This window comes from Carassius auratus, unplaced genomic scaffold (assembly GCF_003368295.1).
Source record: "Carassius auratus strain Wakin unplaced genomic scaffold, ASM336829v1 scaf_tig00214575, whole genome shotgun sequence".
In the NCBI taxonomy this organism is placed as follows: domain Eukaryota; kingdom Metazoa; phylum Chordata; class Actinopteri; order Cypriniformes; family Cyprinidae; genus Carassius; species Carassius auratus.
Genome location: NW_020527719.1, coordinates 770,913 through 889,233, shown reverse-complemented (window position 1 = coordinate 889,233; position 118,321 = coordinate 770,913). Strand labels below are relative to the sequence as shown.

The window sequence follows — 118,321 nt, the reverse complement described above, 5'->3', positions numbered from 1 at the left end:
CTTGTTCCACAGTGAAGTGGTGATATTATGTGATAATCACGAATGTACTTTGTCCCTCTTAGTGCCAAACAAATAATACATGAGCATAAAATATTGATTTGTGTTGAAACTATTCCACTAGTTTTCTTATACAGACTATGGAGAGGACTACTATATAGGAAACACTTGATTCCTACAGTGCTGCCCTAGACAACTGTAAAAAAAAAAATCAGAAATATCTGACCACTAAATACAGCGATTTACCAATTACAATCAAGTATTCCTCTGTAAAAAAGTAAAATAAAATAAAAAAATATTAAACCTCAACACCAGAAGCACCAGCAAAAAGTAAACAATGTAAAATGTATCAAATCTTAAGCTGTTCCAGGATGTGCACACGCTGCTCTGAATATCCTTCTGATAGATCCCAATGTTAGGAAAAAGAGGTTAAAGTTTGTTTTCAACAAGACACACAGTTATTTCACTCTTCACTTAACAGTTTGTGTGGCACATTTCACAATAACAGGCACATGTCATTAGCATTCTAGACAAATGCATCTGTTCTTACTAACACAACTGGTAAAAAATGCAAGAAAGGAAAACATTTTCATGTAACAGATTTTTAGATTAAAAAACAAACAATAAATCAATCAAACACATACCTGGCTTAAGCTACACATGAGCTCCACTCACTAAAAAAGTCTAAAGTAATAGAAGTGACTTACACAACATTAAATACTAATAAGTCTTGCCCTTTTTATTCTAGTTTTAAAAACACCTAAAATGAATTAACTTTTAAATTAACTTAACTTTACACTTTCAGTCAGTACCAACAACATTTCTGTAATCTCAACACAAATAATTTTTGGAATTTTCCCCTTTTTTAGTTAAAAAAATTATTAGATCCAAGAACAATTGCTTATTTTTTCTGAAAAGGATAAAGTAGTCTTAATACTAAGTGTCAGAGAGAGAACATGGCTGTGAAAAATTTAGACTTTAAAATGACATTTTAACATTATATGTGTATGATATTTTATTTATCCGTATGAAAACAGCATATGAAAAGCACAGAAAGGAATATATTCTCAGGTTTAGTATCTTTTTCTCTGACAAAGCAAGACTTTTCAAATCATTAAACTTCAATTAATGCTCCATATGTCCTGTTTTCCTTTGCATTTCATTTTTCATTTGTTGCACTTCAGCATATACATTTTGACCAGTGCAGCATCATTTGACACTACAGGCACTGCATACATGTGGAGACCTATTCTATCTCCAAGAAGAACTTCTAAACCCCCACAAGAAATGATCCACAATGGCTCAGCCATCCTTGAACGAAGCCAATTACTTTTCTGAAGACACCTGATGTGATCCCATCACCAATGAAATTCAAAGTTAGTATGCCATCACCACTGCCTCACGTGCACCATTTGACCTTGCTTTTGTGAAGCAAGCAGGGTTACTATGTAGTGTCCTTTACTACTATTCTAATTTCCATTGCTGGGTTTCTGCTCCATTATGATTTGCTTTCTGTAGATTTCCATAAATTTGGGATTTGAGAAGAGAAAAGCACCTGCTTGGATCTAGAATTTGGATTAGCCTTTAGCAAATCCATGCATCACCTTCCTCTGACAGCACAATACAATGTCCTTGGCAGAATCTCATGGGCTTGCACCAAACAGCTGATGGATGCCATCATGTGTCTCCTGCTCTCCCCAAACGCACCATCATCATTGGCTCGCACAACGCATGACATTACAGGCCTAATCTATAGAGATCCTATTAAGAATCACTGGCAAAATGAGTCCCGCTGGGCAGAAACCAGGAAATGTGACAAAGCACTTTGAGTTAATTAGTACACTGTAAGCTGCAACTAAACTATCTGCAAAAAGCAAATAATGTCTTTGTTTTGTTTGGATGAGATGCTGCTGATTTTCATAAGGTGATTTTAGTGATTTATGTATATTGTCTCATATAAGCTGATCAATCAATATATGTGAAGGATATGTAAACAAAAAGTATATAAAAAAGGTATATTGTAAACTGTGAAACTCAATAAAAAATATATTTTTGAAATTGAAAACCTTTTTTTTTTTTTTTTGCCATATGAACTCACAGGCTTTCTACATAAACTTGAAATGTAGCACAAGTCATATGAAAACTTTTATGATATTTTTATGGTGATTTTTGCCAGTAAAGGGTGGCCAGGATAGTATTTAAAGAATTATCTTACACAATGTTACAAGGAAGACAGAAAGTCATATGGGTTTGCAGTGGCATAAGGATGTGTAAATTATGACAGGATTTTCATTTTATGGTGAACTATCCCTTTAAGTATTTGGCTCACCTTGCTTGACTTTTAGTCTACTAAATATAAATGCACTGATTAGATTCTTATTTTATAGGATTTCAGCAAGTAAAGCACTCTAAACTGGACCTTCCTTTTATATGAAAAATGCCCTTTAATAGCCAAATGGGGGAAAAAAACTCAAAAAATGGAATAAGACCTGTTTTTAATACTCATTCCTGTCTGTTGCATTAATATTTAATCTGCTTGTATGCCCATTTTTTCACTCTCTCTGTCTAAACACCATCATTCACTGTTTTAATTTAAAGTATGAATATGTGATTTATTTTCCAATGGCATGGAGCATAAATCTACTTTGCTGTGTGATAACAGAGGTGATGTCCCCTATATTGATCGGGAGCTTAATAGTGTTTGTTCTTTATAGCTGATCTCAGGAAATAAGGGGAATATACAGTTTTGAATGAGCTCTCTCATGGTATCCAGCAGAGGGATGGAGCTACATCGAAACAACACACTCCCCCTGTGCATTATTTTAATATATGACAGTGCTGCAAAAGAATATTCTCAGATAAGTGAACCTTTGATTCACAGTAGCAAATGCTGAAGAGTATTTTTCATAAATAAAAGACAAATAAAGAGACTCAAATCAGTAAATTTCAGAATATCAATAATGTCTCAGCTGTGCTTAGATTTGCCAAAATATTAAAGTCTTCAATCAAAAGTCATTAAAATTTCTCAACAAAATCTTACAAAACCAAATTGCATGTTTTTATTTTTGTTTTTTGTTTTTTTGCTATTCTCTGTACTCTTAAAGTATCAACATATTAAATGCAGACAATTTTTATTTTAATACATAAGAAATCAAGTATGTTTTCTGCAGAAGTGTCCATTGAAATTGACAAGGGGGATGTGCCATTGGATTTTTAATACAACTGTCAAAAATAAATAAATAAATAACTAAAATAAAATAAAAACCTTGAAAATTAAGTTATATGGATAAAGGTAACTGGTCTCTTTCTTGTTTTTATACATTACACTAAAATTGCATTGTGATCTCTCAGTGTCAAGTTCAGTTGCAAAGGTTTTTTTTTTTTTTTTTTTTTTTTTAAGGATTTGAACCAGTGTTGTTTTATATTAATGTTTTTGTTAATAATTTGAATTCGATTTTTATTTTAGTCAAAATATTAGTAATTTTGTTTTGTTTGTGCATTTTCACCATAAAGGTACAATTTGTAAGATATTTGCAGTAAAATATCCAAAAACCGGCTAGTGTTATATATTTTGTCCAGCTGATTACTAACATTATCTCTAATGTTTTCAATTACTTGTAAATCATGAGAAAATTCCCATTCTAAACAGTGACATGGGACAGTGCAGTCGCCTGTCAATGATGTTAGTTCCCCTTTGTTACCGCCTTTACTGACGTAGAAACCACATGACAACAGTGTCGTGGACAAATGCGGATGTAGTGTCTAGTGTCCAGCAAACCACTAGCTTGCTTCAAGCAGTTCCTTATTTACTTCTTCTGGCACGTTTTATGGTGGATTGTGTTACTTATTTATGGAATATAAGTACTGTTTACCGTCTGCCACTGGTTCTGTCGACAAGGACAGCTCCTGTAAACTTAAGCGTACGGGCCAACCAAATGACCCTAGAAGAGTTTGGGACAAGAGGAGAGAAAAAGCGAGGATCAATGGTCAATATCGGTGTTGTATTCTCTAGATGGAGAGAGCTTCGCGACAAACTTTAACTAGAAGGAGATGCCGATCTCACTCATGTTTTACTCAACAGGTTAGTTGTTTTGATTTGTATCTTTACAGAAAATGTATGCTATAACGATCAACAAGATTAGTATTATGGGGCATACACGCCAAACTCAGGGCATCACGTATCTAGACCCGAGCGAGGACCCGTCTGATCAAAAGTCTGATCGCTTCTTTCCATTGACTTTCTATGTAATCTACTCGCGCAAATCGCTGAACTCGCGTTTGCTATGTATGCCCAGTTATTGTGTTTGAATGTACACTAGTGTATATATTTGTTGAACAAGGGTTCATCATTTTCATATCATCTGACTAAACAGTAATGAATTAATTTGATAATTTAATGTCAAACTATATTTGCTGTATTGTTGGGTAGAAGACAACAAATCCCATCATTCCACGCTCCTTCTTTTGGTAGTGCGCCCTCTAGTGGCAGGTCTTACAACATGTACCTTTAAAGGTCCCTAAAAACAAGAACAGGTGCATGTTGGTCCTGCTCTCCTGGAGCTTTAACATATCAGCCTCTTCTGTGTGTTCCGTTAGTTATGTCTAAATCTGACAAATACTTTATTTCAGGGGGGATATCTGCTCCATTGAACACTGAATCTATCATGGTAGTGCTATACCATCATGCGCTTGATAAATGGATGGAGAAAGTTTTCTGCCATTGGCCTACAAGCTACCAAACTTTCCTAATTATTTTTTCTGTGTTTGTTGCATTCACTATATTGCCTGAAATCCTGCTTGTTGAGCAAAAAAAAAAAAAAAAAAAACACACAAGTCCATCATTTTGCCTCTGCTCACCATGCCAGAGCTTCATGGCCTGAGGATCTGTCAAATCAATAAGAGAAATCAAAGAGTGATCCCCACAGTCATGGCACAGACAAGCTGGTGACGAATAGAAATGTTCCAGATGTCTCAGCACATCAGAATCACAGATAAACCCTGTGTCAAATGCCTTGAAGCTGATGTGTCATTTCTCCTATTAATACTCCAGCCTAATGCATACTATAAAAAAACCATCTGTAGAGTAATTATCCCAAAAAGTTCAACTCTGTGGTCTGACCATCCTAATACAGCAATATTTTTATATATAATAATACAAAAAAAATAAAAATAATAATATATAGTAATGACAATAATAATAATTTGGAGTGGGGATTTCTGTTTGCTGTCCAACAAAAGGTTTGTTATTTTTGTACTTTGGTGGGGCACAAATTAAATATGAATGTTGGCTTTAACACAAACTTACACACTATGAAGATCCGGGAGTGACAACTGCATTTAAATATAAATTAAACTATACCACTGCTGGCAGGTCCATTGTGTTTTGTTTATATTTGGAAGGCTACTTCACAGAGCATGCTTTTGTGTTGCTATGTTCACTTATTATGTCTTTGGACTTGGCTCATAAAGCAATCCAGTTTATGGAGTTAAGGCAGGTGCACATTTCTTGGTTTGTGGCTTATTTCCAAAATTAGGTGTTTAGATTTAATTTAATTATTGGCTTGTTCTTATTTACTTCACTACTTTTTGTTGCATGATCTGGCAACACAAATAAGTCAAAAGCCTACTTCTTGTACTGCACATACAAATGAAAGACAGCTGTGATACACATTTAAATATCCAACTAACTATTTCCATATGCACTGTGTAGAACTTTTGTACCTGAAGGCTATACACACTGAAAAGTTCCAAGAGTAAAAAAACACATATAAATACGGAAGAGAATCCACTAAATTATCATTTTGTGTTTGTACGGAGCAGAACCAAAGACTTTAGATGTACCAAGATGCCCTGCACTCCTATTACTTACAAATGGAAGAAAGCGTAATGCGCAAAAATTAGCTTTTTTAATGCTATTTGAGCATAACAAACCTTCATGTTTTGCTAATGTTTCTTAGGTTGCTTCACAGAATGTGCTCTTGAAGTGTTGCCATGCTCACTTATGTGTCCACTCAATTCCACCTTTTAAACATCTTTGGGCTTGTTGTTTGGGCTCAGCTCATAAAGCGATCCATTGTATTGATTTAATAAAGCACACAAGTGCATGCCGCAAAATTTTGGTAAGTGGCTTGTTCTGATTTGCTGGGTTTTGTATAGCAAGATCTGGACAGTCTAATGAGTCAAAAATTGACCTTGAATTTACCTTGTTCTCATGGATTGCAATTTTGATAGGTATTTAGGTACATCATTAACAACTAATTGTTCAGGGCTGTGTTTCCCAAAAGCATCATTAAGTAACTATGGTAGTTAGTTTTAATTTCATGAACTTTATTGGTAATGATGGAACTTGCTAGCATAGTTGTTTTTAGGAAACGCACCCCAGCTTGGTTCCATGGACTGAGTAGAATTTTTATAACGAGTGGATATTTCAGGAGTTATTTCAATTGTAGAATGCGGTTGTCAATCCTGTAAATTACTGAACTGTGTGTGTACAGAACAGATAAAGGTGACTAAAAGATGTACTGACAACCAAATTTAGCTGTGTAAGTGGCCTATGTAATGCATTAGAAGAGTGAAAAATTTGTCATAACATGTTTTTCTTTTCATATAGTGCACATTGGAAAACTCGATCACGTGCAGGAGTAGAGCAAGTGGGTGGGTCAGAACAGATAAATCAGTGCAATTACTGACAGCCACTCGTACTGATAGACCCGCCTTCAGCTAGTCCAAACATAACTTGTTGTGTTTAGACAAAGCGGGCTGTCAGCGTGAGGTAAAGAACTTTCTAGCGTGTCATCTCTCTACTGATGCCTGTAAATTAATTTTCCATCGATTTGTAGAGGTCTCAGAGAGGAACCGGGGATGATGACCATCTCCGGGGAAAGGGGAGTGTGATGCAGTAGCAGGCTAGATAACTGTACGGATACCACGGGATGTGATGTCTGGAGGAGGGAATCCATGACATTGATGAATCATTACAATCTCTGTCTTTCACAGAAGATGAGTAGGAAAGCAAGAATGTCTACAAAGACCTTTGCTGACCTTTTTAGAGCAGTAAACGTTTGCAATGCAGACTATACTCTAGTGCAAGGACATACAATTAACATGTTACATGTTAAATGTTGTCTCTAGTATACATATTATTCCAACTAACAAGAAATCTATGGAGCCAAAAGAGTCTCAATAAAGATAAATGCACACACTACATTCACATATGCACACACAGGATTCATACATGCACACACATGATTCATAAATACACACACAGGATACACAAATGCGCACAAAATTTACAAATTCACACACAAAATTTAAAAAGCACAGAAGATTCACAAATGCATACAAAATTCTGAAATGCACAAAAAATTCAGAAAAACACACACAATTCAGAAATGCAAACAACATTTACAAATGCACTCAGGATTCACAAATGCACAGGACAAGATTCAGAAATGTATTTCTGTTGAACACACACATATATCTTGATTTACAAACTGCTTGCGGTCTGTGAACTTCACTGCATTTGTGTGTGAATTTTGAGACTCCTCTGACTTGGCTAGACACACAAATGCTTTTTTTTTTAAACAGGGAATTATCAGCAACCAATCAGACATCTCCCTTCTTTTAGCCAATCACAAGAACGCACTCCACATGGGGGATTGTTTACTTATAAGCCAATCACATGAACTCATTTACACAGCGCGATATGCCCGTGTTGCAGCATATTATAGCCTACTTATTTATGCAATTGTATGAAAATACAGATGTTTAGATTACAATTCAGGTTTTTTTTTTTTTTTTTTTTTTTTTTTTTACAAAATATAAATTTAAAAATGTCTCAATACATATAGCCCAGTGACTGCAGAAAAAAAGTTAATCATGGATTCATAAATTTGCAATAGGCAATTATTTCATTTTATTGAAATATTTTAATGAAAGTAAAAAAAAAATTTTACACCTTTTTGAATATTTAAATATATCTAAATATTCTTTTGGATGCAATATAGAAGTCACATTAATTACAATATTCGGTCCCTACATGAAGAGAGAGTCAGTGGTCCGCTGTGAGAGGAATGTGACTCTCCGGCTGCGCAAAGTGGGTCTCCAGCTGCGTGAGGAATGTGAGTCGTTCGCTTAGGAAAGAGAGTTGATTGCTTTGTGAGGAAAGTGAATCGTTCGCTCAACTTCGCTGCGTGAGGAAAGTGAATCGTTCGCTGAGGAAAGTGAGTCGTTCGCTGCGTGACTCGTGAGGAAAGTGAATCGTTCGATGAGGAAAGTGAGTCGTTCGCTGAGGAAAGTGAGTCGTTCGCTGCGTGAGGAAAGTGAATCGTTCGCTCAACTTCACTGCGTGAGGAAAGTGAATCGTTCGCTGAGGAAAGTGAATCGTTCGCTGCGTGACTCGTGAGGAAAGTGAATCGTTCGCTGAGGAAAGTGAGTCGTTCGCTGCGTGACTCGTGAGGAAAGTGAATCGTTCGATGAGGAAAGTGAGTCATTCGCTGCGAGAGGAAAGTGACTCTCCGGCTGCGGAAAGTGACTCTCCTGCTGCGCAAAGTGCAAAATGAGTCGCCAGCTGCTTGAGGTAAGTGAGTCGTTTGCTGAGGAAAGTGAGTCGTTCGCTGCTTGAGGAAAGTGAGTCGTTCGCTGATTGGCTTATAAGTAAACAATCCCCCACGTGGGGTGCATTCTTGTGATTGGCTAAAACAAGGGAGATATCTGATTGGTTGCAGATCATTCCCTGTTTAAAAAAAATGCATTTGTGTGTCGAGCCAAGTCAGGGGAGTCTCAAAATTCACACACAAATGCAGTGAAGTTCACAGACCGCAAGCAGTTTTGTAAATCAAGATATATGTGTTTGTGCATCAGAAATACATTTCTGAATCTTGTCCTGTGCATTTGTGAATCTTGAGCACATTTGTAAATGTTGTTTGCATTTCTGAATTGTGTGTGTATTTCTGAATTTTGTATGCATTTCTGAATTTTGTATGCATTTGTGAATCTTCTGTGCTTTTTAAATTTTGTGTGTGCATTTGTGAATTTTGTGCGCATTTGTGTATCCTGTGTGTGTATTTATGAATCATGTGTGTGCATGTATGAATCCTATGTGTGCATATGTGAATGTAGTGTGTGCATTTATCATTATTGTCACTCTTTTGGCTCCATAGAAATCAACTAATTTTACTTTCAGAAATCTGATTTGCATGTAGAAAATGCTCTGTTGTTTCCCAGGATTAAAGTGAAAGTGATTATAGATTAGAGGACCTTTTTGCATCCACAAGAACTATTAAAAACTTAAACATTTGCAAATTTAAACTTACATTTCAGTATATGTACAATCAAAAAATAAAGTCAAAAAATAAATAAAAAATAAGCAGAACTATTGCTTTAATACTCTTACACAAAAATTTAAATTAGCTGAAAATGTAGGACATCCAAGATGTAGATGAGTTTGTTTCTTAATCTTTAGAAAATTGTAGAAATTTAGCATTACATCTAAAGAAATGGATCCACTTCATTGAATAGGTGCCACTGGAATGAGAGTCCAAACAGCTGATGAAAACATCACAATAATCCACAAGTAATCTACACGACTCCAGTCCATCTTGTGAAGTGAAAAACTACATCTTTGTAATAAACACATCCATTGTTATTGTTTTAACTTCAAACTTTTGCTTCCTCGTAAAATATGTCCTCTGTCCGTAACAATGCATTCTACAGTGTAAAATGTGTAAAAGTAGAGAAATATGCACAGATCAAGCACAGTTTACAAATATGTTGGTGGATTTTGATGTGAAGAAAACAGGGGATTGAAGCATTATCATGAGTTATAAACTGGCAATTTGTCCAGAAGCAGTAAAGTTAAACTGATTATTAAATAAATAAAAATGTCTCCCTGACGAAACAGGATTTGAAATAAGGCCATAAACAGCCAGCTGTTCCTGATTATTTATTCTTTGCATTTTTTGCTCTATATTCTGGAGCCACATCAAGCAATACTTTGTAATTAATAAAATGATCAATTAACTGCATTAAAAAAAAAAAATGTAATAATGTAGTAAAAACTTTGCTCTGTAAATAGCAGTGTACTAAACAAAATTGTCGAAATGATTAATGCTTACTATTGATTCCATAAAGAGGCATAAACAGCCCACATTATTTTTTCATCATTACATTAATTAGTTACATTAAAATCTTTTTGCTTAAATGACAGCTGCATGATTTGAAGATGCTTCAGAGTTTATATGCACCACTTCAAGCAAGAACATCTGAACTAGTGGTAGAAAGGAGTGGTCAGCATAACAGTTTTCAAATTCACATGTGGATTCCATTGAATAGAATAGAATAGAATAGAAAATGGTGGTTAGTATGTCGGCATACAGCGCAACTGTATTCATGGTGACCCAAGTTCGATTCCCATCTCGAGGTCCTTTGCTGATCCCATTTCCTCTCTCCTCCCAGTGCTTTCCTGTCTCTCTCTCAACTGTCCTATCTATAAAAAAAATGCATAAAAGCCCATAAAGAAATCCATATGCAAAAAACCAAAATCATCACCGTTACATATGAGCAGTGCCAGACAGAACATTGTTATGGCTCTGATAATTACGTTCCAATTCAATGTTTACAAGTATGCCTGCTTTGATTGAGGATGCCTCTGGGTTCCACCTGCCTGCAGGGAATTATCAGCTTTAGATGTGGATTTTGCTTCGCTTTGCTCTACGTGAATATTCATGCACCGTAACAGCAGCAGTGTGGCCTGCTGGGGAAATTCACTTTCGTTTTTAATTTCAGGATTATTGATCTTGACTCCCTTTATTGCTGTATGACATCCATAATCAGAACAACAGAGCGACAGAGGAGATTAATAAGACAGCAGGAGGAAGCAAGGGGAGCGAGGGAGGGGAACTCGAGTCCATCTCTCATAACCTCACTTTAATTACACATTTCCCTGATCTTGATGGATTCCACTCCATCAGCCATAAATTTGCCTTTTTGCTGCATGATATCTGTTTGTTTAAGAACACATTAGAGTGTTGGATTTGCAGCGGTTATAATTAATCAGATGGCTGCTTGTTAATTATGGTTGATATCATTAATATAATTATTCTTGAAGTCACGGTTAAAATGGACGAATCAGTGCAAGTCATTGTGCCATAGGCACAGCATCTACAATCTGCAAAATTACAAAAATAAATTGATATATTAGTCTTTACATGTGATTTTTTTTTTAATTATAAAATAATTATAATTTATTTTCTTTCTCTAGTTTATATAGAAATATAAAACTTCTGAACAAAAGGTATTTGGCTGACCTTTTCCTTCAGCATTTCTAGTAGAAAAGTGTCAGAGATCTAGCTGCTAGATTTAGATCTAGATTTAGCTGCTAAACTGAAGGGCAGTCTTCTGGAGAGTAACTTGTTCAATCTGTTTTCCACTCTCCGCTCACAGAGGGTTTCTTTCTGCAGAGGGTTTCTGCTCACTGTTTAGTTAGTATGCAGTAAATACAGGCTGTAGGAAGCCATGTGTCACTTTACTCAGTGTTTGCATACAGTTAAGCTTATCAGTGCCTAAGATGAATTGAGACACAGGGCTATAGTGCTTTATCTTGGTCAGGAGGGCACGCATATCCTTGGAAGACATAGCATCATCCCCATCTTAAACATTTAGGTTTCAAGAGCAGGTCCTAGTGTCTTTAAAGCAATGATGATGAATGCCTGAGCAATGGCTATTTTTAGTCATTTTAGGAAAATGCATAATAAATGTTAACATTTGTGGATCTATTTCAAAAAAATTAACACTGTACTGAATGGAATCTGTATAACTGTTTAATTGATTATATTATATTATATTATATTATATTATATTATATTATATTATATTATATTATATTATATTATATTATATTATATTATATTGTTAACAACATAGGTAGCCATTGGGTTCCTAGTGTCCTTAAAGCAAAGATAACGACTGCCTGAGCAATGTATTTTTTTTTAGTCTAGTAAAGTAATTTTATTTAAAATGCATTATTTGTGATACCCTTTACATATTTGCAAATGTTTTTTTTTTAAAATGCTATTTAAAAATAATAATAATACTGTATTGCACAGAATCTGTATCAATAATGCATATATTATATTATATTATATTATATTATATTATATTATATTATATTATATTATATTATATTATATTATATTATATTATATTATTCTTGGGTAATTGTTCAGACACAAAATATTTTTTAAAGATTTAATGCCATTCGAATGGTAAATCCAGTGATTTGTGTGCATTATGCATCAGATGGTCAGTGAACAGATTTTGGATAGTCTGTGGACAAGCCATCTGAGGCTGAGACTATAACAATTATGGCCCAAATTTTTTTCAGGCCTGAATAACCTTTGGTATTGTGAGTTACAATAATGTTTTTACTCAGTGTAGTTATTGTAATATGTTTGGGCAGGTGGGCACATTGCACGTTAACTGAAGGGAAGAGGAAACAGCAGGAGTGAACTGAGGCAGGTGGGGGAAGTGACAGGATCCCACCAATAAAATATTGATATAAGCCATTTGGTAAGGATGGAGGGTTTTAAAGCTGTACGGTATGGAGTTTTATTTTTGAGTGGGAGAGGTCAGTACAGCAGCAGGCCAGAACACAACTGGATCAAACAAACCCCTTCAAAGAGCAGGGGAGGGGCTCAGAAAACCCCACCCTCTCATGGTTTAAGTGATAGTGCCATCACTCTGAATCATAAAATCACCGCTGGAAATTATGAGGCAATAACAATCAATCATATGTCTGGCGACTGTGTAAACTGTAGTTAGGAAACTTCCTGGATTAATTTCCTGGCTTCAGCTGGCATCCTTGTTTGTTGTTTCCTTATAAATTATTACTTTTGATTAACATTTAGAACGAATTTAGAACATTTTAAGCCCTTGGCAAGCAACATTTAAAAGTGTGTTTTGCCTCATCACCAAATAGAATTCCAAAAAGTACATTTTTCTAAAAACCCTTTCTTCATACCAGTTTATTTCCACCAATCCTTATTAAAAAGGTAATTGGTACTTTTTTAACTATTTTTTTTCTATTTTCCTAATTCTTTTTTTTTCTTGCAATTTTCAGTTTATATCTCACAATTGAGACATTTTATTTCTCACACTTATAAGAAAATTCTGAACTGTGAGATATAAATGCAGAATTGTGAGACAGAACTCACAACTGTATTTTTTCTTATAAATAAAAAAATAAAGATACAATTATGCATTTATTTAATTATTTTTACATTCATGGCATAAACACAAAACAGAATTATGACATTTATTTCTCAATGTTGGAAGACAAAAAAAGTCTGAATTAGAGATTCTAAGAACTGAGATATAAACTTGCATTGGTGAGAAATATTACTTTTTTTATTTATGGTGTGGTATAAAAAACAATTCCACCCTTTTTTTAACAGAGAGAAAAAAGTCTGAAAGAAGAAAACCGAATTGTGACGTAAAAATATAGAAAATATAGTTTTTTCTTTTATTATTTTCTATTCTGACTGTACAGTACATATCTTGTAATTCAGACTTTTTTTCTCAAAATGTCAAAAAAAAAAAAAAAAAAAATATATATATATATATATATATATATATATATATATATACACACACACACACACACACACACACACAGTACATACCAAAAGTTTGGAAACATTACTATTTTTAATGTTTTTGAAAGAAGTTTCTTCTGCTCATCAAGCCTGCATTTATTTGATCAAAAATACAGAAAAAAATGTAATTGTGATATATTACAATTTAAAATAATTGTTTTTAAGTTTACTATACTTTAAATTATCATTTATTTCTGTGATGCAAAGCTGAATTTTTAGGATCTGATATATATATATATATATAATATCATGGTGGAAGTAAGCTTCCTTATCTGCCATTGGTGGACAGACTGGTTCAAACTCATGAAGATTACATTGTTGGGCTGGTCAGAATCTTTATAACTAGCTTCTTTAAAGTTTTCTCTTACATTAGATAGGAAGAAGCATTTTAATCAGAAATCAGAAAATGCACACTTCACCTTTAACATCATGTGTTAAATGTGAAAAGCCCTTTTCTAAGAAATTTGCCCTTGATGTAATTTGCCATTGATATGCCATCTTGGCTACATCTTCATGCATAGGCACTTTCAATTATGCAGGCCAGTGGAGGGAGACAGAGTGTGACGTTTCCAAAGTTTAAGCCCAGCCTATACAAAACGTGTTCCTACAGGACCCTAGAGGGAACAGTTTCACACTTGAGAGATGGTTAAAGGGGAAATCTCTCCACTGCTGCCGTTTCCATTAACTTTCACTGAGTGAGGTTCAGAGATGAAGCAGGGTTGTGAGATAGGACTTTTGGAGGCCTGCAGGAGAGAATATGTCACTTCTTATTGTTGCAGTGACACATTTAAGGTGACAGAGCATGACTAAAGGAAAAACCACCTATTGATCTTTTTACACTTGTGTATTTGTGTATTTCTGGAGGAGAGTTTTTTTTTTTTTTTGTATTTTCCTATAATTTCTCAAAATGTGTGGTAAATCTGTACATTCTTTGGAATCCCAGAAGCAACCAAGCAAAGCATGCTTTTAAATGCACAGAAATGCATTGGCAAATACCATGGTATCGTGGCGGCACAATGTTTTTTTAGAATCACTCCCTGATTATGTTCACATCTCTGCTTGACCTCAGGTGCTGTCAAAAAGCTTGAATTTTAAAACAATGACCACTAGGTGGAGACACACATTTATAATATTCTTAAATTGAGTGTATCCCTCACTGTCAGTCAGATTACCAACAGTCACATATGGAGAGCAGAAACTGTCTAATGGCATTGCTTTATGAAATTCCATCTAGAGCGTATTCAGTATTCAGTTTTAGTGCATCTTGAGAGTATTCAGTCCTTGTACTATCCCATAATCCCTCTGTGCGTGTCGGTTTGTGGAGCTCTCAGAAGAAGCCTCCTGGCTCTCTCTGTGGCATGGGCAGAAAAATGTCTCGGTCCCGATTCCACCCTATAATCAGCACTTTTAACAGCTCTCATTTTCTGCTGTATATATAACTGTAATTGTCAGGCAATACTCCCATGGCAATGCATATGTTCAGCCGTTCGCAGTAAATGTCAGAGCAGAACCGTGAGGAACCAAAGAAATTTACTCAAACGCCTATAACACAAACCCTGCACACAGTATGACAATATGTCATCTGAATATGATTCCTATAAAAAATATCAAAAGCCAATATTTTATATTTATGAAATAGGAATAAGTAAATAGAATTCAAAAAGACATTTATGCAATTTATGCATAAGAATGTAAAATTACCTTAAAACGCTTTCACATATATTTATTGATAGTGCATTGATACCACCTACTTAAAAAAAAAAAAAAAAAAAAACTAGCATCACTGTAGCCATTTTCACACAAAAAAACGCCATTTCTCAAAAGTCAGCGATCATTATTTGTTTTCCCTCTTTCATAAAGATTGTGATGCACAAAAGTGTATTTAGGAGTGTATTTAAATGTGTAGAGCCATAATTGTAATTGTACAATATATAAGGCCTGCTTCTTACACAAAGTGTTTTCCTGACACACTTTCATAATGATTGAGTTAAGATTTAACAAAATAACTTGGGCTTCATAAACAAGTCTGAAAGTGAATATATACTGTAACAGCTCGTAATGTATTCCTGACCTAAGCTTTACTTGTTTTATTGCTTTGCTCTGCAATACAACGGTTCCTTCCCAGTGAACATAACAAAGCCATACAAAAATGACTGTAGAACTGCTATATACTCTCATAAACATGTCACACTGCTGTGGATCAAATATAATGTGTCACCTTATGTCATGCATGTGCAGGTGATATGAGGTGTCCAATGCTTCCAGTTATACAGACATGCTGAAATGTGCACAATGTCCTCAGGCTTTCTCCAAAGCTCTTATACAGTAGGAACTAGATGACCATTAAGGGAAAATTTTAAATGAAACCATATGAACTATTTCTTATATATGTAATGATTTTTACTGTGCCTTTTTTTAGCTTCAGTCAGTTTGTTTCTAATCTTAAGCAGCCATTTAAATCAGTTTGGTACAAATTTGGTACAAATAAATAAATAAATAAATAAAAAAAAACAGAGAAAAGTCTTTCACAAACACACATTTATTGTTAATGGAGTCCCTGTGCTATGGATCATGGTACAAAATGAGCATAAAAACAGAGTACAGGCAGCTAAATAAGACATGATGAGCGATATTTATTCACATTTGAGATCAGTTGTTTGCATAGATTTACTACTGTAACACCCATCACAAAACAGGAACAAGAGTTTACATCACGTTGCAGTTTCTAGAATAATTTGGGTATTACTTTGCCCATTTAAATTTGTCCTGGCTGATCTTAAAAATTATTTTGAACAAACTGGAAAAGACACACATTTCATCCCTGAAAGTACTGCAAATTAAATTAAGAGCTTAAACTCTCCATGTAAAATTCCCAGAAAAGTTCACAATTGGCACCCAAAGATTATAAAAAAAAGATTTGCAGATTTAAAAAAAAGATTTGAGGATTATAATGGACTGAAATCAATTTATGCACCACTAGTACTAAGAGCATACAGTAACATGTGAATTATAAATAAAAGCATAGGTGAAATAATTCAAGATTAACATGGTGAAAGTAAAGTATACAATACAGGGAGAGAATAAGTCATATTTATGATTTTACAAAGGTTTAAAAAAGCACTATATTGTGAAAATGGAAAGTACATGTGTTGATGTACTTGATAAATAACACAAGGATTTAAGATATACAGTAGGAATAAATTCAGTTCATCACATGCACAATAACTGTTGTTAAACAATGTCTCGTACTGTGCGAAAATTACAAAAGTAAAAACTGATACAGTACAGCTAAAAAAAAAATGTTTTTTTTTTTCTTTTCACTATTTATACACAAAAGGTTCTCTATTTTAATAATATACTTAAAGCTCCGGGCCACAAATGTTCATTGCATCACTGCTTTACATTATGAATGCTTTTCAAGACTGTTTGCAACATTGTAACAATGTACTTCTTTATACTCCTGAATGTTAAAAGAGCATCAAGTACATACAGTACTAAACAAATTCCAAACCTTGAACATGTTAAACATATTCAAGCAGTCAACCGTTTAGCAATGCAATGAATTATTAAACTAATAAAGCTTTCAACCGGAACATTTAACAATGTATTAAATAAATTAATCTTCAGCATATACAACAGCCATTGTTACCCTGTAGGAATCAGGAAAGTCACTGAAAATTTATTAAAAAGGTCTATTGGAAAAAATGCATAAATATTTGAACAATTAATTTAATAAACAAACCAACAGAAGTGTGTTGAATGATGGTAGTGAATGACCAATTACTTCCAGAATACTGACACCCATCAATAAAGTGCATAACTCAAACAGAAGAATTGAAATTAGATATAAAACTCATAAATGAACAGAAAAAGTGAACAAACTGCATTTTGATGTCAGGTAAAGTAGATCAGAAAAGGACTTACTAAGATTTATTTCTTTTCTTTTGGTAAAATGTAGTTCAAATTAGTTAAGAAATGCAAAAAATTCAATATTGTACAAATATATTTATTCTATAATGACACATTTGTTCTATAATTAATCTATAACGTCAAGAAATAAATATATGGGTACATGAAAACAAAAAAACAAAAATTCTAATGCTAGTCTCATGGTCCCAAGAACTACAGATTTTACATGATGTTTTATTTTTAACCAGGTGATCAACAACAACTGCTTCCAACTTTCTGAAAACAATGTCCTAGTTACTCAACGGATAATAATTAAAGGAACAGTTCACCCAAAAATACAGATTCTGGCTTTATTTACTGGCTCTGTAGAAGTGACATACTGGTCGGCTGTCAGAGCTGGTTTGTGTCTGATGGTGTAGTGTGAACTGGCCTTTAGTGGTCACTGTTTTCGTAGTAGGCTCTCTTTTCGGATTAATGCCCAGAGCTTTGGAATGAGTGGTGTGATTAGAAATCCTTTTAATTTCTTTTCAAACTTTTACTGGCACGGTTAGTTTGACATCCAGTAAAACCCCGTGCAGTAGAGGCCCTTGTTCAGAGCTCTGGGCATTAATCCGATAAGAGAGCCTACTACGAAAACAGTGGCCACTAAAGGCCAGTTGAAATGAGAATGAGAATTTTTGAGGAATATAATATCCACTCTTTTCAATAAAATGAAAGTAAAAAGGACTGGAACTATCAAACTTCAACATTACAAACAATTCACTATAGATAAATAATAAAAGTAAATACCAAATCTTCTCATACAAAACCACCTCATACAGATATCCATTGTCTTAAAGGTCCCGTTCTTCGTGTTCGTTTTAAACTTTAATTAGTGTGTAATGTTGTTGTTAAAGTATAAATAATACCTGTAAAATTCTGAAGCTCAAAGTTCAATGCCAAGCGAGATATTTTATTTAACAGAATTCGCCTACATCGAACAACCCGTTTGGACTACATCCCTCTACTTCCTGCCAGTAATGACGTCACTAGAACAGTTTTTTGACTAACCTCCGCCCACAGGAATACACAAAAAGGGGGCGTGGTCTTGTTGCGCTCGCACGGAGGAGGAGGAGGAAGAGTTGCGTTTGAAGAGTGCTTTTGTCGCCATGTCGTCGAAACGCTGTTATTTTCATCTCTGAGTCCAATCACCTTTGTTTGGCCTTTCCAGGGACGCTGTACTTAGAGATCAATGGTTACAATTTATGTTTAACTTGGTTCCCGAAAATTATAATCCACATGTAAAACTATGTTCAGCACATTTTGCTGAGGACAACTTTCTCAATCTCAATCAGTTTAATGCCGGATTCGCACAAAGATTATTCTTGAAAGATGGAGTAGTTCCCTCTTTGTCTGGAGAAGGCATTGTTTATGGACCACAACCGATAAGTGTATTTTATTGTTGAAGTTGGTGCGTTAACAGTTTCTGTAACTTATTACACAAAGGGCAACGCTGTTTTAGCTTTGTTAACTAGATGTTAGGGCTGTGCAAAAAAATTGAATGCGATTTTCAAGCGCATCTTGTCAGTAAAAGCATTCTGTGATTAGAAGTACATCTCCAGCACGTGCGTTCAGATCAGGATTGCCAGGTTTTCAAAACAAATCCTGCCCACTTGCTTCTCAAAACTACTCCAAAACTAGCCCAATCGCATTTCCAGGAGGACAACGTGCTCTAAACTGCTGTCGAATCACAACACAGGAATGGCTGGCACAATCAGAACTCATTATGTATTTCTGAAGGAGGTACTTTATAGAACAAGGAAGACATCAGCCCGTTTTTGTGACAGTGAAAACAGCGGTATACAGATAGGTGAATTGTGTGAAAAATACTGTGTTTTTTTACACGTGAAACATGAACACGTTATATTCCACACTGTAAACACAATCAAAGCTTCAAAAAGAGCACGAAAAACGGGACCTTTAAATAAGCTCCAGTATATATTCATTGCAAATGGTTGGAAAAAAAGCAACCAGTAGGTTACTGTACTTAAAAATAGAATTCAAATACAAAATACTAAGAAAAATTGTGACAGAATCTAATTTTAGGTGAACTAAGCCTTTCGTTTGATTTCCAAACATCAGGAAGAGTTAATTCATTTCCATAGAGAAAATAGTTTAGCGGTGTACTGTAGTGTCCACTCATTAGGGCTACTGGTAGACTGTTCTGAGATCAGCTGAGATCTCCTCATCTTTCACCCAGTTTATTGTCCAATTAGCTGCATTTCTGGGAGCCATTAACAAACACCCTCTCCTCTCACCTCTCTTTACCAGGCTCAAATGAAGTTATTGGTGATCTGACGCTGATGTTCGAATAAATCCTCAGTTTCAGCACTGTATGCATCGCCTGTGAAACACCAGTGTATCAGAATTTAGATACATGCTTGAGTATACATGCATATATGTCATGGTTCATTCATTGTTAGGGGGATCATACCTGCATGACAGCCATACATAAACACTCTGTGTCCATCATATTTACATCGACAACGCATGACGTTGTTCATAAAGTCTGATTCAGCCATGTCCAGCGATGGATTTACCTCAACCTGACAACACACACACACACACACACACACACAGAGAGAGAGAGAGAGAGAGAGAGAGAGAGAGAGAGAACAGAGTTGTTTAGTAATGAGGTCAGTTTGAATGGCAACCCAGAAGGATAAGTTGCCCTGGGATCCCTCAGGAATTACTATACCAAAAATTGAACTAAATTATACCTCAAATGTGAATTTTGCATCTGCTTCTTTTTTTAAATACATTTTTTTTTTTTTTTACATAGGTTTGCAAACAATTTGCTACATAAGGACCATCTAAGTAAAATAAAATAAATATAAAAAATTATAATAATTATTATTATTATAGCATTAATAATAATAAAATAAAATAGCATATATATATATATATATATATATATATATATATATATATATATATATATATATATATATATATATATATATATACATACATATATATATATATATATATATATATATATATATATATATATATATATACATACATACATACATGCATACAATCACACACACACACACACACACACACACACACACACAGTATTACATTATTAAATACAAAAAGTTTTATTATGTCTGCCTGCAATAATATTGAGTTATTTGGAATCATATAATCGTAGCACTGTAAAAGTTTCACAGTTGCAGACAAGCAGAACCAAGAAGGATGGAGAGCTTGTAAGAAAATAATATGCAATCAGATTGCTCATCAGACTACTTTACAAATTGGTTCCACCAAATCAGGCTCCCAAAATAGTTATATAGTCACAATATAATCATTTATTAGTATGAAAACATGCTGTTTAAGCAGGGTATGGGGACAAACTAGTATCTCTGTGCTACATTATTCTAAGGAAATTTAATGTGATAATGCCTACTAGGCATAATAACTTTTTAAATGCTGAAACAACAGTTCTTTTATTTTAATCTGGAAATATTTTTCTTGCCGAAGGTAATTATTTTCTGAGCACATTCAAATGTGAGTCTCGCTTATCTTTTTTTTTTTTTTTTTTGTGCTTTTAATGACAGTGTGCAACTTTTACTCTGGAGTGTTGAGCTCTGGGTCTGTCTGACCATATGTTTGAGCGAGAAAGTGCCTGTAAAACAGGCGGGCGTAAATTCCTCTGAATCTAATTGACCATGTCTAATAGAAGGGAATACAGTACGCCTTGCTCCTCCAGCAGGGAATGCTTAGCATTGAGTTATTTTGGGTGTAGATTTAAAGACAAGCAACTCAAAGAAAAAGCAACAGGTTTGCTTGAATCATCAAGAACAGAAGTTTCATTTATGAAGCATTTTTGCTCAGACAGGCTAGCATGGGACAGTTGCTATTGCTCTACATGGAGATGGGAGCTTTGACCTTTGAGTATCACCACGGCTCGCTGCTGTGCCATACATAGCAGCAGACTGATGCCGGTTTGTAATTAGCATCTGCCAAACGTCCTTAAAATAAATGCAAATCTATCATGGCGACATTTCGAGCAAATAAATCTTCAAAATGGTCAAGGCACAAAGGTACACTATAATTAAAACAAAGCTTCACATCAACCTATATTTTATGACTGGGATACATAAAATTCCTCTTGATTGGCCCCTTAAAGCAGCTCTTTGATTGGCTGGTCCTGCATGTGAAGCTCAGCTGAGGAAGTGCTCACAGTGCCCACAGTGATTTAGATGATTAACATGTTCCTAAGTTAATGAAAGAGAAAAAGTGGCTAAACTGCATCCTGAAAAGAGAAAATACTGTGTAAAACAGTTTTGTGCTGTGACTGCCATCTTCCACAGTTCAGATGTTCTGAATCATGTCACCTGCATGATGTAGTCTCCAGGTCTGACATCAGTGATGTCTATCCACTGGCAGTCGATATCGTGGCGGTAAGTGTCCCAGCAACCCACTGAAATACCTTGATCTCCATAATTGTAACATGAAAAGCGCTTTTGAAGTCCTGAAAAAAAAAAACATAGTTATGTGTAGTTGCACTTGTAAACCAATGGAAGCTTGTTTTACCATTGAATAAATTTTCTAAAAAGATGACTGCAACTTTTGAACTCACAATTCTGACTTTTTTTTCCTTTGCAATTGTGATTCACACTTTGCAATTCTGAATAGTTTTCTTAGAATTGCATGACAAAATCGCAATTCTGACTTTTGTCTCCTAAATTGCGAGTTTATACCTGGCAATTTAGATTTTATTTTTATTTTTCACAATTGCAATTGAATATCTCAAAATTCTGACTTCTTTTCTCAGAACTGTGAGATATAAACTCAATTGCAAGTTACCAAGTCAGAGAATAGTGAGAAATAAAGTCAGAATTGCAAGATATAAACTCACAATTATTGCTTTTTTTCTCACAATTCTGACACAAACAAGAAAAAAGTCAGAATTGTGAGGAAAAAAAGCCAGAATTTCCTTTCCTTTTTCAAGCTCTTGGTGCATAAAGAAGATATGTAAAGTTGTGAAGACTAAAGTCTCAAACCAGTCAACCACCCTGCCCTAAAATGGCTCGTTCTAATATGCCCCCACATGTCTATGTCATGATGTGGGAAGATTTATATAACGCCGCCCAAATGTTCAGGCAAAGAAAGAAAGCGTAACTTTGATTCTCGCTGTTGCTGCCGGTGCCATGTCGAGTCGACGCTGCTTTATTGTGATAGTGAAAATACTTTGTTTAGTCTTCCAAAAGAGGACATAACTAGAAATCTGTGGATAAGTTGTATTAACAACACTGATCCAGAACAGTTCAACCCAAATATTCAGATGTGTGCAGCGCATTTTATGAAGGACTGTTTCCTGATCCTGGGAGAGAAGACTACAATGCCGGCTGTTCTGACTCACAGTCTGTAAATATGATTACATATGTAAAGGATTTGCGACTGATGATTCAAATGCGAGTTTTGAACAGTGTAGAGTGCTGGTTCTCAATTCTAGTAATCGCGCCCCCCTGCTCTGAACATTTTGTATGTTTCTCTTATCGCTTCAGACGTTTGTTCTATTCGAACGTAAGTGCCCTGCAAAGTGGACATCAGAGAATATTCTGCCATGATTCCGGTTTGAAGCGAATGTATATGTTCCATTCAAAGAGCATTGAAGTGTGCAAGACTTTTTACAGAGGTATATGATGTCACATTTGTCCGTGTGTGAAGACGTTGCGCAGCGCAGTTTTCCCCTGATCAGGGAGAAGGGAGCAATGAACACTGTGTAGGGATCATGTCAAAGGGAACACAGTTCATTCACGGAGTGGACTTCTAACGAGCTGATTATCTGTATCAGGTGTGTTAACAGAAAGACATGCAAAATATGCAGAGCTGGGGGCGCGAGGACTGGAATTAAGAACCGCTAATGTAGATTAGCGCTTATGGTTTATCGTTTCTCCGATCACAAATGCAGGCATGGTTTGGTTTACACAGCGCGATGCAACACAACGCGTAAAAACACTGTAACACTGTCATTATAACCCATAATAATGTCCCAACTGGATGCAACAAATGGCTCATTTGTAATGTGTTTTTATTGTTTTTGTCTTGATGCTCTGGTGTTCTAACAGGGACACACATCACAGTATAGTAAAGGGGCATAACATTTCCGTCACACGCTTGAGGTATTCGGCAAATCACAAAGCACTTGCTAGCTGGCCAATCAGAGCACACCTCGCTTTTCAGACCGATGAGCTTTGTAAAAAACGATGCGTTTCAGAAAGGCGGGGCATAGAGGAGAAAGAATAATGTATGGTATGTAGAAAATAATTTGTTTTTAACCTTAAACTGCATAAACACATTTCATTACACTAACCACACAACATGATGTTCTTTTTAGCAACATCATATGCACCTTTAAGTGATAGAAACAATTTTCAACATAAACCAAATGACATTCATGTAAGATTTAACACAAATAGTATTTTACCATCAGGGCAGTAGGTGTCTTCCAGACAGAAACTGGCTTTGTGTCCTTCGGCCACTCGGCTTCCGTTGAGTGTGAGGAGGTCATAATGTGTGAACACTTCAATGCTGTGATAATGCCTGTATCAAACATATTCATATCATTGAATGTCAGCAGAATCTGAATAATTCAGTATTACTCATAGTATTTTTTAAAACAATAATCTCATTTAAATCTATAAACAAGTTAAGTCAAAAGTAAGTATAATAGGCACAATATTAGATTTTCCCCGATGTCCAATATTTTTCAAATATTTTTGGCCATTATATATTTCTGTTTGTTTTGAAACAACACCAATTCTCTCTTGTGCAGAAATTGTAAACATTTTTTTTTAATTATGGTTATTTTATTTTATTTTTACAAAAACGTATTTGTTAGAACTAATAAACATTATAAAAGTTATTTTTTAATGAGAGTACATTGCATATACATTTTCATAATCAATGGAAAAAATATATATTTTACATATTAATGAATAAATGTATAATGTGTTATTTAAAAAAAGTGTTTGTGATTTCTGTTCATGTAAACTATACGTTCTGGCCTCACATTGGAGGCATCGTCCTGTACGTGCATTATCAAATCAAATGGCGGTCCAAAACAGTGAATCATTCAGGCATAAATTCCTTCAACAATGACCACACTGCTGATCTGATCTTAGCACTATCACACCCTGAGCATAAGTGAGCTATTCGTCTTATCAGCAAGGCACATCGGCATCATTTTGAATAATGCCGATGTTTAAATTGTAAGCCATTATCTGCAGATTCCGATAATATCGTGCATCCCTACAAGTAAACTAAAAGTAATCCAAAAGCAGTCAGAATACCTAAACAGAGTCATCTAGATTATGTTACAGACTACACTTCTCATCATTTATTTTTAACCAGTTACCCAATGATTAATCAACCCAGCACTGTTGGGAACCACCCACAACACCCTAGAGTCATGGCAGCAGGTTTGCTGATTTATTTCGTAATGTGTAAAAATCATACATTTCGTGCTGGCTAGTGAACATGGGAAGAACAAAGGTTCACTATGGACCGCGCTTAATGACCTCACTGCTCCTACATGAAGGTGTTGGCCGCTACAGCAACACCCTTTACAGGAAGTTGTTGTTATGCTGACGGGGCTGTTTATTCAGCTTGTCTGAATAGATGGCTTTCAAATGCCAACTTCACTTGTGTTGTTTTAAAAGATTAATAAAACAGGTTTGGCCTGCAAACACGCAAAGCCCACAACTCTTCCACAACAGGGCATCTTGTTCCCATAGAATGAGTTTGCAATTATTTTCAGAACACATATAAAGAGAGTGGAGGTGCTCGACGCAGCTAATTAATCTGAAAGATGACGCAAGCTTGCTGACCACCCATGACCCGTTTTAGAAAGAAGTGTATGTTCTTTTCATTACAAGCTGAAATGAATGACTAAACTTAAAGGAAATGTAACCACAAAAACTCTTCTAGAAAATAGAGTGTCATACATCAGGGCTATTCCTGAATTATTTTAATCCATGTGCTGTCTCCATTATTTAAGTATCCTGTTTATTAACAGAGTGTTACAGTTATGGAGGATGCAGCAGACTACTATGATCTGGTGTACTGAATGTTATTTATTAAATAAATAAATAAACTATATTTTTTCACTTAAATAAATAATTATGATTTAATTATCTAATTTTATAAAATATTAAAAACAATGCAAGATAATAATAATAATAATAATAATAATAATAATAATAATAATAATAATAACTTGGATTGCCTCGCTTAATGAATATGCACTTTTCTACAACATATGTCTGGATATATATGATACCTCACCTGTGGCACTGGTGCCAGGTCCACGACTCTCTTGAGGAACGTGGACGAAAGTCGGCTCTGCCCAAGTTCATGATACGGGAGGAGAAACGCAGAAGGCGGCGGTGACCATACGGCCACTGCATACGCTTGGCAGAGGAAGAAAGACAGTTCTCCTCATGTGCACAGGTGAGCAGGTGCAGAGGCCTGTCTTCTAGGTAAGCGCTCTCCTGCACGAGCTGTGCATCCAAAACCAGGTCAGGTGCCGCTAAAACAGGATGATTTATTCATTTGGATCATTCAGTGAAAGATATGCATCAGATTACACACTATGCAATTATTCTAAGCACTATGTACTCACTACTGTATAAGTTCTATAAGGCTATTTTTGTCATCCATCACTGGAGTCTATTAACCCCTCCACCTCCGTTACATCATTAAAGCTGTGGCAGCTGAGTGCATAAAGTGTTGAACATTCCACACTTTTTTTTTTTTTTTTTTGTTAATTAAGTGCATCATCGAGGCATATGTCATTCTTTTTGTAATTTTCAGTGTGAACACACCGAATGGCATAGTGCATAAGTATATGATTTAGAGCGCACCTTCTTTCACTCCATCACTTACTTTCAGAACAGGTGACGCCTGCTGCTTTAGCTCCGCCTCCTCGAGGGCAGTGCACGTGACTGTTACGACGGCACTGCTGGATGGACATTTCGGTTCCCACACAGTGAGATCCACTCAACAGCACTTCTTCAGCTGCAGGGTCTCCGTGCCAATAATATGTTTCCTAAATGCCAAGAGGTTATTTGTCTTTTATTTGTCCGTATATGAAATGTTATACATGAGTCATACAGATTTTAAGAATAAGGCATTTGACATAAAATACTTTTGAAAAGTTCACTGGCCCTCTAGTTTCTAGTGGTACTTCAATATTTAAATTAAACTGAATTTTGAATTCACAGATTTAAACAGACTTTGTACTAAATATATATTTAAAAAATATAACGTTTTTTTTTCACACAAAGTTATAAAAGTTAAGTTAAAAGTTACAAAAGTATATTTATTTATTTATTTATTTATTTATTGTATTTTAATGCATATGAAATGCTATGCATGAGATTAGTATAGCTTTCATGAATAAGGTAGTTACAGGACATTAAATCTTTTTGGAAAGTTGACTCACCCTCTATTTTCAAATGTTATAATGTGAATAATCTAATATATGGGTCCAGAGCTTAAATAAATATATATATATATATATATATATATATATATATATACATATATATATACATATATATATATAATATTTTTTTAAAAAATGGTGTGGGGTAGGGGGATGGATGGCATTGTAACATTATTTTTATGACAATAAAGTACATTAATTGTCCTCATCACATATTGGGGGGTGGGGTTTAATTTTTGTAATCACGATGTAAAAAAAAAAAAAAAAAAATTAAGGCAAATTAAGGCAGAATTTTAAAAGGGCAGCGAGAGAGACAGCTTGGATTGATTTCCATTTCATTCAAGTTTAACAAAAATTGGGATAAAATTTTATGCTGAAAATAGGTTTCCTTTTCTTTATGAAAAGTATGATTTATTATTTCTTTATGAGATTTACTCTCATAAGCAGTACAGTACTGGACATGTGGTAGAAAGACAGTATTAAGGTAAGCAATGTGCCCTGAAAGTATAACTGTCTTGATTCATGTTCTCAACTATTGCTCAAAACAGATGAAGTACAAATATGTGCAAGATGCATAACAAGTGTACCTGACATTCTGTCTGAAAATACAGTTTACTGTTAACCTGTCCCGCCTCTTCACCTCCACAAAACAACTACTGTATAACACTAATGTTGCCCAGAAATATCCTGCCCTGTGCCCCTAAACATGCACAGGAAGCTCTCAAATGCACACAAACTAAGGCAACCAAAGCAAACAAGACAAGAGACATATTTAGAGCGATATTACTGGAAAACCCAACATTCTCTAGCAGTCTCACCTGATGGGCACGTGCGGCGAAACCATAGCCCAGCTGCCTGCATACCACCATAGCCTCATTTATTCCCCAGTTCTCACTGCAAATTGTCCCCCAGCGCTTTCTGCCCCCCACCTCCATAAGCACCTCCACACGACCCTCAGCCGGGTCCCTGCCGCCCGCCAACCGCACCTGAAACACAAACACGCTCACAGACATCAAAACTACAGATTACAGTGCCCTCAAGGAGTATCTGAACACTTTTGATTATTTAACTCACATTTAAAAATGTAAAAATGTCATGGCATAGGCTAGAGAATTTCTCAGAACTAACTTCAAATTTTTTAGCCATTTTTTTGTCATTACATTTAACAAACTAGATGAGGTTTAATGGATTTAAAGATAAGGTTTAATGGATTTAGTGTGTATATTTGAAATGTTATACAATTTAGAAGTTGCATTTAAAGCTACATATTTAAATGCAAACATTTATGCAACAAATGTATGCATTTTGAAGACAAACAACTTTTTCAAAACGTCCTGCATTGCATTCAAGGTATATATTTTTTCAGTCCATGCATTCCTTGGGAACTGAACCCATGACCTTGGCATTGCTAGTGCCATGAATGCCAGGAATTAATTATGCATTATAGATTGCACTTTTTTTTTTTAAAAATGTCTTAACACAGTACACTGCCTCTGCAGACTTAAATGCCTTTGCATTGTCTAATGATTATAGAATGCAAATGCATTTTAAGTCAGTACATTTATTTTAAATAAATGTCATATCATGCATTATATTATGCAAAGACATTAATCATGAATATTTAAAATAAAATGTGTTTGGGTTATATAATGCCTTATGACATTTAATATGAATAATTAAATTAAATTAAATATAATAATGGCCACAATGCATTATATAATGCATATATATTTAGGTCTGTACATTTGTTTTAATGAACGTCATTTAATGCAAAAAAAATTTTATTTGTATATATATATATATATATATATATATATATATATATATATATATATATATATATATATATATATATATATATATATATATACACACACACACACAATAACTACTAAACAATGGATTGCATAAATGCAAAGACATTTAAGATTGTATATATATTTAAAATAATTGTCATAATGCTAAGATATTTTAAGTGTGCATATTTACAATAAATGTCAAAAAAGACATAATATAATCAAAAAACATTTTAAATCTGTACATGTATATAAAATAAATGGCATTTATTGTTGTTATTAAAGTAATTACCATATAATGCATAAAGACATTTTAGTCGCCATATTTATTAAAAACATATGCTATACAATACAAAGATATTTTAATTGTGCATATTTATACTTAATAAACCCAATATAATTTATTATATAATGTAAAAGTCTTAAATATCCAAGTATCTTTGAAAGCTGTGCACATAGCATGAATGACAGGAGTTGGCATATTTTTCACAGCATGTAGAATCATATCAGAGTAACCTGTGATCATTTTGCTTACCGTGCTCTCAAAGCCTGTCTTAGGAACATAACATTTGACAGAAGCATCCTGGCTGTGTTTGAATGTCCAGGGAGGGACTTCCTGGAAGTAACAATCCAAAATGGAGCGCTCTGTGCCAGTGCACTGCACTGTGTTCATGTGGATCGGCCCCGTCCCTGTAAAACAAACAAACAATAAATGTCACTGGCGCTTCACAAGTTAAAAAGTCTCAAATATAAAACAAAATAACAAACGCTTGGCCTGTTTGGGTACTTTCTAACTGACCCTTTCCTAAACATTGGCTTAAAAGAATGCTGTCTGCTATTTTCACAGACTTTACTTTACTGTTCTTTACTTCTATAGAGGTTCACTTATAGGGAAGTCATGGCCTAATGGTTAGAGAGTCGGACTCGCAATCGAAGGGTTGTGGGTTGATGAAATATTGGAAGACAAATGTATAAAATAAATTAACTGTATGAGTACGATCATTTTAAAATGTAATACAAACTAATTACAAGTACATCATTTTTGTAATCTGATTACATGTAATGAATTACTAGCAATGCTTATATGCCCTTTTAAAGTACTTCTATTTAGGGTTAAATATAATACAAAGATGTATCTTTTAGCTTTTGTATCCTGCCCTGGTGACTGTTTTGTACCTTTTTGTCTGAGAGTGTATCATACACCACAAGGCCACACACGAATCTGATCAGATGTGTTTATTTTGTAAAATCATTATCATCACATTCTTGAAGTTTTATGGATATAAAAGAGCTTGACTGCATATCAGATCATATCACAGTTCATTTCCCTCTTGTTTACTGTGACATAAAAACATTGGTCGTTTCAGCATGAAGTGGCCGCTAAATCAGAGCCTAAAGTGAGCATTGTGTTAAACTTCAGATATAAATCGCACAAGGATGTGAAATCAACTACACAGCATAAATATACCACAGCAACATTAGCGTAAGAGTAATTATATAGTTTCTCCCGATCTCAGAAATACATGCTGGGGAAAATAAGGGTAAATGAAGTAGAAAGCTAGATGAACTGCTATGGAAAAACAGTGGTTACGTGCTACTGCCCTGTGCTCGGCTAAGTTCAAAAAGTCCTATTTCTACCAGAGCAAAGAAATCATGACCAGCTGTTTAGTTTTGAAACAAAAATGATAGAGCCCAAAAGCAAACACAGCACGCTATTCAGCCTCGCTTCTGGGAAGCAGATTGCTAGAGATTGGCTAAAACCCTGAGGGTTAATATGGAAATGTTCCCTCGCAGAGAATATTACATATATTCAAGGATGTAATCAAAGATTAGGGAATGAACAAGAAAGTTAAGAGTCACTGAAAACCCCATTGACAGACATAAAAAAAAAACAGACATTTCAATTTTGTTCACTTTTTCTTGTTAACAGCATGATGACATCATGATTCGAACTTAAATTGCTCAATCAAAAACTTTTCCTCATTGTGTCATGTGCTACTTCACTTAAAATATAAACATCAGTATATACTGACATTCACCAAGGCTACATTTATTTGATTAAAATATGATCAAATTAAATATATGGTGATATTTCAAATAACTGTTTTCTATTTTATTTGCTCAAATATGGATTTTTGAAAATGACCTTTCATGCAGTGTGTAACAGCTCTAAGTGAATGAAAACATCCCGGAAAGTTTTAAATCTGAAAGTGCACTGTGTATAAAGAGTCGACTCTGAATCACTGAAAAGAGTCGTTTTTATCCCAAGCCATTTTATGTTGGTCTTTTCACATTGGTCTAAATGCAAATTAATTCTTTGCCACTAGGTGCTGCTTTAGATGGTTAAAAATATTGGTTTCCCCGGTAATGTTGTTCACAAAGGCCCTATCCCAAATGGCACCCTAAACACTCACAGTCTTCCTCTGAGTCCGCAATTTCGTGACGTAGTGCCGCTTTGACTGTCGGGTAGAAGTCTGCAGCGGAGCTCGCCCCAGTGTGGGCTCGGCTGAAAGTGCGGATCGAGGGCGCATAACGGCCTCAAAGGGGGCCCTCGCGAGCACCCTTACGAATGGGACACCCTACGGTCTCGTAGACTTAAGGGACAGTCCGCAAGACTGAAAATGCACATGAAGTGTTCCATTTGGGACAGGGCCAAAGCAGCACTGCGCTCACAAACACCACTTTATCAGGCATTACAGGCCAGATGAAATGAAAATGTGACCAATCAGACCAATCACCGCAGATTAGTATCATGCTAAGGAGGGGTTTGGAAAAATGAATCGTTAAAGAATTGTTTGGGAGTCGTTGAGCAAATAAGGTAAAAATAAATGCATATTATGAGACAATGAAAGTGTTTTTTGACCTTGCATGCATGTCAACCTGTTTTTGGGGACTCCCAAAACCAAAATATGAACCTTTCATAACCCATAATATGGGCATTTTAAAATAGAAATATTTTAAACTTTAGAAATGTTAGTGTTTACTGTCACTTTTGATGTTTATGCATTTAGTACTTAAAATGCTTTTATGCATTTAAAAAATATATATTTAAAGAAAAAATGTAAAACTCAGTATAAATACAAAAACAGTGTATGCACAAAATGGCAAGTAAATAACAGCAAAATAGAAGCAAATACTAAGTATTCCAGAAGCGGCTGATGGAAAGGGAGTGGTTCTGTGTGTGTGTTTCACTAGAGTGTGGTTTACGGAAAATTGACATTTTCTTCTCCCTAAAATAAAACAACATATATATTCCGCATTAATGGTGTTTTTCTTTCATGGGATGACTATAATGCCTATTTTAGGAGCAGATTAAATTGCTATATAAGAAATATTTCTCACAGCCAAGTGCAATGTCAGAATGAGTTTCAAAGCCAGAGGATAAACTCAGTGACTGCTGCAGACAAAAAAAAAAAAAAAAAGTCTATATGCTTATACGTTTTGCCTGTAAAGTGTGAGCTTGACTAGAAATTCCTCATCTTTAGTGTCTAACTGAAGTAAAACCGGCAGATACAGCATTCAAACAAATCTCAAAACATGAAGTCATCTAGGAACTTTAGGACAGATAGGTTTACTTTCATCTTACTGGGAGGTCAGGCTTAGGGAATGTCTCAGCAGAATGAGTTGCTTCACGCTGCATTGACCTTAACAAAATCTACATTGTTATACAGAGTTCATGCCAACTCCATGACCAAAGTCAAAAAATCCACAATAGAGCCAAAATGACAACAAAAAGCCATAGTTCACCCAAAAACAAGAGTAAATAATGACTTTTCTCTTTATGTCTGGAAAATCAGGCAGTGCAATGAACACTGTACCAACACCATTATTCCGGATCATTTCTAAAAGTGGCAACCACAGTCTGGTACGTGTAGCCCATCTCAACAGATTTCCTATTTTTACCGCCTGTCCCAAACAGTCCAGCTCTGTTCTGTCATTGAAAAGCTAATTTGTGTCTCTCTTCACTCACTATATGTTTTTGTGGCCTCGGCTGCACTAGGAAAATTATACACGACAATAAATATACCTAAAGACCTCAACGATACGGGCGTGCAGGAATCATAAGCTTTGATCTCTATTCCTGTCACTTCATCCAAATGGCTTTCTTCAAAAATCAGCAAGTGGAGTCACTTTCTAAAACATATTTTCATCATACCTTGGTTGAATTGATTATTTTTTCCAACCAAAACTATCTTAAATCACCAATAAGTTGTACTTTGCATTATTTGTTTTATTTAAAATGTATATAATTTTATTTCAATGAGAGTTATTACGCTGTTATAGCACTCACATGATCTACGTGATATAAAAAATAATCCAGTCACAAAAACATAAAGACCCTTTGTTATTTGATTCTATATTTTTTTGTCTTACATATTCCAAAATTTGTGGTCAGTAATATATATTTATGTTTTTTTAAGTAGTCTGTTATGTTAACCTAGGCTACATTTAATTGACCAAAAACTTGAAATATTTTGTAATATTACATACTGTATGTTCACCTTTGAACATTTTAATGCATCCCAGCTGAATAAAACATTCCCTTAATAAAAAAATAATAAAAACTTTTGACCACCAACTTTTGAATAGTAGTGTAGCTTGCTTACTACAAGAAATAAACCTTTAAGTTGTTCAAGCTAACAGGCACTATGGTTGCTTTAAACTGAAATTTAAAAGTAGCCCTTCTAATAAAATTTTCAGCCAAAAGGCAAGTAACACATCAAAGACTGGTTGTACTTACAGTATTTGGCACTTGGCAATTTAAACTGAGACCTTGTCTATAACACGACAATATCAACATTACGCAGGTTCATTTCAAGTGTCTGGACTCTCATATGGGCCACTACTGGTGCAGTACAGCTTATATTTCAAAATAACATGCCCATAAAATCATCATGATCCATAAATCAACATTTCATTATTTCACTTCTTCTGAATGGTGGCACCTGATAAAACATAATTTATGAGTCAAAACCCTTTTCACTTCCTTTCTTTAAATAAAAACTGTGAAACATTGCAGCTGTGTTTTTCATCAGGGCGATATTGGGAAGTCTTCAATAAATAGCTACTGTCATCACTTCTCCTTGGCAGAGCAATTATCCCATCTTGTCAGATTGCACCGATTCCCCTTGGAATACAGATCAGCGGTGAACTCGGTCTCATTCAGCCCAAGTAAACTCACATGCAGTGTGGATCTGAGCCACAGAAAGTTCAGGGAATGTTCCTTGCTTTAAAGCATCATTTCTGATGTGGAATCCATGTTTTGCACATGGAGATTGTGATTTTGCATTATGTAAAACATAATCTCTGACCGCTTTCATATTCAGCTGCAGACAGGCGTATCCTATAGATAAGCAGTGCTTACAACTTAAGTTCAGACTCAGACTACTGTGGAATCATGTGGCAAACTCAGTATGATCATAATCACGTTCGTTGTTATGAATCCCCTTCTTCCTATAAACACCATATTGACTCAAACATGTCATCAGAAAATGGAAATTCTATCTTTTACTTGTCCTCAAGTTGATCCAACTGGGATCATTCAAGCTTAAATTAATTCTCACCTTGACCCATGTATGCTCCGGTAAGAGCCTCTTTGGCTGTGCCGAAGCCCAGCTCTCTGCACACCACGCTGGCTGAGATCCGGTCCCACCGGTGGTCAACCACGGTTCCCCACTTTCCCTCGCGGAGAACCTCGACTCTTCCTTCCCCCAGACGTGGTCCGGCCTTCAGACGCACCGACAGCTATCGGAAGAGAGAAAAAGATTGACATGGTTACATTTTAAGTATTAGGGTTTTGACCACAACAGACATTTGGGGAGCCTCAGTGGTGTACATGCCTTCCCCAGTCTTCAGATTAGCGTCGACAAATATAGACTGATTCTAACATCATATTAGCCCCAACCCTAAATATGTGGTTATAGCTTTGCAAACTTCTAAGCCTATTTCTAAAGCACTACATTATTTAAACGCCCTAACAGCAAGGTTCCTATATGTGTAAAATGAAATACTTTCTGGTAGCATCATTCAGTTTCAGTGTCTCTAAAAAGCTAACTAAACTTAAAATCACTAAATGTAACTGAAAAGAAATGTAACTCAAGGGATTTGCAGTAAAAATGCAGCAATAGCTTTAAGTATTGGGAAATATTACATGAAACGGAAATAATTATAATATGCCGGTTTAGTGCTAATTAAACATTTCTAATTATTATCAATGCAGGTGAATAGAAAGTTAAATAGCACAAAATTAATTTGAAATGGAAATCTTTTGTAACAATTCAACTTTTTTATTAAAAAATATAAATGTTTAATTTTTGCCAGTCATAGAAGCCAATCATTAACTGAATAACCAAAATGTTTTTAGGAATACCTGTGCAGGGTGAGGTGCCTGGGGTCTGCCAGAGGACATACGAGCAAACTGTGGTCCCGGGACACACCGGGCCACTGCGTGGCGACCGTTCTTACAGGGGCCAGGGCTTCGAGGGATTGACAGCTGGGCATGACACTCTGCCAGACTGGGCTCTGTGCCCAGGCAATGTACTTTCTCAACCCAGTTACCCTTCTTCTTGGTCGTCTGACTCAATCTAGGAGACATTATACTTTATATCACAAGAGCAGTAGTACATTAAGAGTTCAATTAAAAGTACAAGAAGATGCTCTGAAGTGTGGTAAAGAAATAGGTTTTAGAAGAAGTGCCAAAGAAGAGTCAACTGAATTCACCTGGTTGTTGAATCCTTGACCTTCTTGTCCCATATTTTTCTGTAAAAGAAAAAAAAAAAGTTTAAAAGAGTTGGGGAAATATTTGCAATTTATGGTGCTGTTCCTCTAGACTGACCAGCAAAAATAGCAATATTACACTGGCAATAAAACAATATAAATGTACAGAAAGCCATAGGCCACATGAGGTTTTATCATTAGCAGGCAGTTAAAACTCACTGTTCCAAATCTTCATTACCATTTGTGTCTTTATTCAAGATAAAGCTGTCAGCACTCCAAACTAAAGTTTCATCCATTTACATTGCTTTTTTTATAATAATAAAAATGTATGGCCCACAGACTTGAGACATCAAAGAACATACACATATGTTTTAACTTAATCTACCACTAAACTGGCTTTCAAATATGTACATTCTATAAACAGATATTTCCACTGGCATGCTGGTATCCCAGAATGGACACAGCAAGACTTCCCATAAAACAAACTGAGACAAACTTATACTCAGAATGACAGAGAGAAAGAGAGACTGAGAGAGAGATCCACCCAAGAACGCCTGCCCTCTGTAACACACCTGTGACACACGAAATCATCACTGTCATCATCACCGTCTGTCCAGCTAAATGTGATAGTTACAGAGGATTTGGCCTGGTTACCCATGGGATATATGTTTAGCACACTACTTTTATTTTGCTGAATCTGTTTTTCTGACCTCTTCACTAAAATTGTTTATCAAATGGACTTTGAAAATAGGAAAATTAATTAAAAATGAAATACAATCATTCTCCTGATGGAGCTGTCTAAACAAATGAATTATAAATGAGAACATAAGTCAACAGAAAAGAAACCAACACTGTGTGGAACCTCCAGTTTAATGACCTCATAAAATATTATGAATGTTTCTACGACACTTTGTAGCACAGTAACATTATAGTAAATACAGTAAATCTAAAGCTGCAGTAGTGCAGCCTCAAAATTATCATTTACAGCTGTCATGCCAATAAATAAATACATGTATTTAATAGTTTTTTTCATTCTTATTTTATATACCAAGTTGCTCTTTTATATATATCAAATGTGCTTTGAATGTGAAGAGATACTTCAGACAATATCAGTCTGTTTTTTCATTTGTTCTTACAGTTGCTGGCACTGAAATACCCACCTGCTCGTGTAATTAGTCCAAGAGTTCCACCCTTGGTTTACTGCTGAACCAAGAAAAAACTTAATGATAGAGAGGGCTGGTCTGTTTGCAGACAACAATCATGCCACTGTTTTAAGCATTAGTCTATACACGCATAAATCTTTCGCTCTCACTACGTCTTACAAAACATGCTGTTTAAGCATTTATTAAGCAACAGGGCACTCTAACCTGTGATACAGTGTGAATATATATTAAAAAGATATCTCTGACCAATCTCTGTAGTCATTACACAAATATAGCTATTAAGGATGCAAGTTTTCATTTCAGGCACTTTTATGGGGGGGGGGGGGGGTCTGTGGTCTTGGGTGACGGGATGGGGGGCTTATGATATTAGACTTCGTAGCCTATAATAAAAGATAATGAATTTCAAACCTTAACTAAACATATTTTTATTCAAAGATCAACCGTCTGTCATTACTCTTCAGTCAATAAATACTCAAGATTTTGCTTTAGTATAATTTTCGGGACAATTAGGGCCAGATTCGGGAGTCGGGACAACAGTTTAGATTTCAGGACTGTCCCGAATTTTTCGGGACGTCTGGTCACCCTTCCTGAAAGAGCTGCATTACTTCATTAGCTTGAGTCTGACCTGCAGTGATAGGATTCAAATTTGATGAGGTGTTAGTCAGCGAATCATCTGATTCTGGTCTTGTTCTTGCAGTATTCAGAGTCTGAAGCCAAGAGAACATATTAGGTGTTGTTGTTAACTGTATATGATTTTTAACCGAACCGAGTGTGGTGTACACTCATAACGAGTTTCACACACCTTCTCCGGCCACGTTGAGTTGTCGACACTTAACAGTGGGAAAAGCGACACATGCGCTATTCACTTGTATAACTTAAGGGTGAATGGGTAATGTAGTTTCTGCTCTCGGTGGGATGAATTAGGAAGCTTGCATTGTGAAGGGCGCTCTGAAAATAGACAGTGCAGGTAAAAGATTAAAACCTCTATTAAAACAGATGTCCAAATGAGCGTACCGGCCCACTTAAAGCACTGCTCCAGGGTTGTTTTAATAACAAATAAATCATGATAAAAGTTATATATATATTAAACATGCACCTATTATCAAAGGTTTTTGTACTTGAGATGACAGTGTCTACATGGAAGGCCTTTTTGCGAAATTATGTTCCAAAAAAAAAAAGAAAAAAATTCATGAAATTAATGTAAAATCTCACATACCACACCACTGAATCCCAACACCCTGAACTTGATCACATTTAGCTGATTATAGTGTTTGACACCCAAAAGGTGATAATCAATGGAATGAAAACATAAAGCTTAAAGCCTGCCATTAATTGGCACTGAGCCAACTATCACAATATGAACTCCATACACACAGAAGGTGATTTTTCTCTTTGTACAGTCTGACTGAAGCACTGCTTTCGACTTTGTCAGACTTGTTAAAATATTGTATTTCATTTCTTTAGATGTTCATCTTAGGATATCCGAGCCTAAATTGTGGCTTAAGTCTTTCAATTTCCTCGGTGACACAGACAGAGTGTGTCCTGCTGACACAGCAGCCAAAGGGCGAAACTATAATTGTAATCAGCCTTTCCCTTACTCGCCAGAAACGTGGAAATCTTCCGAGTGGCTCAACAGTTAATTACTGCATCTTCTGCAGAGGATCCAGAAGAGGCAGTGTCAGGGCGGGACGGCTCGCAATCCCTGAGACACGTGAGGGATCGCTACTGCCAAGTCTGCTGCTCTGTGGAGACTTGCACATACGACATGGTGAGGTCAGGTGCTGGGCACGCTCACAGACGAGAAGGAGCCAAATGGAGATTCCCTAGGATGTAAGCCACGAAAGCCACAGCTAGCTTTATAAACTCTAATTTGTGTTAAAAAAAGGCATCTTTGAGTTGCTGTTTGCGGCATGTCTTTGAGTCATGCATAAACAAAAGCTCGCTTAGGTGTTCCTGTGACCTCAAGATTAGGATTCTCAAGGAAAAGGGCATTAAGCCTAAAAAGAGATAACATTAACCTGTCAACGGTCTTATCTGCTAAGTAAGAATCTTTTTTAAGAGCACAAAAATGTGGAAAATGGTCAACGCTCATTTATCAGGACATTTTGTTCTACAGCAGACACAAATCATAGAGGAATCATCAGCAGAAAGCACGTACAACACTTACAACGCCCCAGCACAAACCTTAGACTAAAAAAGCTTAGAGACCGCAGACCCATAAGATTAAGGTGGTGCTTTTTATAACGAGCACATGGGTCAACATGCCAGCACGGCCAAAGCCCATTGAGACGATGGGAATGAAATAGTTGTGCTGTGAATGCGGTTATTCAAAAAATGTCTCTGAACCACAGCAGCCTCCTATAAGAGAAGTAGAAAAATTAGGCAACAATGAAAAGGAAATAACAAATGAAAGCAAAATGTAGGTAGTAAGCCTGTTCCATTAGGCATCTAATTTCAAAGCAAATTATTAACTAACCTAAGAAAACCTGCTCAGAGTTGGTGTCACTACTCGGCATGTTCATGAAATAAACATGTGCTACAGATAGGCGTGTAAAGTAGGTAAGTACACAGCTCAGTAGGTAGTTAGGCAGAAATTAACATAGGTAGGTAAGTAGGTAAATAGATATGTGATTAGATGGGAAGGTATATAGATAAGAAGCTTGGTAGCAAGGTACAAGGTTGCTAGAAGGTGGACAGAGTAAGTATACAGATAAATAAGTACAAATTTAGATAGGTAGGTAAGAATGTAAAACCAAATATTAAAAATTATGTCATAAATTGCTTACCCTCATATCAGTCCAAATATGTAAGACAGTGATTTATCTTCAGAACACAAATTAAGATATTTTTGATGAAATCAGAGAGCTTTCCGGACCTGCATAGACAGCAACGAAACTACAATGTTCAAGGCCCAAAAAGGTAGAAAAGACATTGATAAAATAGTAATGTGACATCAGTGATTCAGATGTAATTTTATGAAGCTACGAGAATACTTTTTGTGTGCAAGGAAAACTAATGACTTTAATCAACAATTTCTTCTCTTCGGTGTCAGTCTTTGACGTACATTTACGACACTACCACGACACATGCGTGTGCACTCCTCTGCTTGTAAACAAGGCACAGGCTCTTGCGTCAGCACAACCACAAGCATGCATCGTTGTATACTATCATAAACGTGCATCGAAGACTGACACAGAACAGAAGAAACTGTTGAATAATGTCGTCATTTTCTTTTCTTTGCGTACAAAAAGTATTTAAGTAACTTCATAAAATTAAGGTTTTAATGATGTCCTTACTACGTTTCTGGGCATTGAACGTGTCAGTTGCATTGCTGTCTATGCAGGGTCAGAAAACTCTCAAATTTCATCAAAAATATCTTATTTTGTGTTCCGAAGATAAACAAAGGTCTTGCGGGTTTGAAATGACAAAAGGATTTGTGATTGATGATATAATTTTCATCATTGGGTGAACTAGCCCTATAACTATATATGTTGGTGGCTAGATAAGTAGGACTGCAAACAGTAGGTAGGTAGTACAAGAAGAAAATAAGTAAGGATCCCTCCAAGATCCTGTAGATAGACAGATAGGTAAGTAGGTAGGCAGATCATTAGATAAGTAGTTAGGTAGGCAAATAGGTTGATTGTTAAGTAGGTAAAGGTAAATAGAAAGTTAAAAAGGTACACAGGTGGGTAGAAAGGTAAGAGCAAAGGTAAACTCAAAATAGATTAGTTAAAGTGGGCATACACTGTGCAATTTCTGTGCGATTTCGGCAAGGTACCAACTCACACTGTACGAGTTGATCTCATGCGATGTAAAGCCAAAGCTCATGATTTTTATGCGCTCACTGTACGGTCCGATCGTCGAGTTGCAATTTGACTGCTCACACTATACGTGGGGAATCAATCGAATCAACACGTAGGATCCCTCAGAACCCGGATGTTTGTGGCTGTTTCTGAATAAACATGCTTTCCCGGGATAAACGCACTGCTTTGGTGATATGCGCAATTCTGTGTGCTGAAACTTCCAAAAAAAAAAAAAAAAGGTGTAGGTATGTCTAGACACGCAGGTGGCCAATATGGTTTATCTTTTTTGCAACGTGAACTGGAGGTAAGCAGGCGTTTTCTTCCCTCTTTTATTTTTCTTTTTCTTTGCCATAGCTCCATAAGTTTCCCTCCATCACTTCAGTCCACACTACACGCCGTGTCAACATGGTTTCGTTTATGGTTTCGTGCACGCGCAGTGAGGAAGTGAGTTCGTAGCCCTGCTTCAATAGTGCGATACCTTACGAGAGGCGACCAAAATTTCTGACATGTCAGAAATCCATCTCACCAACCGATTGCCGGTCGGGAGAGGTTAATCGCCTCTCGTTTCCCCTTGTATACTGCACAAACACTGCATGACAAACGACGCACGAAAATGCTGAAAATCGTCCCGAGCCGAAAAAGAGTCGCACGAGTCAGAATTCTGCTCAAAAATGGATGAAAATCGATACGCACAGTGTATGCCCGGCCTTAGTGGGAACATAAGTAGAATAGTAAAAAGTTAGGCAGGTAGGTATGAAGTAAGGCTGTGCAATAAATTACATGCGATTGTCAGTAAAGCTGGTTCCATGATTAGTAGTAAATCTCCATCACCTGCTTTCAGATGGAGTGGCATTTACTACACAGAGCCGTACGTCACTGACAATTAGGCAATCTCACGCTCATTATCATATCAAATCACCTGCGATAATGAACACGATATTGCGCAGCTTATCAGTGATCTGCGGCTCTGTGTATTAAATGCCGCTCCATCTGAAAGCAGGTGAAGGAGATTTACTACTAATCATGGAACCAGCTTTACTGACGAGATGCACATGACAATCGCATGTGATTAATCACACAGCCCTACCTCATACCTACCTGCCTAACTTTTTACTCTCCTACTTATGTTTCCAACAACTAATCTAGAATTGCACAGCCCTAGTATGAGGGGAATATAACTAGGGAGATAACTAGGGAGATTCTAGATAAGTAAGTGGGTACAGTAGGTGGATAAGTAGGAAGGTGAGAAAAGTGAATGGTAGATAGGAAGTAGGGAAAGAAACTCAGGAGGTAGGTAGATATTTTATAGCCAAATTGTAAAGCGCTTTGGATGGCCATGGGATCTGTTGAAAGCGCTATATAAATGCAGTCCATTTACCATAAATAAACAGGTAGGTAAAAATAAATGGTAGGTAGGGTAGGTAGATGGGTTGATAGTGTACATATAAAGGCAACAAACATGAGCACAAAATTGCTCTAACAAAATAACTTTTCTAAAACAAATTTTAAAAAGCAGGACTGGAACCTTGTCATCTCTGATCCTGTATTTATGCTCTAGAATAGATTTCTAAATACACATATCCTGTATCCCGTCTAAGCCACACTGCAAGAAGAGTCTGTAGGCATCAAACTCCAATAGATTTCACAGCACAATAACTATTATATGCATAAACCCATCAACCTGAGGATGCAGCACACAACCTGCATAAATGCCTTTTTAGAGTAATAGCCAGAAAGTCCAGAAACTCCCAACAATAAACTGCTCTTTACATTATTAAAAGAACTGACCAAGTGAGACAACAACAACAGTACAGCTCAGTTGGGAACACTGTTCAGGGAAACATTCTGTGAGGAGGCAGGAGAAAGTCAAGGGTGGCAATGTCAATAAAATCATTAAACAAACCTGAAACTCTTTCTCCAACAACAGACACTTGGAAGACTTTAAAACTGATGTCCCTTTCCAATAACAATCAGCAGGGATATTAGACTTCTCACTTAGACCTAAGCGTTCTGAGCAGACTGTTCATTTCAGTAATGCTGAGATCCAGATAGCATCATAGGTTTGAAAGATCTTTTAATCATTGGTTAAGTGTTTAGGTGTGTGAAAGGTGCCTGGGGAACAAAGATAAGGAAAACAGATGTGCCATTCCAGCCAAAAGAGATGGTGAATCTTTCACTTTCTGCTATATGCAGAGACAAACATCTTCCGTTGCTTAGACATGAACTTTGTCTACACAGAATATCATCATCCCTACACTCTGTGTGGTCCAACAAACATAGCAAATCCAAAACATACAAAGAAAAGAAGATAAAAAAAGGATCAAGAAGGATCATGATTGGAATATATGTCTTAATATGGCTAAAAATTCAACCATCACAGGCTTAAATTACTTTTTTGAAAGATAAAATTTTTATTTTTTTACAATAATGCTGTTTTTACTTTATTTTTGATTAAATAAATATAGCTTTAATAGTAAGTGTAACCATGATTTTTCAAAAACAAGTTTTAGTTATTTTTTTTACAGAAGCATTTAAAATAGTTTCACCTCTATTTACCCTTACATAAACAGCATGTAAAAATAAAAGCGTAGCTGGTTGATACAGTTCGGCTACATGTCAGCCAGACAGTCGTTTCCTGTGCAAGTGGGCAGTTTTTGGCCAGAATCAGCTGCAGTCTGGACTGGATATTATGTTGTTAGTTAAAACTCTGGGAGTACTAACACAATGAAATGTAACAAAACTAACATCAGCCAAAAACCGAGATAATTTAATATGATGTTAATTCTCTCCGAAATCTCAGAGATTCATGCCAGTGCTAATGTTGTTGATTTCATTAAAATCTGCATGACTCACTTGTAAGTGTTTATGTTGGGCTGCTCCGCATCAGGAAAGCCAAGCATCCCACACACAACTCTGCTGCTGTTCAGACTCCAGCCTTTATCACACACCTGTCTCCATCTCCCAGCATGCTTTACTTCCACCACACCTTCCGTAACAAGAGCACGCTTCTTTGTAACCATCAAGATCGGCTTGAGGCGGACTTCCTCGATCTTCACCCTACTGGCAGACTAGAGGAAGATTGAAAACATTTTCTCATGAGCATAACCTGCAATTGGAATCGTTCACCCCAAAATGAAAAATATGCCTTTTTTTTCTCTCATATTGTTTCAAACCCTGAGTTCTTTGTATATGCCATGTATGTCATGTAAATGTTATTAAAATGGCAAAAAGTACAATAAGAACATAAAATGTGATCAGTTGCAGCTTTTGTTCTTATGTGCTTATGTTCCAAGTCTTCAAGAAATATTCTTTAAAATATATTATTATATTTTCCACAGTAGAAAGAAAGTCATACAAGTTTAGATGGACATGAAGATGATTAAACTCTTTATTTAAATGTCTAGCTAAAACAAAATTTAAGTAAAATGCATTACATATGTATTCGATGTATACATATGTAATGATCTACATATGTAGATCTACTGCAATCTCTATTTACCGGATTATGAAACTGCTGTCTGGAGAATTGATCCCATCTGCTTTGATCCTGGGTATGTCCATTGCCTTGACTGAGATGTGCAGGTGTCCTTGAATTGGAGTAAATGTCCTGCCAACGGTTCGAGGTGACTGCGTTTGGCCTGAGAGAGATGGTGTGCCCTCTTCTGGTGACTCCAGGATGCACTTGGTCCAGCCTTCTCTCTGGACTGCAGACCACCCCGAGATCCTCAGAGTGCTTGCAGTCATTAATACCCCATCCGTTCGACTTGCAGTCTTTCAGAGTTTTCTCTGTTCCTTCACACCTCACATTATCCATCCAAATGGGGCCTGTGACAGATGTTACAGGTTACAAAAGCACTGGAACAATATAACATCAGTTATGTGTCTTAAAGTGATAGTTCAACCAAAAAAACGAAAAAGAAAAAAAAATTATTGATGACAACTTCTCAGTGTGACCCGGTTCTCGAGTTGTATAAAGCAATTATTCACCCAAAAATTTACATTTACTGAACATTTATTCGCTTTAAGCCCATCGAAGATGTAGATGAGTTTGTTTAATCAGTGGAACATATTTTGAGAACTTAAGCATTACATCCCTTGCTCCCCAATGGAGTGAATGGGTGCCGTCAGAATGAAAGTCCAAAAATCTGAACATCTGATAAAAGCATCACAATAATCCATGAGTATTCCACATGACTCCAGTCCATCTGTTCATGTCTTGTGACGTGTAAAACTGCATTTTTAGAAACAAATCCATCGTAAAGCATTAATCCATAATTATAATGCTTTCTAAGTTCATCCAGTAAAAATCCAAATCCAAACATATATTTTTAAAATGGTTTTGGCTTTTACTTGTAAACAGAGTGTGATCCATGTGTATTCAGACAAGATTACTTTTTCACTAGAGAAAGCAATAGCCTATTATGGATAAAGGACTTGGATTTTTGTCAAAAGGGATGGTTTGAAGTTAGCAGCTTCTTAATGATTGATTTGTTTATTACAAACATGCAGCTTTTCACTTCCCAAGACATCACGTGATGGACTAAAGAATTGTGGTGAATTATTTTAACGTTTTTATTAGCAGTTTGGACTCTCATTCTGATGGCACCCATTTACTGATCCATTGGTGAGCAACTGATATAATGCAAAATTTCTCCAAATCTTGGATGACATGATGGTGAACTATTCTTTTAACATTCAAGGAAAAGATTATCAATGAATATTGATTTACAGTTTGGTCTGTTAATAACATAGAGTTATTGTATGGGCTTGAAAGACTTAGAATGCAAGTTACATGGACCACTTTTATGGTACTTTGTCATTCTTTAACTTTAAAAGTTTCAGTCTCAAATCATTGTGATAAAATTTTAAAAAAGCTATCAGTATTAAAAGTTATTTTGTGTTCCACAGAAGAAAGTCTACAGATTTAGAACAACGATAGGATGAGTAAATATTTTTTTGGGATGAATTGTTACTTTGAACAAGCCACTACCAGCTGCTCCATAATAAAAGTTGTTTAAAGAAATGTTAATACATATGTATAAAGTTGAAGTCTGCAGACTTCATGTACACAATACAAGTTAATATGTGAGAGAAGCATCACCATCAAAAGCATTACAAAAGAGCTCTAGTGAAGCTGTCTGAAGGGTTTGTTTTAGTTTTAATGACAGTGTTGTCTTGCCAACTAAGTGTTATACATGCTTTGGGTTAGTGGCTGTCTTTATAGCTGCCTTAAAGTGAAATTACAGGGAGAGATTTGGGCAATGTAAAGAACAGTAGCTCTGTGCACTTGCACTAGTGAGAAATAGCTATTAAATTTAGCACTGTGCCTTCTTACACAACTGTGCTCAAGTATTTCACGTCATCCACAGTTAAATGTGAAAATAACAGTGATCAAATCTCCTAAACCTAAGCTATTCAGACAGCAACTCTTAAAGGAATAGTTCACCCAAAAACATTTTTGGAGCTTGATGGCCCTTGGTTCATTTTCATTTATCAAAAAGAGCAGCACAGACATTCTGCTAAACACAGGTTTGGAACAACATAAAGGTAAGTAAATGAGGATAGATGAGATATATAGATAGATGAGATGTATTTTAACAGAGAAATTCACTCACCTTCTCCCTCTCCGTACTTGGCACTGTGCGCCCATGTTATGCCACTTTGGAAACCCAGTTCCCTGCAAACCACATTAGCGAGTTTAATGTCGACCTCATCATCGCATACAGTGCCCCACGTCCCGTTGTGCAGGACTTCAACTCGTCCCTCGTTTCTCTGTGGCCGATACCTGCCAATCGCACTTTTGCAGCAGGGGCACGCCTTGAGCGGCCTGGCGATTCGGGACGTGCATCCATGCACACAAAGAGGAGTGCAAAGACAAGAACACAACTGGGACTGATGGCCCGAATCATGATTGCACAGAGGGGAGTCTTCTGGAATGCAAAACAAAGAGTGTAATTTTTACTAAATGAACTACAAAACGAAATTACCAGTATTTTTTTAAGTTGCATTAAGTGTGTTATAAAGACAAATGAAGCAGGTCATGTGATGTCAAAATGGCAGCCACCATGAGGTGACCCACTACATGCCTCTTTATCTGTTTATCTGGACATACTTAGCAAAAATACTTTTTAAAGGAAAAGTAAAAAAAAAAAAAAAAAAAAAAAAAAAAAACTGAGCAGAACATGAAATAGCTCCGTTAAAAAGATTAAGTGGAAAATACTTTCTAAAAAAATTTTAATCAAATTTTTAATCCCACATTTCACTTAAAAATCAAAAGAAGAAAATGTAACAAAATATTATACAATATTTACTATATAATAAAATGTATAATAACATTTTGCATAAAGGCAATTAAGACCATTTAAAGAACAATGTTTTTTTGTTGTTGCTTTTTTGCATTATGACTTTACAATGAAAACTAAAATTAAAATGTAAAAAAATAAATTAAAATTAGATTTTAAATTGAAACTAAATCCAAAATGTTATTTCTATCTGTTATTTTTACTTATATGACCAAGACAGTATCTTTGCAGGTGTTTGTGAGGTTCACCCAACAGATCTGTGCATATTGCATTAAAGCATGTGATGGATGGAAGAAAAGTTGAGTAGAAGTATATATACAGGAACATTTCACAGGAAAGTTCAAATTAAGAAAAAAAAAGGGTCTACAGTTTGTGTGTATAAATAGCAACATGATTATAAGTATCCAACAACAAACAGAAATAACTAGCTATTACTTCACCATCTCTATGTGGAGAAAAATATTCAGATACAAATAGATACCAATGTATAACATATTTTATCACATGCCAGTTTATTCATAAACCAATAAATGAAACCCAATATGATATAAAGCATGCACTAGAAGAAAAGGATTTTAAGACCATCATTAGGAACCATAGCAGATAGCAGAGCACCAGTGAGTTACAAGTCAAATTTTACTCACCTGGCAGCCACACGTAAGTCACGTCAGTCACGGACTGAAGGAAAATGAATGAAGGAGAGAGTTGAACATACACTCTTTCCCTCTCCTCCCCCTCCCTCTCTCTCCCTCCATCACTTCTACATCCCTCCCACAGATCTCTCCATCTCTATTTCAAAGCGTTTCACATCAATGCAGATGCAGCAGAACTGACTTTTTTTGCTAATGTTTGATTTCTAGTATATTTTCACAAAATTTGACTTTTTTTTACAATTAAATTTTTTTATACATTTTTGATGTAGTTTGATATTACTGTATAGATGGACGGATGGATAAGAATTAACATAGGCACGATAGATGGATAGATTGATAGCTCAAAACACACACTTAAAACTCACACACACACAAAAAAAGTGTGTTTGTGGTTTATGCTAATGGAGACTCATCTGAAGTTCAGTCTAGTATACTCACATATAAAACAGACAAATGTCAATACATACAATGTACTTTTAACAAAGGTTAAGTAACATATCGTAAACACGAAGTTGCTATTTCTCTAATTTTGATCTGTTCACACACACTAAAACTTCTTATGGCCAACTTTGTAACACAAAGCCACAGGACGATCTCAAAGTCCTGAATAACTCAATATGTCAAATTCCAAGTGACTAAAAGAAGCTGCATAACCACATAGATGTTTCTCCAGTCAGGAGACCACAAACCTCACTCCAAAAAAAGCAAGACATCCTTCTCTTTAAACCACAGTAAGGATTGTCTTAAATATCTCAAGACTCATTTTCACCTCCATCCATAGTCCTTCACTCTATAGATAAAACAAACAGCTACTTGTTTTTATTTGTACATATTTTAAATGATTGCACGTCTGTGACTTTGAGACCAAATTAGCACGTTCTGTTGATATTCAGTGCATTTCAGTTTCAGCAAACCTCAAAAGGACTGTTTTAGATTCATAGGAATATTTCTAGCAAATCACATCCATAAATGTGTGCAAGGTGGGCTGTACCTCAGCAACCATTACCGTAACTTCCATGTACAGATTTAGAAACAAACAAGACAAAAATGCAAAGGGGAAAAAAATGCCCTACCATTTTATGAAAATATTTAACAGTTTCCTCAGTTACCTAACCTGTGTTCATATATTCGCTGTCAATTGAAAACTAGCAATTAAGTTGTTTTTGTGCCAAAGTTGGTGTGACTGTGTACTTGAATGCAGGACCCTCCCACTGGGTAAACCAAGACAGGAAGGGGGATCCTGTTATAGCAGCTAATCTAAGAGAAATATTGCAAAATGACTGAAAGGGAGAGGAAAAAGTGCCAATATGCATTATATCTGACTCATGGGTGGCATACGTGACATACACTACCAGCCAAAACTAAATTGGACACACCTACTCATTCCTCATTCCTACGGTTTTTCCACATTTTATAATAATGGGAAAGTCATCAAAGCTATGAGATAACACTAACTTATTTATTTAATGGCAAAAAACACTATATTTGAACTTTTTCAAAGTTGACACCCTTTATCTAGAGCTTAACCAACTTCATGAGAATTTATGAGATCACAGTGACAGATTCTGAGTTATAAAGGTGCACCTACAATTTATTCACATTTTAAAATAGAGTTGCAGTTAGGAGAGAAAAGTTGCAATTGTGAAGTATAAAAACATACTCAGAAAACAGAGATATAAAAGCTGCAGCTACATGGAGTAAAGTCACAGAAATGAGATACTGTATAAAGTTGCTGTAAGACAAACTAAATAATAAAATAAAATAATAAAAACTAAATATTTTTGTAAAGAAATTAACATAGGCAAAATTTATAAGTTTGGGGTGTTTAATTTGTTTGTTTTATTTGTTTAGAAATTAATACTTTTATTAAGCAAGGATGCATTAAACTGGCCAAACGTGACAAAAGATTTATATAAAAAATGTTGATCTTTTGATATATTTTTATCAGCAAAGAATTTATCATAGTTTCTAAAGCAGCACATTAGAATGACTTCTGAAGGATATGACACTCAACACTGGAGTAATGACTGCTCACAAAAATAAATGGCACTTTAAAATATGCTAAAAGTAGAAAACGTTTCACAACATGGTTGCTTTTACTGCATTTTTAAATAAATGCAGTTTTGGTGAACATTAAAAAAAATTATATTTATAAGTAATTTCTAGCATTTAAGCACAAACATTTCAGTCAAAATGTTTCTAAGAACACTGGAAAAAAATTCGACAAGAGCAAATGTCAAAGTCCAGACTTGACTGATACAATGCTAATTCACCTACAGTGAAGTCTAGAAGCATCATTAGTGAAGAACACAGGTGATGATGTTCCTCAGCAAGAACATGCAATGTCTAATGGAAATAGATGGCAAGTCCTCACTCACTGTGTGTGTGTGTGTGTGTGAAGGGAAGGCACAGGCTCTTAAGAGACGCTGCTGTGGTGGGGCGCTGCCTCAAGCTCTGTAATTACCCACCGAGACCCGGCTCTGCCCTGAGCCACAATTTGCGGTGCCATGAAATAAATACATGCTCTTCAACAATAAACAACTGCCTTTTCAAATTATAGCACCTCCTCTGGTTTACCCCCACCGTCACCTCCTGTTTTCGCTCTCTTCGCATGAGTCGTGAGTTTCATAACGCAGGCCATCATAGAACAGCTTCGCACGTCCATGAAGGGCACCACAGTCTGAGAAAATACTGCCATGGTTTTCAAAAAATGCAGCATTAATCACTTGAGTTTGTTTTTTTTAAAAGCACTGCCACACATCAGAGCAAAGCGGTGAATTACAATGTTGCCATTTCACTTGCATCGGCCTTGCATAAGTTTAACAAGAAAACGTTGTGGCAGGACTTTATTTTACATTCAATGCATTTATTTATTTGAAATATATTTAACAGCAAAAGCATAGTTTAGGAATAAAAAAAAGAGTGTAATAATTGCTGAAAATGTACTCCACCATCCAAGACATATAGGAGTTTGTTTCTTCATGGGAACAGATTTGGAGAAATGTAGCATTACATCACCTAATCACCAATGGATCCTCTGCAGTGAATGGGTGCCGTCAGAATAATAGTCCAAACAGTTGATCCACACAACTCCAGGCCATAAATTAACTTCTTGTGAAGCAAAAAGCTCTGCTTTTGAAATAAACAAAGCAATCATTAAGGCATTTTACCCTTAAAGTGTTAATTCCTCCATGTCCATCTCACAGAGAAATCTACATACGTATTTATGGATAGAGCACAAAGTAAAAACATCATTAAAAGTGGATGTTTCTTGCAAACACACAGCATTTTGCTTCTCTAGATGTTAATTAATGGGCTGGAGTTGTGTGGATTACTTTTGGATCATTGTGATGTTTTTATCTGCTGTTTGGACTCTCATTCTGACGGCACCCATTCACTTCTAGAGGATCCATTATTGAGCAAGTGATGTAATGCTACAGGTCTCCACATCGGTTACAGTGATAAAACAAAACTCATCTATTTTTTGCATAGCCTGAGAGTGGGAACATTTAAGCAAATTATCATTTTTGGGTGAACTATTCCTTTAAATACTTTATACATAATGTCCAGTAAAAATGTCAAATGCCAATTCATTGTAAGAAGCACACTTTTACTGGAAAGGTCTTAAATCTCAAAGGCCTCTTCCCAACAGCTGTGTTATCAATAGACTTTTCCTAAACAATACATACAGGCCACAAACCACTGAGGCCACAATAGCAGGCTGGTGGTCAGATGTGCTGTAGGTCGCAGAAGTCATTTTCCCCTGATATAGCGGAGGCATGCTTTTAAATACAGCAGACTTTCATACTCTTTGTGCCATGTGCTCTTCATATGGGACGCCTGTGATTGCACGAACCACAGGTCACTTTCAAGTGCTGCTGATGAAAGAGGAGGATTATTTTGGATGTCTATAGACTGATGCTCTCAAGACATACTAGATATCTGTATGAATTATAGAAACGGTAATATTCAGTAATATATTAAATCTGTTTAATGTGTTAACAAGTTTATTTATAAATGTATACTTACAGTTTACTGTGTAAGAACTCCCTCTAGTGTCAGTTGGTATATACACTTGAATTATAGGAAAATGGAAACAGAATCTACCTGCATATATATTATGGCATACATAATGTAAAAATGGTATCAAGAGTATCAGTAACATTTTCCAAAAAAAGTATCACTCGTTAAAAATCACCTAATGCATCAGCCAACACAAACTAATAATTAATAATATATACACTACCACTCAACATTTCTGGGTCAGTAAGATTTTTATTATGTTTTTGTAAGAAGTACTCACCAAGGCTGCATTTATTTGATCAAAAATAAAGAAAATAAATAAATAAATGAATAAAATACTACCAATAATAGTGTGAAAAATTTGTACAATTTAAAATAATCGTTTTCTATTTGAATATATTTTAAAAAGTAATTTATTCCTGTGATGGTAAAGCTGAATTTTCAGCATCATTACTAAAGTCTTCAGTGTCGCATGAATCTTCGGTTATTATTTTTAGATGCTGATTTGTTGGACAAGTAATTTCTTATCATTAATGTTGAAAACAGTTGTGATGCTTAATTTTGTTCGGGAAACCTTGATACAGGATTCTTTTACAGGATTAAAAACAGCATTTAAATAGAAATCTTTGTAACTTTATAAATGTCTTTACAGTCACTTTGGATCAACTTAATGCAAACTTGCTAAATAAAAGTCTTAATTTAAAAATAAGTAAAATTCTTACGGACGGTTTTGAATGGTAGTGTACTATTTTTAGGCATTTATTTTGGCATCTGAATGTCAAAGGTCCAATGCTAAATAACTGTGTTGTTTAGACAGCTAGACAGTAAGCTAGTATTTCACTATAAACTATGCCTTATACTGATTAGCAAAAAAAAAAAAAAAAAAACAAGTGACAAAAGCGGGAAAGGTCGAAAAATAAAAATAAAACATACAGAGAGAGTGGAAAAAAATAAGCAAAGAAAAAAAAGGAGACAAAATATTCATTTTGAGTGATAAATATCCTTTAATGCATGACTGAACTCTATTAAGGGCTCTTTAAGCAGCACAACAGTGAGAAATTGTTGCCATTTTCATACTACAAAAAATAAAAAAAATAAAAATAAAAATTAAGTCTTCAAAATAATTTATTGCCAAAAAAAATTAAAATGATGAGAACCACAGGTGTATGCCTCAGTCCCAAACCAACAAAACTGACATTTCTCTGAACACACATTAATTTTCGGTATTATTTCATTCGCAGCCTAATGTAAAAGTCACTTCCCCGTTGTTCACGGGGGACCTCAGCTTAAATATGAATGCTAAAATAACTCATCTGATAGGAAAGCAAAATTTTAAAAGGCACTCTGGACTGTCACAGAGTCAAAAGAAGCACAAGTGAACTAAAAGCACTAGTGTGACTACAGCCTGCATAAAAACCCATGCACTCATATCTAAAAACTGAGGAAAAGTATTTAACTTACACGTCGTAAATAGTGTATCGTACAAAAATAGCAATGCGTTGGTCTGTGGTAAACTAGGTAAACATTAGTGTTTCTTTGGTTAAGTGTGTCAGAAAAGTACAAGGTTATGAGGGTGTTCAAATGCATTGAAACAAGAATATTGCTTAATGAAATCATTATCATACTAATAATAACTACAGAAATGTGCATGAATGTGCAAGTTGGTGGAAGACATTTGATCTCAAATAGCCAACTTCCTTCTCATCCACTAAACGCACAGAAAGAAGGTAAAAAAAAAAAAAAGAGGAAATGATGAAAACCACCTGATCAACTTTGCGCTGATGGTATGAAAAGTGCCAAAGCAAGAGTTTCCTGTGTCTCAGAACTCTTGCATAAGAAAACCACAACATTTTCATGCATTTCATGGAGCAGCATTACATGATCTATAACCAAAACCTGCGTTTGCGTAAATAATGTCTAAATGGCAATGACATGCCAATTGGAAAATACCATGAAAAAAATACCACCAATGATCACAGATCATCGATACCTTTTAGCAACATGGTTCTGACCAAACATCTAGTCGTCTTGAGGGAAGAAGACCACATTTTTCGTTGAGGAACAACCCATAGATCATCTGATTTGGTAAAGTGCAAGACTGCAAGAAAAAAGCAGAATTTAAAATCATTTATCAAGAGTAGGGGTGCACGATAAATATCGGCCAATAACTAATGCGCATCTCGTCAGTAGTTTTTGCGCAGCTTGTCAGTTAACAACGGCTCTGTGTAGTAACAGCTGCTCTGTGAAATCACGCACCTGATGGAATTTACCGCTGATTAGAGAACCGGCTTTACTGACGAGATGCGCATTAATTATTGGCCGATATTTATCGTGCACCCCTAATCAAGAGACGTAATTTCTTCAAGATTCAAATAATTGCTCTAACCCTTTGCAATACTGACATGCCCTCAAATCTCTTCAATTCAGGGCCTTTTGAGAGAATTAGCGGGAAAAGTCCACTTAAGAATATGGATGAATAAAGAGTTGGAGTGTTTCTGAGGCGGTGGAAACGAATCAAAACACACAAGTAAAACTAATAAGCTAATTTTCCCTGAAAGCCTTTTTCTCTCTCCACGCAAAATCCACATATGGCATAGTATTATTCTTTGGTACGATTCTCCCATCCTCAAATACAGAATCAAAATCATTTTCTCGGAATGAACTCAAATGTCAGCCCAGATCTACTGCTCTTCTTTGGGTTGGTGGAGTTGGCACGGGAAGAGAGAAGGGAGCATACAATATGAGAGGCTGTGTAAACCTCAGCAGACGGCGAAATGGTGCACCACCCAAACCTCACCTCAAAAGAGACACTTTTCCCAGAGTCCCGTCTGCTTTGAAACCCTGTGAGGTTCGGAGTCTGACAGTGAAGCACTCAAGAGAGCCATCATAAGACTCTGATCCACAATACTGGTCCTGACCTACAGATAATCAAAGTGAAGATTACAGTCCCTAAAGTCATGCAGTCGTCTCCCAGAGTTCTTAGGGGAGAGGAAAAGAGAGGCAAGAGTTGGCTCAAGGTTGCCAGTCTTTGCCTCGATGATCGGGAATGTGCTTATAGCGACATCGATCTCCAAAATGACATCCGGTGGTCCTCCAGAAGTAACACTCATCTCCATTGACAGGACCTCTGCGTCTTGGCCTAGAAGAATGATGAATTAGTTATGACATTTGCAGTAATTGCTGTTCAAAAACATAAAAAGTAAGCACCATTACTTTTCTTATTAACACCACGGAGTCTGAATTACCCAGAAGTCCCTGCAGGTTGTTGAATAGCAGGTGTCGGCAAGACTCTCTGAATCCGTCGATCTGGATATCGAACCACTAGTCGGGTATTCTCAATAAAATGTCCCTGAGAAGAGCATTTAAAAGGGTTTTACATACGAATATAAAAACATGCATATTGGAAGATCATCGGGGTTTCACTCACATTGAGTTTCTCCATCGCACGGGAGGCCATGTTGGCATTCTTGAAGTTAACAAACGCACAGAAGCGTTCATGCAGAACACGAATGCTGTCAATTTCTCCATAACTGGTAAGCATCATCAAAAATGGAAACTTTTAGAAAATGATTCAATTATTGTAAAAAGCCAATGTGGCATGAGATCTCACATTTTGAACAGGTCCCACAAATGTTTCTCTGTCAGTTCTGTGGTCACGTTGCCCACCCACAGGGAATTGCAAGGACTTGTGAAGGAGAGCGTGAAAATGACAGAAAGGGAAATATAGATACAGAATTAAAGGGAGAGAACGTTTCAAAAATAAACTAATGCACAGATTTAGACTGAAATCCGTTATATGATGGCTTACCCTGGTTGGAGGAGAGCACAGTCCTGATTTGAAGCTGTAAAACAAATATTTTTATTAGACAAATTAGCCAAGAGAAATTCATTGATTGTGGCAAATTATCAATAGGGTGTCATTATGTAAAATGAAGAAATTTTAAGTTTTTTTTTTTTTTTTGGCAGTGCATTAATAAAGAATTTAACAAAACTTTAACAAAAAATTTAAGTTGTTCTCAGGATGCACACAATGAAACTTATTTTGCACTGATGCCAGACTTATTCATTTGTTATATTCATCGGGTTTAAAAGAAGAGAAAATTTAAGTAGACTCATATATTATGACATGTAATCAAGATAATAATAATGATAATAATATTAATAATAATAAATCAGCATATTAGAATCATTTCTGAAAGATCACGTGACACTGAAAGCTGGAGTAATGATGCTGAAAATTCAGATTTGCATCACAGGAATCGGTAACATTTTAAAATATTCACTCACCAGCCACTTTATTATGTACACCTGTTCAATTGCAACCGAGCAACAGAATGGGAAAGAAAAGGGATTTAAGTGACTTTCAACGTGGAATGGTTGTTGGTGCCAGACAGACTTGGTCTGAGTATTTCAAAAATTGCTGATCTACTGGGATTTTTGCGCACAACCTTCTCTAGGGTGTACAGAGAATGGTCCGAAAAAGAGAAAATATCCAGTGAGTGGCAGCTGTGTAGACGAAAATGACTTGTTGATGTCAGAGGTCAGACAAGAATGGGCAGACTGGTTAGAAATGTACTAGAAAGGTGTACCTAATAAAGTGGCCAGTGAGTGTATGTTAAAACAGAAAGCAGTTCTTCAAAATAATATTTCTGTGTTTACTGTTTTGTGTGTTACAAAATAACTTGAGTACTGATTCTTGTCAAAATCAGTGTAGCAATAGCACCATCGTGTGGTTCAATAAAAAAAAAGTTGGCAAAATGAAAGAGCTCTTACCCTTGGCTGCAACAACAGCCTGCACAGTGTTGTATTTTTCCAGCAATTGAATACTCTGTTCCTCATCATAGCCAAGATCCTAACAAAGAGAACACCTTTATTTATATTTCTGTGTATACTTTTCAATGGACTACAATACATTCGCTTCCAAAGAAGTATTTTTTAAAGCTGGCCCCATTCTAAACTGAAACACTTCACTCAAACTTCATCCTATTGTTATTCAAAACTTGTTTGACTTTCTTCTGTGGAACAAAAAAAGGAGATGCTTAGCATGGCTGAGCTGCTTTTATTACAACCAAAGTTATGTAGCTCCAAAAATATGGGTGAGTCATATGGACTCAGTTGTTGAAATGTCATTTTTTCCATTGTTCTTCAACTGAGAAGAAAAACAAGGAAGATTCGGAACAACAAAAGTAAATGATTTAGGAATAGTTATCTTGGGGTTTTTTGCTTTATAGAGGCTTTGTAAAAAGAAACTTTGGAAATGTGAACATACAAATTTTATCAGTATGTTCTTTGTTCTCTGGTACTAGAACCCACACCCTTTGTTCTTTGTGCTCTACTTATTGAACTACATTGAGAAGTTCTGTCCTTACCAAAATTTGTTGCACTTTACAGTACAAGAGGTCATTGACCGCTTCTTCGCAGTCTTGGTCCAGTTTTAGCACCTGTTCCATAGCTTTCTCAGCTTCGCTGTAACTCTATTACAAACAAACCCGCATACAAATTCATTGATACACAGCTAAATAGAGATTCGCTCCATATACAGAAAAAAAAAAAAAAAAAAAACAGTACGCCAACAGGTCATACCTTAAGCCCCATAAGTGCACTTCCTCTGCGGTAATAGCCTTTGGGCCAATCAGGAGCCATTTGGATGGACTTCTCAGCATCTGCGAGGGCCAGAGGATACTGCTCCAGACAACAGTAGCAGTACGAGCGATTTCCAAAAAACCTGTTAACCAAAAATCAAAGCTAGTCAAAAAAAAAAAAAAAAAAAAAAAAAGACAGCCAAACAAACACAGTATATCTAGATATGATTTCATGCATATCAATGCATCACCTGTAGTCTTTCGGATCACATCTGATGGCCTCTGTAAACAGACTAACAGCTTGTGTATACTGACCCTCCTGAACAAATCGAATCCCTTTTTCTGGAGTGAAGAGAAAGAAATACTCATATGGAAGAGATGGATTTGGAGGAATGTATGAGTAAAGAACAACAGCAAAAATGTTTGACAATGATACTCGCAATGATACTTGCTTAGTAACTGTAAAAACGTCCCTAGGTTACGTATGTAACCCTAGTTCCTCGAGGGAACGAGACGCTGCGTCGATCGCATTTGGGGAACGCCTTTGGCAAGAACAACTCTGAATATCGTGTGCAATCAGTTCAATGGAAGAGCGTGACGTCACGGACGGGGTGACGTAGCGACCAGGAAGCTATAAAGGCACGTGCCACGCAGCTGGCTTCAGCTTCGAGTAGGGAAGCAAGCGCAGGCAGGGGTGCCGGGAGTATGGCTCGGCGACGCAGCGTCTCGTTCCCTCGAGGAACTAGGGTTACATACGTAACCTAGGGACGTTCCTCTTCGGGAACTCGAGCTGCGTCGATCGCATTTGGGGAACGATGTGCCAACGCTGCCAGACTACCAAACCCCTGCCTAGTGTGTATCCGTAGAGCACAGCTTAGGACAAGAGGACAGAAGAGCCAGGAGCGGCTCGCATATCGAGATTGTAAAATCTGGCAAATGTAGAGGGCGTGGACCACCCCGCAGCGTTGCAGATGTCCAAGAGGGACACACCTGCCAGGAAGGCCTTAGAGGCAGCCATACTCCGCGTAGAGTGAGCCTTGGCTCCCAAAGGAAGGGGAAGACCAGAGGACTCATATGACTCGTTGATAGCCTCGACTATCCAACGGCTAAGGGTCTGCTTAGAGGCAGGAGAACCCCTGTTAGTAGGACCGTAGCATACAAGCAGTTGGTCGGATTTTCTCCACAGGGCAGCTCTGTGGACGTATGCGTCCAGTGCTCGCACTGGACACATACAATTTAGCTTCACCTGGTCTGGCTCCCGAAAGGGAGGAGGACAGAAAGCCTGCAGTACGACAGGTTGTGGTGTGACAGAGGGAACTTTAGGAATATAACCCGCTCGAGGGTAAAGAAATGCTTTGGCCATACCAGGGGCAAAGTCTAGATAGTTAGGGGCCACCGAGAGGGCCTGGAGATCTCCAACTCTCTTTAGAGAAGTAATAGCCAGTAATAGGGCTGTCTTCAGTGTCAGATGTCTGTCTGATATTTCTTGAATTGGCTCGAATGGAGCTTTGCAGAGAGCCTCTAACACCACAACCAGATCCCATGGGGGAATACGGGACCGTACTGGAGGTCTCAGCCTCAGTGCACCTCGGAGGAAACGTGTAACTAGGGGGTGTCTACCCAGTGACTGGTCACTGAAAGGGACGTGGTAAGCAGCTATGGCCGCCACGTACACCTTTAAGGTGGAGTGGGTTAACCCCGCAGAGAGCCTAGCTTGTAAAAACTCCAGAACTGTACCAACCGGGCAGTTAACAGGGTCAAGTTGGCGGTCTCTGCACCATGAAGTGAAGAGTTTCCACTTCAGGGCGTACAGTTTCCTCGTAGAGGGAGCTCTGGATTGGAGTAGGGTCTCAACAACCTCGGTTGAGAGACCAGCTGCTAACAGATGTGCCCCCTCAGGGGCCACACCCACAGCTTCCACAACTCCGGGCGAGGGTGAATTATTTTGCCCTGCGCCTGAGAGAGTAGATCTGTCCTGATCGGAATCTGCCATGGAGAGCCGTCGAGGAGAGAAATCAGATCTGCGAACCATACTCGGCCCGGCCAGAACGGGGCTACTAACAACAGACGGACCCCGTCCCGTCGTACTCTCGCCAGAACTCCCGGGAGCAGAGCGATGGGGGGGAAGGCATACAGACGAAGCCTCGGCCAAGTCTGTGCCATGGCATCTAGTCCCAGTGGAGCTGGGTGAACTAGAGAGAACCAGAGGGGACATTGCGATGTCTCTCGAGTCGCGAAGAGGTCCACCTGAGCTTTGCCAAATATTTGCCATATCTGCTTCACCACCTCGGGATGAAGCATCCATTCCCCGGGCCTCGGCCCCTGTCTCGACAGCATGTCTGCTCCCACATTCAATCGCCCAGGAATATACACTGCTCTTAACGAGAGGAGTTTGCCCTGGGACCACAGGAGGATCTGGTACACCAGCTTGTACAAGGGGCGTGAACGCAGACCCCCCTGGTGATTGATATAAGAGACTACCGCTGTGTTGTCGGTGCGCACTAACACATGACAGCCTCTCAGGTCTGGGAGGAAATATTTTAAAGCTCGATATACTGCTAGCATTTCTAGACAATTGATGTGCCATGTCAGATGGCGATCGCTCCACAGACCGCGGGCAGGGTGGCCACTCATGACCGCACCCCAACCGGTGAGGGACGCATCTGTCGCTAGCGTTACACGGCGACCAAGAGCTCCCAGCACCGGGCCCTGATTCAAGAACCAAGGTTTCTTCCATATGTCTAAGGCACGAAGGCATCGCCGCGTGACCTGAATAGTTCGGAAAGGATTTCCCCTCGGGGAAAACCCCTTGGTCTTGAGCCACCACTGAAGGGGCCTCATGTGCAGGAGACCAAAAGGTATCACGTTGGACGCAGCTGCCATGAGCCCTAACAGTCTCTGAAACTGCTTCACAGTGAGTGACTGGCCTTCTCTGACTCTCTTGACTGATGTGAGGATCGACTCGATCCGAGCAGGAGACATACGTGCCTGCATCGTGGTCGAATCCCATACTACGCCTAGATAGGTGGTTCTCTGAACTGGAGAAAGTACACTCTTCTTGGCATTCAGTCTCAAACCCAGCTCCCCCATGTGTGCGAGAACGACATCTCGATGTCGAACCGCCATCTGCTCTGATTGAGCTAAGATCAACCAATCGTCGATATAATTTAGAATGCGGATGCCCTGCATACGGAGGGGTACCAGAGCCGCATCTACACACTTCGTGAATGTGCGGGGTGAGAGTGCAAGGCCGAATGGAAGTACTCGATATTGATAAGCTTTGCCCCCGAAAGCGAACCTCAGAAACTTCCTGTGTTGTGGAAGGATGGATATGTGGAAGTATGCGTCTTTGAGATCTATCGTGACAAACCAGTCCTCGGATCTGATTTGAGCTACAACCTGTTTGACAGTAAGCATTTTGAACTTCAGTGACATAACTGAGAGGTTTAACTGACGTAGGTCTAAGATCGGACGCAACCCCCCATCCTTCTTTGGAACTATGAAATACCGGCTGTAGAACCCGGATTCCCTGTCTAGAGGAGGGACCACCTCGATGGCCTCCTTCCTTAATAGGGTATTCACTTCTTGTTCCATAACCAGAGCCTGCTGGGGGCCGACGACTGTCGGTGTAACCCCATTGAATCTCGGCGGTGGACGGCCGAATTGAATAGCGTAGCCTCTTTGTACTGTGTGCAGGACCCATTGAGATACATTTGGCAGAAGTTTCCACGCTGCTCGAAAATGTACTAAGGGAATCAGTCTCTCGAGACTGATCTCTGGTGTAAGAGGCCCCCAAAGGGGAGGCGAGCTTCCCAGCTCCGCTACGCTCACGGGCGGAAATAACTGGGAGGGACGCTCGCGGGAGACCGCTGCGCCCTGAAACACTGGCAGGGTTGGCAGACCGGCCTCCGGAGGGTACCGGGGAGAGGCGGGCACCGTATAATGAGGTGGGTACCGCTCTGACCCCGTAGGGGCTACCCTCGAGGTCACTGGTAGCATGGCGTCAGGACCTCTTTGTCGAGGACTTCCTAGCTTCGATAATAGTACGAAGGTCTGATTTTAATCTAGGAGCCCCCGACTCAGACCCTCGGTCCCGGCGTGGGGGAGCACGAGTGGCGACGCTCTGCTTTTGAGCCTCGCGGTATGAGGAGCCTGCTAGTGGCGTGGGTATCTCCCGTCCAGATAACCCACAAGAGCGACGAGGGAGGAAACTCTGGAACGCCGCCGCCTGCTTACGGGCCTCCTGGAACCTGTCGACGACAGTATTGACTGTGTCGCCGAACAGGCCCGAGGCTTGGAGCGGGGCGTCCAGGAGGCAGAACCTGTCACGGTCTTTAATTTGGGACAGGTTCAGCCATAAATGCCTCTCCGCGGCCACCAAGGCTGCCATAGACCGCCCAATTGCGCGAGCGGTCTCTTTGGTGGCGCGGAGGGAGAGATCAGCGGTCCGTCTAAGCTCTGCAATATCGTCGGACTTGATCCCCTCTCCCTCGTCTACATCTCTCAACAGGTCGGCCTGATATGCTTGAAGGACGGCCATGGTGTGAAGGCACGCCCCTGCCTGACCTGCTGCCACATAGCCCTTGCCCACTAACCCTGATGTCGTTCTTAATGCTTTAGTAGGCAAGGCCGGAGCCTTCAGAGACGACGCCGAACCGGGTGACAGATAGCCCGCAAGCGTCTGTTCAACCCGTGGCATCGCTCTGTAACCACGCTCATCGAGCCCTGTCACATTCCCATAATACTGCGAATCAGGGCCGAAAAGACGGGTGGAATATGGATGTTTCCACGACCTCGCTATCTCATCATGGAGGTCGGGAAAAAAGGGAAGGCTCCGGGCTGGAGGTGGTTGTCTGGGCCTGAGATACCGCTCATCTAATTTACTTCTCTGCGGTTCATGTGATTTTTGTGGGGGCCAGTCTATTTTTAACTTCTCGACTGCGCGAGTAACCACCTCCAGCAGCTCCTCATACTGGGGCGAAAGGGGTGGCGAATCCCTGCCAACTGTCTCCACATCCACCTCATCAGACGAAGAGAGGTGGAGTGTCGACCCCTCGCCCTGGGCGGAAGAAACCGACGAGCGTGCTTCCGATCCCAGGGTTTGGGCGCCAGATCTAGCAGATGAGGAAGGAGATAAGGACGTGCCCGTCTCCATTCCCTCTGCCAGATCCACCTGCGAACCCCACGAGTGCAGCAGCCGCTCTGCCTCAGCAGAAGCGGGGCCAGAGCCGCGGGGAACGCTGGCGAAGGCTCCCTCCTCGAAGAGAGCCCTCCGGGATCGAAGCGTCCGCATTGGCAATCGTTCACAATGCGGACAGTCGGCTCCCTCGAGAGCCGACTCAGCGTGCTTCGACCCCAGGCAAACCACGCATAAATCATGTGTGTCCCCAGCCGTGATGTAGCGCTGGCATGGAGGAACACACAGTTTATAGCGCGATTTGGTTTCGCCCTTCAAATGTCTCGTCTTAGCTTTAGACTTAGGCATCGTAGTCTAATGATACTGGACAGACAACAGTAAATAAGACTTACAAGACAGACTTAAGAACATGCACACACAGAGCGCTTGCTGAAAGACGCGAAGCTGAAGCCAGCTGCGTGGCACGTGCCTTTATAGCTTCCTGGTCGCTACGTCACCCCGTCCGTGACGTCACGCTCTTCCATTGAACTGATTGCACACGATATTCAGAGTTGTTCTTGCCAAAGGCGTTCCCCAAATGCGATCGACGCAGCTCGAGTTCCCGAAGAGGAACTTGTGATCTACTGTGAAGCATTTGAAAAATTGTGAATGAACAGTTCACCTAAAAATGAAAATTATGTAACTGATTAACCTTCATGTCTTTCCAAACCTATTTCTTTCTGATAAATGAAAATGAATGTGTAGCAGGGCTGTCAAGTTCCAAAGTAAAAAAAAAAAAAAAAAAAAAAATCATAAAAGTTATTAATTAGTCTTCTGAAGCCATTGAGATTTAATTTGTTTTCCAAAAAGCATTCAGATTTTTTTTCCCCTCCAGCTTTACCTTTTATGCTCCATTGAAGATAGAAATAGAAGGTTGGAACAATATAACAGTATAATGACCATTTTAAGGTTAAACTACAAAAAAAAAAAAAAAAAAAAAAAAAAACACACGCGAACCAGATTTTTGTCAGAAGGAAAGAGATTATTACACACCTACTAGTAAGGCACTTCTCTTAGTTTTAGCATCTGGTAAACCTATGACCTGTTTAAAAAAAAAATTAAACATTATATTACAGCGATACCACAGGATATTTTCAACAGTCAAATGCAAAACAAATTTAAAGCTGCATGAAAAACAACATTCAAAATATGTAACTACTACTCTGAATGATGATTGAATAGTTCAGGAAGGATATGATATGATTCTCCGAAAGTACGGTCTGCATCTCAGTTCTATTACTATTCATCTCAAATTATAATTGTGTGTATACTTTATTGAAATGCATTACTTTTTCTTTTAAGTAAATATTTTTAAAGCTGGAAAGTGCCTACTATTTATAATTTCTTTAATCTATTCACTGTATGCAGCATTATAAATTAGCACATCCCAGATCAGTACACTACAATAGTACACTGGTTTTCAAAGAAGTTTCTCAAGTTCACCAAGGCTGAATTTATACTAAAAATACTAGCTACATTTTGGAATGGTAGTGTACACAAATCTGTCATGACAGTGGAAGTACTGCCATCTTTTAAAAAAAAAATAATCCTGTCATATAATCCCAGAGTGACAGCACCTATAGATTTATGAACTATGTTAATACCCAAGATTCCCAACACCCAGGTTTCACATTTAATGGCTCCACCTTTACAACACAAGAGTACGGGCAGCCCACAGATGGCAACAAAACACATGACACTAAATACACAATCACAAAAACTCACTTCTCCTGTCCTGCTCTCATTTTCCTTGTTCTCTTTCGACTTGTGTGCTCCTTTACTTTTAGCTTTAGGTCGAATGTGACTGACAGCATTGGCAACAAAAGCACTGTTCACATCCCAGCCTGGGTCCTGAAAATTAAGAAACCGTGTCAAAGCAAGCAACTGAAACAATTAACATTCAAATAGCAAACTCTGGATGTCCATCGGTGGGAACAGTATGGTTGGCTCAGTTTCCATACCTCCTCACTAGCACGAGCCGCCGGCTGTTGGTTGCTTTTGTTCCCTGACGCCAGTGGAGGTCCAAAAGGACTTTTACTTTGAGGAGCAACTGGCTTCTCTTCCACTTTTGAAAGGCCGATACATTCCACCTCCTCTGACTCAGACTCCTCAGACTCATCAAGTTCAGAATCAGCTCCAGCATTCTCCTCCCCCTGAAAAAAATTATTAAAAAAAAATATATATATATATATCACATTTGAAATGAATTGAATTGCATTGATGGCTATTTTCATGGAAAGATCAATGTATTTTAAAAGAAGTAAATAGAACTGAACCAGAATCAGAATGAGATTCATTGGCAGGTATGTTAACGCATACTAGGAATTTGTTTTAGTGACAGATGCTCCACAATGCAACAGAATGACTGTGACAAGACAAGAGAATAATATAAAAATATACCAAATAGACAATGTACAACATAGCAAAAACACAATTTTGTATGTACAGGTATTTTATGTGCACATTTGAAATGTAAATAAGTATGTGTGTTAAATAAAAAATGTAGTGCTGTGTTCTCCACGATTTACTGTCAAGTGTTCATGAGATGTATTGCCTGAAAGAAGAAACTGTTCCTGTGTCTGTCCATTCTGGTATTCAATGCTCTGTAGCCAGATGGCAACAGTTCAAAGAGGGAGTGTGCTGGATGTGAGGGAACCAGAGTGATTTTGTCAGCCCTTTTGCTTACTCTAGATAAGTACAGTTCTTGGAGAGTGGGAGTGTTGTAACAGTGATTCGCTCAGCAGTTCGGACTACCCTCTGTAGTCTTCTGAGGTCAGATTTGGTAGCAGAGCTGAACCAGACGGTTACTGAAGTGCAGAGGAAGAATTCAATGATGGCAGAGTAGAGCCATTTCAGCAGCTCCTGTGGCAAGTTGAACTTCCTCAGTTGGCGAAGGAAGTACAACCTCTACTTGGTCTTTTTAAAAATGGACTCAATGTAAAAGTCACACTTTAGGTCCTGAGAGAGGATGTTGCACTGGAATCTGAATGACTCCACTGTTGTTACAGTGCTGTCCATGATGGTGAGTGGGGGGAGAGAAGGGGGTTTCTCCTGAAGTCCACAATCATCTTCACTGTTTTGAGCATATTGAGCTCCAGGTTGTTAAGACTGCACCAGACAGCCAGCTATTTCACCTCCTGACTGTAAGTAGACTCGTCACGGTCCTGAATGAGGCTGATAAGTGTCGTATCATCTGCAAACATTGGGAGCTTGACAGAGGGGTCTTTAGAAGCGCAGTCATTGGTCTACAGGGAAAAGAGCAGTGGGGAGAGGATACAACCCTGAGGAGCTCCAGCACTGATTGTACGAGTGCTGGATGAGAATGAGATTTACTAGCTGCTGCCTGTCTGTCAGGAAGCTGTTAATCCACTGACAGACTGAGTTAATTTGGACAGAAGGTGGTTTGGGATGATAGTGTTGAAAGCTGAGCTGAAATCCACAAACAGCATCCTCACATGAGTCTCTGGTCCCTGGTCTGTCTTGATGCTGCTGGATGTAGCTGGACGTTTTCTCTCAAAATCACCATTCGCTGATGGAGACGAAAAGTAAAACAGCTACTGGCATTTTATTTTGTGAAAATGAGATGAAGTTTTCACATTGAAAGAGAAGTGATCTCGGTCTCATAGACATGCCAGGCTTTATCTGCAGCTAAACTGAATAAAAGCAGAATGAACTGATGAAACATTAAAAAAAAAAAATGTAAAAAAATTAAATAACATTTTTGAATGTTGTACAGAAACTATAAAGCATATTTTCTATCTTATTCTTTGCAGAAATCTGAAATAATTGCTAATTAAATGTAGCCTAGTATATAAAACAATCATAAAAAATTATCGATTACAAACGATTGATTATTGTCCAGCAGTGTATTTGATCTCTTACAGCTAATTAAAAGTAATTAAAAAAAGAAGAGAATTCCTTGTAAAAAAAAATAAAAAATAATTATGATAATATATAGGCTACATACATAAAATGTAAGCCTATACATAATACTCTTAAAGCTTCTTTTTTTTTTCTCTTGGCTTACATTTTTACGCATGCCAAGTCATGCCATAGCATCATTAAACTAGCATCCAACAATGGACAAAAGTTTTTTTTCTTTTCTAACCTATGGTTCTCTAACCATAAAGGCTGCTGTAATTTGCCCCCTGACTAGGCATTTAAGGAATTTAGGAGAAACATTTAAATAATCCTGTGAATGCACTTAAAGAATGCAAAATCTAATCGTTATAATCGAATTGAATCTTATTGTGAATCGAATCGAATTTAATCGTTCTTGAATCGAATCGAAAACCTATGAATCGTGAATCAAATCGAATCACTGCCTACCCAAAGATTCATGGCCCTTCCTGACACATATCATCTTACCTGATCTGAAGTGCAGGAGTGGGGGAGAGGGGGTTTGATGGAGGTGTTAACAGGTGTTTTTTTTTTTTTTTCAAACGTGCAATAAAACTCATTCAGATCATTTGCCAGTTGTCGATTCTCCACAATGCTGGGGGATGTTGTCTTGTAGTTGGTGATGTTTTTCAAACCTTTTCACACTGAAGTAGGGTCACTAGAAGAGACCTGGTTCCTTAGCTTTCCAGAATAATTCTTCTATGCCACTCTCATCTCTTTTTCCAGTGTGTATTTGGCCTGTTTATCTGTCCCCATTACTGTAAGCATCTTCTTTGGCCTGACAGAGCTTGCTGAGTTTTGCAGTAAAACATGGTTTGTCATTGTTGCATGTTAGATGGTAGATTCCTGCGAGGAATGCACATGTATTCACAGAAACTGATATAGGATGTTATAGATTCTGTGACTTCTGGCAGCAGTTTCAAAAACACTCCAACCAGTGCATTCGAAGTAGGCTTGTAAATCCCTCTCTGCTTCATTAATCCATATTTTTACACAGCAATGAAGGGATGAAACTCTAAAACACCAAACCGGATACATCCATGCACTCACACACACTTACTTACACACATGCAGAATTATACATACTCAAATCAATTTGTATGGCTATAACCATATAGCAGAGAGTCAGAACAGAAGACTGAAATAAGAGGTTAAAATCAGATCAGACCCGAAAAGATTAATCTGTGATAAATCATTTGTTTTCATTTTTGTTAGATTTTTATAGACTTTTTATGTTTTGTGTAACAAAGTGCTTTCTGTATTCAGGTTTGAATGTAGTAATAATAATGCAAAAACCTACAATTCAAATCAACATTTAAAACAACAAAAAATATAAACCTTGACAAAAAGTTGTCTTTGAGAATACCTTAATATACATTTAAATCCACAACCTAATAAAAGTAAACAATTATGAATAAAAACATCTAGGGAATTCAAAAGCCTCTCTATAGAGTCCTATAATACAGGAATCTAATGGTTGCACCATTTTCTTTTTTTGCTCTCACCAGGAGGTGCTATTATTCTGCCTTCAAAAATCGGATTTTAAAGACCTATCCTCTATTTTAATATGAAATACTGCATTGATTAAAAAAAATAAATAAAAAGTTTTTTTTACTATTTTCATTGGGATCAGGAGCACACAAGGGCTAAATATGATACACTGATCTGCCAGAACGGTTATAAAGAAATAAAAACGGAAGAAACATCCTGCATCTTAGACCTCTTAGAGCAAGCATCCTCAGCCTTCTAGTTATATTTTACCTGTTCAGTACTTTCATCCTTTTTACCCCGTTCTAGTTTCTTCCGCTGACGTTGGCGCTAAAAAAAAAAAAAAGATATTAAAAACTTTTTGGCAGCGACACAATGAACATAATGAAGCTTAATTAGGCCTCTGTTAACAATAAGGAAAAAACAATGCTCAATAGATCTGCCCTGACAGTCAACTCTAGGTTAAAGTGGACTCATTCTTTTACTTAGTGTGTTAAAGTTAATTTCCTCTCACCTTCCTTTTGGCTTTGCGTCTCTCTGCTTTCCGTCTGGCCTTCTCCTCCTCACTAAGACCTTCCTCACCATTTAAGACATCCTGTAAAACACACAAACGTATTAGTGTATCAGGAACACACACATATACATACATACATCTAAATACTATGTTTCAGAAGAGAAAAACTGTGCAATAAATCAATATATCTTTTTTTAGATTAGGCCCATGTCCTTCATTAAAGATGTTTAAGAAGGTAATCAAACCTTATTTAAGATAGATTTTAGTTACATGTGCTGCCTACAACAAGGTTGAAATGGTTACAAAACCACTGTGGAGGACTTTGGCCACCATAAATCCATATGCAGATTGATAATGTACAAATGAATGAAAGTGAATGAAAACAGTGTTGCTCAATCTATGAGTGGTTAACCAACTAAAATGCTAATCAAAACTTAAATTCAAGAGGACCGCAGGGCAAAAGCTATGGGACAGAAAACAACTCTTAAAATCTTTAATGTTACAGTCAGTTAAGAATGCACACTACCATGGACCGATAAGACACAATTTGAAAGTTCCAGCATGAATGAGAAACATTAACCAAACAAAATACAGAGTTCCTTGGAACAAAAAAGCCTCAGAGCAGCTGCGCAGTTTATGCTGGGATTATCTCTGCTTGGAGCACATTGACATGACCTTAAACCAACTGATATGTTGAGGCCTGACTAGAAGATAAACTTCATGCACTAACAAAAACATCAAGGTCCCGAGGTTCAGCCAAGGTACCTACAATGGCCCAAAAATGGTTGGACACCTAAAGCCATACTTAAACGTATCAGTGCCTTTGCATTACATACAGATACTGTTTAACTGTGGCTTTTGATCAGTTTAATTTGCTCGTCAAATAAAAGTAAAAAAAAAAGTAAAAAATATAAACATCATACTGACCCTAAACGTTTAAAACGTTTACACTAATCAAAGATTTTAGTATTAAACGTATCTATAGTAGCCTTAAAAGTGTATAAATAAACTTTATACTATACACACACACAATACAAGGTTATTGTGCTGAAATCGTTGCCATAATTCTTCAAATTTAATTACATTTCAGATTTCATTTCAGACTAAACTATTAGTCAAAATGTCTGCAAACAGTTTGTTCAAAAACAGCATGGAAACATGCAGGTCTTTTGACCTCTTATTACTGATTTAACTTACATCTTGGGCTAATTCAGGAAAAAGAGCCCACTGTTCTTGTACCTGTAAGAGTGTGTGGTCATTCTGCTCGGGGAGGGCACCAGTGTCCATCTCCTCTGGCCTCTCGTCACTGGAGCCTGTAGAAAGATGCAATAGAGAAAACAATGGATAAAGTCCAGTTCAAGCCAACAGAATCAGTAAAGCATTAGCCAACACCATATTTTCTGAGAGGCGAAACATTCATTAATGCAGAAATGAAACTTAACTCTAGATCACATAGTCAAATCCTAACCACATTAACCATTTCCTATAGTTCATATGAAAAAAAAAAAGATATATATAAAAAAAAATCCATACATTTGTGAACACTTCTCATTCACTTCAAAATTGGCAGACCATCATTTTAATCAAAGTGCTACAAACCCAAGAAAACCTCACAATCAAGCACTAGTTTTACTTGTATAACTTACTATAACAATTGTAAGCTTTTTTTTGTAATCTCCAAAATAGAAGTTTTCGTATCACATAAATAGCACAGAATGACCAAGTCCCACTTTTTTTTTTTTTGCATTCGTTAACCAAACACTAGCATTCCTGTTTCAGAAAGGGATGTGGATTTGAGACTTTATAAGTTTTTTAACTGATTCTTTGTTACAGAGAAGCAAAGACACATTAGACACTCCTTATCCTCAATCACTCCAATCAGCCACAACAGCCATAATATCCTGCATATAGAAAAGAGACACACACAGCTTGCCTTTGGTTACAAATCCCTGCCAAACTAACTCCAAAAATCTCAAACAAAAAGCAGGCAGTTGATGCATTGGCTAACACACTTCCCTTTAAGTGACTCATCCCACACTTCTCATCTCAAAACTGATTTACCTTGGTATGACACAAACCACTTGGCCCTCAGCTAGTCACGTCTTCCTTGGATTATGCAAACTGTTCCATGCAAATGATCCCGACTTATACTGTTTTCACTGTTGTGAGTCAGTATGCGGAATCCATTTGACTAAAACAGCAGCTCAGAATCATGATTCATACAACAAAAAATTAAATGCATGCAACAGCAGAAAAGACAAGTGATGATTTTAAAAAGGTGTTACAATGTTAAACAAAGATGTTCATTTCAAAATGTGAACCAGGAATGATGTCGAAAGCTGTATGGATTACGTGACAAAACACCTCTGAACATTTTACTATGAATGAAACAGACAGGCAAATTGCAGTCTACAAGCAACAACCATGAAAAGTAAAAAAAGAAAAAGAAAAAGAAAACTATGTACACTTTAGCATTTTATGGTGATGGCTCTTGTTCTTATGCATATTCACACTTCTAACAACTTTAAGTACAGCCCAATATTAGACCGCAACATTTCAACAAATACAGTAACAATACACTCAAACACACAATTAAAAATATAGCTAAAGGGGTTTTACAGCCTGGTGTCATCATAGGAGAACCTTTTCAAGTTCCTCAAAGAATTTTCATTTTCTAACTCTTTAGAAAACCCTCCATGCAACTGTGCTTTGAGTAGAGCTCAATATTATGCAAATTAGCATTACTGTATGTAATGAAGACTGCAACAAATACAAATATATATATATATATATATATATATATATATATATATATATATATATATATATATATATAAACAAGTTCCTCGAAGTCAAAGTTCCTCAAATAATTTTTATTCCACAGCTCTTTAGAAAATCATTCATGCAATAGTGCTTTAAAGAGACAAGACAACAAAACCCTAGTCTGAAGAATCCAGTTTAAACTGGTAGCTGTGTTTTGGAACATAAAGAGGTTTCTGTATGACTACTGGCTGGTCAGCTAGCTACATTTATCATAAACCATCTTGCCCAATTTAGGCAAGATGGTTTACCAGCTTATACTATTTAAATAGCAACAACCAACATGTAAAAAGAAAAAAAGAAAAAGAAAAAAAAACACTTCAAGCTTGTATTTTCAAGATTTAACTATTTTCAAAGCACTTTTTTTTTATAAGATTTGTTGCTTAAAATGGTAAAGAAACACTGAAAACACTTTGTTTATAATTGTAAAAAGTCTTGTTTGCCTGTAGACGCGTCAACCTTTAACCCCTAAACTGTGCTTTTAATTTACAATCCTGAAGAAATGACTACATGTCAAACGAATTCAATGCGTCTGAATTGGTTTGTCTAAAAATGGCTACAAAACCACTATCATACAGAAAAAGATGTGTTAAAATCAGATTTAGCGTCTCTGTGATTCACAGGCCTGTTTTGCGTGTGATTTCTTAAGTATTTGAATTAGTTTTCAATAATAAACTAAAACGGCTTAAACAAAAAGCCTGTAATTAGTGTAAACATTAAGCCTACCTTTCTTTGTAAAACGTAATTAAATTCATTTAGAATCTATGAGACTTTACCGAACAACTTCAGTTCATTTTTCTTCGTAATATTTTTATATTTAACATTAAAAGTAGATTTGACCGAAAAAAGGTTTGGAGACTATTACAATTTACAAATAAAAACTACATGGGTGACAACCGCAGTTACGTGTAGTAATTTTTTCATAAATGACTTTTGCGTAAATTGATTTATATCACATTATTTATTTTATATAAAACTGACTGGTGTAATACAACTTTATATCACTGTCACTAACGCGCTTTAAGGCGATAAAAGTGGATTGTATCTTGTCGTGTTTTACGGTTCTGATTCATGGAAAACTAACTTTATAACTCGGACAGACAGAAACAAAGTTTCCATGCAGAGGAACTCACCGCTAAGCCCCAGTAACCGGCAGAAATCCAAACTGAACTTCATTAGTCCGACCATTCAGCATTATTACCCTCAATACCGCTACAGGAACGTAAATACAGCAGAATACACGTCAATTCGACAAATGAATCGTCATATTTAAACTTGTGGTGTTTCTCTTCCTGGGCGTCGAGCGAAGCGCCAGGCGGGTGTGTTGAACTGAACTCAAGCGCCTCCCAGAACCAGTGTCTTAAAGGGCCGCGGGGGCATAGTGTTCTGGAGCCACACTTGTTCACTATGGAAAAAAGCTATTCCACAATTTTTTTTCTATTGTGCCAAAACACATTTTATGACAACCTCAGGCCATCTGAGATGTAGACGAGTTTGTTCATCTTGAACAGATTTGGAAAAATGTGGCATTACATCTCTTGCTCACCAGTGCAGTGAATGGGTGCCCTGAAAATGAAGGTTCAAACAGCTGAAAAAAATTATCATAAGTAATCCACAAGACTCCAGTCCATCAATAGATGTTGTGAAGCAAAATCCTGGGAGCTTGTAATAATCAAATCCATTAAGAAGTTTTAATTCCATTTTATAATTTTTTTATATATTTCTTACTCCATTGAAACAGTCATCTAGTCTGACTCAGGAGAGAAATATGCAGATCAAGCACAATTTAGAACGGAAAACAGTACAAACCATTCTAGATCATGGACACTGGAGGCATTATTATTGGTTTTAGGACTCGTATTTTGGCCCTCACAACTCATTTTCATTCCTATCAAAAAGCAAATATATTGCTACACCGACTAAGGTATATTTATTATAACTATTTTTACATTTATTAACATTTCACTAAAAAAATACATGGACTATTCTAGAATATGGACATTTTGGTAGTGTTAAAAATACAGAATAACCACATACAATGTTAAACACACTTCTTATTTGTCGTAATCTCTCTTTCCATTAAAACATCCCATTGGAAAATGACAATTCCCACTGAAGGCCAAGATCACAGTCGTTTGAAATCTGCTAGAACTCTGAGAGCTGAATTCCAGCCAGCTGCACCCATGACGCCTCCACCTGAATGAGAAAAAGTTACATAAACGCTGGAAAACACAGGGGAGGTCAAGCACATCAAGCTCAGCATTTACCTGACCTGGTTTTATGAAATGTGATATCGCACTGATGACATTTCTAAACCTAACACGCACTCTTTTAGCTTTTATTTATTCAGGCACAGACCTGGATGGCTGCCACTGCCACATAAGTACAGTCCTTTGACTGGTGAGCGGTAGTCTGCGACAGAGGGCAAAGGTCTCGCCAGGTAAAGCTGATCCAAAGACATTGAGCCATGAAATATATTCTGTGGCATAAAAAATACAAGTACTGAATGTTTGGAATGGTACGAGGTGCAAACTAACTTCCAAATGAGAGATTAAGAGACAAAAACATTCTGTATGATTGTGAAAATTACTTAATTAAAATTTCCAAGTTTATTAAATTTAAATATCCATACCCCTCCAGTGAGACCAAAGACCCTCTCCAGATCAGCAGGGGTTAAAATGTCTTTGCCAACTATAGACTTTTTAAATCCAGGTGCGTAACGCTCAACCCAGTCGAACACTGTGAAACAGGAAACAAAGGACCGATTACAACAAAGATCTTATTACTTTAAGGCATGCGATATCACTGCAGTAGCACAAACGGTGTCTCTGTGTTTAACAGTAGCGATTTCATCGCATTCCCATCTATCAGAGTGTGAGTTTTTTGATGATGAAGGTGGAGGAAGGGTCTGGCTCATCTAATGTTCTGAAATATTATTGCAATTATTTATCCTTCAGAAATCATTCTAATATGCTGATTTGGTGCAATTATTATTATTACTCAAATATTATTAATGGCTTGTTGAAAACAGTTTTTTTGTAGAAACCTTTAATTTTTTTTTTTTTTTTCAGAATTATTTGATTAATAGCATCATTTGAAAGCATGTATTTGAAATAGAAATCATTAAATAAGTCTTTATGGTCATTTCTTTTTAATAAACAATTTAATGCATCCTTTGTGAATAAAGGTATTATTATTATTACTTAAAAAACGACTTTCCCACTTTTGAATGAAAAACTACTTTACCCACTTTTTACTTACACGAATGGTAGGTTTGGTAATATTAAGAAATGCTTCCTAAGCACAAAGACGGCAAATTAGAATGATTTTTGAAGGATCATGTGACACTGAAAACATACATTTTGCTTTGCCATCAGTGGAATAAATTGCAATTTAAAATGCAATTTTTACATTTAATTTTAATTTTAAACAGTTATTTATAATTGTCATAGGATTTCACAGTATTACCGTTTTTTATATTATTGATTAAAATTGAAGCCTTTGCAAGCATAAGATACTTTTTTTTCAAAAACATAAAAAAAAGAACTCAACGAACCTGTTTGTATTACACTTTGACAGACCTCCAAGACCTTTTACAAACACAAGGCTTATAATGGCTGTGCACACAAACGGCACAAAAAAAAATGTAAATAGGTCATCAGGTACCTGTGTCAGCAAATCTCCCCCTGTCCTCGTCAGTCCACGCATGACAACCCTCCAGCAAATATGGCGTAAACTGGATGAAAAGAGACACCACATGACAGCCGGGGGGCGCTAGAGTCGGATCCAGCACTGAGGGGATAGTCATTTCTATCATAGGCCTACACAAAAACACCAGAAGATAAATCGGGATATCATGTAAATCGCTGTGGTTCGGTGCATTGAATGGAAAACCATCACCATAAACCCTGTTCACGGCAACAGATGTGCTGCCTGTGAAACTCTGGTCACGACTTGCAAATGCAGTGTGTAATGTGCAAATATTAGTTGTTCCATTATAAGCACCACAGCAGGTTTGCCCACCTGGAGGATGGGCGTCCCCGCTGGCCCTCCCTGTAGGCCTCTTCCAGCACCTCCACACTCTCACAGTTCAGGTGGATTGAACACTGATGATGTGGACCTGGTTTTCCATCCGCACTATTTGGAGCAGCCAAGAAATTAGGCAGCTTGTCTACAGCCACTGTTCATTTGCAAAGGACAGAGATTACAGAATATTCCAATCGACAATTATACTGGAAAAAGACAAACTGAATTCCATTAAATTACAGTTCTTGCAAGGCAGCACCCTAGCTAACAAATGTACGTTCCAACAATGTTTTGCTAATGTTACCATTAGTTTATGAAAACGTGATTTCTTTAAACGTTTAAATGTTTCAAAAAGTCTTGGTTATGCGAGTGTTCAAGGATTCTTAATTCGAAATATAATTTCGCAAACATAATTATCTTCTTTTTTTCCTTTCTTGAAATGGATATTTAGTTTGATGAAATGAAGTATTCAGTTCTCTGTAATCTTACCATTTATCTTGGTAACAGGAGAGGTGTAGTCAATCTGATCTACAGCCGTGATGAATGCCTCTGGCAGGGCATCCTTTACCAGGACAACCGCAGACATCAATTATTCAGACTTTAACAGACAGTCATTAACATTTAAGTAAAACGGTTGTTAATTTTTCCACATTACTATTATAATTTTTTACATTGGACTAATAAAAATAAATTCAGTGGGATTCTTAATGTTTCGTCTGTATATATCGATATATAATCCTACTCTAAACTGAACTAACTCACATGTGGACAGTGTTGCTGGTCAAAGAATAGGGTCACTCCTTGAGTAAACACAGATAAAGTGATTTGAGCTCAAGGCTACAACAAAGTGCTGACAGAATAGGATGACATTAACTGTGAACCACTTTTTTAAGCATCTGAAAACAAGCAGACCTGACACGGTCTTAGGACTTCAGGTCTGTACCTGTGGTGTGAGCTGTTTGAAGGTGATGTAGGGAGTGGCATTGGACAGAACCACTTTACTGTGGACTTCAGTTCCATCTGTCAGCACAACACCTTTGGCAGAACCATCCTGACCAACAAGGACCTGTTCAACATCCTACAGGCCCCCAGGAAAGCCACAGATTAATATCCGTGAGACAGACGGTTCTTTTGAATAAATGTGCTTGAGAAAACAGCTACACCTACTTCCTGAATACTAACCCTGTTTGTGAAAATATCTGCTCCGAGAGACCGGGCGGAGAGGGCGATCGATTGAGACACGCCACCCATTCCTCCCTCCACATAACCCCAGGCACCTTTCTCTTTCTCCAGCTCACCCATGACATGATGCAGCAGGACATATCTACAAGATTGAGCATACAGTCTCCACAATAACATCCAGTGTCCACAACAACAATCACAACATATTCTGAATCTGTTCTAAATGTCAAACTATCCTCACCCACTTCCAGGATTATTTGGGCTTGTGTTTGCACCAATCACAGAGTCAGTGGCTAGTGTGGCTCTCAGCGGCTCTGATTCAAACCAGCGATTGAGCACCTACAGAAAAAAACGAAAAAAAAAAAACAATTACATTCCAAACAAATAAGCTTCTAATGCCAGATTCATGTCATGAATCACATCCTCAAAACCACAAATAATTAGCCTAATTCCTTAGGCAATGCTCATAAAGCCAAAAATGAATTATTCATATGTAATATGTAATATGTAATTTCTGTATTTTCAGGTAAAACTTTACATATACATTATTGGTCTAGATTTTGCAATAGTTTAGATTTTTTTTAAGACACCCAATCTGTATTTATTTGATCAAAAATACAGTAAAAACAATAATATTGTGAAACATTATTATGATTTAAAATAACTTCTATTTTAATATATTTTAAAATGTAATTTATTCTGTGATAAGAGCTGACTTTTCAGCAGCTATTTCAGACTTAGCGAGCATAAGATATTTCTTTAACCTGTTAACTGTCACTCACGTTTTTGAAGATAGACTTGAATGTGCATGATACAAACATATATTTTTATAATTCATGACTGAAAACATTTTGTAACATGATTTTGATGTACCATTTACATGGTAATGCAATGTCTGATTTTAAAATGGGTTTTAAAAGATGAATTTTGAGATTTTATGTTTTCAAGTGATATATAACTTCTGATGATTTCTAAAATGTGATAGACAAAAAGGCAACGAGGAAGTCTTTTTTTTTTAAAAAACATTTAAACAAATCTAAATTATTCCAAACTTTTAACCACCAGTGTAAATGAAGGCAAGATTTGTATTTTATTTTTTTTATCAGAGGACAATCTGGATACTGATAATCTGTACATTTACAGTACACTGCAAATTATTTACAATGTTAGACCTTGGAATGACCTTCTTGGGGTCTGCTAATTATTCAGTCAAATGTATTCAAAATGATGTACTATCTTAACCCACCTTCATAGCTGGAGCTGTAACAAGTTCATAGAAATCTGGTATATTCTTTCCCAACTTCAACCCTGTTAGCATGGAAGAACATGAATTTGTCTTTAATTTATTAGTTTTATAAACACTTGTCTTATAAGAATCTCTGTACTTAGGTGAGCGACAGCAGAACAATTAAGGGAAATCCAGTGTGTTATATAATCATGAAACATCATTACCAGACTTCACCAAAGGTTTCAAGCTCCTGAGGGCAGAAATTTTCTTTCTCAAAGAGCCCTGAGTCAGTCCTGGAATGTCAACAGGTGGAGCATCTAAAAGAGGGTGGATGGCACAGGCCAGTCTTTCCAAATAGGATAAAAAATCAGGATAGACCTATAGTGATTGGACAAAGAGAAGAGAAAAAAATACATAATTTAATTATATTTAGTTCATTATTTGACATAGAAGGGTGTGTAGGCAGTTGCCACAGTATTTTGTTTTTAGTGTCACATGCAAGTTCATGAAAGTGTTCTTGCAAAAATTGAATTCCTCTTGTCAGTGAAATTGAACCTTGGCATCTTTCTCCGAGAATTTGCCAATCTCTTGCTGGGTCTTTGCCAGGTCAGCTCCAAGCGTTAAAGACGGTGGTGGTCGCCCTCTTACACCATCCTCCAACATGGGGGTAAATGAATAGGGGTCCCTCATGTACACCTTGAGGCCATGTTTCTGCACAAAAAAGACACACAGTGGAGAACTGCATTTTTAGCTTGAAAGGAAAAAAGTAATTAATCATCTGCCACTTGCTTCTTCTCCTTGTGAAAAAGAAGTGTGCTTCTTGTACTGAAAGTGCAATCGTAGCGTCCTTCAAATCTTAAAAGTAAATATAAAAATTACACTTGCAGATAATAAAATAAAACTGATACTTTCCTGAAAAGAATCTGCTGTGTTTCTTAACACTTCTGGAAAGCATGTTATAATGTCAGAATAAAAGCATTACTTTAAAGTACATTTTAAATCACTGTTTTAATAATCTTCTGTCATGCTTTTTATAGAAGTATTTCACATAGAAATGGTCATAAATGCTTATCAAAACACTTGGAAATATACATTTTAAAGACAACATAAGTAATTATTAAATTACACTGCCATCCAGAAGTTTGGGATCAGTAAAATGTTTATTGTCTCTTCCGCTCATCAAGGCTGCATTTATCTGATTAATAAAAGATCAATACATCAATACAAGACAAGTCTAAAAAAGAAAAAAATGCATTTAATATTACATTTAAATGATTATACATAATTATCACAACAACAAAAAACATGCAACTACAAAGTATTCTTAACTGTGCTTCTTTTTACAATGTTTGTCAGGTCCGTCTGAGGCACAACACCATTGAGGCAACGTATACACGTGGGCGGCTATTTTCATAAACGGACATTTCAACATCTCCGGTTTCAAAAATAACATTGAGCACACATGTCAGTTTTCAGAAAAGTGTTCATTTACATGTACCCGTGTATTTATGCCGTTAAGAGCATGCCAAACCTGTAGGGGGCAGTGTAATGAGAAGCTCAAGCTAACGTAAGCCAATCAGAATACCGAAAATCACATGTAAGGATAGGTCGCACTTTTTTAACGTACTGTAGGTGCGAGCCCTGGCGCATACTGTGACATTGACTGCCTAAACACCCGTTTGTCTCAGTTAACATACAAACGTGCAAACGAAGATTTTCCAAATCTCCACTCTGGCCGGAGTTTTTAGAAAGAATGGGTTTCAGAGGCGAATTCTCGTTTGCGTGTAAACTAAGGCCATTTTTCAAAATAACCATGTACGTGTAAACGGGGCACTAGAGATAGTTAAAGGGGAGCTGATCAGTTTTAAACAATAACAAGAGAGGATCAGGCATGTAACATCAATGAACATCACCTTGAGCTCCAGGTCCTGGTAGATGTGTGGGCGCAGTAAACTGAGCAGATAAGAGGCCCTGGAAAAGTGGAACCCTGAAATAAACAGCCAAAGTCATGCAAAAAACATTGATTCACACAATTCAATTTCCATATATCTTCAGGGTCAATCCGAAACCTTGACTTACAATGCTTAGACTACTTACTTTATCAGTTCTGAATTTCTAATTATTGATAATAACAGAGTGCCTGAGAAACTGATCTTTGACCAGTCTGTAGGGGGTTTAGAGTACATTACATTAACTTGCACCTGGAATAATCTCTTCAGATACGGCTGCTCCTCCAAGTACATGTCTGCGCTCCAGGACTGCTGTTTTCAGGCCTCCCTTCTGCAGATATGCTGACTGGGTAAATCACAACAGAAGGTTTCAAACAAGAAACTGTTGTGCAACTGTTGTGGTCCAATACATGAGATACATCAGATTTGGTGTGTACTTACTGCAATAAGGCCGTTGTGACCTACAAATAAAGAAAATAATTGTATTTTTGTTTAAAGGAGTCTAAATTTTAAAATCATTTAATAGATGTTGTTGAATAATAGCCGATTAATAATATAGCCTACAATTATTATCTCCTGAAACTTATGAAGCAAAGTATGAGTGCGGTTCTAAGAACGCTGGTGTTTGCAAAAGCATGTTTAGATATAATAAAAATGATAAAAATCAGAAAACTGCATGGTTTCACAGCTAAGTTACATAAACTTTTATTCCTGCAGGGGAAGCATGGAGGCTCAGCATAGCGAATTCCTTATGGAGCCAAATTAAATCTTTGGACGTTTTTATCTCATTGGGACATTTGTAAACAGAAAATCATAATCGTTTAAAACTAATTGTTTCAAATCATTAGTATCTGGTTCATAAATATACGTTACATTTTATCTCAAGTTTCGATGAAAGTATTTTAACGACAGCCCCCACGACGACTCAAAAACGACTCTGACTGGTCCCTCCAGCCCAGCGTTGAGAAAAGTTACAGGCGCCACGTGACACGTTGTCAGCGCGCAGTTTTAAAAGTGGTTTAATTTCTAGCTATACAACGTAACCGATAGATTGTAATATAAAAATTAAGTTAAAATACAAAGTCAATAGGTCAGGTTAAATAATTATAATTTTTCATAATCGAAAAAAAGCCCCGCCCAGCCATGTTACAGTTTTGTTCTGTTTCTTTAGACCATGCATGTATGTCTGTAGCCTACCTGCACCGATAATAACTGCGTCATATTGAGGTTTGAGTGCAGTGCTGCTGTGGCTGCCGTGCCGTGCCACTGATATAACCCCTCTGTGCCATGAACCTGCCCTGACAGCCGCAGCCATGACGAGTTCTGACAGCCCTCAAACCCAAAGCTCAAACTCCAAAGCTTCGCCCCTTCTACAGTAAACTGGCCTGCGGCGAAACTCCAAGTACAAGGTACTTTTATCTCCTTTGGAACACTCCTCCCCCACACGCAAAAAAAAAAAGGGTCTAGGAACCTGGGGAGATAAAACAAGTAAAATTTTAAATATAAATAAATAATACACTAAACTATTAAACTAACTAAAATTAATGTTTAAAAAAAGGATTAAAATAATAAATCAATAGTAAAAACAAACAGTACAGTAATATATATAGGCCTATTATACAAAAAAGACATAATAATGTAATGGAAACTTTTTTTCCAAATAGTATTTTATTACACTTATGTATAATATTAATCTGTAACAGTATAAGCTGTGAAAGTGATTAGAATGTGACACCACTAATGTAAAAATACTAGACATACCCATAATATGTTTTAAGCAAAATCAGACATTTCTTTGCACTGATTCTGCTGGAAAGCATTTATTTGTTGGTTTTATTGCTGCTTTCCAATGACTCAGTTCAGTCAGTATTCATCAGCCTAAAAATCAGAATAGAGACTTTTTGTGCATTTACTAATATTGAGGCCAGAGTAGCTAGAGAAGTGGCTAAAGAAAGTTCAGTTAGAGTAATTGTAAAATCAACAATCTCTTGGTAAACATTTATACATGGTTAACTGTCTGTTGTTTTCTGTGCCTATTCAAAGTCACATGGAACATCTTGAGAACATTTTCAGTGTTAGACCAAGGTACAAAGTTAAGTAGAAAGCTTGATGGTCAAATGGCTCTTTAAATAAACCAAGTCTTTACATTAACCTATAAGACATTAACCTTGTTTTATAATCTTTACTTGAAAGTAGGAAAGCCACCTACAGGTAGGCCTCGATATAAACACTTAACAGAATGATAGTGTTCCACTTCTTTAAAAGTGTGCAATGAAAGTGCATATCAAGACAAAACAAGGTATTGAAAGAGTTTGTCTATTAATACCCTGGCGCAAGGAAAAAATCACAAGACAGAGGCACAAGACAGAGCTACAGTAGCTCCATTGTATTGAGCTGCTTCTTAAAGCGGCTTCTTAGACCAGTGTGAAAACTGATTATGAATAAGATAAACAGATATCACCTGTTTGGGGCACGCCTGTGATCTTTGAATTTGTAAACATGTGATCAACAAAATAAAACTGGACAAAATAAGTACAAGTTGTTTACTGTATCTTCATCATTTCTGTGTCCAGTGAGAAGTCAAGAAAGAAAGAAAGAAAGAAAGAAAGAAAGAAAGAATAAAGCCACATTTTATTCCAGTAGGTGGCGGCAAAGACTTTGGGTTTTCATAATACAGAGGAAGCATTCATTCTATATCAGCCTCAACAGATAATTTAGCTAAGAATCTAGACGATTTATTATTATTTATTATGATCAACTAAGTCTTTTTATGTATTAGTACTTTAATTCATGTATGATTTATTAACGTTTAATTTATTTACATTAGCTGAAATGAACACTACAACATTAAGCCATTCAACATTTATTATACATTTATTATCTTAATGTTATTTTCAGCATTTACCAACCATTACAGCCGCATAGTGACTTAACACAAACAATCATATTTTTATAAGATGACCAATGATTAATAAATGCTGTAAAAATATTGTTAATTGTTAGTTCATGTTAGTGAATGCATTAACTAAATGTTTACAAAAGAATGCATATGAGATTGACCATTTCTGTATCAGCCTTTTACATCAATAAATACCTCATTAACATGTATGGTGTTGAGATTTACTACTTCTGTATCAGCCTTTTACATCAATTAATATCTCGTTAACATGAATCATTGACTATTTAAGATGGGGAGGTCATAGTTAATTCAAAGCCTTTTGAATATTGTCTCTTTCCATTATAAGACATGTCAAATAAAGTTACTTCAAAGCCTTGCCATACTTAAGAAATGTTCTCTTCAGCTAAGAGAAATCATCTTGACTGAAGAGCCCGTCTGAAGAGATCATAAGTGGTTCTCTTTCTATGCTAAATATGATAGGAGATGATGCATCAACATCTTGCTGATGGGACTGCAGACAGCTTTTAGAGACACATTTGAAAAGCAGGAGGTCTGTGGCTTTGTGCATTTCACTCAAGTAACCGAAGATAACCAAAGCTTAGGCCTTAAATGAATTAGAAACTCAATTTGAGTCTATATTATGTGTAATTGCTGTGACGCAGTATACAATATCCTTTAACTTCTATTTGTTTTGCTTATGCTGTGAAAATCAACTCCTATTGATTCAGGTTCTCAGAAGGAAAAGAAATAAAGTAGCCTGCTATTAGATAATCTAGGGTTTCCCGACACCTCTATTTTGGTCAATTATGGTCAAGACACAGAGATACTCTACAGGCACGCCAGCTTGGCTTTCCTTGAAGGAACACATCTGGATAACACACAGTCAACGTTAATTTGATCAAGGCCATGGAATTTTCTTCTTGTAAGCGAAAATTAACACTTCATTCCCTTTGTCGGCAGAAATTCTACACCATGGGCTCACGGCCAAAATTAAATAAGCTGAAAATGGTCCTGCTTTAAAGTATAATTAGGTTATTGTTGGGCAGCCTAATTAATTTTCTTCCAAAGAGATAAAGATAATGATAGTGTTGCTGATGTTTACTTATTGTCTGAAGACTATGATTTTTGTTATTTTTCAGGCCTACACAACATTTTGATAATGAGAGTGATGGATACTGTACATAAGCTGGGGTACAAAATCTCACTTTAAAAATGTCATGCCTAACAATAGCTAGTAGGCCTATATGGAAATTGTGTAATTATAATGGAAAAGCATAAAAGCTACATGAAATTTGCTGATATATGTAGAAAATTTAAAATAAAATATATTCTGGTTCGCTAGTTGATTTAAGCTGGTCACATCAGACCGGCCTGATGAGGGTAAATGACCAGTTAGGACAAGCAAATCAACTTGTTTCTGTTGATATTAGGATTTGACCTTCAATCCTAAAGCCAACACTGTTTAATTATGTAATGCATCCATATGCCTCAGTTTTTAATTTATAACCTCTTGTTTTTCGACGTTGGGTGCAGCTTATGCGAGACAAAACTTTTAATTCTACCACTCTGAACAATGAATTAGACTGAATCAGTCCTAGCAGTTATAAAGAAACCAATGAAGTATACCAGTTAGTGATGTAAAAGTAATAAATAAATAAATAAATAAATAAATAAAATTGCACCACAGTATTATTAATTTTCTTATGCATTTAATATTTTATGAAACATGCAAAAACCTTTTCAGTAAAAATATGTAAATTAATTTTGGTGTTGTTTACTATAAATGCAAATTCCATTTTGACACTAACTGACTTTTAGGAAATCTATCAGCGCTGCAATACGAAACACACCCTTTAAATAATAATAGTAATAATAAATTAATATTAATATAAAACTTATACAAGAATGTTACAAAAAAAGCATGTATTTTAGTTGCAGAAAAAGAAAATGTTCATATGGGCTACATAGGAATTTAACACTGTGTATTACTGTTACAATAATAGTAACATCTAAAGAAATACACAGTAAAAATAGACAACAACAGCAATAATAATTATTATTATAAATTAACCAAAATAGCCGACCTGGAGAATTTGAGAAACATTTTCAAGTAGGCTATTCTATACATTCTATTATAACATATTATGATTTTTCCCATAAAAATTACGATTTTTATATATTTTGCCATTTTTGGTCGTGTGTGTGGTATAATTAACAAATGAATCACGTTTTTGTTCCATAGCCTATATATAGCAAGAAATATATCCACGCCAGGATGTCAAGGTCAAGTATTTTTTATTTATGTATTTGTTCATTATGGAACGTATTTTTTGGGAAATAATTTATTTATTTATTTATTTATTTAATTTATTTTTTGAACGCTTCTTTCAAACAAACTGTTCAAAAGAACGAGTCGCGAAAAAGAGTTTCAAAAGAGCTTCCCATCTCTGACTCAGGTGTTACGCTGTTATGTCACTGTATCCCATAAATATCGACTGCGCGCGCTCTGAATTGAATGACAATGGCTTCCTCCAATCACAGCTCAGGACACAGCGAAAGGGCGTTTCCGTTTCCCTCGCGGCCTGTTCTGTCAGTCACCGCCTGCTGCGCAGTTCTAGCCGAAGCCGAACGGGACGCTTCCTCTCCCCGGTGCGCAGGCGGGAGAGGCCTGAGTTGAACACGTAAACATCGGGCGTGGAACGCATGATTTTAAAGGATTGGGTGCTGCAAATGGAAGCGGATGGTTTTGTGCGAAGGCGGCGGATGACAGCGGACACATCGGGCGGCGATGCCGCGGTGGCCGGGGCTTCCGCGGGTGCGGAGATACACTGGCTTGGCGGCAGATTCTGGGGTGTTTCCAAAAGTCTAGTCGGCACTTTGACACCTCGTATAGCAGGGGAAACGGAGCTTCATGTTGGACATTTCTATGGCTCCCAGGAGGCCAATGATTCCTCGGAACCGGACTATGAGGGTTTGCCCCAGGGAGCCTCCACCAGCACGCACATGTTGGCAGGGGCAGTGGCAGGAATCATGGAGCATTGCCTGATGTTCCCTATTGATTGTGTCAAGGTAAATAAACGCAGTTGTAAAACAGCAAGAGTTATATAAAGAATTCAGGTAACGTTAGAGTCAATGTGACCAGAAGGCCCATGAAAGATCCGACAAGCTGGCAAGGTCGAGTTAGTTCCCCTGTGTGATTTCCAGACTCTTTATTATAGTCTTCATGCTTTTGCAGACAATATAGTTTCCATCTGCTCCTTTCTCGGATTATAGTTGTTTGTCTACATACAGAAATAATAATTGCATTTCATATTCATAGCAGTTATTAAAGTTAAGAATCATTTTTAGTCATGTAATCTCTCCAGTGTAACGTTACTGTAATTCTGTCTAGACTGATCTAGTAGTAACTAACTAAAGTCCCAAGCATGCAATTCCACCAGCAACTGAATGCCTCGTTTTTTGTTTTGTGGATAGTGGTCTGACTGTATCCTGTGGTTTGGTGTGATTGTAGTACATGTGTGTCTGCGAGGTGTCATTATGAAACATGAACACGAGAAAGGAAGGTCACACGTGGCTTCTGCGCTCCTAAACCACGTGACCTTGTTGACGCTGCTTAGGGATACGGGCATGCGCATTGAGTTTGTAGTTCAAATGCAGTGCAGTCTCCTGAGTTTTGTTTTATAAAAACAATGGCAGTATATTACCTGGGATTGTATCATGTATTTGACAATGCGCAATAGCACGTCTTTGATATGCTACTAGATGTGTAACTACTAGACCGATTCTCAGACTGCATAACTGCATTTCCCTAAACAGGACACCTCACTTCATGTGTCATTGAAGCTGTTTTGCATTAGAAGTGTTTGCTGGATGTACTGATCAAGATGCCATTGGCAAACTGTAAGGAAGTATTACTTTGAGTGTTCAGCTGCTCTTGTCAGGATGAAGTGAAGGGTTCTTTAGAGACAAAGACACTTGTCCTTCACAGGTGTTCCCTCTCAAATGGGACAGTCCAGACTGTAATCCAAGAAAACACTGATCTCTTTTGTGTATTTTAACAGTTGTTTTATTATTATTATTACTGTTTAAATACATGGTATAAAACTTAGTACCAGCCTGTATGTAGGGCTGTTTCCTTGCTTCTGGACTGATTTCAATCCACCTCTTTATTTACCTGTCAGAGACCTCCGTTTTTAATGTATAAAGTTCAGCCCACATTTGTTCTTGTTGAATGTCTTGTTTGATTTGGAAATATGTTAGTGGTAACGTTGGATTGGAGCACTTATTTGTTGACTTTAATTGTAATCCGTTTCTTTGCAAAATATGGAAATTCCATGAGGTTGATTCACAGCAGTATGAGTGATGAGGAAAGGTAAAGCTAACAGTACATTCTGTTTACACTTAAGTCAAAGGTCAAGTTAAAACTCTGAACAGCACACAGTGTGGCACACTGCACGTTGTCGCTATTTAGAGAAGAGAATCACAAAGAAGTGTAACTAGAAGTAACTACAGCATCTGTACAGTCCATTATTCATTTATTTGTATTGGGGACAAAAACTTGATTTCAGTCCTTCCAAAAAATAAACAAATAAAATAAAAGCAATGCATTATACATACAAGTATAGATTACAGCACAGACTAAGTTGTACCTTTTTATAGACTTTTCTAAAAAAAAAAAAAAACAACTGCAATATAATTAAAAATAAAGTGCAGATGTAATTGGTAATTTACTAAAATGAGTGCAGTTATGCTTTGGTTTAAACCAGCCCTTCACCATTAATATAAAACAGCGTAAAAACCTTGTGTTCATTTAATTCATTTTGTAACATATTCCAAAGTTGAGAAACCTTTACTGAAGAGAAGTTTTTTTTTTTTTTTCCATGAAATGTATTTTTGTTTTGTTTTGTTTTTCTGATTATAAATTCAGATATCACCTTTGGGGCTTTATTATATAACCACACATTTTTATTATATAAAAACATGCTTTTTGGTATAGCAGCAGCGATGTTGTTTAATTGTTAATGTGACATTATCTAAGGTGACATTATACGATTCATTGTGGATTCTTTTGTTTAGTTGTAAACGTTGGCACTGTTGCTTCGTGTATAAAAAGTATATTACTAATTGTGAATCTAAATTAATTAATAAAAAAATAGGGGAGCTGCTTTTATGTCTTCCTAACCTCATAGTTACCACGGTCCATTCATTCATTCATTTAGGCCTTTAAAAATATAATATTTAATTCTGAAAATCTTTATCCAGTAATCACTAATGACAAAAAAAAAAAAAGAAAGAAATTGATTGGTCAAAAAGAATGGGAACTCTTTGTACTGGTAGTGTTTGTTTTGTTCTGGTCCCAGCACATTTTGCTCTCATAGCTCTTGTACATTGTTTTCTTGGTGGTAAATGTACTACAGATTCACTGTAAAAAAATCTAAAGTTGAGAAATTGTAAAAGTTCAAGGCACCCAGCTTCAGCAGATTTTTGAGTTTTCTAAACTTGTTTTCAGTTCATACAAAAAAAAAAAAGTTGCTCCGCTGAAGCTGGTTGCCTTAAACTACGTTTTCTTAACTTTTTTTTTTTTTTTAATAGTTTTTGAAGTACTGTACATCTTCTGGTTCCCACAGTCAGCAGATGTTAGAATTTTTTTTTTATTGCGTTTAAATTCTGGATATTTATCTTATAAAAATGCATGGATTCACTACAGGGGGCCTTTATTCACCCCCTGGAGCTTTGTGAGGGATGTTTTATTACAGATGTGTGCACTTTATTTCACGTCTTCTGAACTGTTGACAACAAACACCCGCTTACCCCATTGAAAGGCTTGGAAGAGCAATGACAATTTAATATAACTCCGATTTGATTTTTCTGAAAGAGGAAAGTCACGTACACCTAGGATGCTTTGAGGGTGAGTAGAACATGGAAATTTTAATTTTTGGGTGAACTAACCTTTAATCTCAGTAGGCTGTTTCCTGATAGAAATTAAATAGTTGAACTCCATGCATTAAAAGACCAGTTTTCTGTTTTGTACAAGACTCTGTTCCCTGGCCCATTTGGCATTCCCAAGCGTTTGAAGAGCAATCTTGAACCTTCCTGATGGAGGTTGTGGTCCCACACTCCCCTGTCATGAGGAACTGGCTTCAGATATGATTTATTGGCAAATATGATTATTTCCCGGGCCTTTTATTGGAAGTATTGTTTCCTTGCATGAATAACGTTTCTCATGTAGCCACAGCAGGCATCTTGAATTTCACCACATTGCAGCTGTCGTTCTGAACTAACGTTTTCAACCATGCTGACCATGTCAGTTCAAACATGACTTTTGTGGTACGTTCAAGGCCACAGTGTATCTGTGAAGTGTGTTGGGCAACCATTTACATTACTAAGAACTAAGCACATAGATTTTTCCACTGTTGAGTCAATGCCGGTGTTTCTGTAGAAGCTGGTACTGTTAACATGCATGTCAGGTGATACTGTAGATCCACAGGAAAAGCAGATTAGGTGGTTAGATTATGTCCCCGTGTGACCGTATTGCTGCAAACTTCAGTTCTGGTCTACAGATCCAATGACTTTGCTATGTGGCGTAAAATTCATAAATATTCACACTTAATTATTTTTTCACTATTGTGTGTGTTGCATTGGTTTATATTTTGTTGCAGGTTTGAGATAATAAATATTGCGTATAAAATATTTTCTAGCTGTGTGAAATGTTTTGCTGCAAATGTGGGATTGTGAATGTGTAATGTATTTATTATATATATATATACATTAAAGCTTTTTTTATCATTATTGAAAAATGTTTTGCCCTTTTTTTTTTTTGAAGAAAATCCACAAGTCCAAGAACAAATGTGAACTGAAAATCCCTGTTTTTAATGCCTGTATTTATACTAATAGTTTAATCTAAATAGTAGGGCTTGTAAGTTTAAACAATTGTTTTTTGTTGCAGACGCGCATGCAGAGCCTTCAGCCAGAGCCAGCTGCCCGCTACCGTAACGTGATGGACGCTTTGTGGCAAATCGTGAGGACGGAGGGAATCTGGAGGCCAATCAGGGGTCTGAATGTTACAGCTGTAGGGGCGGGGCCAGCCCACGCACTATACTTCGCCTGTTACGAAAGGTTGAAAAAGGTCCTCAGTGATATCATCCATCCGGGAGCGAACAGTCATTTGGCGAACGGTACCAGTTTTCCGGCCCATCAGTCCTACTAATTCCTCTCAGCAGCTTACCCACAATTCTAATAATGGCTTGAATTGGCTTAAAATATTCTAAAATCTTTTTTGCTTTTTCACAAGGCCTTTTTAACTTTATTAACATTTTAGTTGCAATGACTGTTAAAATTAAGTGAAGATCGGCAGTGGTTTAAAGCCATAAACATTCTGGAACTAGTTATTTGGCAGTGGCTGCGTTATCTGTATGAATCATGTATTGTCATGAACTCTTTAAAATGTCCTTCTAGTATGAGGTCAAGTCCCAAAATAGCCAAAACTGCCCCTCTCCAATATCATGACAGCAGCTATAAATATAGAAGATCATCATGTGGGTAGTAAATCTTTGAACGTGCAAAGAATAATCCACGTTTTTAATGATATACCTTCAGGTTGTATCTTTAACATCTGGCAAAGAATCAGTGCAAAACTTTGTTAAACTGAATTGCATTGCTAACTTTGTTGTAATACCTTTAAAGCTAAAGCTAATGTAATGTCACTACACAAACTTAACTGTCCATATTCTAATTCTAATTCTAATTAAAAATATTTTTATTATCTGTAGAGAAATTTGGGAATTGATTGCATTTATATTGTATCATTGCATATGTCAGATAGTGGTGTGATGCTGCTTAGACTTAGTTTTAGAGCTCAAAGTGGAAGTCGTTGTTGGTGTTTCTGTGTAGTGTCTGTTTTTTTTCTCTTTCCTCCAGGTCAGAGTGAAAGGGTGGTAAGTAACTGCTGGCATGTTACCATTTACCAGTAGATTTCACTGAAAAGGAATGAAAATGATTAGACACTATGATACTTCAGTGTGCTTCTGTAAGTTTTTTGAGTCATAGCTTGAAGGCAGATGTCTCATGTCCTGTTAGCACCTTGGGATTAAGATTGTAGACTCAGAAGCTGTAGCAGTTTTTGCTTCTTATCATAAAACAGAGACATGATGAGTGAAGTAAATGCCAGTATCCTGAACAAAAGACTCTTTCTCTCCTGACTTTAAATTCCCCAGAGTTTATCCAGTCAATCCTAATCTCTCTCTTAAATCATAGGGGGTATTTGGTGGCTGTTCAGGACACAGTTCTTGTCTGACTGTGATCTGATCTGTCTGTATAACTGATTGTTGTATTTTAAGTCCAGTGACTATCCGGTCTGTGTGCATGCTCTAATTTTGGTGCTAATGTCTGAGGGGATGTGTTACAGGGGCTGCTGGATGTGTTGCCACATTGCTTCATGATGCTGCAATGAATCCAGCTGAAGGTATTTTTGCTTTAATCTCTACTTCCTATAAAAAAATAATAAGATTTTAATATGCCATTCACTACTATTCAAACTTTTGGGGTTAAATACTTTTTAAAGAAATAAATACTTTTATTCCGCAAATATGTATTAAATTGATTAAAAATGACAGCAAATACATTTTATAATGTTAGAAAAGATTTGAATTTCAAGTAAATGCTGCACCACATGGTTATTTAAGAAAAAAAAAAATATTTCAAATTAACTTTTTTTTCTGGATGATTGGTGAGCATAAGAGACATTTGACAACCCAAACTGAACAGTAGTGTATGTTATTGTTCTACTTTATATCTGTATGTAGTTATATGTGTGCGTGGTAGTACCATCACCATGTTTTAAAGGTGAATAAAGGTCAGAAAGAATAAACTTTTACTTTAAATAAGTAAAAAATATGTTGCTAATTACTAGGGCTGCAATGATGAATATTGTTATATTTATTTAATTTAATTTCTCCGTTGTATTGAAAAATAGCATGTTATTCCACATCCTGCCCAATTTTCCTCTCCAAATAATAAAAAATGTAGTTGTTGCAGCCCTACTAACAAGAAAACTTTGACTCTCTTGGTCTGGAAGTTACTGTGTGCTCCCAGCCAGGAGATGGCAGAAAAGATCTAATTTCCTGGCACATTTCACCAAAAAAAAAAAACACATTTCCAAAAGACAGCCTTGAGGGAGCAGATTGTCCTTGTTCTAATTAACAGTTGTGCGATGTTGAAACAGTAGCATTAGCCGAAATTCCCAAGTGGGCCAAATCTCAGTCTGACAGCAGTGTCTGTTTCTGCACTCTTGAGGCTCAAGGTTAATCAGCGCAGGTGGCAGACTGAGACCTTGCATAGACACCTGCTCTCAGTCGCCTCGTCTGTTCCCTGCAGACCGCTTGACTGTAGGTCAGACAGGAGGCGCGTTTGATCCGCTCATGGCCGGACGTTTCTGCTTTGATCGGCCTACTGTATTTCAGTCATGACCTGGCTTTTTGCACTTGCCTAATGGTCCCCTTCCTGTCCTCATTTTTGTTTCCTGTCTGACTGTCTCGTTCAGTGGTGAAGCAGAGGATGCAGATGTTTAACTCGCCATACCGTGGCGTTCTGGACTGTATGCGTTGCGTGTGGCAGCAGGAGGGGGCGTTGGCGTTTTATCGCAGCTACACCACGCAGCTCACCATGAACATCCCATTCCAAGCATTGCACTTCATGACCTACGAATATCTGCAAGAGCTGCTGAACCCCCAAAGACATTACAACCCCTCCTCCCACATGGTGTCGGGCGCGCTGGCGGGTGCCATTGCCGCCGCCGCCACCACGCCACTGGACGTTTGCAAGACGCTGCTGAACACGCAAGAGTCTCTGGCGCTCGATTCCGTCAGTCAGAGCGGAAGACACATCACCGGCCTCGGCCATGCCTTCCGGACTGTCTACAGGCTTGGCGGCCTTCCCGCTTACTTCAAAGGCGTTCAGGCCAGGGTCATATACCAGATGCCCTCGACTGCCATCAGCTGGTCTGTCTACGAGTTCTTCAAGAATGTTATCACCAAACACCAGCACGAGAAGCGCAGGATCCAGAGGGACGGAGAGAAGTAAGCGCGCACAGCTGGCCTGACCTTGGCTTTCTCTGGCATAACCAACCAGATAAACACTCGAGCTGCAAAAGGACTGATTTAATAAATGACACGCACATATAGAGTCCAAACACTCATGTCTGTTTACTTCCATTCAGTTGGCATTTAATAGTGAAACTTTCCTGTATGATTCAACTATTAATCATGACCCAAGTTCTCACTGTGAAGGCTCAAGTTTTTGTTCACTACTTTGCACTTAACCCAAATTACACCTTCCACAAGGGGGCGTCAAATACCTCTTTAGACGTTTTATGCTAATTAGTGAGTGATCCTTCAAGTTTGTGGGTGGGGTTTAGAGCCTCTAGACTTCTCCAATTCCTAAACAGTACCTAGAACAGCAAACCTGAACCCTAATTTTTGTTTTGTTTTTATATTTTCCCAACCAAAACTAATACGCACAAGTGAAGACATATCTGTACATTCAAATTGGGATTTTAAACATCATTAAAATCATTGTTTATGGATGAATGTAGACCTGTACAGTAATTTATTGCCTCCACTGGCTGAATAGCACTCAGAGATAATGAAAGATATCTATGTTAGAGGTATTTTTGTAGTATTTGGCCGGTGGATTTTTGTCAGCACTTGTGGGAAATGTTCCTGCAGTTGACCCAAAGTTCTGAGATGGTTGCCCCTTTCATAACTTCTAGAAAAATTGTTTTGAGGTCTTTAGGGGACACTGTATATAGATCTGTAACAGCTTTAGGAAGACACACAGTCCTTCAGGCCAACATTAGTATTATCCAGTCAACAATGCCTTAGACCTGCAGATCACATGACCGGAGTGTCATTTAAAATTTAGATTCTGATTTAATCTGTTGAGGTCCTTTTGAGTAATTCAGTGAATATAGAGTTGGTCATTTGGAATTATTTCTAGATTGACACTGCAATGTACTTTGGTTTGCTCTGAACAGAATTTGAGCTCTAGTGTTTGAGAGTTTCAGCTGAAACGCACCTGGCAGTTGAACATGTGAAGAGTTTCATTGATGGAAATTTGATGGGCCGTTCCTCAGCTTTCAATAAATTAGCAGTGCAGGGATTTCCCTGGCTTGCAATGGCTGATGTCATTCTGAGTTTAATTATTTATTCATACACTTTATTTAATCATACTATAATTCAAGTTTGGAGTTAATGGAATGTTCTGGATTGACATTAATTTCGACTGGTATGTAAAAAAATAATCACTGCAGTATAATGCACTAGCTCTGTGTGTTTTATTTTTTATTTTTTATTTTTTTTTATAAAGAAGCCTCTGTCTAACCAAGGCTTCATTTCATTTGATCAAAAATACAGTAAAAAAAAAAAAAATTGCAATATTACAATTTACAACTTTTTTTTTATAATTTAAATGTTTTAAAATGTAATTTATTCATAAGGTGGCAAAGCAGAATTCAATAATCAAGCATCAATAATCAAGTCTTCAGTGTCAAGTGAACTTTTAAAAATCATTATAATATGTGCTCAAGAAACATTTTAGTGTCAGTTTATTGACTGAATGGGAATCTTGCCTTGTAAAGCCAGGAAAATTTTTAATTTATAACTTTACAGCCCCCCAAAAATTGTACTGGACAACTGAAAATTGATATAACTATTATAAAATATGAATAATTGATATAACTGCTTTAGCAATGTGCATTCAAGCATTAGGTTTATGCTGTAATTGCTTGCATCACAAATTTCCAATTAAAGTTTTACTGTAGCTATCCTCTATTTTTAGAAACTTGTTTCTTGTTAATTACCTCCTAGGATGATTCAGTTAATCAATGCTCAATATCTCAAAAGCTATCTATCACATAGACTGTAGTGCATAGAAAAACAATGATAACTGGAGTTCATTTTACAAGAAAATATTCTTCCAGTCTTTCTAGTTCAAAAGTTTCTATTTAAGTCAATGTGTTACTTGCCGTCTCTGTGTAATTATTTGTGGTAAGTAGGAAAGTAAATCCTACACCAGATTTTTTTCCAGTGAACATGACTTCGAGTAATTCCTCTGTGGTCTGTGGAATTCCTCTGCTGGTGTCCTCGGGAATGAAGGAGCAGCACCTCTAAGTCGTGAGAGCTGAAAGATCTCTGTTGGTGGCAAGTTCAGTGTTTGGTCTAAGACGCAGGTGCGCATGTGACCTTTGACTTCAAGTTTCCAAACAATTGCTTGGAGTGTGGAGGAGATCTCACCTGCCTGCTAATGTCTGGACAAGAGGGTTAAATGTTTCTTCTTTTTTATGTCAGCAGTCTTTTAATGTGGCCTTGCAAGTATATTGGATACTCAAAACCACACTGTTTTTCAAAACCAACTTCACTTTTTTGTGTTTTGCTTTCATGCAACTGGTGTCAAGGTCAGACTTTATTTTTTGTAGATGTATGAAGTCAGTTGCCCTCAAGTTCACACTGGTGCAATATGATCATATGAACTATATTAACCATTAACTTAGTATATACTGTATTCATATAGAGAGAATGAACGTAGAAAATGAATATCTTTATTCAGTAAGGGTGCATTAAATTGATCAAAAGTAACAGTAAAGACATTTATAATGTTGCAATAGTTTTCTCTTTTAATGCAGTTCATTGAACTTTCTATTCATCAAAGAATCTTGAAATAATCCCTGTTTCCATGAAAATATTAAGCAGCAAATGTTGTTTTCAACAATAACCATTTATAATAATTGAACCAATAAAAATCGAGCAACAAATCGGCATATTAGAATGATTTTTGAAGGCTCGTGTGACACTGAAGACTGGATTAATGATGCTGAAAATTCAGCTTTGCCATCACAGGAATAAACTGCTTTTTAATATATATATATATATATATATTTCACTTTAAGTTGAAATAAAATGTCACAAAATCACTATATTTTTGATAAAACAAATGCAGCCTTGGTGAAACATTAGAGACTTCTTTCAAAAACATTAAAAAACCTTTTCATTTTTTTTTCATTTTTTTTTTTTTTCAAAGTTGTAAATTAAGCAACAATTGTTGGAGATGAATATCCAAAAAGCATACATTTATTGTAAACATTTTCGAGGAAAATATTTTAAATGTTTTCCGGTTTGATATTTTACATGAATACAACAACATGCATTTATTTTTAAGTGTTCTTCTTAAATTTTTATTCTTAAATTTTCAGACGTTTAGGGATGCAAGTTTTTTTGTTGTTGTTGATTTTTTGGTTTTTGTAAAAACCTAGCTGTCACAATAATGTCCTAATGATGTAACAGGTAAGTAACAGCATGCTGTAGATGATAGGGTTCAGAAATTCCTCTTTTTTCCTCTAAAGGTATGAGAGAGAGCAGATGACAGATGAAGAACCGTCAGCCGCAGGCTCAGCCAGCTGAAAGTGAACTTGACAGTCGATCTGCCAGGTGGACTACATGTAATGGAGCCGCACATGGACGTCGCTGCAAGTCAGACCTGATTCAAATGCTCAAGATGAGGGGGAAAAAGTAAAATGTTCTAAATGCATTTTCATACTTGCCAGTCGATGACTGATAAGAATGCTCTAAAAGTTTTTGAACGGTGTACCTTATTTATTTTTTGGGATTTACCTAACTTAGAATGTCAAGGTGTTGTTGTCTTTAGTTTGCACTTATTCGATTTGAATACAAACCTGACATGGAAATCAGGTCTGGAGTAAAATTTTCTATCCTTAGATGGCTCAGTGGATGCACAGGTCTAACGTCAGCCCTGCCTCATGGGATTCATGTCCTTCAACTGACTTTCTATTATCCTGTTTGCAAGTGAAAAAAAAAAACACATTGGAGGAAGTCATTTGCTTTTTGGAAATGGTCTGTATCGCCTTTAAAGCAATGCAGGATTTTACGCTCCTTGCAACATTAGAGTCACTGAGAACATTGGGTGTAAACACGTGCACCAAATAAGACACAAAATACGAAATCTGGGTGGTTTGCTACTGGTTTAATTTGCAGGTGCAAGATGATTTTTTTTTTTAATGCAGTCTTTAAGCACGCTTCCAGACACATACTCTTGTCAGGCAGACATCTGTTCAAACAGGGAGCGTTAATGAACACTCTTTGAATGTCTGAGAGTGTGTGATGGTGTGTTTCACCCCGCCCTAGCATTCGTTTATGCCTCTCCTCCCATCCGTGTCGCGGGTGGCCCGCACAAGCTTGCCCACAATGGTGCTGATGAGCCTCTTCGGTAGAGTCTGTAGGGGATTAGGACTTTAGGAGGAGGTGTTTATGGTTCCTGATCCATCAGTGATCAGCCCTGCGCAGTTCTTTAAGGAGTCAGAGATAGTAAATTAGGTATTTGTAGGGAATTAGGTGATGTTATTGTTGTTTTAGAACATGTACCTGGGTTGATGTTTGATCAGCTGAGTCAGAGAGGGACTTGGGGTAGTTTCCTAAGTGGGAAAATGTGAGAAAGTGTGTGTTGCTTTAGTCGCTGCACTGCTGACAGACAATGGAGTGTTTGCTTTCTCTTCTAACGTTAATAAAGAGCCCTCACGGTCTGGTAGAGGATGTGTCTCGTGAGACACTTGTTTGTTTCGGTTTTTGCAACACACACACACATGCTCAAGATTTGATGGTCAGCGTTTTTGCATTCACTGAAACAAACCCATGACCTTGGTGCCATCCACAGGAACCTGCTCCAAAACTGAACATAACCCTGGCTTTATGTTCTGTAAAAGTCACTGAGCAGTGAAGCTTCTCATTGTTGTGTTCTTTCCCCACAGTGAGGAACTCTAAATTTCACAAAAGACTTCAAGCTGTCATTGATGCTTGAGGTGGCAACTCATAAACTTTTTGGGAAGTGGTGGATGGAATGCGTGACATGACTCAAAATAAAAATACTGTAATGTAATATTCCCTATTAAAAATAAACATGCTCCTTTTATATTTCTGCTTGAGTAAAAGTTGGTGACAGTTCAATAGGAAATCAGTTGAAAGCATCCAGTCAGCCCATACAATTAGTGAATGTTAAATTTATCAGTATATTGTAAATATTTGAGAAAAAGGTTTATTGTTGTATCTGAATGTATTAGTCTAGATACAGAGTGATAGGGAGAAAATGGGTGAAGCAGATAAATGTTTTCAAGGTTCGAGATTTTTATTTGTCACAAGTTACATAAATATACGACTAGCAGTGAAATAATGGTCTGGCTCAGTAGACTCCAATGAAAGAGGTAATACAAAAGAAAAGAATACTTTTTTTACTGTGTGGCTTTCGATTGAGTTTCTAAATAACAAAGAATAGCATGTTTTAGCACAGCAAAAAAAAAAAAAAAAAAAAAGTGAGATATGCTTTAGAATGTAGGAAAATAATACTTGAGATTGGCTGCGACCAAATCATAGTTGAATTTACAAATGTGTTAAAACAAAATTTGAATCATTTAAATAAGTCATAAGTATTTATATAAATAATGATTTGTTCAGGTATTGTGTCTTGGAGAGCTCTCAGTTTTTCAGTTCTAAATGATAAAAAACATTATGTTTATTCTAAAAAACTTGTATTTTTATTTTTTTTGTATGTAAGATATAAGGACTATATTTTGGAATGTAGTAAAGGAAAGTTTAAAGGGTTAGTTCATCCGAGAATGAAAATGAGTCTATCTTCTACCCACCCTCGAAGCATACTAGGTGTACGTGACTTATTTCTTTCAGAATTATTAAATCGAAATTGTATTAAAAATTGTCCTTGCTCTTCCAAGCCTTTCAATGTGGGTAAGCGGGTGTTTGTCGTCAACCGTTCAGAAGAAGTGAAATAAAGTGCGCGCATCAGTGATAAAAATGTCCCTCAAATGGCTCTGGGGGGTGAATAAATGCCCCCTGTAGCGAATCCATACATTTTTGTAATGTAAATATCCTGATTTCAAACATAATAAACACTTTTTTTTCTCATTCTGCTGACTGTTGGGAACCGGAAGATGGAAGATGTATGAGTCTCACGCACACCTCTGGGAAACGTAGGAGCAAAGGAAAACCAGTCTCCTCTAGGTTTATTTTGAAATCCTCCAACGTTTTTCTTTACAAACCCTCGTTTTGTGCTTCTAATTCATGACCATCGTTTTGTTTTGTTCTCTCTCCGTGCTCGTCACTAACCGCAAATTTTCATTCTCAGGTGAACTAACCCTTTAAGATCATTAATCATTAAGATCATTGAATCAGTGAGTTGTTCACAAATGAATAATTGAATGTGACTTTTGAACTGTTTCAAAGGAGGCTTTAAAAAATGCCTCAAAACAACAATTCACATATGTATTGTGACTTGGAGTGATTTTTTTTTCTTCTCCTTCTTCTAAAGAATGGCATGTTTTCCTGGAATGTAGTAAAGCAAGTGCATGCTTTATGCTTTTGAATAAGATACTCTGATTTAAAAAAAATCATCAACAAAGAAAAATACTTCTTCCCTATTCACAAACTAATGATTGTTTAAGATGAGAGCCGTTCACCTTGTCTTCACTCATCTTATGCAGGTGTGATATGAAACGTGCTCTCCCTGAGGCTGACTGTCCAGCTTTAGCTGACACCTTGTCATTTCATTTGAACTGACAGCTGCCTAACATTAACCAGAGCCTTCTGTGCTATTTAAATGATCTGCAACAGACACTTATTGCAAGGAACATGTTTCCCAGTTGTGATTTATACTAAATGGTCTTCCATGATTGTGGCTGCGAGACCACTTGACAGTGAACTGTGGTGGTCATCTTCCTGTGGCCTTTTATAGAGGTCTCCACCTTTGTGTCTCTGTAAAAGCACACAGTCTTTCCTTATCTAAATTATTTAGTCTAGTTGTAAATTCCTTTCAGCATCAGTGCTATAATGCAAATTACTTTTTTAGAGGCTAGAGCTATTTTATGCAAGATAATTCTATGACTGTCAAATTAATTTATTAATTTGGTGTCATACTGTTCCAAAGTTTGGGATCAGTGTGATTTTTTTTTTTTTAAGAAATTGTTTTCTTTTATTTAGCAAGCACACATTAAATGTATCAAAATAAACGGTAAAGACATTAAATAATATTACAAAAGACGTATATTTTAAATAATTGCTTTTCTTTTCAGCGCTTTTTTTAATTGAGGAAATCTGAAAGAATTAACTTCCACAAAGAAATTTGCAACACAACTGTTTTCAACTAATAATAAAAAAAGCCAAATCGGTATTAGAATGATTCTTAAGGATTATGTGGCACTGAACATTTATTAGTTTAAATACTGTTAAATATATTTTAAATAATAATATTTCAAATTTATTTGTAAAAAAAATCAGTCTTCAAAAAAATAAAAAAATCTGTCAGCAGTGTCTGATTTATTTGATTTCCATTAGTCTATTTATTTATTTTATTTTATTTTTGGGGGTGTGAATCCTGGGTGGTGTATCTACAAGGATGCTCAGGTAGGTATAGGATAAATGTTCTTTTACTTTTTTTGGCATTAACCGACCACAAAAGCCTCTGATCTTGTTTTTAGTTATAGCACCACTTAGCAGTCATGGTGAAAGGCGTATGATTAATCAGAGAGACGCACTCTTAGTTTTGACAGCAGTAACTGGCTGGCCTGCAGGCTTTGACGAAGCTCTTGTGTTTACCCAGTTTTCCATCACAGATCTGCTTTCAGACCCACACACAACTCCATTTGTTTTCATTCCCTACAGCTGACACCTCACCTCCAGTCCATCTCTCTTTTCTGATGAACACGTAAAGAAGCTCTCTTCTTTCTTTTTTGCAGGAGTCATGAAAGTCCTCATTCCTTGTGAACTTGACTGACTTATGTCATAGAGCCTGGAGACTTGATACAAAGCTGCAAACCCTGCGGTGCTTGCGGTCCCTTTGAATGATCAGGTTTGTTCTCTTTGTGTGTGGAAAATCTGCCTCTGTTCTGTGCATCAGAGAACATTGTGATTTGTGTCCCCAGGATGTACTGTTGACATAACAGAATCAGAATATCAGCCAATTTGCACGTCTATGTTCATTACATTTAATGAGTTTTGCAGAATAAAAATAGTTCTAAATGAATTTGGACTTTGTTTAACTGTTTGTTTCTCCTGTGAAAATAATGGATGGAAGTTTACTTATCCACATGATTCAAACAGAAGAGTCTTGTGCCATCTTTATTAATATTTCACTGTAATCTGCATATTCATCTGTTTCAGTCACATGATTTTTTTCTGATCATCCACCATATTTGTATCTATCAGCTGGACAATATAATGGCAATGACTACAAAAACACATGAACAGAGATATCAAGACAAAACACTGAACATTGGATATGATCCATACCGGGACCCAGAAAAACATATTTACAGATCTCAAGCTAGCTCAAGACTCAAGTCTTATTTTTATTATTCATACTTTTTATTTTCTTCTCTTGGCATTTTGCCATTTGTCAGTGTTATAAGGATTGTGGAATAAATATTTGGTATCATATGTGCTAAATGTTTTCTGTGACCTGATATGAAACAAATGTAATTATCTTTTATTTATTTTTGTAAAAAAAAAAATTATGTTTGTGTATTTCAGCTGTTTATGTGTTTATTCCCCACTATTTACTTACACCCCATTGGTGGTTATAAATATGGTGGATGAGCAGAAAAAGTCATGTGGCTAAAACTATTATTATTATTATTATTATTATTCATTGTAAATGATTTTTTTCTTGGAATAAAGTAAAAAATATATTTACTGTGTATAAAGTGCTGCAGTGAAATTTGTAAAAGTTGTTTGTACAAAACGTTTTTAAAATAAATTTGATGGTCAGTTTGTTTTTTTTATTTTACTTTTAATTTATTTGTATTATATTTTATTACAAAGGAAAACCAAACTGATTGACAGAAACCAAGAATGACTCAGTTATTTATTTATTATTAAATTATATATTATTCATTATTATAAAAATAATTATTCCACATTTACCAGGTTGAAATAATGTTGTGCTGAAATTTTAGCAATGCAAAATGACTATTGTTACTTTTGAGGCTGTAACCATATTTAGGCTAACAGTTTGAAAATAGTTCATATCCGTTGACCACTGGCAGTGTCTGTGGCTAAAGTGATTTTTTAGAGCAGTTGCTGGATAATGTTTAGCTCTCATGTTGAATGTGATGGGTGAGAGGCAGTCTCTTCTTTGGCGTGATTTTGATCATATCTTCCTTCTCTCACAGAGAGCGTGTTTTGGATAGACAGTATGGCGCCCGGTTGCTTCTGTGTACATTACGGACAGACGTGAAGCTCTCAGCTGAGAGGGGAGACCTCCGCTGGATCTGGATTCTCAGAGCTGCTCTGCTGAAGAATCCCATTGTCTGGCTTCCCGTGAGTAGAGAGCGGTTCCCAGGACTTGGCTTGTCTAAATAAGCCATGACAGAGTGGACTCCCTCCTGCAATAGCCTCTCTGACTCACTTATCTCTGGCAGACGCACTCTCAACACAAACCAGTGCCGTCTCTCTGTCACACAGCCTAATCTGTAATGTCATGGTTCACTGAAACACTCCCACTCTCTCCAAAAACTGGCACGACCTCCTTCAGCACTCTGATGATCCAGTACGATTTATACACTACCTATCAAAAGCCTGAGGTCGGTACGATTTTTGAATGATTTTGAAATAAGCCTCTTTTGCTCAAAAAGGATGCATTTATTTGATTACAAGTACAGTAAAAGGTGCAGTATTTATGAAATATTACTATAAAGAAAAACTCTTATTTATTTGAATGTATTTTAAAATTTATTGTATACCTGTGAAGCAAGGCTGAATTTTCATCATCATTACTCCAGTCTTCAGTGTCACATGATCCTTCATAAATCATTCTAATGTAGCAACATTTCTTATTATTATTATTAATCTTGAAAACAGTTAATATTTTTTAGGGAAAGTACTGATGCATTTTTCAGTGAATCTTTGATAAATGGCAAGTTCAAAAGAACGCCATTTATTTGAAATAACAAATGTCTTCATTTTCACTTTTGATTATTTTTAAAGCATGTTTGCTGAATACAATGAATTTGTTTTAAAATCTTACTTGATCCCAAATCTTTGAAGTTTATACAGTCTGAGAAATGAGAGAAGCTAATTTGTGAACCTGATCAAACATTTCTGTGGGAAAAAGCCTATAGGAGCCCTGTATATCATTGATGAATATCATTGCATTAGATAACAAAATATCAGTATTTAAGGAAATCTGTTTCTGCATTAGAGTAATAAAATATAATGGTAATTGTGATATAGAATACATCTCACAAATGTCCCATAATTTCCCAACAGTTCCCATAATTGTTTCCATCTCTTATTTTGACTTTATATCTCACACATTTGCACAAACACTATTTTATCACTGAGTTACTATTTTTATTAAAGGGATAGTTCACTTTCAAATTCAATTTTGGTGTGTTTTAGCTTACCTCAAGGGCATCCAAGATGTAGGTGTCTTTGTTACGCAGTAGATTCCCTTTTGATATTTTTAGGTCCAACCGTTCTTGTCTGTGACTCATATAATGGAGGTCTATGGTCAGCACTTCAAAGAGCAGGCACAGAGGAGTCCAAATTAAACAATTCCCCATCATAAGTACACATTGATGACCTAAGAAATGAAACGAGCGGTTTGTGTGAGAAAATGAACAGTATTTATATTGTTTTTACCTCTTGTACACAACCACGTCCAACTGATCAGAGGGCACTGGCGCTCTGGCTTAGTCTGTGCAAGCGTGGAAAGCGCTGGAAGTGAGGTCTTAGGTCTTAGGTCATCAATGTGTACTTACGATGGGGAATTGTTTCATATGGACTTCTCTGTGCATGCTATTTGAGGTGGTGACCATAGACCGCCATTATATGAGTCACAGACAAGAACGGTTTGACCTAAAAATATCAAAGTGAACTATCCCTTTAATATTTTGAATTCAATTTTTTTTGTTTTATATTTTCAGTTTTGCTAATTTTGCTGTTTGTTTTTGTTACTTTTATTATTATTATTATTATTATTATTATTATTATTATTATTATTATTATTAGGGATGCACTGATACCACTTTTTTTCAGAATATACCTATACTTTAATTTTTGGTACTCACCAATACTGATACCTGTATTTTCACAGCATGTGTCATTTTTTACAAATATTGGGTACAGAGACAAAATTATAATAATAATAATATTAATAATATTAATAATAATAAGAAGAAGAAGAAGAAGAAGAAGAAGAAGAATCGTGTTAGTTGGCTTCATTTAGCAAACAGATATTCCTTGAAATATTTCCACACTTAATTATACTTTCACTGTTCATTTTAATGGCGCAAAGTTGCTCTATTGCAGCTGCTCAGTACTTACAAATCAATAATCACAAAACATTTTCCTAAAAAAATGCAGGGAACCACTCGTTATACATTATAAGAGTAAACATGTAGTGTTTTTGGTGATGTAATTTTCGTCACGCGCACTGTAGCATGCGAGGATCCTCGCGTACGAATAAACAAAACAAAACAATTTTAAGGCAAGCTAAACATAGCAGCGCGCACACGTTTTCATTGGTGCAGAATGAGAGAGACACTCCTAGCCTAGTGCATCTCACACAGTCTGCTAGTTTCACTTTTGCTTTAACAGTGTATGCTTGACGTTTCAAATAAATGTTGTTTATAGTGAATGCCCATATCATTTTTGTTTAATTTATGATTTAGGTTTAATCCAAATGCATGCGCTAACGGAGCGAACTGCAATCAAGATTATGCAACAGAAGTGCGCGCTCGATCACTCTCTCTCCCTAACACACACACACACGCGCACGCATCTCTCGCTCTTCTTACAGTCTAATAACTTTAGTAACTTGTGCACTGTTTTGCTTTCTTGTTTTTGACATATCAGACCGAGCTACAAACTTTCCAGTGATGTCTGTGATATCTGATATTCACTGGACAAGCTCGCGCATCTGTGCCACCGCGCTCTCAATCAGCGCGCTCTGCTTATCAGCTAGCACACATCCGCTATACAGGCGTGTATATTGAATGTTTACCATTATATTAATTACTTGTACTTAATGGACATCATTAATTTCTAATAACTCAATTTTACTATATGTTGTCCTGTTGTCAGTGTTTCTTTTTCTGGACACATGCTCTGTGGTTATCTGCTTCTGGTATCTAGGCATTTTTACAAGTATGAGTACAGGAGCGCAGAATCGGGCCGATACACCGATACTAATATTGGTATTGGTGCATAATTATTATGAATATATAGTTCTTATTATTTTAGTATTAGTTTTAGTTTTTGTAGTTCATCAAGTAAAACTGAAAAAGATCATTTTTGCCTTGGCAACTGGCTAAAATAAAATATGTTTAATAATAATAATTATTTTATTTGATTTAAGGTTTATTTTATTTCAATTGCTTTAGTTTAAGTTTTAGTTAACTGAAATGACCCCGTTTCATTTAGTAAACTTCTTCATTGTCTATTTTTTAAATATGGTTTAATTTTTATTTTTGTTGAAAGTTGGGTGACTTTGACATTTTGATTTAGTCTAGTATTTTATTTTTTTTTTTTTTTTTTTTTTTTTTTTTTTTTCAGACACCTGATATTTTATCATGTAATGCAGTGACATTTGTAATTTTCTTAAGTGTGGCTTAATTGTCCAAATACATTTTGGCCTGCTGTACTTGCTCAGTTGCCAAGCAACCATTTAGCAGTAAGTCTATTACATTATAGGAGCCACACGTCCACACAAGCAGACACTCTCAGTCTCTTCCCTTCTGTTGTGTGCCTAAGCCGATGTTTTGGAAACATAATCTATAGGTCAGAGCCCCTCAGCGTGTGCACCTGTGGAAGAGGCCACTGACAGCCCAGGTAGAGTAAAACATGCTCCACACCTAAAAAAAAAAGAGAAAGCAGCAATATCTTAGAATCCTCTGGTGATACTGTTGCCTTGCTTTATAGAATCTCTGTTGACAGACAGCTTGTCTGGTCTCATGTCTATTGGCCTGCAGGCATTAGACTTTATCCAAATTGCAGTTCTGCAGTGTGTTTACACACCAGTAGTCAAACACTTTTCCTATTATACTGTTGACAATAAGGAGACAGTGAATCATTTCAGTGAATATAAAGTTTAAACTTGACAAATTTGTTTATAAGCCTCACTGTAACACTCGCACGATACTTACTGGGTGAGATGGGCTCATGACAAGTCTTCATTCTGACAGATTACTTGAAGCTTTGTGGCTCCGTGAGTCAAGCAGAAACCCTGAAAGCTGTTTGAAAACTCTCCTGCCCTGCCTTTCCCATCCCTTCCCTATGCCGGTGCTTAAAGCTGCTATCTGTCTTTGGCTTCTCTTTAGTTTGAGCCAAATATATATATAATGTATACTGTATATATGCTATACTGTATATATATTTTGCATTTTGCATCATATGTTTGTGTGATTTAAGAATCTAAATAATTTGGGGGCAACTGTAACAAAACAAGCCTGCGCAAAACTACCTAACTGGCTTTTTTCAGTCTGATGGAATTATAAATCATTTTTCATCATGTCATCACTGTAAAGATCATATATGCATCAGTAAAGCCTGAATGAAAAGGGGCTCATGGTATTTCTCGCCACTGCAAGTGAAACTAAATTGCATGTTCTTTATCTGAGTGCCTAAATATTCACCCATTGTGTATGTATATTTCATTTTTTGTGTAAAGTGTGTGAAGGCCTATGAAGGCCTGTGTTGTTTTGTGCCACTGGTTTAGGCTTGTGAAACAGGATATTTCACACCTTTCATGAAATAAAAGAAACTCATGCAAGGCTTGCTGTGAACAGAGAGCTTCCCCTAATAAATCCAGCTGTTTACAGTTCTGAGACACTCTGATGGCCTCTAGTCTTGAGAGCACAGTGCAAAAGTCACAAAAGTGATATATTAATACCACACAGAGTGTTGGCATTTACGCATGAAGACAGTTGTGAAAATAAAAGAAGGGATTGGAGAGGATGGGCTGGTCTTATTTATTCAAGATCACATATACTTAGTCCAGCAGAAGAAAACAAATGAAAAGGCACATGTTTGAAGTTATGATTTTAATGTAAATATGCTGCTTGTATGGTGGTTTTTGACTTAAAATTAATTTGAAACTTCAAGTAAATCAGTAAATAAAGAATGGAGTTCACAGAATGGTTCACCCTAAATCTTGTTATCATTTACTCACCCTCATGCCTTTCAAAGCCTGCATGACTTTTTGCTTGAGTGGAAGGCTAAAGGTGTTATTTATAGCTGACAGTCAATTGCAGCTCTTTTCTGTACAATGAAAGTGAATGGAGAACAAATCTGTCAGGCTAGGTTTCAAATAATATGTCAAATTAGTGCTACATGAATTAACTTCATTTTGTTTGAAATTAGCAACATTTAAATAATGAGCCAGTACATCATACAACCATCTTCCAAACCTTGTTTCTGCCTTACCCTAAAGACTATAACATCATATTTTACAGCTGTCTGTACGGGACAGCATACTTGCAGTATTCGTGAATGTGTACGTTTAACTCCTTAAACCCCAACAGGGCTGGTACTGTGCCCATAGGGGGCGACGATTACTGCATGACCACTTGCTTGACAAGCACAAAATAGGTCTCATTTTAAAGCTTTAATGATTGACTTTACAGTGAATATAAGGAATATGCCCAACTCTTAACGAGTGTTTTTAAAATAGCTGAAATATTAAGGTGCTCCATTTTCATAGCATAAAGAAAAATTAGTTTACTTGAGAATGTGATCTGTGAAAGAATCATGCATAACAGATAATCTAGTGTCATATATTTATGAAAATGTCTTAACTAGCAGAATACAAAATGCATATATTTTTAAAAGACCAAAATATACCATATACCTATAAGTTTTGCATGTAAAATTGCCACAGATGCACATGTAAACAGAATACACAATTGAGGATTTGCACCATATTTTTGGCTCCTTGCAAAACATTCGTAAATCACAACTTGCATAACTATTTAGACCAGGTGGTCTGGATTCAAACAAGCCCACACACAACATAGCATTATACGTAGATCATAAGAAAATCCCCACCCAATGACATGAAATGCTGCTTGGCTAAAGCTATTTCTGGATCCAATCATGGCGCAGTTTTGACAGTGTTCTTCAACATCATTTGAAAGTTCAACCAATGTTAACTTGATCTCAGGTGTGGTGTGTAGAAACCAATCGGTTTTACTTCACCGTGCACCACAGAATAGGAGTGCACACTGAAAAAACACTGGAAGATCATCAATTAGGATCTTATTAGTTATTGTTTATTCTATGTATAAAATATATTTGTACATTTTATTTGTGGCGTTTACACATTTAAGTAGTATTTATGTTCAGTAAAACACTCAGATTTGGAAAGTTTTTTGGACTTTTGATAAAAAGGCTACCTTGGTTCCAAATGCCATAAATTTTGATTGCTTTGCGATATCAACACAAAATTTGGCCCAGATGTGGTTGATATTATTGTGAATAAGCCTGAACTTTATTTATGTGATCAGTCACATAGGCTTTCTAATTGTCATCATGTCAAGGATGAATAACAAAAAAATAAATCTATCACTTTTTCTTGGGTTTCCACAGCAGTGTTGTATATGGCTCCGAAATATATTTTCATAAAATTTGAAGAGGTTTTCTATCAAATGAGACCGTGCTTTATTATTATTATTAATCTATTCATTTATTTTGGTAAGTTTTAAGCCTTTCCGTTTTATTGTGTCGCTTAGATGTGAAATCATTAAAAATGTCTTCACGGTGTAAAGGGTTAAAAAAGGCAAGAAGGACAGACTACTGCTAGGCTAGAAGCAGTTTAAATAGGCCTAGCTTGAAGCCAAAACAAATGAGCCTCAAACCGAAAAGCGTTAGCAAGCAAAAAAGCAAAAGCGACAGTTCCCGTAATAAAACACGAATCAACATAGTTTGCATAGCATCAAATGAGCTATGCACTGACTATGTTTTCACAAAACAATGTTTTTGTTGGTTTCAATGCCGAACTCTAATCCACTGCTTTGGTCTATTTGCCTATAAATAGCCTATAGGCAAGTTAATAGTTTCGACCAAATTACCTTATCTGATATGAATAGCAATCGTTATGTCTAATATCAACACTGCCAAAGTTTTGTAACGTTGCATTTAAAGCAGTTGTTTACACAACAGCGGCATTTAAGCCACCTGCTCTTAAGGCCTTATTTATTTTTGCATATCTGTTAGGCTACTCTTTCGTAAATGATATTCACGTTGATACAGTGGCGCACCTCAAGCCATCAGAGTCATGTAATTCAGACTCAGGTAATAACCAGAACGATGACAAGCCATCAGATTCACGTAATTCAGACTCACGTAATTACCAAAATAATGTCCTGCTCAAGTAACTTGTAGTTTGATGTTTCTTCCACTAGAGGGCCAACGGTTACATAGTGTAGCTTTAAATTTAATCTTCCATGCAAATGGTTCTTGTGGCTTTATAAGTCTTGAAATATAGTGCATGATTTATGGATGCGGAATATGTAGGTATGGAATTTGTTCGTATTGCTTTCCCCATTCACTTTAAATATATGAAGGGAGCAGCTTGAACATTCTTCTAAACCCCTCTTTTTGTGTGTATTACCATACCTTTAAGGCCACACAGGGTCTAAAAGTAAGCCGATTTTGTGTGCAGGTGTCCAAAACTTTCTCTCTTTAGCCTGACACCCTTCCAGCACAAATTTTTTCTGCTCTCTTGACAAATGCCTCTCAAAAAGTAAACAAGGACATAAAATATCCCGACAAGACCCTCAAAGGGAAGTGTGTCTGCTCTCTCTGCACAACAAGCCAACTGTCAGGTGACATCTCTTCCACAGGTGTGGAGAGGGTTGAGCGGAGAGGAGGGGTCTCAGCTGGTTGGACAGAACAAAAGCACACCGGACAGAGCTGTCTGCTCTATGTTGACCTTGAGCAACAAACAAAAAGCCATCTGTCATTGAAATATTTCTTTGCTTGCCTCGACTGGTCATTCTGTGACCATTCATGGTTAGTCACGGTCCACTTTGCTGAAACTTTGCAGTGACTGCCAGCCTTGTCCTGAAGTATTCCAGATTGCACATTTTAAATGTATCCTTTATTTAACACCTGATTCCTCATTATCAGAGGCTCCAGGACTGAAACTTGGTGAGCAAGATAAGGGAAACATCCAAAATACAGTGTTATGGCAAATACTTGGGAAATTGATTTTTAAACGTCGCATACATTTTTCCTCTGACAATTTATTGTAGTGTTTTGTGGTAAAACTATTTTGTTTTTTGAATCTTGGAGTTTGGAGTTTCTTCATGTTCGCCCTGCGAAGATCATAATGATCAGTAAAGCCTGAATGAAGATGCTTTGTTACTTGGCAACTGTATTATATTATATTATTTGCCTGGGCCACTTGATATAATGCATATAACCTTTCATCCTTTAGGTATTAAAACAGATCTTTTAAAAATACAAACAAAAAGTCAAGTCCTTTCTCAGGAGTACTTAATCACCATAGCACAGCATCAGTTCAAGTTCAGGTAGTCTTGGTTCTAATCAGTAGTGAAGGGCATGAATGTTTGCGTTTTACCTGTCTGACAATAAAAGACATAATTTGGGCAAAGCAAGAACAACAGGACATCATTCTAGACAGTGGAGGAGCGGATGTGTGCCAAATCCAAGCTGGTGAGCAGCCCTAAGAGGTTCTAAGTGGAGGTCCTATCTCTCCTCTGATAAGTGAAGTTGCCTTGTGTCAGTGTTTTTCAATGCACTCCTTGTTTTTTCCTTATCAGCGGTAATTAAAACATTGAAATTCCTTTCACGGAGCCCAGCGAGTGAGATTCAGACCTGTTGGGAAGCATCTTGTGGAAATGTAACAGGTTGGAGCATATCAGAGCCCTTAGCAACCCATCTATGGCCAGAGGAGTGTAAAAATATTCACACACTGGTGCCAGAAAACATCACGTTCCCACACTCACTCACTAACCCATCTTTCAGCCCAAAAAGGGAAACCATTTTTATCCATCTTTTTATGGTAAACTAAAACTTCATGTGCATATTTTGAACTCAGCATACTGCTCATTTGCTTTGAGTTCAGAGTTTGTAAACCACTGCAGAATAATGTGTAGGGGAGAGCAGAGCTAGTTGTAAAAACATGGTTTAAATGGTTGTACACATAATTACATTATATAGTGAAAAATTACAACAAAATTAAAAAACATACCATTAAATGTATAAATAGCGATGGAGGCTATTTACTTTAAGTGAAAATAAAAATGTCTTACTTATAGATTCTATTTGTGCAAATAACAATGGATTCTATTTACTCAAAGTAAAAACAGCAGGATTTTCTTAGGCATATATTTTGTTACACTAAGTGCAAATAGCTATAGACTCTGTTTACCCTATGTTAAAATAACAGGATTTTCCTATACTACTTTATTGCAAATACTGGCAATTATCTGCACCTCTGTATTGAAGTATGCATTATAAAACAGTATGCAATAATAGCGTATTGAGTGCCAAATGATCCTTTTAATTCAAATCATTAAATAGATGCCACATCTAATTGGGACAATAAAGCCCTCCCTACACCTACTCTAACCCTACCCAATACTTTATTTTCAACTTTTTGATAATTTCCTTCTTTTTAATTGAAAATAAATGCCTTTCCGACATATGAGATTTCAAAAAGAAAATACAATGCGATTTACCATCATTGGAGTTGTTTCTTAATAGTCATTAATAATAAATTAATAATTAATAATAATAATAATAATAAATAATAACATTAATAATAAAAGGTTTGTGGGTGGAGTTAATGTAAATAGCCTCTGCCAACAAGGCAGGCTATTAGTGTAAATAGACACTCTATTAATTTAATCTTGGCAAAAGAAATACATTTTTCATCTGTTTTTAGTGTTAAAATGAGACAAATCTGTTATTTAGTGTTTAGTAGTATTTAGTTATATAGTAGTTTTGATAGCTATTGAGAAACCATGTGAAAATCTTTTGCACGCACACAAGGGAAATTTTTGCGTATTCGTCATGCATTGTTTCCAGTTTGTGTATATCTGATATTTTTAATTGAATGCAAAAAGTGAATCGTTCTTTATGCATGAAAATATTCTTGTGCATGCAAAAATGTCTTTTTTTATATAGATTTTTTTTTTTTAAGTCACTGTAAAGTGGATCATCCCTAACTTTATTTAGCTAATGGTATCCTACCACAATCATAACCAACCATATCCTATTATGATACATTTTTTAACCTTATTTAAAAGAGGATTTTTCCCCCCCAATGTAATGTGACCTGAAACATCTTTCATTTGCAGGGCAAAACATCCACTGTAACACAAGCCTGTCAATTCTCCATCTGCTTCACAGCCGCAAACATTTAGATCACCTCTCCAAAGAATAAAATAAAGGTATGTGAACAAAATGCAAGTTTTGGCCACTTGCAATCTATATTAAACAACCGTGGCAATATTTTGATCACTACACAGTGCGGCAAAACATTGTAAAATGTGAAAAAAAGTGCCTTAATATATTTAAAACAGTAATATTAAAATATCAAATTTGGTAATTTCTTTATTATTTTTAGCACAGTTTACATAGGCAAGCAGATGAGCCTGCAATATAATCTTAAAGGTGGGATAAGCGATTTTTCAAAAACACTTTAGGGTGTGTTCACACTTGTAGTGTGGTTTAGTTGGCTCATTTGGTGCAGACCAAAAAGAAAAATACATTTGGTCCTTGTCCACTTAGCATTCACATTGGCATTTTTGACCACAGACCTAAAGACACCGAACCTAAAGGCATAGTGATACGTTCACAACCTGATTGGTCAGCTTTAATGATGTATATATTGTGACTGAACTCACCGAACACCCCAAACAAAAGGTGTGTTAGACTGCGCTACGGGTGTATGATATCACCCAATAACCTATCGGTCTGCTCAGCGCCGCTTTAAGTCGAACACACCTAATGTCGTCTGCTCTCATTTTTGTGTTTATTTTCACCAAAGGCAAACTCACGAGGAGCTCATAAAAGTGAAAGTGACATGACATACAACCAAGTATGGTGACCCATACTCAGAATTCGCACCTCAGTCCTGCTATTACCAGCCTGAGACTTGAACCCACAACCTTAGGGTTAGGAGTCAAACTCCCTAACCATTGGGCCAAGACTTACCGAAGGCACGTCATGGCACTTTACCTCATTGTTGCTCCATGTTTGCCATCTGCTCATTTTGTTTTGGTTACACTGTTGTTAAATCATGTTGCATAGTGTCGCATCTTGTCATTACTTCCTGTTTTTGGTTTGCTTAGAAGTTTTTGGTCCATCTTGCGTTCATATATCATTCGAGCTGCACCAGAGTTTGTTTGGAAGAGTCCCATCTTTTCAGAGTTCTCGGTCCACATGTTTGGTGCGCACCAGGGTTCGGATGGGAACATTAATACTACTCAAATGAACCACACTAATGGAGCAATCGCACCAGGGTTTGTTTTAATTGAACCAAACATGCCAAGTGTGAACATAATCAGAATTGGTGAATCTAATGCTCTTCATATAACCCATCCAAGTGCACACACCGTGAACACACAGCCTGAGCAGTGGGCAGCTATAAAGCCAGCACCCAGGAAGCAACTGGGGGTTCAGTGCCTTCAGTGTACTTCAGCCACGGATATTGAGGGTGGAAGAGAGCACTGTTCATTAACTCCCTCCCCCACCTACAACTCCTGCCAGCACCGAGACTCGAACCTGCAACCTTCGGGTTACAAGTCCAACTCTCTAACCATTATCAGAGAGCGTCACAAATGGGCAGGACTTTTCCAGAGTATGACGTCACAGTCTGGAACTGCTCCTGTGGAGAGACAGTTTATGATTTTTTGGGATTATAAAACAATGAGTGAGTGGATTTTTGTCATTAAAGGCTGGTTGTTTTCACACACTGTGGCCACACAACTGTGTTCAAACACCTTATAAAATGATGTTGGCATTCTGTTGCACCTTTAAAACATTCTAATCCCTAAAAGAAAAAACATTTATGCTCTGAACTTTTTTTTTTTTTAAACACACTCTCATAAAACTCTATTTAAATCCAAAGCCATACTTGTGGTTAGAAAGCTCAGTGTGTGTTTTCACAGAAGAGAAGCAGAGTTGATGGCTGATAAATGCATCACACTGGAAGAGAGTTCATCTCTTATGGTTTTACTGTAAATGTTTACATTCCAGCATGCCGTGATGTTATCAGCTAATCGTTTTTGGAACAGACCGTGGAGTCCTGTGGGTTGGATTATTGGTGGTGGTGTTGGGGGGTGATTCGCCTGAGGAGACAAGGTCAATGTGAAGCTGTGCTCTCTCCAAACAAAGGTATTAACTTTGGGCCATTTCTTTCCTCTTTCATGCCTTTCTATAGCCTGGATGAATGCATTAACGTCACTTTCTACTGCACTCATGTGAAAATTTAGCTTCTTGTTACATTCTCAAACCTGAAGCTTGTTCATCAAATATCATAGCGAGTCATTAAGACGTCATGGATTCAATGACTTTTTATTTTGAAGATGATATGTGTCATTTTTTCCCAACTTTAAAATGCTTTCACCTGTCAGTTACAGAGACAACTTTAGGTAGGTTGCCAACTAAAGTAGTTTGATTTCCTTAAAAAGTTTTTTACATTGTTGATATGTGATGCTGTGAAAACATTGCAAAATTGACTTAACCAATGCTGTGAGGTTACGGTGGGACTACTTGTTAAATCTTTAATTACAGAAATAGGGAGTGTAGGGAGAAAATATTTTTGCAGTTTCTTTTCAGTGGCACTAATTGTGCAAAAATTAAATTATGAAAACAGTAAGAATCGTGAAATAAAACATTATAATTACCTTTATTTTTTTATGCCGTTCCAGAAACAAGCTTCCATAGTTTAATGCTCTTTGCAAAGTAAAAAGAAAATAAAAATCAAAGTAGTCTCAGTAGACTCATCAAGGAAATTGTGTGACATTCTGGAAGTACTTAAAGTTCTTTGTGTGAAATCCCTCAATCAGTGTCCTGGTTAAAGACAGACTCTTTATACTGCAGTAGTTGAACTGGGAGGGTCCGATTCATGGTTGATGTATTTTGAATCAATTCTTTGTCTCACCTATTTTAATTTCTTCATAGATGAATGTCAGAGTGAAACATGGCAAAATAACAATTTGAGTCTTTTTACCCAGTCAATGTGAGGCTTAATTGCTGAGGGCTTTGTGAGCATGCAGTGGGCGAACTCTCCCAGCCGCTTTTGTTGTCTTTGTGAGGGTTTATAAGCCTGCTCACTCTAGTCTGCACGAATCGTCTGCTCTACTCAAAAACTGTGTTTACATACTTTTTCACGATACATTTTTTTTGTATAAACACAGACATCCATATGGTGCTCAACTGCGTCCTAATTCCTCTTCAGAAGATGATCTGTTCACTTCTTGAGTACTGTAGGCCTTGTGCTTATAAAGGCCATCATCATTAAGTGATTTAAATCATTTAAACGTAGGATGTTCAAGTATTTTAATGCATTATGTTTACTAGCATTTTTGCTTTTCATTATAGTAAGCATTTATCCAAGCACAGGTAATTGACTCTGTACTGATGGTACACAGGTGGCATACAATAGTATATTTTAGTGCACTTTAGTTATTTTCTTTCTGCACTCTGTTGGAGGATTGTAAACGGAAATCCGTGTTTTGCCCTCAAATGGCTCTCACAAAATGAACAATACATGGTATGTTACTATGATTTCATCCATGAATCTGGATTGACTATATGTAAAACATTGTTGAAGTAGATGCAGGTCTCAGAGAGTGTGTTTGCATATGGATGCTGTATTTTGGTGATAGTGAACCTCCATTCTCTTGCCTTTATGAGGGTGTTGTCTCTTCAAGCACACTTGATTAATGTGCTCTGGGCTTTAGCCAGACTCTGTTGTGCAACATAGACATGGTCTATTGACAGTATCTGAATCATGCAGATATCACGAAAGGGCTGCTTAAACTCATGTGAACTGCTTTATATTGTGATGGTTGAAATAGAATTATATATCTCGCCCCCAACTTCTTTTTTTATTTTTTTTTACTGCAATAAACAGCTGAATAATCCTTGGGTGTGTATAAAAGCAGCACAGTTTCAGTCACGTAGAATAACACACATCTTAACACCCTTACCTGAACACTTTAGATATTAATTACAGTTAATGAACAGGCTAAATTAATTGGCCTAATTTAAATCAGTTTTAAATTAAAAAAAAAAAAACCTTCATGCTAAGTATAGTTAAATTCTGTTAACGTATTTATTGATATATCACTTAAGATTTACTGATATACAATTATAATTCAACTTTTTTTTTTTATTTCTTAATTGCGCAATGCACATTTCTTAATATTATGCCCAAGATGTGTTTTAATATCATTATTAATAAAGATAGTATGATCTCTGTGTAGTATCAGTCTTTAAATGCAAGATATTTCAAGTGTTCCTGAAGTATTTTAACCCACTTCTGCACAATTAAAGCAGAATTATATATTAAATTATATATAAATATATATATTTTTTTAATATATTGATTTTTATTAATTTACATTTAACTTGTAATATATAATATACAATATAATTTATAATATATATATATATATATATATATATATATATATATATATATATATATATATATATATATATATAATTTGTAAAGCAAACTCAAAACAATTTTTTTTTGCTTGAAAAACATTTTACAGTGATAATCAAAAAAAAGAAATTGATCAGCAGATTATTTAATTTATATTTGAGAGGTTTTTTTATTTAAATCATGCATTGTATTGCATTTCAGTATTTTAGTTATTTAATTAAATATATGGGCGCTTGATATTGGAGAAAGAAAAAAAGACAAATAGCTGTTTATATTTGTACAGTTTGCTGTTGAATAATCTCATACCCTTTTAAAAAGCATGTTATTTGGCACATAAACAACATTTATTCTGTAAACGTGTTTGACAGTGATACTGTCCTTCTGAAACAAAGGACTGCAGACTTTTCAAAACAGTCTGACGGACTTTGTTGTTCTTCATGGAAATGTACGGCACAGTCTTGCATGCGAGGTCAGAGACAGGGCAGATTCTAGATAATTTGGTATTTCTAATCCCAGATTAGCTCACTTTTCATATTTGTGCATTCATTATAGTTACAATGAGTGGTTTTGGTGTTGGTTTATCTAAAATGTTATTGCATTATTACTTTAATGTTACTGATAGTGTTTTCATTGGCTTTTATCTGTATAATAGTCTGCCACCTGTCAAGCCATTATTTACATAGAATCTTTTGATGAGTTCTGCCTCTTAAATTATTGCCTTTAAGGCATTTATCTCTGTACGCTGTGTTGACAAACCCACTTTAAGCTTTTGCTTTTCTGCTTTGATACTGGATTTAAGCATTGAATTAAAGCAGTAGACACATTAGTGCACCATAGAGTGTATTTTCCTTTGTGATTGAAATAAACAAGAAATTTAATCTGTGACAAATGCTGACAGAAAAATTATTTCAACTAGCTAAACACACTCCATATCATTTACAGTAGACCTACATTTGAGCACTTAAGCAGCACTTAAATGCATGCATGCCTTTGCATTAGATAACAAATATTAAACTGAAAAATGTAAAGGCTCAATAATGCAAAACATTTTACAAACCCAATATTTTAAGTTTCAAATTATATACTAAAAACCGTTTAGACACATTCTGACTTTGTCAAAACACCTATCTAGTAAAATAGCATCAAAGAGTTTAGCATCATTTGTTTACTAGCACTTTTTGGTTTAATATTTTGTTATCTAACGCAATATAATTCATAGATTTTAAGTGTGCATATTTGTCCAAATGCATTACTGTACAACATTAAAAAAGACGGTTATAACTACAAATGATAGAAACTCGTTTGGGTGAAGTGTCTTTGCTTTGGCTTAATGATCATTATTGAACATCAGTATATCATATTCCTCTTTTGGTTTCATGGTCATAGTTTATTGTAGTTTCAGCATTGATAATCCATGGAGGGATAGCAGTTTTGTTTACTCTTTGGCTGTTTTTGATTGTTTATGTCTCCACAGTCATTTTCCACTTGATGCTACAACTCTGGTAAATCAGTACAGGCCACCACTTAAAGTGTTTCCTGAGATCCACGGCTGGAAGCAGAACATGTAAGGATAGTAAGGGAATGACTGGTATACTGGAGGAACAGACGGACTGGGCAGCTCCTCGGTGTTGTATTGCCTCTGGTCGTTTCTCACAAGTACTTTCACTGCTACTCTCTTTGCCAGGGCTGTCGTCGGAGCTGTTGTGAGCTCGGCTGCCATTTGTCGCCGTTTAGTTTTGTATCTCCTGTTCTGGAACCAGATCTTCACCTGCGTCTCTGTCAGTTTGAGAGCTCCTGCCAGGTCGGCCCGCTCTGGACCAGACAGGTACCGCTGCAGGTTAAAACGGCGCTCCAGCTCATACACCTGTGCGTGAGAAAACGCAGCCCGTGACCTTTTTTTGCTCGATTTGGGGTTGTCTTCAAAGTTGCAGCTCTGTGGTTTCTCTTGGTCCTTGTCATGATCTGTATTGATGGATCAAAACAGGTTTAGACACTTTGTGTTACATACAGGAGCTGATATGAAAAATAAAATCTTAAAATAGTTGTATAATACTCATAAGTGACTGTTAAGAGCTTAATAGGACTATAATGTGAATTGGTGTGTATATTAGGGAGATTTTTACTTTAAAGCATGCATTGAGAAATACATAATTTTAATTATCTGAGAGGAGACAAGGGCAGTGCTTTTTCATTTCAGCTTCTTTAATTTTTTTTACGTGTTTTAAATTTCTTTTAAAGATCTATTACTCTGGTATATAAACTGTAAATATAGTGTCAAGTGCAAAGAGTGATATTATATATATATATATATATATATATATATATA

General features: G+C 36.7%; 4 protein-coding genes and 1 pseudogene across 6 annotated transcripts in view; 1 reads left to right on the top strand and 4 right to left on the bottom strand.

Annotated features, from left to right (window-relative positions):
* Window positions 1–19,729: 19,729 nt before the first annotated feature.
* LOC113092408 (lysyl oxidase homolog 4-like) lies at window positions 19,730–46,448 on the bottom strand (annotated as a pseudogene).
* A 6,049-nt stretch (window positions 46,449–52,497) lies between these two features.
* LOC113092374 (tetratricopeptide repeat protein 31) lies at window positions 52,498–72,444 on the bottom strand. Of its 3 annotated transcripts, none has more exons than XM_026257959.1 (16): window positions 72,131–72,442; window positions 69,375–69,490; window positions 68,178–68,258; window positions 67,937–67,993; window positions 64,237–64,428; window positions 64,001–64,126; window positions 63,269–63,317; window positions 57,351–57,441; window positions 57,101–57,242; window positions 56,887–56,991; window positions 56,291–56,369; window positions 55,326–55,359; window positions 55,128–55,202; window positions 54,945–55,047; window positions 54,763–54,866; window positions 52,498–54,656 (listed from the first exon to the last, which is right to left on the bottom strand). In XM_026257959.1, exons 1-16 carry the CDS (start codon window positions 72,183–72,185, stop codon window positions 54,530–54,532), a joined length of 1,536 nt encoding a protein of 511 aa, XP_026113744.1. In that variant the 5' UTR covers window positions 72,186–72,442; the 3' UTR covers window positions 52,498–54,529. The 3 variants fall into 3 exon arrangements, with proteins under 3 accessions (XP_026113744.1, XP_026113745.1, XP_026113746.1); XM_026257960.1 differs by having other exon boundaries at window positions 69,417–69,490; window positions 72,131–72,439; XM_026257961.1 differs by having other exon boundaries at window positions 54,535–54,656; window positions 54,731–54,866; window positions 72,131–72,444.
* A 402-nt stretch (window positions 72,445–72,846) lies between these two features.
* LOC113092398 (pyridine nucleotide-disulfide oxidoreductase domain-containing protein 2-like) lies at window positions 72,847–80,788 on the bottom strand. The gene is made up of 16 exons (XM_026257987.1): window positions 80,580–80,788; window positions 79,824–79,843; window positions 79,635–79,728; window positions 79,347–79,420; window positions 77,989–78,144; window positions 77,658–77,811; window positions 77,452–77,513; window positions 76,447–76,544; window positions 76,206–76,347; window positions 75,967–76,101; window positions 75,513–75,585; window positions 75,021–75,177; window positions 74,664–74,818; window positions 73,630–73,736; window positions 73,356–73,476; window positions 72,847–73,193 (listed from the first exon to the last, which is right to left on the bottom strand). Exons 1-16 carry the CDS (start codon window positions 80,695–80,697, stop codon window positions 73,123–73,125), a joined length of 1,737 nt encoding a protein of 578 aa, XP_026113772.1. The 5' UTR covers window positions 80,698–80,788; the 3' UTR covers window positions 72,847–73,122.
* Window positions 80,789–84,906: 4,118 nt separating this feature from the next.
* On the top strand, window positions 84,907–93,463 carry LOC113092409 (mitoferrin-2). The gene is made up of 4 exons (XM_026258003.1): window positions 84,907–85,350; window positions 89,228–89,456; window positions 90,686–90,742; window positions 91,820–93,463. Exons 1-4 carry the CDS (start codon window positions 84,985–84,987, stop codon window positions 92,356–92,358), a joined length of 1,191 nt encoding a protein of 396 aa, XP_026113788.1. The 5' UTR covers window positions 84,907–84,984; the 3' UTR covers window positions 92,359–93,463.
* A 23,451-nt stretch (window positions 93,464–116,914) lies between these two features.
* LOC113092382 (homeobox protein zampogna-like) overlaps window positions 116,915–118,321 on the bottom strand; it is a 3,711-nt gene continuing 2,304 nt past the window's right edge. Inside the window, exon 2 of the mRNA XM_026257972.1 lies at window positions 116,915–117,957. Coding sequence (XP_026113757.1) covers window positions 117,503–117,957 — 455 coding nt within the window. The 3' untranslated portion in view covers window positions 116,915–117,502. The remainder of the gene's footprint in view (window positions 117,958–118,321) is intronic.

Coding starts and splice junctions, on each gene's coding strand:
- LOC113092374 (XM_026257959.1), bottom strand. CDS start 72,185: ATGGTCGGACTAATGAAGTTCAGTTTGGATTTCTGCCGGTTACTGGGG. Junction 68,259..69,374: donor TTCCTGAATTAGCCCAAGAT/GTAAGTTAAATC, acceptor TGTGTTTTACAG/GATGTCTTAAATGGTGAGGA. Junction 57,442..63,268: donor GAGAAGTGCCTTACTAGTAG/GTGTGTAATAAT, acceptor TCTTCACTCCAG/AAAAAGGGATTCGATTTGTT.
- LOC113092398 (XM_026257987.1), bottom strand. CDS start 80,697: ATGGCTGCGGCTGTCAGGGCAGGTTCATGGCACAGAGGGGTTATATCA. Junction 79,729..79,823: donor GTCACAACGGCCTTATTGCA/GTAAGTACACAC, acceptor TGATTTACCCAG/TCAGCATATCTGCAGAAGGG. Junction 75,178..75,512: donor TCCTGTTACCAAGATAAATG/GTAAGATTACAG, acceptor GCAAATGAACAG/TGGCTGTAGACAAGCTGCCT.
- LOC113092409 (XM_026258003.1), top strand. CDS start 84,985: ATGATTTTAAAGGATTGGGTGCTGCAAATGGAAGCGGATGGTTTTGTG. Junction 89,457..90,685: donor GAACAGTCATTTGGCGAACG/GTACCAGTTTTC, acceptor GATGTGTTACAG/GGGCTGCTGGATGTGTTGCC. Junction 90,743..91,819: donor TGCAATGAATCCAGCTGAAG/GTATTTTTGCTT, acceptor TGTCTCGTTCAG/TGGTGAAGCAGAGGATGCAG.